The following is a 128331-nucleotide window of genomic DNA, read 5'->3' as shown; positions in this document are numbered from 1 at the left end:
TTGTTGGCCCCTTAATAAGTGTATAATTACTTCCTCTGGTAGGGCAGGAAATTCGCAGTCTTTATTATGTATTACAACATGGCCATACATGTCCCCTTAATATATATCCATAACCACGAATTATATTACCGGGTGTACCAAACAAGGGAAATAATTATAGGGTGTTGTAACACTGTGGCTTTATAGGTTACTATGTATGTTTTTATAATAGCTTCAAAATGAGGAAGTCAATATTCTGCAAGTGAAATAACAATAAATATTTACCCATAGTATTCAAATTTAACCACGAAGTATATTACCGGGTACCCTACCAGAAGAAATAATTATTGGCTTATTAGGGGGGGCCACAATGTATGTACGGGGGTTTCCATTGCGTCTTTTTGTTTCTGGATCGTGCTCATCTCCAGTTAATCACGGTGTTCAGAAACTCGGGATCAGTGTTGGTGGTGTGTCCTGTGCAACGTCAAAACGGAGGTCCGGCGACACGAATTTCACAGCCACTCGGTTCATGTTCAAATCTCCAAGCAGAATTTTTACTCACTCTAACCTCTCCCCCACTGTCAAACGATGATCTTCCAAATTTCGCAACCTCTCAGCATTAGCTGCACTCCGAGCAGCCAATACGCTGCTCACTCTCCGCTGATGTGCGGCCACCTTTGAATCGGTTGAACCACTCCTTAATTTGTGTTACTTCTCCAAACACCTGCTGAATCTCACGAATTGTTTAACTTTGAGAATCACCCAAGCTGCAATCAATGCAAGAACTTGATGTTTGCTCAATTCGTTCAGTCATCTTGTGAGAAAACTATATCCGACGAACAGAAAACTATATCCGCCTGACTGGAGGTTCGGCGACCACCAGTCAGCGACTTATTCACGCATGTGCATTCCTCCTTCCATCGTGCCTTAGAATCACTACTTTGAGCTGGAAAAATTACTTTTTAGACAGGCCTCGTCTGTTTATTTTGAAGTTTATGGCATATCTCAGCCTTTTTCTAAACAAATAGAACAAGTAGTATATTCGATCACAAGAACATAATGTTTATATTTGAAGTATAAATGCATCAACCCTCGAGTATCCGAAATTTTTTATTTATTTGAATACTTTATTAAACTAAGTCAGTGTTTCCCAAACTTATGACTTTTGTGCACCCTTTCTAAATTTTTCGCAACGCTGTGTACTACTCATAAAAAAATGATGTATTTTTTTAAAAATATGTTTATTTTTCTTTTTTGGTACAAAGTTGTGTTTGGTTGTGTTGGTACAAAGTTTATTTGCATCAGTGAGAAGGATGATATTGTTTTTGCAGTGATAACAGTTATAGGGATAAAAATTATATTTTATAAAAATAATCAAAATAAATAGAACTTATTACAAACTTTTACTTTAAAAAAATTGCACAAAAGTTAAAAATCACAACTAGCTGATAACACCATTCATTATTAACTGTTAACTCTAAAAAAATAGCCAATAGAAAAATACATCATCGTAAATTTTCATAGCTAGCTTTGTTTTTAAATAAAAATGTTTTGAAAATTCCGATTGTTGCAAGATATTTCGCATAAGTACCCCCGCTAAACTGTTCCCGTACCACACTTTGGGAAGCACTGGTCTACGTTGACGTCATAATTAACTAATTGAATTAAAATAGTAGTGGCCGAATACTCTATTAACCTGAAGCGGGCAATGAAGCATTTTATTCCAACTCTTGATTATCATTTTCAATAGTGTGCTGATGTCTTGTATTTCTAAATAATAAATATTTGATCATTTCCAAAACGAATAAAGGTTTTGTTTGTATCAGGGTTAATTGATCATGATTTAATACAAATGATTTTTTTAAAAAAATCATTGATTTAAATCAACTGATTTTAATGTATATGTTACCGGCAAAGTACGAAACGCCGGATGTTTTTAGGAAAAGTATGAAATGTGAGAAGTATTACATACTTTCCCTAGGCTTTGTATATAATGCGTAGGTATTCTATAGAATGCCTAATCATTTTATATAATGCCTAGGTATTCTATAGAATGCCAAATGCTATTTAGGCAAAGTATGAAATAAACGTCCTGATGAGGTTATTTATGTAAATGATGTGCATGTTACTGTGAATGACCGAAATCGGTGGCTGTTGACTTTCACCGGTGAATGTTGACAATCACATAGTCGCTTTGGTGAATGTCCGAATCATTTATTACATCCGATTTGATATTAATTTATTCGTGGATATAATTACATTTATTCGATATTTTAATACTTACTGACGATAGATTAGAAGAAATATCAGTGTTTGGAGTATCGGGCAAATGTATACCAGGCAATTAACCTTAAAAAAACATCAGTGTAGGGTATACCGGGCAAATGCATACCGGGGAGTGGCACTTGACCCTAAGAAAAACATCAGTGTTGGATATACCGGGCAATGGCACTTAACTAGACCTAGTAAATGTCCGAAATATATACAAGGCCTAGTTAAGTGCCACTGCCCGGTATACGTTTGTCCGGTATATCCTACACTGATGTTTTTTTAAGGTCAAATGCCATTGCCTGGTATACATTTACCCGATACTCCAAACACTGATATTTCTTCTAATCTATCGTCAGTAAGCATTAAAATATCGAATAAATGCAATTATATCCACGAATAAATTAATATAAAATAGGATGACGTTTTGAATTTGTCATTTTTGAATGACATTTTGACGAATCGGAGATGTATTTTTATACTTTGCCGGTTTCTCATTTGGCATACTATAGAATGCCTAGGCAATGTGTGAAATATAAATCATTTCATACTTTGCCGGCAACATATATATTGATTTAAAAAGTTAAGAAACAATGTTTTAAATTTTCGATATTTTTATTATTTCTTTTCTTAGTTTTAAAATTTATATTAAATAAATTGCTGCATTAGTTTTACAATTTTATTATTGCTGCATTAATTAATTTTAGCTAACGAAATTACTTTCTTTCTTGGTATGTGTTAAATTCCAACGCATTTGACATTACATTTTTAAACATCTTTTGATTCTTGAGATTGAAAGTAACAGATTAAAGTAAACATTTAAGTATTTTGTTTCTCATAATATGTTTACAGTATCTTTGACATTATCAGATTTTCTATAAAGAAATTTTGTATAAAAAATGTTATATAAAAAAAATTTCAATGAGTACATAGATTTTAAATTTTTTTTTTAGCTTAACTTATCTATTTTGATATAGGATTAAAAATGAATATTTTAATACAAAAATATATAGATTAAATATTGATTCATTTTTTGATGAATGACTACATTTATAAACACAATCTGTTGCATTTATTTTGTCATTTCAAGAATCAAGAGGGAAAAAAAGTCACAATTTTAAATTAAAATTATTGTTTTGTAATTGAAACTTTTTTTTAATAGTTAAAGCATACTTTAAATTCTCCATTTCATCTAGTCTTTAAATTTCAATCAGGCATTTGTTTCAAAATAGTTGCTATGCATTCAAAGCTATATACTATAATGAAAAAATGTGTATAAGGAAGTTACAGCTTCTAAAATATTCTTATAATACTAGTGGGCTGCGCCCCCTGCTCGCTAATGCTCGCCAACCCCCGAAAATTGCTACGCAATCTTATATGGTTTGCTTCGCAAACCAAGCTCGCTTCGCTCGCTACTGACTTAGGTACATTACAAATTAAGAAAATTCTAAGAACTCAAAACAATCATTCAAATCCATAGAACAACTTTTTTTTTAAAAAAAAAATTACATCTTTTTAGTAAATACTAAGTCATTAAAATAAATTTGAATTCAAATAAATAACATGCAATTCGTTAAACCTATTAGAAATGTGCTATAGTATAATTCGTGATATGAATCAAAAATCGTCAAATAAATTCATAATATATAAATTCATGAAAAAAAAAAGCGCTTTCGATAAAATAGTAAAATAGAGATCTATCGACAAAGACTACTCACTTCTGCCTAACTTAATAGTATGAGATTGCCGCAGCTGATATTGTGAATTTCGGAAGAGATCACATTTGGTGAGAATACTCTCTCTGGTTATTTCAGTTTCCGTTTTTAAAAGAGCTATATGTTGAGCCGCCTCAGCTAGATTTGGCATGTGACATTTTTAGCGGCAATCATTGTCCGATTTTCTAGCGTTGCAAATCGGGGAGTTGTAATGAGGTTTTTTTTTTGTCGCAGTGTAAGAGAAATATATGTAGATGATTTTTTTTAAAAAAATCATTGATTTAAAGCAACTGATTTTTAAAAAATTAAAAAACAGTGTCTTAAATTTTCGATATTTTTATTATTTTCTTTTCTTAGTTTTAAAATTTATTTTAAATAAATTGCTCTATTAGTTTTATAATTTTATTATTGCTGCATTAATTAATTTTTGCTAACGAAATTACTTTCTTTCTTGGTATGTGCTAAATAACACATTTGAAACCACATTTTCAAAAATCTTTTGATTCTTGAGATTGAAAGTACAGATTTAAGTAAACATTTTAGTATTTTTTTTTCTCATAATATGTTTACAGTATCTTTGACATTATCAGATTTTCTATAAAGAAATTTTGTATAAAGAAATCTTTTTATATAAATTTTTTTTTTAATGAGTACATAGATTTTTTAGTTTAACTTATATATTTTAATAGAGGATTAAACGTGAATATTTTGTAATAATTGATGAATGACTACATTTATAAACAAAATCTGTTACATTTATTTTGTCATTTTAAAGATCAAAAGAAAAAAAAATCACAATTTTAAATTAAAATTATTGTTTTGTAATTGAAACTTTTTTTTGATAGTTAAAGCATTCTTAAAATTCTCTATTTAGTTTAATCTTTAAATTTCAATCATGCATTTGTTTCAAAACGGTTGCTATGCATTACAGCTTCTAAAATATTCTTATAATATAGTTTCAGCAGCGACATCTGTTGAGGAACATTACAAATAATTTGGCAAGAGTAAATACGTTTCCTAGACAGTTCTCTTTAAATCGTCAATCATCTTACTATTTTATTTTATTTTATAACCGTCGTTGAACAGCCGACCCAGTTTTATGGGTTTACAACTACTTATATTCAACTCCAGCAGCCTAGTCATTTTGAACTCAATCCAGAAGACAAGGGAACTCCCGGATCGAGTATTGGGAGAAATTTTGCCTTCGTGGAGGACTTATCTGATGGAGTTAATCCGCATTTGCGTTACACGGAGAGGAAGGCCTCGAGAACCTCCCTCGGTTAACCTGACGGCAAGGGGACTCTAACCATTACCTCCTACATCAGAAAGCCTCCACACGGTTTTGGGTCTGCGTAGACTATTTAAAACGTGAACCAGTTGTGCGCATGAACCCAAATACTAATTTAAGAGTGATTAAGAGAAATTTATTATAGATATTTGAGAAACGAATCTGTAGTGGTAGACAAGTAAATAAGATAAAACAATCATATTCACAAAAAATGAACAAATTTTTAGACATACATTTGCTACCACTTTTTTATTTTTTACTAGATTTTGTATTAAAGGGCTCTTTCGCAAACTGGTTTACCGTCATAGTGGTCTAATCGGACTACCTATAAAAAAAACCGTGTGGAGGCTTTCAGCTGCAGGAGGTTAAATCGTTACTTTTTTCTAAAACTCGGTAAGCTTTCTAGAAAAAAAAATTAAATTAAAAAAAAATACTTATGTTTTTGCGGAAAATGATTTTCTCGCATGACTTCAGCATTAGCCATTGTTACAAATAAAACTGTAGACTGTTCTGTTTCAACTTATACTGCACATTCAATTACTTTTTACTAGCTCAAAGATCACAAAGCTATCTGAAACCCCGTGTTTGCTTTTTATGTTTGTGCTTTTAAAACGCTTTTCTATAGAGTAAAACAATTGTAAATCAATGGTAATTTAAATAAATAAAAATCTATATATATATATTTCTCTTACACGGCACCAAAAAAAATCCTCATTACAACTCCCCGAATGGCAACGTTAGAAAATTGACCAATGATTGCTGCTAAAAATGTCACATGGCAAATGTCACATGAGGTGGTTCAACATATAGCTCTTTTAAAAACGGAAACAATAACCAGAGTGAGCATTATCCGGTTGTTCAATTCAGATTCATGCCCTAAAAACATGATAATATTTAATTTAAGCTGGCTCAACATATAGCGCTTTTAAAAATGGAAACAATAACCAGAGTGAGCATTATCAGGTTGTTCAATTCAGATTCATGCCCTAAAAACATGATAATATTTAATTTAAACTGGCTCAACATATAGCGCTTTTAAAAACGGAAACAATAACCAGAATGAGCATTATCCGGTTGTTCAATTCAGATTCATGCCCTAAAAACATGATAATATTTAATTTAAACTGGCTCAACATATAGCGCTTTTGAAAATGGAAACAATAACCAGAGTGAGCATTATCCGGTTGTTCAATTCAGATTCATGTCCTAAAAACATGATAATATTTAATTAAAATTAACTATTGTTATTAATTATTGTTACTTAAATTAAATTATTTTCGTTAAATATTTAATATAAATATATATTAATATTATAATATATTAATATACGTTAATAATGATAAAAAGTATTACATTTGTTGTTATTGAACGATAGAATTCACTAAAAGTATATAAATATGTAATAAATAAAATAATTTTGTGATAAAAATGATAAATGAGGTTTATCTATTGTCAATACATTGATCATTCTCATTTACACCTGAAAAAAATAGCCAAAAAACACAATTTTTGTAATTGGGCTGGGCTACCCGACGCATTTTGAAAAGAGCTGAAAAACATGTTTTTTTAAATTTCTGTTTTTTTAAGTTTAACTATTCTTTTTTTGGTTTATTCTTTTTGCATTATTTAATTAGATGATAAAACAATAGAAACATACAAAAATGTTGATTATTACTCAGTATTATACAGAAATATAAGCAATACTCCTTAAGTGAGCGGGGCTACCCGACTCTCCCCTTTATGTTTATAAAAGTACGTTTTTGTGTCTGATTTCTAACTGTTACTGTGAAGTAAGTTGGCACTAATTATTTGAAGTCACACCCTGGAACCATTAAGATTGACACTTAGTTCTTGAAAACCCGATAATAAGAACGGAAGTTATGCGGGGGGATTTCTTTTTATTTTTTATTTTGTGCACTGTACACACAGGTGTAGGGCTCCTGTAGAAAAATCAAGATAAACAAAATTCTTTTAGTTGCAGTAAATGTACATAAACTCTAGCAGGAATTTACTTCTTTAAAATACCATTTTGTCATTCGGAGATCTGGTAGGGTATAGAGAATATACCATAAAGTGGTATAATTCCCCTCATAATAGTGGTATATAATTCATTAAGTATTGAAATTTCAAAAAAAAAAAGTTTATTAAATGAGTCCTTTTTATTCGCAGAATTTATATTTGAAACACATTCCTACTTAGCAGGAAATCAAATCTGGAATTGAAACGTAAAAATTAGAAACTAATAGTATACAAAAGAAAATATAAAATCCTGTAATTAAAATTTCATGTTAGATGCATTAATTTCATGTTATATGCATCAATTAATTAATTAATTTCATGTTATATGCATTTTTCGACTAGTTAAAATTTTTCAAATTTCAACTGGTCCTCTGTACAACATGACAATTTTCAAACGCTGCATGACAACTACAAAAGTAGGATTTATCTCCAATCTAACCGCAATTTTGATTATTTTCCGGTCTAAATAAAACAGGAGAAACAGAACTAAGATGCAAAAAATATGAAAATAAACAATTCATGTAAATTTTAAAATTCACGTTTGTTCAGGGGACTAGAAATGAGAAGAAAAAAATTTGTCACACATAACAAAAAACGTATGAGAAAAATTTCACTATTTTTCGTTTCGGTGACATAAATTAACTTTTTTTCTTCTCGTTTTTGTTGTTGTTGTTAATTTACGTCGCACTAGAGCTGCACAATGGGCTATTGGCGACGGTCTGTGGGAAACATCCTGGAGGATGATCTGAAGACATGCCACCACAACTTTGATCCTCTGCGGAGGGGGTGGCACCCCCGCTTCGGTAACCAGACTACCAGAGCGCGAAGTCGAGCACTTTACGGTAGCACAGTTTAACGAGGACCAATACCGCACACCCTCGGTCCCTACGCAGACTGATCCAAGTAGTCACCCACCCGCACACTGACCGTAGCCAGTGATGCTTCGCTTCGGTGATCTGCTGGGAACCGTGTCTTAACGATCAGTCCACTGCGGGACAAACGGTATTGAGAATAAAATGAGATGTTTATAAACAACTCCCTTCGATAATAGTCCGAAAGTAGGGGGCCGGGATAGCCTGGTCGGTAGAGCGCTGGGCCCGAGAGGTCATGGGTTCGATGCGGCCGAAGACTCCCCGTGTAGTAAATGGTGACTGATGCACGTAAAATCTGTCGAGTCACAAAGTCCTCCATGTTCCCATAACAAATCATTTCCTCTGGGGGTACTGATCCAGGAGTTTTTCTTGTCTTCTGGATTGGGTTCAAAATTACAAGGTTACGGAGTTAAACATTAGTAGTCGTAAACTCATGAAATTGGGTCGGCTGTTCAACGACGGTTATAAAATAAAATAAAATAGTCCGAAAATCAATTTGTTAGTTATATCGTAATTATTTGAGTAATTATTTTATTATTGCAAAAAAATATTAATTCAATTAAAGCTAAGCCCATTGTGCAGCTCTAGTGCGACGTAAATTAACAACAACAACAATCAATTAAAGCTAATCATTATTACAAAATATAAGTTGTTGTTGTTAATTTGCGTCGCACTAAAGCTGCGCGATGGGCTATTGGCGGCGGTCTGGCAAACACCCCTGAGGATGATCCGAAGACATGTCATCACAATTTTGATCCTCTGCAGAGGGGATGGCATCCCCGCTTCGGTAGTCCGATGACCTGCACGCGAAGTCAAACACTTTACGGTAGAACAGTTTAACGAGGATCAATACCGCACACCCTCGGTCCCTATGCAGACTGATCCAATTGGTCACCCACCCGCCCACTGACCGTAGTCAGTGATGCTTGACTTCGGTAATCTGCTGGGAACCGTGTCTTAATGATCAGTCCACTGCGGGACACAAAATATAAGTAATTAATTAAGTACGTAACTAATTTATGTTAATTGCTTATATACATTTTCCATTGTCGATACTGGGAAAAAGTAGTTTGTTAGTTATTTATTGAAATTTTAAATTCAAATTATTTTTATCTCTTGTGTTAATTTACTGTTGTAGTAGCTCCTGAACTAACAAATATTCGAGTTCAGTGATTGCCAGATCATATATTGGATCGTGTATAATATAGATCTGTCGAGAATTTGATCAAAAAATTTGAACATAGCACTATTTAGAGCGAAATTTTTTATCTGGGCATTTTCGAATAACTAATACTCTGTTTAACCGAAAATAATTTATCTATTCTCAAATGGAAACTTTGTGAAAAACATGGCCGTCACTGGGTTTAATTTTGAACAGGGACGAAATTAAATTACACAGTGACAATAGTTCTAAATTTCAGGCATAAGAAAAAGTCATAATAAATACCAGCAAAAAGATTATTTTTTCCGTTTCTTGCTTTAAACTTTGATTAATTTAAATCGATAGTAATTCTTGAAAAATTTTCTTTATTTATTTGAAATATTCTTTTATTTAGGCTTTTAGAGATTCGTAATTATTGAGGGGGACTAATACCTACCCCGCCAACGACAAGCATGAGTTGTTAATATTGCATTTATGTAATAATTACTGTTATGTATAATTTTTATCAAAGACATTTAGCTGCCGTTCTTTAGATTTTCACTGTTTATTCCATTAATGTCCGACTACAAAAACTGAAATGATGGTGAAAATGGGTTTTAGGAAAAAGTGGTAGAGAAAGAAATCTACCAGGAAAAAAATCTTGATGACAAAAGCAGGAATAAATAAAATTTGAATGAGAAATTAAAAATAAAAGAACGAGACATTTTATGGAACATCAGAAAGTTGTTAATTTTGAAGAGAATAGTTTTTGGTTTGAATTTCAGGTTCATACTAACCCTTTACGGGTATTTTAATTTAAGTTTGCTTAGTTTATGAGTGGTTATCGAATAATTGTGTTTTTATAAAAAAGAATTGTTTCTCTTTAATGTAGCTTGATTCGTTACAGTATGCCGATTGGATATTTCCTTTTGTATCCTACCACTCTGGATGTAAAAATGTATTGTTCTTTGACTTCAAATTTAGATGTAAATAATTTTATTACATCATATGTGTTACTGTGTTACATTTTTATCATATCATAGTTACATTTTTATCATATCATATTATGTATCACAATATTATTATATCATATTTTTTTATTAGACAATAATGTCTTGTTTCTTCATAATAAATTATAGTAAAGCTTCACTTCTGCTATCACTTTTTACTTTTTTAAAAAATGTACCGTCCTTCAGAGCACAAACGAGTCAATTTATAGTGTTTTTTTCCCTTCAATTTAAACTTTTGAATTCTTCTTTATGAATTCGGAACAATTTTTAAATGTAATAAAAATTACGTTAATTAATTGCGCAGTACCTACGATGTTAAATATAATATATTTAATTTCCTTGCATTTATAAAACAAACATTTGCAAAATATTTAAACCTTATTTATAAATTTCTCAGCTTGAAAACAAAGAATATTAAATTGAAGCAGTCAATCTTTTAGTTGTTCAACTTTGAATTAAATTTTTTTAAACTAAATTTAAAAAGTGCCTTCATATTTCATCTTCAAAATTCTGTCCATGTAGTTTTTCTAGAAAAAATTTGAAGAGGGAAAAGGTTGATAACTAAGTCCTATATTTCACGCGACGATAAATGATATAATACTGATGATGAAGGATGACGCAACTCCAAGGAGAAAATTTCAACAAAAAAGCGATAATGCTTAAATTCTGGGTACCATGTTCTCCCGCCTAAACCGTTCTTCGCCAACGACGGCTATGCGCGCGCAGGAATAAACCAGCAATCTAGTTACATGGAGGTTTTTGGCGAAAACAAATAGGGTTAGGGATTTTTTAATCGCCAACGCATGCTTATTGAGTTTTCAAGCAAACGTTTTCAACTTTTGAGTTTAATCCGTCGTCTTCCGACCAATACAATTCTTTTGATATTTTACGAACCTAGAGTGACTTAAAACCTTTTCGATTCTGGAAGTCTTTGAGTTTTGGCTTTGGCATTGCTTACAAGAATATTTGGCGATTATTTTGTGAGTGTTTTGTATATTGGCGTATTTGAATGATATAACACATGGGTCGCAGCATGCTGTCTTATTTATTTATATTATACTTGGTGGAATGTTTTATTGCCGGACGGAAGAAATATAACACTCGAGTCAAGCCGGTCAACAAGTTCTGCTTGTGACCAAGTTTTTTTTAGTCTATTTAATAATTTTTTAATCTGAAATTCTTAATCTTCTTGCTTTCCGGTCTTAAAATTTTATTTTTGAATTTTAATAAATCACTATTTATTCCCAGAAACTTCTTTGGAAAACACGGAATGGTATCTTTTTTTCTTTTTCTTCTTTTGTTTACATTTATACACTTTAAAACTGCATTTGTTGTTTAATTCTGTCAAATAATATTTCTGTACGTTTCTATGTGTGTTTATTATATGTGTTTATTTCATTGCATTCCCAAGAATTCATTCAGCTCTGAGTTAACAAAAATACTTCCATTTTATTGTTATTACTTTTTTAAAAATCAGTCAAAAATTCTTAATTTGTTTTCCACTCTAAGTAATTTTTAGTTAGGAACCTTGTCTAACAGGAAAATTATAAAATTAAAAATTGTCAAGTGCATTACTTTACCCTTTAAAGATTTAAGTTCTCAAATTAAATATTTTTTGGTATTTATTTAAAATAAGTTTAAATTGTCAGAACTTGTTTCCAATAATGGATTGATATGGTTGTTAATTAGGTAATGTTTTGCTTATTGCTAAGCATGATATAACAAAAGATATCCTTTTGTTATATTTCTACATTCTATAAGAACTCTGTAAGAAACTGGACAAAGTGGACGAAAATAAAAATGTTGAGCAGTATGTATTGAAAGAATAGCTAAAATTGAAACTAAATTTAATATAGTATCTAAAAGTTTTTTTTAAAAATCTAAACAGCATATTATTTCAGAGTTTTTTAGAGTATTCATACTTAACAATTGGTATGCTATTTGTGTGTTTTGATATGAGTCTATTCAATATATGTTGTTTTAGTAGTGCTTATATTATATAAATTATTTAGTAATAAAAGGAAATTTTATTAGGTTATTTTAACAGTTCATTATGTTATTATGATTATAGGTTTTACTATATTGTAAACTTAACTCGGTGGTGCAATAGCCTAAGGACGACTAAGGCCTATTGTGCCCATCCCAATTTTTCTTGAGCTTTGGTGCAGGAACAGATGTTCGGGTTGGGTGGTCAGGCAAACAGGGAGCTACTAATGTTTAGTTCACTTAGTATTCATTTTGTGGACCTAGAATGTAAAGCCACAAAATGTAGACCAGAATTTTATGTTCAACTGATTCCTTTCGTTGGACAATGACAATATTTAGTATGCGTCATTCAAATATTTATATTCTTACATTTTCTAATTAATTACTTACTTACCTCACTTCGCTGCTGACAAATTTATTTACAAAATACTGAGTACAAAAATCAAACTAAAGAGGTTGTAATGAAAGGACGAAATTCAAAAGTAATAATTTTAATATCAAGTCTGCTGAATGAATGGGAAGAGGGAAGTTGTTTTTGAGCTGAAACACTTTTGAAATGTCTGACTCTGGAGTCTGTGTCTGTCTGGAGTCTGTGGAGTTTGTCTACAGTATGAACTGCTGCTATGGAAATAAGAATAGCGCATTTCAGGGAGGGTAGCTTCTCTTCACTCTTCCGTGCCCTAAACAATGACCTCACACTCCTATTTGAAATAGTTATACCTCGTCACCATAGTCACCGCAACAGTTCAGGCGAATGGCTAGGGGAGTTCTTAATTTCGACAAACTATACATAATACAGTGTTTGGAGTTTACTGTCATGGGGTAAAAGAGCATAATTTTGTGACAAAATATACATATAGATGTTATCCCATATTTAAATGTATTTTAGTCTTTTTCTAAGCATATTTAAATGAATAACAGTTAATTGATATTGCAGGCTCTTTTTCATCAATTTATTGTGTTGGTACTTTTAACAACAATTAAAGAATCTCTAAGCCAACTGAGCCAAAACAAAGATGAATTGTTGAACTGGTGTTTGAATGGCCAAAATCACAAAAGAATACCAGGAAAAGAATACTCATTACATGACCAAGTACAATATTTCCTTCCATTTTCATTATTTTTTATAATTTGAATAAAATATGTTTTGACTTCTACAAAAGTTTTAATAATGCAAACCTTTTATTTCCTCATTTTTTTTTCTTTTAAAATGACAGAACACCTGCCTTTTTTAATGAAATTGAGACTGGCAAGACACAAATTCTGCCTTTTTTGTTCACAACTCTTTTTTGAAACGGATTCTGGGTTCGTTAGAGATTTATATACAAGATTATTTAAAGAATTTCATTACATTAATTATAAATAATTTTGTATTATTTCTAAATTCGCACACTAAATGTAGCCAGGTTTTATATATATATATATATATATTATGACAAAATTCCATTTTTATTAATTTAAACTGTTTGTCTATGTTGTGATGTAGTTGATCATTTGTCACCATTATTTTATAGAAAGAATATTTTATTTATGCCCTAGCTAGTATCATGTAGAAATGGAGGACCCCATACATCTCTGAATGAGCATACCTTTTTTTCAATGGATTTAAATTTCTGACACCGAAAATATAAGGGTATAGGGGCTGTGATCAATATGGTCCTAATAGTTTACGAGAGGTAGTTATTTTTTATTCATTTTGCCATGTTTCGCAAAATTTTTGAGCGAATTGAAAAATTCAAGAGAACTCTATGCAAAAAAAAACTTTTAGTAAATATTTATTATTTACCTAATAATTGTTGAAAAACTTTTGAACAGGGTTGGGTTTTTGACGTCAAAAAGTGGTTTTTGACATGACAAGGGTATAATACTGGTTTAAACCGTCAAAAACCCGTCAAAAATGTCAAAAACTAAAGTTTACCAAGAAAATTTATAAACTTCAAAACTACCAACAGTTGCCATGCATTATATTGAAATTTAATTATACTATAGGTAATCAGCAGGTTTTAAAATATTTTTTAATTAAAATTAAGGTAAAATAACAGATTTAAAATCTCAGAAATTTATATTCAAATGCATGTGCAGAAAAGTTTTGCCCAAAATTTTTTTAAATATTTATATTTTGAAAAAAAAAAGTTTTTTTTTTGATACTTAAGAAAATTAAAAGTTTATTACTATGCATTTTTGACATATAAGGAACATATAACTAATATTTATAAGGAACTTACAAGTTATGTTGTATAAATACAAACTTGATAACAAGTGTATGAAAAAAAAATTTAATGTTATACCGAATATCTTTATTATCCAGTATGTTAATTTGAATTTAAAAGTAGTTATATTTATGAATAATGATAAATATAATTCATATTGTTTATTATATTTATTTATAATTATTACACTTATCATTTTAAAACAATTTTTATCTCTTAATTTTTTTTTTCGCCACTTGTATTAAGAATACAAATAATGCATATCTTGAAAGCAAGAAGTAATTATTCAACAGCTGAATATTTAGATATTCAACAAAACTATATCGTATTCAGCAAAATGAAATTCACAAGTATTTGGATAAACTAAATTTTCAGCATAGTAAATGAATAGGCTGAATATACTGTAAATCGACACTAACTATGTGTATTTAACAGAAAGCACTTAAATTTGTATTGTCTTATGTTAAAAAGATTATTAAGAAGATTTAAAAGAATATTAAAAAGATTTTTCTTTAAAAGATGTCTAATGTACAAAACTGCTAATGTTTATCTTTAAAAATGTCTAATTTTTAGTATAATCTATACTATACACTAAATTTGGTTATAAATAAATTTCTTAATAATATCACTGCAGATTTTCAATAACACATGAAAATGAATACATAATATTACAAAAGATGTGAGCTTTCAAAAGTACAAGATTTTGGTTACTATTCAAAATATAAGTGTTTCTTCAAAATTTTAAATTTTATTTTTTCCAGAACATATTTAGAAACACTATCCTTTATAAAAAATATATAAATTTTATGTATTAATTAAATTTCACATATGAATATAGGTTTTTGACATTTTCGACATTTTTGACAGTGAGGTTTTTGACGTGACGGTTTAAACCATGGTTTAAACTGTCAAAAACTGTCACATGTCAAAAACCTGCCAACCCTGCTTTTGAATATAAAATTTTTTACATTAAGTATCTAATTTCACATGACAAAATTGAAGCAAAATCTGTTGGATAGTTCTTGAGTCATCGAGTTTTAAATATCTGATTTTATTTTACAACTTTATAATTGTGCGCAAAGACTTTTCAACTCGTTAAAAAAGTTATGGCAAACTCTGCAAAAATTCACATTAAGGGGTCAAAGCTTTGGATCGCACTCCATACCAAATGATTAGGACCCCAGATTGCCCCTATATTTTCAGGGACAGAAATCTGAATCCATTGAAAAAAGGTATGTTTATTCAGAGAAAGTATGTTTTTATGCCTGATTTTGTAGCTTAAAGTATCATATAATTAAAACTAAATAATTAACATATTTGATGTCTCCTCGAACCAATAAGATCACGTTCAGAACATGAAGATCTGATCATTTGATCAAAAGTTATTTAGGGTCGTACTTCTATTTGGCGCAGTGTACATTTATATTTATTAGAAAGCTTTCCCAGTGTGGGTGATTGATAGTCTGAATACTTAGGGCTATTATCTTCCAGTTGGCTTTATGTTATTATAAGCAAAAAACATTTTGATTAGTTCATTCTATCATGATACAGATTAAATGATGCCAAATGATACTACGAAATGCTATTCAGTATCATTTGACATGATGCTGTTTCTTGAGGCTAACTCATGATAGGAAAAAATTTTCTCAATTTTCTTCTCCACTTATCCCTATTTACACTATTACCACCACTAATTCTACCTTGATTCGTATATTTACATTACCTATTTATAGTACCTATTGAAACTGCACCAAATACCAAAGTATCAGTATTGCCTGTTACCAAAATTAATTCAACAATAATAGCATTAATGCTTCTTCTAAATAATTCGGTGTCATTTCTCCAATGATTTTGCTTTTTTAGTACTACATAGCTTGTTTTTCATTTCAGTTATATTTTGAAAATTAAATAAGCATCATTGGTGTCAATAATTTGGCAATTTTTTTAGGCTTCTCTTTAACAAATTAGTAACATTTCTCTATTAATTTTGCTTTTTAGTATATAACTTATTTTTTTTACTTCAATTAATAACTATTCAGTTTATAACAAGTTTAATTCGGAGACAGTAACAGTTTGGTGATTTTTTACGGTTCCCCTCAAAGAATAATTGTTTTCTTAATTATTTTTACTCCTTTCATCCACTGTCCAAATTTCAGGACACTAGCATAAATGGTTCCGGAGTTAGATACTAACTCTTCATTTTATTATTTTTGGATATTTTAATTCCAATAGATTAGTTATTAGTCTGAATTTAAGTAACTTAAATGTTGAATTGACTTTATAAACTCCCTTACACTAGGCCTAAACTGTAATATTTGTTGTTTCCTTAGTGTAGCCCTTGGAAAGATCATGCCTGCTGTACAGAAACTGTCACTCAAGATATTCATGAATTGAAGTTGTATAATTTTAGTTATGATCATTGCTTCAGCCAAGTGAAGAGAAATGTCTCTTCCATGCAAGAAACACTTCATACAAGACAACTGTTTTTATGAATGCGAGCCACACATTGGATTATGGGTCGTAAATGTATGTTAAGTGAATTTTTTTATTTGTTTTACAATTTTGTTTATTATATATTTTGTTAGGATAGCTAAGCTATTTTACTGTACCCAGGTATTTATATTTTATCCATCTGAAGATATGGGATTTTTTTTAAAAAAAGTTAACTTGAATGTTTTTTATTTTCTACTGAATTTGCAACTTGAAATTGAATTCGAATATGATGAGCAGCAGCACAAATGCTGAGGTCCTTAGGGCTAGTAGTTTAATTATTTGTTAGTACTGTGTTGCTAATTTTGAATTCTGTTTATAGGCTAATCCCAGCAAATGAGATAAAAAAAAACCAATAAAACAGAGTCAATAGTTCTTTTTTGTTAATTTTTCACAAGGCTGTACGTTGAAGACTTAAAAGTATGATTAATTAATTTTTTTTATAGAAAATGCATTATGACATAAGATGTATGCCACGTCTTCTAATGTTATCTCTTGAGCCAGCCGTGGTGGTTCAGGGAATAGAGCTTTTGCCTTCCAATGAGGTGAACCGATCTCGAATCACAGCCATGATTAATTTATATGAATTCCGCACTCTGCTCGCACCGACCACAGTGCTGACATCTGTATTAGAGCTCCCTTGCAGTCAGACTAACTGTAAAAGTGTCTTTGTGCTTTTCCTTTCCATTTAACACAGATGCAGGTTTGTTTCCTTAAAAAGTCCTCCACAAATTCAAATATCTCCCAATACATGATCCAGGAGTTCATTTGTCTTCTGGTTTGGGTTCAAAATTGCAAGGCTATGGAGTAGAGCATTAGCAGTCGTAAACCCAAAATTGGATCGGCTGTTCAACGATGGTTAAAAAATAAAAAGTTATTCCTGTTAGCATTGCATTATACAATTTTTCTGTCTATACGTATAAAGCATTTTATAAATTTGTGTTGCGAAACTTTACATTATTATTTTTTTTTACTTCAAGCAACTATTAAACAATTTTTATCTACTGATTCAAGCTTACTTCATGTAACAAAAATTACATGGTTATTAATTTATTTGACTTTGATTTAAATTATTGATTTCAATATTTTAATTTGTATGATAGATACTAGGATTTTCATTCTTGATTGAAGAAGCAAAAGTTTTCTCTAACAGTTCATTTTGTGAATAAAAAAACATTTTAAATTTATATACAAAAATATCAGATTGACATGTTTAGTAAATGTTTAGTTTAATATTTTTAATTTAAATGTTTAAGTTGCATCTTAATATTTTCAATTTATGAAAAGTATTCAACTGATATACAAAGTTGTTTATTTTTCAATTTTGTGTTTGTGAACTTAAACCAAAACGTGCAAAATAAGACTTTTAATTTTTTTAAATTATAAACATGTTTATACTTTTTTTGAAATTTTAATAAATTAAATGTTTGAAAATGTAAGGACAATACCAGTTTTATTTTCTACTTTGCTTTACAAATAGTTTCTCTTTAAAAACCTTATATTTTTAGTCTTTAAGGGTTTATTCATAAAAATATTCATTCTTTCAATTTGAAGATTTTATTTACAATTAAATGATTTAGAATGGTGAAATGATTCCTGCTTTATTTTTGTTTCTACATGGTTTCTTTTGGAATGGGGAAAAAATATGATAAATTCTTAATTGATAAATAGATTTAGAGTGATTTTTTTTTTTTTTTAATGTTGCAAAAAGATTTCTGAACTAAATTCTGTTAATGTTTACATATTTAATTCAACTGTTGCCAAATATTCTACGAATGTCGCTAAAATCATATGCATGGGCAGTATTGTTGCGTTGAAATATGTTTGAAAGTTACAAAATATTAACTGAAAATAGTTTTTTTTTCCTTGCATCAAAATCTGTGCATTAAAAGAAATGTTGTGCTAAATTTATTCTACAGGTAAATTAGGTTTTACTTTTCAGATTTTTCAAATGGAATAACTCTTATTTTTAAACTTCTATTTTTCTGCTTATTGATCTATGTGAGAATAACAATTCTATTGTATATACATATTTCTCATATGTGGCACCATAAAATCTGGTACTTCATGTTCTCAGTATAATTTTTATCAATGAGACAATTTTTTTTGCTCTAACCTGTTATATGTTTGAAAGTTACAAAACATTAACTGAAAATAGTTTTTTTTTCCTTGCATCAAAATCGATGCATTAAAAAAAATGTTGTTCTAATTTTATTCTACACGTAATTTATGCTTTACTTTTCAGATTTTTCAAATGGAATAACTCTTATACATATTTCTCCTATGTGACACCATAAAATCTGGTATTTCTTCATGTACTTCGTATAATTTTTATCAATGAGAAATTTTTTTTTTGCTCTAACGTGTTATATGTTTGAAAGTTACAAAATATTAACTGAAAATAGTTTTTTTTTCCTTGCATTAAAAAAAAATTGTGCTAATTTTATTCTACACGTAATTTAGGTTTTACTTTTCAGATTTTTCAAATGGAATACTTTTATTTTTAAACTTCTATTTATCTGTTTATTGATCTATGTGACGGTAACAATTCTAATGTATATACATATTTCTCATATGTGGCACCATAAAATCTGGTATTTCTTCATGTTTTTAGTATAATTTTTATCAATGAGGCAATTTTTTTTTGCTCTAACGAGTTATATGTTTGAAAGTTACAAAATATTAACTGAAAATGGTTTTTTTTTCCTTGCATCAAAATCAATGCATTAAAAAAAAAATTTGTACTAATTTTATTCTACAGGTAAATTAGGTTTTACTTTTCAGATTTTTCAAATGGAATAACTCTTATTTTCAAACTTTTATTTTTCTGCTTATTGATGTATGTAACGATAACAATTTTTATGTATATACATATTTCTCACATGTGGCACCATAAAATCTTGTATTTCTTCATGTACTTAGTATAATTTTTATCGATGAGACAATTTTTTTTGCTCTAACGTGTTATATGTTTGAAAGTGGCAAAATATTAACTGAAAATAGTTTTTTTCTTCTTTGCATCAAAATCTATGCATTAAAAAAAAATTTGTGCTAATTTTATTCTACATGTAATTTAGGTTTTACTTTTTAGATTTTTCAAATGGAATCACTCTTATTTTTAAACTTTTATTTTTCTGCTTATTGATCTATGTCAGGATAACAATTCTATTGTACTATATACATATTTCTCATATGTGGAACCATAAAATCTGCCCCTGAGGGGGTTTACCTTCTTTAGGTAAACACTGGGAGTCACGCCCCGGGGTGCCCTAGTGATCTATCCTTAGTATAATTTTTATAAATGAGACAATTTTTTTTGCTCTAGCGTTTTATATGTTTGAAAGTTACAAAATATTAACTGAAAGTATTTTTTTTTTCCTTGCTTCCAAAATCTATGCATTAAAAAAAAAATTGTGCTAATTTTATTCTACACGTAATTTAGGTTTAACTTTTCAGATTTTTCAAATTGAATAACTCTTATTTTTAAACTTCTATTTTTCTGCTTATTGATCTGTGTCAGGATAACAATTCTAATGTATATACATATTTCTCACATGTGGCACCATAAAATCTGGTATTTCTTCATGTACATAGTATAATTTTTATTATTGAGACAATTTTTTTTTCTAACTTGCTATATGTTTGAAGGTTTCAAACTACAGTACAGAACCCGTTATCCGGAAATCAGAAAACCGGAACAAAATTCGATAAATTTTCCGGCCATTTAAAAAAAAAATTTTTTTTCCTCATAAGATTTTAGGATTTTTCTTTCGTTTAGGAAAGATGTTTACCTTACTATCATTTTGGAAATAATCATTAGAGGATTACTTTATTTTTTCTTCGTTTTAAGATTATTTCCAAATATCAGTTTTTTTAGTTGGGTTTAACAATAAAAAAAACTGCTTTTGTAAGCGATTCACAAAATTGGAAAAGTCAGTTATCCGGAATAGCGATGGTCCCGATTGTTCCGGATAATCGGTTCCCTTCTGTATTAACTGAAAATAGTTTTTTTTTCCTTGCATCAAAATCTATGCGCTAAGAGGAAATGTTGTGCTAATTTTATTGTACAGGTAAATTAGGTTTTACTTTTCAGATTTTTCAAATGGAATAACTCTTATTTTGAAACTTCTATTTTTCTGCTTTTTGATCTATGTGACGATAACAATTCTAATGTATATACATATTTCTCATATGTGGCACCATAAAATCTGGTATTTCTTCATGTACTTAGTATAATTTTTATCAATGAGACATTTTTTTTTGCTCTAACGTGTTATATGTTTGAAAGTTACAAAATATTAACTGAAAATAGTTTCTTTTCCTTGCATCAAAATCGATGCATTAAAAAAAAAATTTGTACTAATTTTATTCTACAGGTAAATTAGGTTTTACTTTTCAGATTTTTCAAATGGAATAACTCTTTTTTTCAAACTTTTATTTTTCTGCTTATTGATGTATGTAACGATAACAATTTTTATGTATATACATATTTCTCACATGTGGCACCATAAAATCTGGTATTTCTTCATGAACTTAGTATAATTTTTATCAATGAGCAATTTTTTTTGTTCCAACGTGTTATACGTTTGAAAGTTTCGAAACATTAATTGAAAATAGTTTTTTTTTCCTTGCATCAAAATCGATGCATTAAAAAAAAATGTTGTTCTAATTTTATTCTACATGTAATTTATGCTTTACTTTTCAGATTTTTCAAATGGAATAACTCTTATACATATTTCTCCTATGTGACACCATAAAATCTGGTATTTCTTCATGTACTTAGTATAATTTTTATCAATGAGCATTTTTTTTTGTTCTAACGTGTTATATGTTTGAAAGTGGCAAAATATTAACTAAAAATGGTTTTTTTTTCCTTGCATCAAAATCAATGCATTAAAAAAAATTTTGTACTAATTTTATTCTACAGGTAAATTAGGTTTTACTTTTCAGATTTTTCAAGTGGAATAACTCTTATTTTTAAACTTCTGTTTTTCCGCTTATTGATCTATGTGATGATAACAATTCTAATGTATATACATATTTCTCATACATGGCACCATAAAATCTGCGCCTGAGGGGGTTTACCTTCTTTAGGTAAACACAGGGAGTCACGCCCCGGGGTACCGTAGTGATCTATCCTTAGTATAATTTTTTTTGCTCTTACGTGTTATATGTTTGAAAGTTACAAAATATTAACTGAAAATAGTTTTTTTTCCTTGCATTAAAAAAAATTTGTGCTAATTTTATTCTACACGTAATTTAGGTTTTACTTTTCAGATTTTTCAAATGGAATACTCTTATTTTTAAACTTCTATCTATCTGTTTATTGATCTATGTGACGATAACAATTCTAATGTATATGCATATTTCTCATTTGTGGCACCGTAAAATCTGGTATTTCTTCCATCTCCTTAGTTTAATTTTTATCAATGAGACACTTTTTTTAGCTCTAACGTGTAATATGTTTGAAAGTTACAAAATATTAACTGAGAATAGTTTTTTTTCCTTGCATCAAAATCTATGCATTAAAAAAAATGTTGTGCTAATTTTATTCTACAGGTAAATTAGGTTTTACTTTTCAGATTTTTCAAATGGAATAACTCTTATTTTTAAACTTCTATTTTTCTGCTTATTGACCTATGTGAGGATAACAATTCTAATGTATATACATATTTCTCATATGTGACACTAAAATCTGGTATTTCTTCATGTACTTAGTATAATTTTTATCAATGAGACAATTTTTTTTGCTCTAACCTGTTATATGTTTGAAATTTTCAAAATATCAACTGAAAAGTTTTTTTTTTTCCTTGCATCAAAATCTATGCATTAAAAAAAAATTTTGTGCTAATTTTATTCTTCAGGTAAATTAAGTTTTGCTTTTCAGATTTTTCAAATGGAATAACTCTTATTTTTAAACTTCTATTTTTCTGCTTATTGATCTGTGTCAGGATAACAATTCTAATGTATATACCTATTTCTCATATGTGGCACCATAAAATCTGCCCCTGAGGGGGTTTACCTTCTTTAGGTAAACACATGGAGTCACGCCCTGGGGTACTCTAGTGATGTATCTTTAGTATAATTTTTATCAATGAGACAATTTTTTTTGCTCTAACATGTTATATGTTTGAAAGTTACAAAATATCAACTGAGAATAGTTTTTTCATTCCTTGCATCAAAATCGATGCATTAAAAAAAAATGTTGTTCTAATTTTATTCTACATGTAATTTATGCTTTACTTTTCAGATTTTTCAAATGGAATAACTCTTATACATATTTCTCCTATGTGACACCATAAAATCTGGTATTTCTTCATGTACTTAGTATAATTTTTATCAATGAGCATTTTTTTTTGTTCTAACGTGTTATACGTTTGAAAGTTTCAAAACATTTACTGAAAATAGTTTTTTTTTCCTTGCATCAAAATCGATGCATTAAAAAAAAAATGTTGTTCTAATTTTATTCTACAGGTACATGAGATTTTACTTTTCAGATTTTTCAAATGGAATAACTCTTATTTTCAAACTTCTATTTTTCTGCTTACTGATCTATGTAACGATGACAATTTTAATATATATACATATTTCTCACATGTGGCACCATAAAATCTGTTATTTCTTCATGTACTTAGTATAATTTTTATTATTGAGACAATTTTTTTTCCTAACTTGCTATATGTTTGAAAGTTTCAAAATACAGTACAGAACCCGTTGTCCGGAAATCAGAAAACCGGAACGAAATTCGATAAATTTTCCGGCCATTTAAAAAAAATTTTTTTTTTTCCTCATAAGATTTTAGGATTTTTCTTTCTTTTAGGAAAGATGTTTACCTTACTATCATTTTGGAAATAATCATTAGTGAATTACTTCGTTTTTTCTTCGTTTTAAGATTATTAGTTATCCGGAATAGCGATGGTCCCGATCGTTCCGGATAATCGGTTCCCTTCTGTATTAACTGAAAGTAGTTTTTTTTTCCTTGCATCAAAATCTATGCGTTAAGAGAAAATGTTGTGCTAATTTTATTGTACAGGTAAATTAGGTTTTACTTTTCAGATTTTTCAAATGGAATAACTGTTATTTTTAAACTTCTATTTTTCTGCTTTTTGATCTATGTGACGATAACAATTCTAATGTATATACATATTTCTCATATGTGGCACCATAAAATCTGGTATTTCTTCATGTTTTTAGTATAATTTTTATCAATGAGGCAATTTTTTTTTGCTCTAACGAGTTATATGTTTGAAAGTTACAAAATATTAACTGAAAATGGTTTTTTTTTCCTTGCATCAAAATCAATGCATTAAAAAAAAAATTTGTACTAATTTTATTCTACAGGTAAATTAGGTTTTACTTTTCAGATTTTTCAAATGGAATAACTCTTATTTTCAAACTTTTATTTTTCTGCTTATTGATGTATGTAACGATAAAAATTTTTATGTATATACATATTTCTCACATGTGGCACCATAAAATCTGGTATTTCTTCATGTACTTAGTATAATTTTTATCGATGAGACAATTTTTTTTGCTCTAACGTGTTATATGTTTGAAAGTGGCAAAATATTAACTGAAAATAGTTTTTTTTTTCTTTGCATCAAAATCTATGCATTAAAAAAAAATTTGTGCTAATTTTATTCTACATGTAATTTAGGTTTTACTTTTTAGATTTTTCAAATGGAATCACTCTTATTTTTAAACTTTTATTTTTCTGCTTATTGATCTATGTCAGGATAACAATTCTATTGTACTATATACATATTTCTCATATGTGGAACCATAAAATCTGCCCCTGAGGGGGTTTACCTTCTTTAGGTAAACACTGGGAGTCACGCCCCGGGGTGCCCTAGTGATCTATCCTTAGTATAATTTTTATAAATGAGACAATTTTTTTTGCTCTAGCGTTTTATATGTTTGAAAGTTACAAAATATTAACTGAAAGTATTTTTTTTTTCCTTGCTTCCAAAATCTATGCATTAAAAAAAAATTTGTGCTAATTTTATTCTACACGTAATTTAGGTTTAACTTTTCAGATTTTTCAAATGGAATAACTCTTATTTTTAAACTTCTATTTTTCTGCTTATTGACCTATGTGAGGATAACAATTCTAATGTATATACATATTTCTCATATGTGGCACCATAAAATCTGGTATTTCTTCATGTACTTAGTATAATTTTTATCAATGAGAAATTTTTTTTTTGCTCTAACGTGTTATATGTTTGAAAGTTACAAAATATTAACTGAAAATAGTTTTTTTTCCTTGCATTAAAAAAAATTATGCTAATTTTATTCTACACGTAATTTAGGTTTTACTTTTCAGATTTTTCAAATGGAATACTTTTATTTTTAAACTTCTATTTATCTGTTTATTGATCTATGTGACGGTAATAATTCTAATGTATATACATATTTCTCATATGTGGCACCATAAAATCTGGTATTTCTTCATGTTTTTAGTATAATTTTTATCAATGAGGCAATTTTTTTTTGCTCTAACGAGTTATATGTTTGAAAGTTAAAAAATATTAACTGAAAATGGTTTTTTTTTCCTTGCATCAAAATCAATGCATTAAAAAAAAATGTTGTACTAATTTTATTCTACAGGTAAATTAGGTTTTACTTTTCAGATTTTTCAAATGGAATAACTCTTATTTTCAAACTTTTATTTTTCTGCTTATTGATGTATGTAACGATAACAATTTTTATGTATATACATATTTCTCACATGTGGCACCATAAAATCTGGTATTTCTTCATGTACTTAGTATAATTTTTATTATTGAGACAATTTTTTTTCCTAACTTGCTATATGTTTGAAGGTTTCAAAATACAGTACAGAACCCGTTATCCGGAAATCAGAAAACCGGAACAAAATTCGATAAATTTTCCGGCCATTTAAAAAAAAAAATTTTTTTTCCTCATAAGATTTTAGGATTTTTCTTTTGTTTAGGAAAGATGTTTACGTTACTATCATTTTGGAAATAATCATTAGTGAATTACTTAGTTTTTTCTTCGTTTTAAGATTATTAGTTATCCGGAAAAGCGATGGTCCCGATCGTTCCGGATAATCGGTTCCCTTCTGTATTAACTGAAAATAGTTTTTTTTTCCTTGCATCAAAATCTATGCGTTAAGAGAAAATGTTGTGCTAATTTTATTGTACAGGTAAATTAGGTTTTACTTTTCAGATTTTTCAAATGGAATAACTGTTATTTTTAAACTTCTATTTTTCTGCTTTTTGATCTATGTGACGATAACAATTCTAATGTATATACATATTTCTCATATGTGGCACCATAAAATCTGGTATTTCTTCATGTACTTAGTATAATTTTTATCAATGAGAAAATTTTTTTTTGCTCTAACGTGTTATATGTTTGAAAGTTACAAAATATTAACTGAAAATAGTTTTTTTTCCTTGCATTAAAAAAAAATTGTGCTAATTTTATTCTACACGTAATTTAGGTTTTACTTTTCAGATTTTTCAAATGGAATACTTTTATTTTTAAACTTCTATTTATCTGTTTATTGATCTATGTGACGGTAACAATTCTAATGTATATACATATTTCTCATATGTGGCGCCATAAAATCTGGTATTTCTTCATGTACTTAGTATAATTTTTATCAATGAGAATTTTTTTTTTTGCTCTAACGTGTTATATGTTTGAAAGTTACAAAGTATTAACTGAAAATAGTTTTTTTTCCTTGCATTAAAATAAAATTGTGCTAATTTTATTCTACAGGTAAATTAGGTTTTACTTTTCAGATTTTTCAAATGGAATAACACTTATACATATTTCTCCTATGTGACACCGTAAAATCTGGTATTTCTTCATGAACTTAGTATAATTTTTATCAATGAGCAATTTTTTTTGTTCTAACGTGTTATACGTTTGAAAGTTTCAAAACATTAATTGAAAATAGTTTTTTTTTCCTTGCATCAAAATCGATGCATTTAAAAAAATGTTGTTCTAATTTTATTCTACACGTAATTTATGCTTTACTTTTCAGATTTTTCAAATGGAATAACTCTTATTCATATTTCTCCTATGTGACACCATAAAATCTGGTATTTCTTCATGTACTTAGTATAATTTTTATCAATGAGCATTTTTTTTTGTTCTAACGTGTTATACGTTTGAAAGTCTCAAAACATTAACTGAAAATAGTTTTTTTTTCCTTGCATCAAAATCGATGCATTAAAAAAAAAATGTTGTGTTGTTCTAATTTTATTCTACAGGTAAATTAGGTTTTACTTTTCAGATTTTTCAAATGGAATAACTCTTATTTTCAAACTTTTATTTTTCTGCTTATTGATGTATGTAACGATAACAATTTTTATGTATATACATATTTCTCACATGTGGCACCATAAAATCTGGTATTTCTTCATGTACTTAGTATAATTTTTATCGATGAGACAATTTTTTTTGCTCTAACGTGTTATATGTTTGAAAGTGGCAAAATATTAACTGAAAATAGTTTTTTTTTTCTTTGCATCAAAATCTATGCATTAAAAAAAAATGTTGTTCTAATTTTATTCTACAGGTAAATTAGGTTTTACTTTTCAGATTTTTCAAATGGAATCACTCTTATTTTTAAACTTCTATTTTTCTGCTTATTGACCTATGTGAGGATAACAATTCTAATGTATATACATATTTCTCATATGTGGCACCATAAAATCTGGTATTTCTTCATGTACTTAGTATAATTTTTATCAATGAGAAATTTTTTTTTTGCTCTAACGTGTTATATGTTTGAAAGTTACAAAATATTAACTGAAAATAGTTTTTTTTCCTTGCATTAAAAAAAATTGTGCTAATTTTATTCTACACGTAATTTAGGTTTTACTTTTCAGATTTTTCAAATGGAATACTTTTATTTTTAAACTTCTATTTATCTGTTTATTGATCTATGTGACGGTAACAATTCTAATGTATATACATATTTCTCATATGTGGCACCATAAAATCTGGTATTTCTTCATGTTTTTAGTATAATTTTTATCAATGAGGCAATTTTTTTTTGCTCTAACGAGTTATATGTTTGAAAGTTACAAAATATTTACTGAAAATGGTTTTTTTTTTCCTTGCATCAAAATCAATGCATTAAAAAAAAATTTTGTACTAATTTTATTCTACAGGTAAATTAGGTTTTACTTTTCAGATTTTTCAAATGGAATAACTCTTATTTTCAAACTTTTATTTTTCTGCTTATTGATGTATGTAACGATAACAATTCTAATGTATATACATATTTCTCACATGTGGCACCATAAAATCTGGTATTTCTTCATGTACTTAGTATAATTTTTATTATTGAGAAATTTTTTTTTCCTAACTTGCTATATGTTTGAAGGTTTCAAAATACAGTACAGAACCCGTTATCCGGAAATCAGAAAACCGAAAAACCGGAACGAAATTCGATAAATTTTCCGGCCATTTAAAAAAAAATTTTTTTTTCCTCATAAGATTTTAGGATTTTCTTTTCTTTTAGGAAAGATGTTTACCTTACTATCATTTTGGAAATAATCATTAGTGAATTACTTCGTTTTTTCTTCGTTTTAAGATTATTAGTTATCCGGAATAGTGATGGTCCCGATCGTTCCGGATAATCGGTTCCCTTCTGTATTAACTGAAAGTAGTTTTTTTTTCCTTGCATCAAAATCTATGCGTTAAGAGAAAATGTTGTGCTAATTTTATTGTACAGGTAAATTAGGTTTTACTTTTCAGATTTTTCAAATGGAATAACTGTTATTTTTAAACTTCTATTTTTCTGCTTTTTGATCTATGTGACGATAACAATTCTAATGTATATACATATTTCTCATATGTGGCACCATAAAATCTGGTATTTCTTCATGTTTTTAGTATAATTTTTATCAATGAGGCGATTTTTTTTTGCTCTAACGAGTTATATGTTTGAAAGTTACAAAATATTAACTGAAAATGGTTTTTTTTTCCTTGCATCAAAATCAATGCATTAAAAAAAAAATTTGTACTAATTTTATTCTACAGGTAAATTAGGTTTTACTTTTCAGATTTTTCAAATGGAATAACTCTTATTTTCAAACTTTTATTTTTCTGCTTATTGATGTATGTAACGATAACAATTTTTATGTATATACATATTTCTCACATGTGGCACCATAAAATCTGGTATTTCTTCATGTACTTAGTATAATTTTTATCGATGAGACAATTTTTTTTGCTCTAACGTGTTATATGTTTGAAAGTGGCAAAATATTAACTGAAAATAGTTTTTTTTTTTCTTTGCATCAAAATCTATGCATTAAAAAAAAATTTGTGCTAATTTTATTCTACATGTAATTTAGGTTTTACTTTTTAGATTTTTCAAATGGAATCACTCTTATTTTTAAACTTTTATTTTTCTGCTTATTGATCTATGTCAGGATAACAATTCTATTGTACTATATACATATTTCTCATATGTGGAACCATAAAATCTGCCCCTGAGGGGGTTTACCTTCTTTAGGTAAACACTGGGAGTCACGCCCCGGGGTGCCCTAGTGATCTATCCTTAGTATAATTTTTATAAATGAGACAATTTTTTTTGCTCTAGCGTTTTATATGTTTGAAAGTTACAAAATATTAACTGAAAGTATTTTTTTTTCCTCGCTTCCAAAATCTATGCATTAAAAAAAAATTTGTGCTAATTTTATTCTACACGTAATTTAGGTTTAACTTTTCAGATTTTTCAAATGGAATAACTCTTATTTTTAAACTTCTATTTTTCTGCTTATTGATCTGTGTCAGGATAACAATTCTAATGTATATACATATTTCTCACATGTGGCACCATAAAATCTGGTATTTCTTCATGTACTTAGTATAATTTTTATTATTGAGACAATTTTTTTTCCTAACTTGCTATATGTTTGAAGGTTTCAAAATACAGTACAGAACCCGTTATCCGGAAATCAGAAAACCGGAACAAAATTCGATAAATTTTCCGGCCATTTAAAAAAAAAATTTTTTTTTCCTCATAAGATTTTAGGATTTTTCTTTCGTTTAGGAAAGACGTTTACCTTACTATCATTTTGGAAATAATCATTAGTGAATTACTTTATTTTTTCTTCGTTTTATGATTATTTCCAAATATCAGTTTTTTTAGTTGGGTTTAACAATAAAAAAAACTGCTTTTGTAAGCGATTCACAAAATTGGAAAAGTCAGTTATCCGGAATAGCGATGGTCCCGATTGTTCCGGATAATCGGTTCCCTTCTGTATTAACTGAAAATAGTTTTTTTTTCCTTGCATCAAAATCTATGCGCTAAGAGAAAATGTTGTGCTAATTTTATTGTACAGGTAAATTAGGTTTTACTTTTCAGATTTTTCAAATGGAATAACTCTTATTTTGAAACTTCTATTTTTCTGCTTTTTGATCTATGTGACGATAACAATTCTAATGTATATACATATTTCTCATACATGGCACCATAAAATCTGCGCCTGAGGGGGTTTACCTTCTTTAGGTAAACACAGGGAGTCACGCCCCGGGGTACCCTAGTGATCTATCCTTAGTATAATTTTTTTCAATGAGACAATTTTTTTTGCTCTTACGTGTTATATGTTTGAAAGTTACAAAATATTAACTGAAAATAGTTTTTTTTCCTTGCATTAAAAAAAAATTGTGCTAATTTTATTCTACACGTAATTTAGGTTTTACTTTTCAGATTTTTCAAATGGAATACTCTTATTTTTAAACTTCTATTTATCTGTTTATTGATCTATGTGACGTTAACAATTCTAATGTATATACATATTTCTCATTTGTGGCACCGTAAAATCTGGTATTTCTTCCATCTCCTTAGTTTAATTTTTATCAATGAGACAATTTTTTTTGCTCTAACGTGTAATATGTTTGAAAGTTACAAAATATCAACTGAGAATAGTTTTTTTTTTCCTTGCATCAAAATCTATGCATTAAAAAATATGTTGTGCTAATTTTATTCTACAGGTAAATTAGGTTTTACTTTTCAGATTTTTCAAATGGAATAACGCTTATACATATTTCTCCTATGTGACACTGTAAAATCTGGTATTTCTTCATGAACTTAGTATAATTTTTATCAATGAGCAATTTTTTTTGTTCTAACGTGTTATACGTTTGAAAGTTTCAAAACATTAACTGAAAATAGTTTTTTTTCCTTGCATCGAAATCGATGCATTAAAAAAAATGTTGTTCTAATTTTATTCTACAGGTACATGAGATTTTACTTTTCAGATTTTTCAAATGGAATAACTCTTATTTTCAAACTTCTATTTTTCTGCTTATTGATGTATGTAACGATAACAATTTTAATGTATATACATATTTCTCACATGTGGCACCATAAATTCTGGTATTTTTTCATGTATGTGACGATAACAATTCTAATGTATATACATATTTCTCATATGTGGCGCCATAAAATCTGGTATTTCTTCATGTACTTAGTATAATTTTTATCAATGAGAAATTTTTTTTTTGCTCTAACGTGTTATATGTTTGAAAGTTACAAAATATTAACTGAAAATAGTTTTTTTTCCTTGCATTAAAAAAAAATTGTGCTAATTTTATTCTACACGTAATTTAGGTTTTACTTTTCAGATTTTTCAAATGGAATACTTTTATTTTTAAACTTCTATTTATCTGTTTATTGATCTATGTGACGGTAACAATTCTAATGTATATACATATTTCTCATATGTGGCACCATAAAATCTGGTATTTCTTCATGTTTTTAGTATAATTTTTATCAATGAGGCAATTTTTTTTTGCTCTAACGAGTTATATGTTTGAAAGTTACAAAATATTAACTGAAAAAGGTTTTTTTTTCCTTGCATCAAAATCAATGCATTAAAAAAAAATTTTGTACTAATTTTATTCTACAGGTAAATTAGGTTTTACTTTTCAGATTTTTCAAATGGAATAACTCTTATTTTCAAACTTTTATTTTTCTGCTTATTGATGTATGTAACGATAACAATTTTTATGTATATACATATTTCTCACATGTGGCACCATAAAATCTGGTATTTCTTCATGTACTTAGTATAATTTTTATCGATGAGACAATTTTTTTTGCTCTAACGTGTTATATGTTTGAAAGTGGCAAAATATTAACTGAAAATAGTTTTTTTTTTCTTTGCATCAAAATCTATGCATTAAAAAAAAATTTGTGCTTATTTTATTCTACATGTAATTTATGCTTTACTTTTCAGATTTTTCAATTGGAATAACTCTTATTTTTAAACTTGTATCTTTCTGCTTATTGATCTATGTGACAATAACAATTCTAATGTATATACATATTTCTCATACGTGGCACCATAAATTCTGGCCCTGAGGGGGTTTACCTTCTTTAGGTAAACACAGGGAGTCACGCCCCGGGGTACCCTAGTGATCTATCCTAAGTATAATTTTTTTCAATGAGACAATTTTTTTGCTCTAACGTGTTATATGTTTGAAAGTTTCAAAACATTAACTGAAAATAGTTTTTTTTCCTTGCATCGAAATCGATGCATTAAAAAAAATGTTGTTCTAATTTTATTCTACAGGTAAATTAGGTTTTACTTTTCAGATTTTTCAAATGGAATAACTCTTATTTTTAAACTTCTATTTTTCTGCTTATTGACCTATGTGAGGATAACAATTCTAATGTATATACATATTTCTCATATGTGGCACCATAAAATCTGGTATTTCTTCATGTACTTAGTATAATTTTTATCAATGAGAAATTTTTTTTTTGCTCTAACGTGTTATATGTTTGAAAGTTACAAAATATTAACTGAAAATAGTTTTTTTTCCTTGCATTAAAAAAAATTGTGCTAATTTTATTCTACACGTAATTTAGGTTTTACTTTTCAGATTTTTCAAATGGAATACTTTTATTTTTAAACTTCTATTTATCTGTTTATTGATCTATGTGACGGTAACAATTCTAATATATATACATATTTCTCATATGTGGCACCATAAAATCTGGTATTTCTTCATGTTTTTAGTATAATTTTTATCAATGAGGCAATTTTTTTTTGCTCTAACGAGTTATATGTTTGAAAGTTACAAAATATTTACTGAAAATGGTTTTTTTTTCCTTGCATCAAAATCAATGCATTAAAAAAAAAAATTTTGTACTAATTTTATTCTACAGGTAAATTAGGTTTTACTTTTCAGATTTTTCAAATGGAATAACTCTTATTTTCAAACTTTTATTTTTCTGCTTATTGATGTATGTAACGATAACAATTCTAATGTATATACATATTTCTCACATGTGGCACCATAAAATCTGGTATTTCTTCATGTACTTAGTATAATTTTTATTATTGAGAAAATTTTTTTTCCTAACTTGCTATATGTTTGAAGGTTTCAAAATACAGTACAGAACCCGTTATCCGGAAATCAGAAAACCAGAACAAAATTCGATAAATTTTCCGGCCATTTAAAAAAAAAAATTTTTTTTCCTCATAAGATTTTAGGATTTTTCTTTTGTTTAGGAAAGATGTTTACCTTACTATCATTTTGGAAATAATCATTAGTGAATTACTTCGTTTTTTCTTCGTTTTAAGATTATTAGTTATCCGGAAAAGCGATGGTCCCGATCGTTCCGGATAATCGGTTCCCTTCTGTATTAACTGAAAATAGTTTTTTTTTCCTTGCATCAAAATCTATGCGTTAAGAGAAAATGTTGTGCTAATTTTATTGTACAGGTAAATTAGGTTTTACTTTTCAGATTTTTCAAATGGAATAACTGTTATTTTTAAACTTCTATTTTTCTGCTTTTTGATCTATGTGACGATAACAATTCTAATGTATATACATATTTCTCATATGTGGCACCATAAAATCTGGTATTTCTTCATGTACTTAGTATAATTTTTATCAATGAGAAAATTTTTTTTTGCTCTAACGTGTTATATGTTTGAAAGTTACAAAATATTAACTGAAAATAGTTTTTTTTCCTTGCATTAAAAAAAAATTGTGCTAATTTTATTCTACACGTAATTTAGGTTTTACTTTTCAGATTTTTCAAATGGAATACTTTTATTTTTAAACTTCTATTTATCTGTTTATTGATCTATGTGACGGTAACAATTCTAATGTATATACATATTTCTCACATGTGGCACCATAAAATCTGGTATTTCTTCATGTATGTGACGATAACAATTCTAATGTATATACATATTTCTCATATGTGGCGCCATAAAATCTGGTATTTCTTCATGTACTTAGTATAATTTTTATCAATGAGAATTTTTTTTTTTGCTCTAACGTGTTATATGTTTGAAAGTTACAAAGTATTAACTGAAAATAGTTTTTTTTCCTTGCATTAAAATAAAATTGTGCTAATTTTATTCTACAGGTAAATTAGGTTTTACTTTTCAGATTTTTCAAATGGAATAACACTTATACATATTTCTCCTATGTGACACCGTAAAATCTGGTATTTCTTCATGAACTTAGTATAATTTTTATCAATGAGCAATTTTTTTTGTTCTAACGTGTTATACGTTTGAAAGTTTCAAAACATTAATTGAAAATAGTTTTTTTTTCCTTGCATCAAAATCGATGCATTTAAAAAAATGTTGTTCTAATTTTATTCTACACGTAATTTATGCTTTACTTTTCAGATTTTTCAAATGGAATAACTCTTATACATATTTCTCCTATGTGACACCATAAAATCTGGTATTTCTTCATGTACTTAGTATAATTTTTATCAATGAGCATTTTTTTTTGTTCTAACGTGTTATACGTTTGAAAGTCTCAAAACATTAACTGAAAATAGTTTTTTTTTCCTTGCATCAAAATCGATGCATTAAAAAAAAATGTTGTGTTGTTCTAATTTTATTCTACAGGTAAATTAGGTTTTACTTTTCAGATTTTTCAAATGGAATAACTCTTATTTTCAAACTTTTATTTTTCTGCTTATTGATGTATGTAACGATAACAATTTTTATGTATATACATATTTCTCACATGTGGCACCATAAAATCTGGTATTTCTTCATGTACTTAGTATAATTTTTATCGATGAGACAATTTTTTTTGCTCTAATGTGTTATATGTTTGAAAGTGGCAAAATATTAACTGAAAATAGTTTTTTTTTTCTTTGCATCAAAATCTATGCATTAAAAAAAAATTTGTGCTAATTTTATTCTACATGTAATTTAGGTTTTACTTTTTAGATTTTTCAAATGGAATCACTCTTATTTTTAAACTTTTATTTTTCTGCTTATTGATCTATGTCAGGATAACAATTCTATTGTACTATATACATATTTCTCATATGTGGAACCATAAAATCTGCCCCTGAGGGGGTTTACCTTCTTTAGGTAAACACAGGGAGTCACGCCCCGGGGTACCCTAGTGATCTATCCTAAGTATAATTTTTTTCAATGAGACAATTTTTTTGCTCTAACGTGTTATATGTTTGAAAGTTTCAAAACATTAGCTGAAAATAGTTTTTTTTCCTTGCATCGAAATCGATGCATTAAAAAAAATGTTGTTCTAATTTTATTCTACAGGTAAATTAGGTTTTACTTTTCAGATTTTTCAAATGGAATAACTCTTATTTTTAAACTTCTATTTTTCTGCTTATTGACCTATGTGAGGATAACAATTCTAATGTATATACATATTTCTCATATGTGGCACCATAAAATCTGGTATTTCTTCATGTTTTTAGTATAATTTTTATCAATGAGGCAATTTTTTTTTGCTCTAACGAGTTATATGTTTGAAAGTTACAAAATATTAACTGAAAAAGGTTTTTTTTTCCTTGCATCAAAATCAATGCATTAAAAAAAAATTTTGTACTAATTTTATTCTACAGGTAAATTAGGTTTTACTTTTCAGATTTTTCAAATGGAATAACTCTTATTTTCAAACTTTTATTTTTCTGCTTATTGATGTATGTAACGATAACAATTTTTATGTATATACATATTTCTCACATGTGGCACCATAAAATCTGGTATTTCTTCATGTACTTAGTATAATTTTTATCGATGAGACAATTTTTTTTGCTCTAACGTGTTATATGTTTGAAAGTGGCAAAATATTAACTGAAAATAGTTTTTTTTTTCTTTGCATCAAAATCTATGCATTAAAAAAAAATTTGTGCTTATTTTATTCTACATGTAATTTATGCTTTACTTTTCAGATTTTTCAATTGGAATAACTCTTATTTTTAAACTTGTATCTTTCTGCTTATTGATCTATGTGACAATAACAATTCTAATGTATATACATATTTCTCATACGTGGCACCATAAATTCTGGCCCTGAGGGGGTTTACCTTCTTTAGGTAAACACAGGGAGTCACGCCCCGGGGTACCCTAGTGATCTATCCTAAGTATAATTTTTTTCAATGAGACAATTTTTTTGCTCTAACGTGTTATATGTTTGAAAGTTTCAAAACATTAACTGAAAATAGTTTTTTTTCCTTGCATCGAAATCGATGCATTAAAAAAAATGTTGTTCTAATTTTATTCTACAGGTAAATTAGGTTTTACTTTTCAGATTTTTCAAATGGAATAACTCTTATTTTTAAACTTCTATTTTTCTGCTTATTGACCTATGTGAGGATAACAATTCTAATGTATATACATATTTCTCATATGTGGCACCATAAAATCTGGTATTTCTTCATGTACTTAGTATAATTTTTATCAATGAGAAATTTTTTTTTTGCTCTAACGTGTTATATGTTTGAAAGTTAAAAAATATTAACTGAAAATAGTTTTTTTTCCTTGCATTAAAAAAAATTATGCTAATTTTATTCTACACGTAATTTAGGTTTTACTTTTCAGATTTTTCAAATGGAATACTTTTATTTTTAAACTTCTATTTATCTGTTTATTGATCTATGTGACGGTAATAATTCTAATGTATATACATATTTCTCATATGTGGCACCATAAAATCTGGTATTTCTTCATGTTTTTAGTATAATTTTTATCAATGAGGCAATTTTTTTTTGCTCTAACGAGTTATATGTTTGAAAGTTAAAAAATATTAACTGAAAATGGTTTTTTTTTCCTTGCATCAAAATCAATGCATTAAAAAAAAATGTTGTACTAATTTTATTCTACAGGTAAATTAGGTTTTACTTTTCAGATTTTTCAAATGGAATAACTCTTATTTTCAAACTTTTATTTTTCTGCTTATTGATGTATGTAACGATAACAATTCTAATGTATATACATATTTCTCACATGTGGCACCATAAAATCTGGTATTTCTTCATGTACTTAGTATAATTTTTATTATTGAGAAAATTTTTTTTCCTAACTTGCTATATGTTTGAAGGTTTCAAAATACAGTACAGAACCCGTTATCCGGAAATCAGAAAACCAGAACAAAATTCGATAAATTTTCCGGCCATTTAAAAAAAAAAATTTTTTTTCCTCATAAGATTTTAGGATTTTTCTTTTGTTTAGGAAAGATGTTTACCTTACTATCATTTTGGAAATAATCATTAGTGAATTACTTCGTTTTTTCTTCGTTTTAAGATTATTAGTTATCCGGAAAAGCGATGGTCCCGATCGTTCCGGATAATCGGTTCCCTTCTGTATTAACTGAAAATAGTTTTTTTTTCCTTGCATCAAAATCTATGCGTTAAGAGAAAATGTTGTGCTAATTTTATTGTACAGGTAAATTAGGTTTTACTTTTCAGATTTTTCAAATGGAATAACTGTTATTTTTAAACTTCTATTTTTCTGCTTTTTGATCTATGTGACGATAACAATTCTAATGTATATACATATTTCTCATATGTGGCACCATAAAATCTGGTATTTCTTCATGTACTTAGTATAATTTTTATCAATGAGAAAATTTTTTTTTGCTCTAACGTGTTATATGTTTGAAAGTTACAAAATATTAACTGAAAATAGTTTTTTTTCCTTGCATTAAAAAAAAATTGTGCTAATTTTATTCTACACGTAATTTAGGTTTTACTTTTCAGATTTTTCAAATGGAATACTTTTATTTTTAAACTTCTATTTATCTGTTTATTGATCTATGTGACGGTAACAATTCTAATGTATATACATATTTCTCACATGTGGCACCATAAAATCTGGTATTTCTTCATGTATGTGACGATAACAATTCTAATGTATATACATATTTCTCATATGTGGCGCCATAAAATCTGGTATTTCTTCATGTACTTAGTATAATTTTTATCAATGAGAATTTTTTTTTTTGCTCTAACGTGTTATATGTTTGAAAGTTACAAAGTATTAACTGAAAATAGTTTTTTTTCCTTGCATTAAAATAAAATTGTGCTAATTTTATTCTACAGGTAAATTAGGTTTTACTTTTCAGATTTTTCAAATGGAATAACACTTATACATATTTCTCCTATGTGACACCGTAAAATCTGGTATTTCTTCATGAACTTAGTATAATTTTTATCAATGAGCAATTTTTTTTGTTCTAACGTGTTATACGTTTGAAAGTTTCAAAACATTAATTGAAAATAGTTTTTTTTTCCTTGCATCAAAATCGATGCATTTAAAAAAATGTTGTTCTAATTTTATTCTACACGTAATTTATGCTTTACTTTTCAGATTTTTCAAATGGAATAACTCTTATACATATTTCTCCTATGTGACACCATAAAATCTGGTATTTCTTCATGTACTTAGTATAATTTTTATCAATGAGCATTTTTTTTTGTTCTAACGTGTTATACGTTTGAAAGTCTCAAAACATTAACTGAAAATAGTTTTTTTTTCCTTGCATCAAAATCGATGCATTAAAAAAAAATGTTGTGTTGTTCTAATTTTATTCTACAGGTAAATTAGGTTTTACTTTTCAGATTTTTCAAATGGAATAACTCTTATTTTCAAACTTTTATTTTTCTGCTTATTGATGTATGTAACGATAACAATTTTTATGTATATACATATTTCTCACATGTGGCACCATAAAATCTGGTATTTCTTCATGTACTTAGTATAATTTTTATCGATGAGACAATTTTTTTTGCTCTAATGTGTTATATGTTTGAAAGTGGCAAAATATTAACTGAAAATAGTTTTTTTTTTCTTTGCATCAAAATCTATGCATTAAAAAAAAATTTGTGCTAATTTTATTCTACATGTAATTTAGGTTTTACTTTTTAGATTTTTCAAATGGAATCACTCTTATTTTTAAACTTTTATTTTTCTGCTTATTGATCTATGTCAGGATAACAATTCTATTGTACTATATACATATTTCTCATATGTGGAACCATAAAATCTGCCCCTGAGGGGGTTTACCTTCTTTAGGTAAACACAGGGAGTCACGCCCCGGGGTACCCTAGTGATCTATCCTAAGTATAATTTTTTTCAATGAGACAATTTTTTTGCTCTAACGTGTTATATGTTTGAAAGTTTCAAAACATTAGCTGAAAATAGTTTTTTTTCCTTGCATCGAAATCGATGCATTAAAAAAAATGTTGTTCTAATTTTATTCTACAGGTAAATTAGGTTTTACTTTTCAGATTTTTCAAATGGAATAACTCTTATTTTTAAACTTCTATTTTTCTGCTTATTGACCTATGTGAGGATAACAATTCTAATGTATATACATATTTCTCATATGTGGCACCATAAAATCTGGTATTTCTTCATGTTTTTAGTATAATTTTTATCAATGAGGCAATTTTTTTTTGCTCTAACGAGTTATATGTTTGAAAGTTACAAAATATTAACTGAAAAAGGTTTTTTTTTCCTTGCATCAAAATCAATGCATTAAAAAAAAATTTTGTACTAATTTTATTCTACAGGTAAATTAGGTTTTACTTTTCAGATTTTTCAAATGGAATAACTCTTATTTTCAAACTTTTATTTTTCTGCTTATTGATGTATGTAACGATAACAATTTTTATGTATATACATATTTCTCACATGTGGCACCATAAAATCTGGTATTTCTTCATGTACTTAGTATAATTTTTATCGATGAGACAATTTTTTTTGCTCTAACGTGTTATATGTTTGAAAGTGGCAAAATATTAACTGAAAATAGTTTTTTTTTTCTTTGCATCAAAATCTATGCATTAAAAAAAAATTTGTGCTTATTTTATTCTACATGTAATTTATGCTTTACTTTTCAGATTTTTCAATTGGAATAACTCTTATTTTTAAACTTGTATCTTTCTGCTTATTGATCTATGTGACAATAACAATTCTAATGTATATACATATTTCTCATACGTGGCACCATAAATTCTGGCCCTGAGGGGGTTTACCTTCTTTAGGTAAACACAGGGAGTCACGCCCCGGGGTACCCTAGTGATCTATCCTAAGTATAATTTTTTTCAATGAGACAATTTTTTTGCTCTAACGTGTTATATGTTTGAAAGTTTCAAAACATTAACTGAAAATAGTTTTTTTTCCTTGCATCGAAATCGATGCATTAAAAAAAATGTTGTTCTAATTTTATTCTACAGGTAAATTAGGTTTTACTTTTCAGATTTTTCAAATGGAATAACTCTTATTTTTAAACTTCTATTTTTCTGCTTATTGACCTATGTGAGGATAACAATTCTAATGTATATACATATTTCTCATATGTGGCACCATAAAATCTGGTATTTCTTCATGTACTTAGTATAATTTTTATCAATGAGAAATTTTTTTTTTGCTCTAACGTGTTATATGTTTGAAAGTTAAAAAATATTAACTGAAAATAGTTTTTTTTCCTTGCATTAAAAAAAATTATGCTAATTTTATTCTACACGTAATTTAGGTTTTACTTTTCAGATTTTTCAAATGGAATACTTTTATTTTTAAACTTCTATTTATCTGTTTATTGATCTATGTGACGGTAATAATTCTAATGTATATACATATTTCTCATATGTGGCACCATAAAATCTGGTATTTCTTCATGTTTTTAGTATAATTTTTATCAATGAGGCAATTTTTTTTTGCTCTAACGAGTTATATGTTTGAAAGTTAAAAAATATTAACTGAAAATGGTTTTTTTTTCCTTGCATCAAAATCAATGCATTAAAAAAAAATGTTGTACTAATTTTATTCTACAGGTAAATTAGGTTTTACTTTTCAGATTTTTCAAATGGAATAACTCTTATTTTCAAACTTTTATTTTTCTGCTTATTGATGTATGTAACGATAACAATTCTAATGTATATACATATTTCTCACATGTGGCACCATAAAATCTGGTATTTCTTCATGTACTTAGTATAATTTTTATTATTGAGAAAATTTTTTTTCCTAACTTGCTATATGTTTGAAGGTTTCAAAATACAGTACAGAACCCGTTATCCGGAAATCAGAAAACCAGAACAAAATTCGATAAATTTTCCGGCCATTTAAAAAAAAAAATTTTTTTTCCTCATAAGATTTTAGGATTTTTCTTTTGTTTAGGAAAGATGTTTACCTTACTATCATTTTGGAAATAATCATTAGTGAATTACTTCGTTTTTTCTTCGTTTTAAGATTATTAGTTATCCGGAAAAGCGATGGTCCCGATCGTTCCGGATAATCGGTTCCCTTCTGTATTAACTGAAAATAGTTTTTTTTTCCTTGCATCAAAATCTATGCGTTAAGAGAAAATGTTGTGCTAATTTTATTGTACAGGTAAATTAGGTTTTACTTTTCAGATTTTTCAAATGGAATAACTGTTATTTTTAAACTTCTATTTTTCTGCTTTTTGATCTATGTGACGATAACAATTCTAATGTATATACATATTTCTCATATGTGGCACCATAAAATCTGGTATTTCTTCATGTACTTAGTATAATTTTTATCAATGAGAAAATTTTTTTTTGCTCTAACGTGTTATATGTTTGAAAGTTACAAAATATTAACTGAAAATAGTTTTTTTTCCTTGCATTAAAAAAAAATTGTGCTAATTTTATTCTACACGTAATTTAGGTTTTACTTTTCAGATTTTTCAAATGGAATACTTTTATTTTTAAACTTCTATTTATCTGTTTATTGATCTATGTGACGGTAACAATTCTAATGTATATACATATTTCTCACATGTGGCACCATAAAATCTGGTATTTCTTCATGTATGTGACGATAACAATTCTAATGTATATACATATTTCTCATATGTGGCGCCATAAAATCTGGTATTTCTTCATGTACTTAGTATAATTTTTATCAATGAGAATTTTTTTTTTTGCTCTAACGTGTTATATGTTTGAAAGTTACAAAGTATTAACTGAAAATAGTTTTTTTTCCTTGCATTAAAATAAAATTGTGCTAATTTTATTCTACAGGTAAATTAGGTTTTACTTTTCAGATTTTTCAAATGGAATAACACTTATACATATTTCTCCTATGTGACACCGTAAAATCTGGTATTTCTTCATGAACTTAGTATAATTTTTATCAATGAGCAATTTTTTTTGTTCTAACGTGTTATACGTTTGAAAGTTTCAAAACATTAATTGAAAATAGTTTTTTTTTCCTTGCATCAAAATCGATGCATTTAAAAAAATGTTGTTCTAATTTTATTCTACACGTAATTTATGCTTTACTTTTCAGATTTTTCAAATGGAATAACTCTTATACATATTTCTCCTATGTGACACCATAAAATCTGGTATTTCTTCATGTACTTAGTATAATTTTTATCAATGAGCATTTTTTTTTGTTCTAACGTGTTATACGTTTGAAAGTCTCAAAACATTAACTGAAAATAGTTTTTTTTTCCTTGCATCAAAATCGATGCATTAAAAAAAAATGTTGTGTTGTTCTAATTTTATTCTACAGGTAAATTAGGTTTTACTTTTCAGATTTTTCAAATGGAATAACTCTTATTTTCAAACTTTTATTTTTCTGCTTATTGATGTATGTAACGATAACAATTTTTATGTATATACATATTTCTCACATGTGGCACCATAAAATCTGGTATTTCTTCATGTACTTAGTATAATTTTTATCGATGAGACAATTTTTTTTGCTCTAATGTGTTATATGTTTGAAAGTGGCAAAATATTAACTGAAAATAGTTTTTTTTTTCTTTGCATCAAAATCTATGCATTAAAAAAAAATTTGTGCTAATTTTATTCTACATGTAATTTAGGTTTTACTTTTTAGATTTTTCAAATGGAATCACTCTTATTTTTAAACTTTTATTTTTCTGCTTATTGATCTATGTCAGGATAACAATTCTATTGTACTATATACATATTTCTCATATGTGGAACCATAAAATCTGCCCCTGAGGGGGTTTACCTTCTTTAGGTAAACACAGGGAGTCACGCCCCGGGGTACCCTAGTGATCTATCCTAAGTATAATTTTTTTCAATGAGACAATTTTTTTGCTCTAACGTGTTATATGTTTGAAAGTTTCAAAACATTAGCTGAAAATAGTTTTTTTTCCTTGCATCGAAATCGATGCATTAAAAAAAATGTTGTTCTAATTTTATTCTACAGGTAAATTAGGTTTTACTTTTCAGATTTTTCAAATGGAATAACTCTTATTTTTAAACTTCTATTTTTCTGCTTATTGACCTATGTGAGGATAACAATTCTAATGTATATACATATTTCTCATATGTGGCACCATAAAATCTGGTATTTCTTCATGTACTTAGTATAATTTTTATCAATGAGAAATTTTTTTTTTGCTCTAACGTGTTATATGTTTGAAAGTTACAAAATATTAACTGAAAATAGTTTTTTTTCCTTGCATTAAAAAAAATTGTGCTAATTTTATTCTACACGTAATTTAGGTTTTACTTTTCAGATTTTTCAAATGGAATACTTTTATTTTTAAACTTCTATTTATCTGTTTATTGATCTATGTGACGGTAACAATTCTAATGTATATACATATTTCTCATATGTGGCACCATAAAATCTGGTATTTCTTCATGTTTTTAGTATAATTTTTATCAATGAGGCAATTTTTTTTTGCTCTAACGAGTTATATGTTTGAAAGTTACAAAATATTTACTGAAAATGGTTTTTTTTTCCTTGCATCAAAATCAATGCATTAAAAAAAAAAATTTTGTACTAATTTTATTCTACAGGTAAATTAGGTTTTACTTTTCAGATTTTTCAAATGGAATAACTCTTATTTTCAAACTTTTATTTTTCTGCTTATTGATGTATGTAACGATAACAATTCTAATGTATATACATATTTCTCACATGTGGCACCATAAAATCTGGTATTTCTTCATGTACTTAGTATAATTTTTATTATTGAGAAAATTTTTTTTCCTAACTTGCTATATGTTTGAAGGTTTCAAAATACAGTACAGAACCCGTTATCCGGAAATCAGAAAACCAGAACAAAATTCGATAAATTTTCCGGCCATTTAAAAAAAAAAATTTTTTTTCCTCATAAGATTTTAGGATTTTTCTTTTGTTTAGGAAAGATGTTTACCTTACTATCATTTTGGAAATAATCATTAGTGAATTACTTCGTTTTTTCTTCGTTTTAAGATTATTAGTTATCCGGAAAAGCGATGGTCCCGATCGTTCCGGATAATCGGTTCCCTTCTGTATTAACTGAAAATAGTTTTTTTTTCCTTGCATCAAAATCTATGCGTTAAGAGAAAATGTTGTGCTAATTTTATTGTACAGGTAAATTAGGTTTTACTTTTCAGATTTTTCAAATGGAATAACTGTTATTTTTAAACTTCTATTTTTCTGCTTTTTAATCTATGTGACGATAACAATTCTAATGTATATACATATTTCTCATATGTGGCACCATAAAATCTGGTATTTCTTCATGTACTTAGTATAATTTTTATCAATGAGAAAATTTTTTTTTGCTCTAACGTGTTATATGTTTGAAAGTTACAAAATATTAACTGAAAATAGTTTTTTTTCCTTGCATTAAAAAAAAATTGTGCTAATTTTATTCTACACGTAATTTAGGTTTTACTTTTCAGATTTTTCAAATGGAATACTTTTATTTTTAAACTTCTATTTATCTGTTTATTGATCTATGTGACGGTAACAATTCTAATGTATATACATATTTCTCACATGTGGCACCATAAAATCTGGTATTTCTTCATGTATGTGACGATAACAATTCTAATGTATATACATATTTCTCATATGTGGCGCCATAAAATCTGGTATTTCTTCATGTACTTAGTATAATTTTTATCAATGAGAATTTTTTTTTTTGCTCTAACGTGTTATATGTTTGAAAGTTACAAAGTATTAACTGAAAATAGTTTTTTTTCCTTGCATTAAAATAAAATTGTGCTAATTTTATTCTACAGGTAAATTAGGTTTTACTTTTCAGATTTTTCAAATGGAATAACACTTATACATATTTCTCCTATGTGACACCGTAAAATCTGGTATTTCTTCATGAACTTAGTATAATTTTTATCAATGAGCAATTTTTTTTGTTCTAACGTGTTATACGTTTGAAAGTTTCAAAACATTAATTGAAAATAGTTTTTTTTTCCTTGCATCAAAATCGATGCATTTAAAAAAATGTTGTTCTAATTTTATTCTACACGTAATTTATGCTTTACTTTTCAGATTTTTCAAATGGAATAACTCTTATACATATTTCTCCTATGTGACACCATAAAATCTGGTATTTCTTCATGTACTTAGTATAATTTTTATCGATGAGACAATTTTTTTTGCTCTAACGTGTTATATGTTTGAAAGTGGCAAAATATTAACTGAAAATAGTTTTTTTTTTCTTTGCATCAAAATCTATGCATTAAAAAAAAATTTGTGCTAATTTTATTCTACATGTAATTTAGGTTTTACTTTTTAGATTTTTCAAATGGAATCACTCTTATTTTTAAACTTTTATTTTTCTGCTTATTGATCTATGTCAGGATAACAATTCTATTGTACTATATACATATTTCTCATATGTGGAACCATAAAATCTGCCCCTGAGGGGGTTTACCTTCTTTAGGTAAACACAGGGAGTCACGCCCCGGGGTACCCTAGTGATCTATCCTAAGTATAATTTTTTTCAATGAGACAATTTTTTTGCTCTAACGTGTTATATGTTTGAAAGTTTCAAAACATTAGCTGAAAATAGTTTTTTTTCCTTGCATCGAAATCGATGCATTAAAAAAAATGTTGTTCTAATTTTATTCTACAGGTAAATTAGGTTTTACTTTTCAGATTTTTCAAATGGAATAACTCTTATTTTTAAACTTCTATTTTTCTGCTTATTGACCTATGTGAGGATAACAATTCTAATGTATATACATATTTCTCATATGTGGCACCATAAAATCTGGTATTTCTTCATGTACTTAGTATAATTTTTATCAATGAGAAATTTTTTTTTTGCTCTAACGTGTTATATGTTTGAAAGTTACAAAATATTAACTGAAAATAGTTTTTTTTCCTTGCATTAAAAAAAAATTGTGCTAATTTTATTCTACACGTAATTTAGGTTTTACTTTTCAGATTTTTCAAATGGAATAACTCTTATTTTCAAACTTCTATTTTTCTGCTTATTGACCTATGTGAGGATAACAATTCTAATGTATATACATATTTCTCACATGTGGCACCATAAAATCTGGTATTTCTTCATGTACTTAGTATAATTTTTATCGATGAGACAATTTTTTTGCTCTAATGTGTTATATGTTTGAAAGTGGCAAAATATTAACTGAAAATAGTTTTTTCCCCTTGCGTCAAAATCTATGCATTAAAAAAAAATTTGTGCTAATTTTATTCTACATGTAATTTAGGTTTTACTTTTTAGATTTTTCAAATGGAATCACTCTTATTTTTAAACTTCTATTTTTCTGCTTATTGATCTATGTGAGTATAACAATTCTAATGTATATACATATTTCTCATACGTGGCACCATAAAATCTGCGCCTGAGGGGGTTTACCTTCTTTAGGTAAACACAGGGAGTCAGGCCCCGGGGTACCCTAGTGGTCTATCCTTAGTATAATTTTTTTCAATGAGACAATTTTTTTTGCTCTTACGTGTTATATGTTTGAAAGTTACAAAATATTAACTGAAAATAGTTTTTTTTCCTTGCATTAAAAAAAATTGTGCTAATTTTATTCTACACGTAATTTAGGTTTTACTTTTCAGATTTTTCAAATGGAATACTCTTATTTTTAAACTTCTATTTATCTGTTTATTGATCTATGTGACGATAACAATTCTAATGTATATACATATTTCTCATTTGTTGCACCGTAAAATCTGGTATTTCTTCCATCTCCTTAGTTTAATTTTTATCAATGAGACACTTTTTTTAGCTCTAACGTGTAATATGTTTGAAAGTTACAAAATATTATTGGCATTAAGGCTTATTTCAGCTAGTTTGAATCGAAAATACTGCGTTTACTCAGATAGTATGAGCGTGTTGCGCCAACTCAACCATTTTGACAATGAAACTCATCCCATTTTGTGCTTTATACAGCATTTGCTATTTAATCTTCATAAAAATGGTTTCGATATTTTATTTTGCTGGGTTCCAAGTCACGTTGGAATCCCTGGCAATGATTTAGCCGATACAGCAGCGCGATCTGCTACTACTACTTTAAATTTATCTATACCATTCTCAGATGTAAAAATACATATTAAAAAGTATATAAAATCTTTATGGCAGCAGCAGTGGGATAACCAAGTGAATAATAAGATGCACGCTCATAAGTCAAATTTGGAACCCTTCCCTGTGTTGCGACTACGTAGTGCAGATGTTAAGCTTACCCGTCTGCGAATCGGACACACCAGACTGACCCATCTACATTTGTTGTTTGGTGAACCACCTCCTCAATGCAACACTTGTGATGTTTTACTTTCGATTCACCATATTTTAATCACATGCCCGTATTTTAACAGACATCGTCTTGCCTTTTTTGGCAGTTCTATTTTATCTATGGGAGATTTGTTAGGTGACTCCCATCATCCGAACATTTTTGCATTTTTACGTGCTATTGGCATTTTAAATTGTATATAAGTTTATTCTGTTCATGAATTTATTCATTTTTAGAAGGATATTCTTACCTTTATACTATTTTACTGTGTTTTAACTTTGACGTGATTTTATTCCAATACTACCGTTGATTTTTTGTATATGATTTTATCAATTTTTAATTATATTTAGGAAAATAAGTATGCACTTCATTTTTGACATGTATAAACATATTGTTTGGCGCAGCATGTCCACATTTGGATTTTGTGCCATTAAACTCTACATTCAATCAATCAATCTAACGTGTAATATGTTTGAAAGTTACGAAATATTAACTGAGAATAGTTTTTTTTCCTTGCATCAAAATTTATGCATTAAAAAAAATGTTGTGCTAATTTTATTCTACAGGTAAATTAGGTTTTACTTTTCAGATTTTTCAAATGGAATAACTCTTATTTTTAAACTTCTATTTTTCTGCTTATTGATCTATGTGACGATAACAATTCTAATGCATATACATATTTCTCATATGTGGCACCATAAAATCTCGTATTTCTTCATGTACTTAGTATAATTTTTATCAATGAGACATTTTTTTTTGCTCTAACGTGTTATACGTTTGAAAGTTTCGAAACATTAATTGAAAATAGTTTTTTTTTCCTTGCATCAAAATCGATGCATTAAAAAAAAATGTTGTTCTAATTTTATTCTACATGTAATTTATGCTTTACTTTTCAGATTTTTCAAATGGAATAACTCTTATACATATTTCTCCTATGTGACACCATAAAATCTGGTATTTCTTCATGTACTTAGTATAATTTTTATCAATGAGCATTTTTTTTTGTTCTAACGTGTTATACGTTTGAAAGTTTCAAAACATTAACTGAAAATAGTTTTTTTTTTCCTTGCATCAAAATCGATGCATTAAAAAAAAATGTTGTTCTAATTTTATTCTACAGGTACATGAGATTTTACTTTTCAGATTTTTCAAATGGAATAACTCTTATTTTCAAACTTCTATTTTTCTGCTTATTGATGTATGTAACGATAACAATTTTAATGTATATACATATTTCTCACATGTGGCACCATAAAATCTGGTATTTCTTCATGTATGTGACGATAACAATTCTAATGTATATACATATTTCTCATATGTGGCGCCATAAAATCTGGTATTTCTTCATGTACTTAGTATAATTTTTATCAATGAGAAATTTTTTTTTTGCTCTAACGTGTTATATGTTTGAAAGTTACAAAATATTAACTGAAAATAGTTTTTTTTCCTTGCATTAAAAAAAAATTGTGCTAATTTTATTCTACACGTAATTTAGGTTTTACTTTTCAGATTTTTCAAATGGAATACTTTTATTTTTAAACTTCTATTTATCTGTTTATTGATCTATGTGACGGTAACAATTCTAATGTATATACATATTTCTCACATGTGGCACCATAAAATCTGGTATTTCTTCATGTATGTGACGATAACAATTCTAATGTATATACATATTTCTCATATGTGGCGCCATAAAATCTGGTATTTCTTCATGTACTTAGTATAATTTTTATCAATGAGAATTTTTTTTTTTGCTCTAACGTGTTATATGTTTGAAAGTTACAAAGTATTAACTGAAAATAGTTTTTTTTCCTTGCATTAAAATAAAATTGTGCTAATTTTATTCTACAGGTAAATTAGGTTTTACTTTTCAGATTTTTCAAATGGAATAACACTTATACATATTTCTCCTATGTGACACCGTAAAATCTGGTATTTCTTCATGAACTTAGTATAATTTTTATCAATGAGCAATTTTTTTTGTTCTAACGTGTTATACGTTTGAAAGTTTCAAAACATTAATTGAAAATAGTTTTTTTTTCCTTGCATCAAAATCGATGCATTTAAAAAAATGTTGTTCTAATTTTATTCTACACGTAATTTATGCTTTACTTTTCAGATTTTTCAAATGGAATAACTCTTATACATATTTCTCCTATGTGACACCATAAAATCTGGTATTTCTTCATGTACTTAGTATAATTTTTATCGATGAGACAATTTTTTTTGCTCTAACGTGTTATATGTTTGAAAGTGGCAAAATATTAACTGAAAATAGTTTTTTTTTTCTTTGCATCAAAATCTATGCATTAAAAAAAAATTTGTGCTAATTTTATTCTACATGTAATTTAGGTTTTACTTTTTAGATTTTTCAAATGGAATCACTCTTATTTTTAAACTTTTATTTTTCTGCTTATTGATCTATGTCAGGATAACAATTCTATTGTACTATATACATATTTCTCATATGTGGAACCATAAAATCTGCCCCTGAGGGGGTTTACCTTCTTTAGGTAAACACAGGGAGTCACGCCCCGGGGTACCCTAGTGATCTATCCTAAGTATAATTTTTTTCAATGAGACAATTTTTTTGCTCTAACGTGTTATATGTTTGAAAGTTTCAAAACATTAGCTGAAAATAGTTTTTTTTCCTTGCATCGAAATCGATGCATTAAAAAAAATGTTGTTCTAATTTTATTCTACAGGTAAATTAGGTTTTACTTTTCAGATTTTTCAAATGGAATAACTCTTATTTTTAAACTTCTATTTTTCTGCTTATTGACCTATGTGAGGATAACAATTCTAATGTATATACATATTTCTCATATGTGGCACCATAAAATCTGGTATTTCTTCATGTACTTAGTATAATTTTTATCAATGAGAAATTTTTTTTTTGCTCTAACGTGTTATATGTTTGAAAGTTACAAAATATTAACTGAAAATAGTTTTTTTTCCTTGCATTAAAAAAAAATTGTGCTAATTTTATTCTACACGTAATTTAGGTTTTACTTTTCAGATTTTTCAAATGGAATAACTCTTATTTTCAAACTTCTATTTTTCTGCTTATTGACCTATGTGAGGATAACAATTCTAATGTATATACATATTTCTCACATGTGGCACCATAAAATCTGGTATTTCTTCATGTACTTAGTATAATTTTTATCGATGAGACAATTTTTTTGCTCTAATGTGTTATATGTTTGAAAGTGGCAAAATATTAACTGAAAATAGTTTTTTCCCCTTGCGTCAAAATCTATGCATTAAAAAAAAATTTGTGCTAATTTTATTCTACATGTAATTTAGGTTTTACTTTTTAGATTTTTCAAATGGAATCACTCTTATTTTTAAACTTCTATTTTTCTGCTTATTGATCTATGTGAGTATAACAATTCTAATGTATATACATATTTCTCATACGTGGCACCATAAAATCTGCGCCTGAGGGGGTTTACCTTCTTTAGGTAAACACAGGGAGTCAGGCCCCGGGGTACCCTAGTGGTCTATCCTTAGTATAATTTTTTTCAATGAGACAATTTTTTTTGCTCTTACGTGTTATATGTTTGAAAGTTACAAAATATTAACTGAAAATAGTTTTTTTTCCTTGCATTAAAAAAAATTGTGCTAATTTTATTCTACACGTAATTTAGGTTTTACTTTTCAGATTTTTCAAATGGAATACTCTTATTTTTAAACTTCTATTTATCTGTTTATTGATCTATGTGACGATAACAATTCTAATGTATATACATATTTCTCATTTGTGGCACCGTAAAATCTGGTATTTCTTCCATCTCCTTAGTTTAATTTTTATCAATGAGACAATTTTTTTTGCTCTAACGTGTAATATGTTTGAAAGTTACGAAATATTAACTGAGAATAGTTTTTTTTCCTTGCATCAAAATCTATGCATTAAAAAAAATGTTGTGCTAATTTTATTCTACAGATAAATTAGGTTTTCCTTTTCAGATTTTTCAAATGGAATAACTATTATTTTTAAACTTCTATTTTTCTGCTTATTGATCTATGTGAGTATAACAATTCTAATGTATATATATACTTCTTATATGTGGAACCATAAAATCTGGTATTTCTTCATGTTCTTAGTATAACTTTTATCAATGAGAATTTTTTTTTTGTTCTAACGTGTTATACGTTTGAAAGTCTCAAAACATTAACTGAAAATAGTTTTTTTTTCCTTGCATCAAAATCGATGCATTAAAAAAAAATGTTGTGTTGTTCTAATTTTATTCTACAGGTAAATTAGGTTTTACTTTTCAGATTTTTCAAATGGAATAACTCTTATTTTTAAACTTCTATTTTTCTGCTTATTGATCTATGTCAGGATAACAATTCTATTGTACTATATAAATATTTCTCATATGTGGAACCATAAAATCTGCCCCTGAGGGGGTTTACCTTCTTTAGGTAAACACTGGGAGTCACGCCCCGGGGTACCCTAGTGATCTATCCTTAGTATAATTTTTATCAATGAGACAATTTTTTTTGCTCTAACGTGTCATATGTTTGAAAGTTACAAAATATTAACTGAAAATAGTTTTTTTTTCCTTGCTTCAAAATCTATGCATTAAAAAAAATTTGTGCTAATTTTATTCTACACGTAATTTAGGTTTAACTTTTCAGATTTTTCAAATGGAATAACTCTTATACATATTTCTCCTATGTGACACCATAAAATCTGGTATTTCTTCATGAACTTAGTATAATTTTTATCAATGAGCAATTTTTTTTGTTCTAACGTGTTATACGTTTGAAAGTTTCAAAACATTAACTGAAAATAGTTTTTTTTTCTTGCATCAAAATCGATGCATTAAAAAAAAAATGTTGTTCTAAATTTATTCTACAGGTACATGAGATTTTACTTTTCAGATTTTTCAAATGGAATAACTCTTATTTTCAAACTTCTATTTTTCTGCTTATTGATCTATGTAACGATGACAATTTTAATGTATATACATATTTCTCACATGTGGCACCATAAAATCTGTTATTTCTTCATGTACTTAGTATAATTTTTATTATTGAGACAATTTTTTTTTTCTAACTTGCTATATGTTTGAAAGTTTCAAAATACAGTACAGAACCCGTTATCCGGAAATCAGAAAACCGAAAAACCGGAACGAAATTCGATAAATTTTCCGGCCATTTAAGAAAAATTTTTTTTTTCCTCATAAGATTTTAGGATTTTCTTTTAGGAAAGATGTTTACCTTACTATCATTTTGGAAATAATCATTAGTGAATTACTTCGTTTTTTCTTCGTTTTAAGATTATTAGTTATCCGAAATAGCGATGGTCCCGATCGTTCCGGATAATCGGTTCCCTTCTGTATTAACTGAAAATAGTTTTTTTTCCCTTGCATCAAAATCTATGCGTTAAGAGAAAATGTTGTGCTAATTTTATTGTACCGGTAAATTAGGTTTTACTTTTCAGATTTTTCAAATGGAATAACTCTTATTTTCAAACTTCTATTTTTCTGCTTATTGATGTATGTAACGATAACAATTTTAATGTATATACATATTTCTCACATGTGGCACCATAAAATCTGGTATTTCTTCATGTACTTAGTATAATTTTTATCGATGAGACAATTTTTTTGCTCTAATGTGTTATATGTTTGAAAGTGGCAAAATATTAACTGAAAATAGTTTTTTCCCCTTGCGTCAAAATCTATGCATTAAAAAAAAATTTGTGCTAATTTTATTCTACATGTAATTTAGGTTTTACTTTTTAGATTTTTCAAATGGAATCACTCTTATTTTTAAACTTCTATTTTTCTGCTTATTGATCTATGTGAGTATAACAATTCTAATGTATATACATATTTCTCATACGTGGCACCATAAAATCTGCGCCTGAGGGGGTTTACCTTCTTTAGGTAAACACAGGGAGTCAGGCCCCGGGGTACCCTAGTGATCTATCTTTAGTATAATTTTTTTCAATGAGACAATTTTTTTTGCTCTTACGTGTTATATGTTTGAAAGTTACAAAATATTAACTGAAAATAGTTTTTTTTCCTTGCATTAAAAAAAATTGTGCTAATTTTATTCTACACGTAATTTAGGTTTTACTTTTCAGATTTTTCAAATGGAATACTCTTATTTTTAAACTTCTATTTATCTGTTTATTGATCTATGTGACGATAACAATTCTAATGTATATACATATTTCTCATTTGTTGCACCGTAAAATCTGGTATTTCTTCCATCTCCTTAGTTTAATTTTTATCAATGAGACACTTTTTTTAGCTCTAACGTGTAATATGTTTGAAAGTTACAAAATATTATTGGCATTAAGGCTTATTTCAGCTAGTTTGAATCGAAAATACTGCGTTTACTCAGATAGTATGAGCGTGTTGCGCCAACTCAACCATTTTGACAATGAAACTCATCCCATTTTGTGCTTTATACAGCATTTGCTATTTAATCTTCATAAAAATGGTTTCGATATTTTATTTTGCTGGGTTCCAAGTCACGTTGGAATCCCTGGCAATGATTTAGCCGATACAGCAGCGCGATCTGCTACTACTACTTTAAATTTATCTATACCATTCTCAGATGTAAAAATACATATTAAAAAGTATATAAAATCTTTATGGCAGCAGCAGTGGGATAACCAAGTGAATAATAAGATGCACGCTCATAAGTCAAATTTGGAACCCTTCCCTGTGTTGCGACTACGTAGTGCAGATGTTAAGCTTACCCGTCTGCGAATCGGACACACCAGACTGACCCATCTACATTTGTTGTTTGGTGAACCACCTCCTCAATGCAACACTTGTGATGTTTTACTTTCGATTCACCATATTTTAATCACATGCCCGTATTTTAACAGACATCGTCTTGCCTTTTTTGGCAGTTCTATTTTATCTATGGGAGATTTGTTAGGTGACTCCCATCATCCGAACATTTTTGCATTTTTACGTGCTATTGGCATTTTAAATTGTATATAAGTTTATTCTGTTCATGAATTTATTCATTTTTAGAAGGATATTCTTACCTTTATACTATTTTACTGTGTTTTAACTTTGACGTGATTTTATTCCAATACTACCGTTGATTTTTTGTATATGATTTTATCAATTTTTAATTATATTTAGGAAAATAAGTATGCACTTCATTTTTGACATGTATAAACATATTGTTTGGCGCAGCATGTCCACATTTGGATTTTGTGCCATTAAACTCTACATTCAATCAATCAATCTAACGTGTAATATGTTTGAAAGTTACGAAATATTAACTGAGAATAGTTTTTTTTCCTTGCATCAAAATTTATGCATTAAAAAAAATGTTGTGCTAATTTTATTCTACAGGTAAATTAGGTTTTACTTTTCAGATTTTTCAAATGGAATAACTCTTATTTTTAAACTTCTATTTTTCTGCTTATTGATCTATGTGACGATAACAATTCTAATGCATATACATATTTCTCATATGTGGCACCATAAAATCTCGTATTTCTTCATGTACTTAGTATAATTTTTATCAATGAGACATTTTTTTTTGCTCTAACGTGTTATACGTTTGAAAGTTTCGAAACATTAATTGAAAATAGTTTTTTTTTCCTTGCATCAAAATCGATGCATTAAAAAAAAATGTTGTTCTAATTTTATTCTACATGTAATTTATGCTTTACTTTTCAGATTTTTCAAATGGAATAACTCTTATACATATTTCTCCTATGTGACACCATAAAATCTGGTATTTCTTCATGTACTTAGTATAATTTTTATCAATGAGCATTTTTTTTTGTTCTAACGTGTTATACGTTTGAAAGTTTCAAAACATTAACTGAAAATAGTTTTTTTTTTCCTTGCATCAAAATCGATGCATTAAAAAAAAATGTTGTTCTAATTTTATTCTACAGGTACATGAGATTTTACTTTTCAGATTTTTCAAATGGAATAACTCTTATTTTCAAACTTCTATTTTTCTGCTTATTGATGTATGTAACGATAACAATTTTAATGTATATACATATTTCTCACATGTGGCACCATAAAATCTGGTATTTCTTCATGTATGTGACGATAACAATTCTAATGTATATACATATTTCTCATATGTGGCGCCATAAAATCTGGTATTTCTTCATGTACTTAGTATAATTTTTATCAATGAGAAATTTTTTTTTTGCTCTAACGTGTTATATGTTTGAAAGTTACAAAATATTAACTGAAAATGGTTTTTTTTTCCTTGCATCAAAATCAATGCATTAAAAAAAAATTTTGTACTAATTTTATTCTACAGGTAAATTAGGTTTTACTTTTCAGATTTTTCAAATGGAATAACTCTTATTTTCAAACTTTTATTTTTCTGCTTATTGATGTATGTAACGATAACAATTTTTATGTATATACATATTTCTCACATGTGGCACCATAAAATCTGGTATTTCTTCATGTACTTAGTATAATTTTTATCGATAAGACAATTTTTTTTGCTCTAACGTGTTATATGTTTGAAAGTGGCAAAATATTAACTAAAAATGGTTTTTTTTTCCTTGCATAAAAAACAATGCATTAAAAAAAATTTTGTACTAATTTTATTCTACAGGTAAATTAGGTTTTACTTTTCAGATTTTTCAAGTGGAATAACTCTTATTTTTAAACTTCTGTTTTTCCGCTTATTGATCTATGTGATGATAACAATTCTAATGTATATACATATTTCTCATACATGGCACCATAAAATCTGCGCCTGAGGGGGTTTACCTTCTTTAGGTAAACACAGGGAGTCACGCCCCGGGGTACCGTAGTGATCTATCCTTAGTATAATTTTTTTTGCTCTTACGTGTTATATGTTTGAAAGTTACAAAATATTAACTGAAAATAGTTTTTTTTCCTTGCATTAAAAAAAAATTGTGCTAATTTTATTCTACACGTAATTTAGGTTTTACTTTTCAGATTTTTCAAATGGAATACTCTTATTTTTAAACTTCTATTTATCTGTTTATTGATCTATGTGACGATAACAATTCTAATGTATATGCATATTTCTCATTTGTGGCACCGTAAAATCTGGTATTTCTTCCATCTCCTTAGTTTAATTTTTATCAATGAGACACTTTTTTTAGCTCTAACGTGTAATATGTTTGAAAGTTACAAAATATTAACTGAGAATAGTTTTTTTTCCTTGCATCAAAATCTATGCATTAAAAAAAATGTTGTGCTAATTTTATTCTACAGGTAAATTAGGTTTTACTTTTCAGATTTATCAAATGGAATAACTCTTATTTTTAAACTTCTATTTTTCTGCTTATTGACCTATGTGAGGATAACAATTCTAATGTATATACATATTTCTCATATGTGACACTAAAATCTGGTATTTCTTCATGTACTTAGTATAATTTTTATCAATGAGACAATTTTTTTTGCTCTAACCTGTTATATGTTTGAAAGTTAAAAAATATTTACTGAAATTTTTTTTTCCTTGCATCAAAATCTATGCATTAAAAAAAATGTTGTGCTAATTTTATTCTACAGATAAATTAGTTTTTCCTTTTCAGATTTTTCAAATGGAATAACTATTATTTTTAAACTTCTATTTTTCTGCTTATTGATCTATGTGAGGATAACAATTCTAATGTATATACATATTTCTCGTATGGGGCACCATAAAATCTAGTATTTCTTCATCTCCTTAGTATAATTTTTATCAATGAGACAATTTTTTTTGCTCTAACGTGTTATATGTTTGAAATTTTCAAAATATCAACTGAAAAGTTTTTTTTTTTCCTTGCATCAAAATCTATGCATTAAAAAAAAATTTTGTGCTAATTTTATTCTTCAGGTAAATTAAGTTTTGCTTTTCAGATTTTTCAAATGGAATAACTCTTATTTTTAAACTTCTATTTTTCTGCTTATTGATCTGTGTCAGGATAACAATTCTAATGTATATACCTATTTCTCATATGTGGCACCATAAAATCTGCCCCTGAGGGGGTTTACCTTCTTTAGGTAAACACATGGAGTCACGCCCTGGGGTACTCTAGTGATGTATCTTTAGTATAATTTTTATCAATGAGACAATTTTTTTTGCTCTAACATGTTATATGTTTGAAAGTTACAAAATATCAACTGAGAATAGTTTTTTCTTTCCTTGCATCAAAATCTATGCATTAAAAAATATGTTGTGCTAATTTTATTCTACAGGTAAATTAGGTTTTACTTTTCAGATTTTTCAAATGGAATAACGCTTATACATATTTCTCCTATGTCACACCGTAAAATCTGGTATTTCTTCATGAACTTAGTATAATTTTTATCAATGAGCAATTTTTTTTGTTCTAACGTGTTATACGTTTGAAAGTTTCAAAACATTAATTGAAAATAGTTTTTTTTTCCTTGCATCAAAATCGATGCATTAAAAAAAAATGTTGTTCTAATTTTATTCTACATGTAATTTATGCTTTACTTTTCAGATTTTTCAAATGGAATAACTCTTATACATATTTCTCCTATGTGACACCATAAAATCTGGTATTTCTTCATGTACTTAGTATAATTTTTATCAATGAGCATTTTTTTTTTGTTCTAACGTGTTATACGTTTGAAAGTTTCAAAACATTAACTGAAAATAGTTTTTTTTTCCTTGCATCAAAATCGATGCATTAAAAAAAAAATGTTGTTCTAATTTTATTCTACAGGTACATGAGATTTTACTTTTCAGATTTTTCAAATGGAATAACTCTTATTTTCAAACTTCTATTTTTCTGCTTATTGATCTATGTAACGATGACAATTTTAATATATATACATATTTCTCACATGTGACACCATAAAATCTGGTATTTCTTCATGTACTTAAAATAAAATTTTTCTTATTGATAAAAATTATACTAACTTGTTATATGTTTGAAAGTTTCAAAATATTAACTGAAAATAGTTTTTTTTTTCCTTGCATCAAAATCTATGCATTTAAAAAAAATGTTGTGCTAATTTTATTCTCCAGGGGAATTAGGTTTTACTTTTCAGATTTTTCAAATGGAATAACTCTTATTTTTAGACTTCTATTTTTCTGCTTATTGATCTACGTGACGATAACAATTCTAATGTATATACATATTTCTCATATATGGCTCCATAAAATCTGGTATTTCTTCATGTACTTGAAAAAAAAAATTTCTCATTGATAAAAATTATACTAACTTGTTATATGTTTGAAAGTTACAAAATAATAACAGAAAATAGTTTTTTTTTCCTTGCATCAAAATCGATGCATTAAAAAAAATGTGCTAATTTTATTCTACAGGTGAATTAGGTTTTACTTTTCAGATTTTTAAAATGGAATCACTCTTAATTTTAGACTTCTATTTTTCTGCTTATTGATCTATGTGAGGATAACAATTCCAATGTATATACATATTTCTCATATGTGAAACCATAAAATCTGGTATTTCTTCATGTACTTAAAAAAAAAAATTTCACATTGATAAAAATTATACTAACATGTTATATGTTTGAAAGTTTAAAAATATTTACTGAAAATAGTTTTTTTTTTCCTTGCATCAAAATCTATGCATTTAAAAAAAATGTTGTGCTAATTTTATTCTACAGGTGAATTAGGTTTTACTTTTCAGATTTTTCAAATGGAATAACTCTTATTTTTAGACTTCTATTTTTCTGCTTATTGATCTATGTCAGGATAACAATTCTAATGTATATACATATTTCTCATATGTGACACCATAAAATCTGGTATTTCTTCATGTACTTGAAAAAAAATTTTTCTCATTGATAAAAATTATACTAACTTGTTATATGTTTGAAAGTTTCAAAATAGTAACTTAAAGTAGCTTTTTTCTTCCTTTCATCAAAATCGATGCATTAAAAATAATGTGCTAAGTTTATTCTACAGGTGAATTAGGTTTTACTTTTCAGATTTTTAAAATGGAATCACTCTTATTTTTAAACTTCTATTTTTCTGCTTATTGATCTATGTCAGGATAACAATTCTAATGTATGTACATATTTCTCATATGCGACACCATAAAATCTGGTATTTCTTCATGTACTTAGAAAAAAAAATTGTCTCATTGATAAAAATTATACTAACTTGTTATATGTTTGAAAGTTTCAAAATAGTAACTGAAAATAGTTTTTTTTCCTTGCATCAAAATCTATGCATTTAAAAAAAATGTTGTGCTAATTTTATTCTACAGGTGAATTAGGTTTTACTTTTCAGATTTTTCAAGTGGAATAACTCTTATTTTTAAACTTCTGTTTTTCTGCTTATTGATCTATGTGACGATAACAATTCTAATGTATATACATATTTCTCATACATGGCACCATAAAATCTGCGCCTGAGGGGGTTTACCTTCTTTAGGTAAACACAGGGAGTCACGCCCCGGGGTACCCTAGTGATCTATCCTTAGTATAATTTTTTTCAATGAGACGATTTTTTTTGCTCTTACGTGTTATATGTTTGAAAGTTACAAAATATTAACTGTAAATAGTTTTTTTTCCTAGCATTAAAAAAAAATTGTGCTAATTTTATTCTACACGTAATTTAGGTTTTACTTTTCAGATTTTTCAAATGGAATACTCTTATTTTTAAACTTCTATTTTTCTGCTTATTGATCTATGTGAGGATAACAATTCAAATGTATATACATATTTCTCATATGTGACACCATAAAATCTGGTATTTCTTCATGTACTTAAAAAAATTTTTTTCTCATTGATAAAAATTATACTAACTTGTTATATGTTTGAATGTTTCAAAATATTAACTGAAAATAGTTTTATTTTTCCTTGCATCAAAATCTATGCATTTAAAAGAAATGTTGTGCTAATTTTATTCTACAGGTGAATTAGGTTTTACTTTTCAGATTTTTCAAAAGGAATAACTCTTATTTTTAGATTTCTATTTTTCTGCTTATTGATCTATGTGACAATAACAATTCTAATGTATATACATATTTCTCATATGTGACACCATAAAATCTGGTATTTCTTCATGTACTTAAAAATTTTTTTTTCTCATTGATAAAAATTATACTAACTTGTTATATGTTTGAAAGTTTCAAAATATTAACTGAAAATAGTTTTTTTTTTCCTTGCATCAATATCTATGCATTTAAAAAAAATTTTTGTGCTAATTTTATTCTACAGGTGAATTAGGTTTTACTTTTCAGATTTTTCAAATGGAATAACTCTTATTTTTAAACTTCTATTTTTCTGCTTATTGATCTATGTGAGGATAACAATTCTAATGTATATACATATTTCTCATATGTGACACCATAAAATCTGGTATTTCTTCATGTACTTAAAAAAAAAATTTTCTTATTGATAAAAATTATACTAACTTGTTATATGTTTGAAAGTTTCAAAATATTAACTGAAAATAGTTTTTTTTTTCCTTGCATCAAAATCTATGCATTTAAAAAAAATGTGGTGCTAATTTTATTCTACAGGTGAATTAGGTTTTCTTTTCAGATTTTTCAAATGGAATAACTCTTATTTTTAGACTTCTATTTTTCTGCTTATTGATCTATGTGACGATAACAATTCTAATGTATATACATATTTCTCATATATGGCACCATAAAATCTGGTATTTCTTCATGTACTTAAAAATTTTTTTTTCTCATTGATAAAAATTATACTAACTTGTTATATGTTTGAAAGTTTCAAACATATAACAGTAATAATAACTGAACAGTAATAACTGAAAATAGTTTTTTTTTTCCTTGCATCAAAATCTATGCATTTAAAAAAAAATGTTGTGCTAATTTTATTCTACAGGTGAATTAGGTTTTACTCTTCAGATTTTTCAAATGGAATAACTCTTATTTTTAGACTTCTATTTTTCTGCTTATTGATCTATGTCATAATAACAATTCTAATGTATATACATATTTCTCATATATATCTCCATAAAATCTGGTATTTCTTCATGTACTTGAAAAAAAATTTTCTCATTGATAAAAATTATACTAACTTGTTATATGTTTGAAAGTTTAAAAATATTAACTGAAAATAGTTTTTTTTTCCTTGCATCAAAATCGATGCATTAAAAATAATGTGCTAATTTTATTCTACAGGTGAATTAGGTTTTACTTTTCAGATTTTTAAAATGGAATCACTCTTATTTTTAAACTTCTATTTTTCTGCTTATTGATCTATGTCAGGATAACAATTCTAATGTATATACATATTTCTCATATGTGACACCATAAAATCTGGTATTTCTTCATGTACTTGAAAAAAAATTTTTCTCATTGATGAAAATTATACTAACTTGTTATATGTTTGAAAGTTTAAAAGTATTAACTGAAAATAGTTTTTTTTTCCTTGCATCAAAATCGATGCATTAAAAATAATGTGCTAATTTTATTCTACAGGTGAATTAGGTTTTACTTTTCAGATTTTTAAAATGGAATCACTCTTATTTTTAAATTTCTATTTTTCTGCTTATTGATCTATGTCAGGATAACAATTCTAATGTATATACATATTTCTCATATGTGACACCATAAAATCTGGTATTTCTTCATGTACTTGAAAAAAAATTTTTCTCATTGATAAAAATTATACTAACTTGTTATATGTTTGAAAGTTTAAAAGTATTAACTGAAAATAGTTTTTTTTTCCTTGCATCAAAATCGATGCATTAAAAAAAATGTGCTAATTTTATTCTACAGGTGAATTAGGTTTTACTTTTCAGATTTTTAAAATGGAATCACTCTTATTTTTAAACTTCTATTTTTCTGCGTATTGATCTATGTCAGGATAACAATTCTAATGTATATACATATTTCTCATATGTGACACCATAAAATCTGGTATTTCTTCATGTACTTGAAAAAAATTTTTTCTCATTGATAAAAATTATACTAACTTGTTATATGTTTGAAAGTTTCAAAATATTAACTGAAAATAGTTTTTTTTTTCCTTGCATCAAAATCTATGCATTTAAAAAAAATGTGGTGCTAATTTTATTCTACAGGTGAATTAGGTTTTCTTTTCAGATTTTTCAAATCGAATAACTCTTATTTTTAGACTTCTATTTTTCTGCTTATTGATCTGTGTGACGATAACAATTCTAATGTATATACATATTTCTCATATATGGCTCCATAAAATCTGGTATTTCTTCATGTACTTAGAGCAAATAAAATTGTCTCATTGATAAAAATTATACGAACATGTTATATGTTTGAAAGTTACAAAATAGTAACAGAAAATAGTTTTTTTTTCCTTGCATCAAAATCGATGCATTAAAAAAAAATGTGCTAATTTTATTCTACAGGTGAATTAGGTTTTACTTTTCAGATTTTTAAAATGGAATCACTCTTATTTTTAAACTTCTATTTTTCTGCGTATTGATCTATGTCAGGATAACAATTCTAATGTATATACATATTTCTCATATGTGACACCATAAAATCTGGTATTTCTTCATGTACTTGAAAAAAAATTTTTCTCATTGATAAAAATTATACTAACTTGTTATATGTTTGAAAGTTTCAAAATATTAACTGAAAATAGTTTTTTTTTTCCTTGCATCAAAATCTATGCATTTAAAAAAAATGTGGTGCTAATTTTATTCTACAGGTGAATTAGGTTTTCTTTTCAGATTTTTCAAATCGAATAACTCTTATTTTTAGACTTCTATTTTTCTGCTTATTGATCTGTGTGACGATAACAATTCTAATGTATATACATATTTCTCATATATGGCTCCATAAAATCTGGTATTTCTTCATGTACTTAGAGCAAATAAAATTGTCTCATTGATAAAAATTATACGAACATGTTATATGTTTGAAAGTTACAAAATAGTAACAGAAAATAGTTTTTTTCTCCTTGCATCAAAATCGATGCATTAAAAAAAAATGTGCTAATTTTATTCTGCAGGTGAATTAGGTTTTACTTTTCAGATTTTTAAAATGGAATTACTCTTATTTTTAAACTTCTATTTTTCTGCTTATTGATCTATGTGAGGATAACAATTCTAATGTATATACATATTTCTCATATGTAACACCATAAAATCTGGTATTTCTTCATGTACTTGAAAAAATTTTTTTCTCATTGATAAAAATTATACTAACGTGTTATATGTTTGAAAGTTACAAAATAGTAACAGAAAATAGTTTTTTTTTCCTTGCATCAAAATCGATGCCTTAAAAAAATGTGCCAATTTTATTCTACAGGTGAATTAGGTTTTACTTTTCAGATTTTTCAAATGGAATAACTCATATTTTTAAACTTCTATTTTTCTGCTTATTGATCTATGTGACGATAACAATTCTAATGTATATACATATTTCTCATATGTGACACCATAAAATCTGGTATTTCTTCATGTACTTAAAAAAATTTTTTTCTCAATGATAAAAATTATACTAACTTGTTATATGTTTGAAAGTTTCAAAATATTAACTGAAAATAGTTATTTTTTCTTTGCATCAAAATCTATGCATTTAAAAAAAATGTTGTGCTAATTTTATTCTACAGGTGAATTAGGTTTTACTTTTCAGATTTTTAAAATGGAATCACTCTTATTTTTAAACTTCTATTTTTCTGCTTATTGATCTATGTCAGGATAACAATTCTAATGTATATACATATTTCTCATATGAGACACCATAAAATCTGGTATTTCTTCATGTACTTGAAAAAAAATTTTTCTCATTGATAAATATTATTCTAACGTGTTATATGTTTGAAAGTTACAAAATATTAACTGAAAATGGTTTTTTTTTCCTTGCATCAAAATCAATGCATTAAAAAAAAATTTTGTACTAATTTTATTCTACAGGTAAATTAGGTTTTACTTTTCAGATTTTTCAAATGGAATAACTCTTATTTTCAAACTTTTATTTTTCTGCTTATTGATGTATGTAACGATAACAATTTTTATGTATATACATATTTCTCACATGTGGCACCATAAAATCTGGTATTTCTTCATATACTTAGTATAATTTTTATCGATAAGACAATTTTTTTTGCTCTAACGTGTTATATGTTTGAAAGTGGCAAAATATTAACTAAAAATGGTTTTTTTTTCCTTGCATAAAAAACAATGCATTAAAAAAAAATTTTGTACTAATTTTATTCTACAGGTAAATTAGGTTTTACTTTTCAGATTTTTCAAGTGGAATAACTCTTATTTTTAAACTTCTGTTTTTCCGCTTATTGATCTATGTGATGATAACAATTCTAATGTATATACATATTTCTCATACATGGCACCATAAAATCTGCGCCTGAGGGGGTTTACCTTCTTTAGGTAAACACAGGGAGTCACGCCCCGGGGTACCGTAGTGATCTATCCTTAGTATAATTTTTTTTGCTCGTACGTGTTATATGTTTGAAAGTTACAAAATATTAACTGAAAATAGTTTTTTTTCCTTGCATTAAAAAAAAATTGTGCTAATTTTATTCTACACGTAATTTAGGTTTTACTTTTCAGATTTTTCAAATGGAATACTCTTATTTTTAAACTTCTATTTATCTGTTTATTGATCTATGTGACGATAACAATTCTAATGTATATGCATATTTCTCATTTGTGGCACCGTAAAATCTGGTATTTCTTCCATCTCCTTAGTTTAATTTTTATCAATGAGACACTTTTTTTAGCTCTAACGTGTAATATGTTTGAAAGTTACAAAATATTAACTGAGAATAGTTTTTTTTCCTTGCATCAAAATCTATGCATTAAAAAAAATGTTGTGCTAATTTTATTCTACAGGTAAATTAGGTTTTACTTTTCAGATTTATCAAATGGAATAACTCTTATTTTTAAACTTCTATTTTTCTGCTTATTGACCTATGTGAGGATAACAATTCTAATGTATATACATATTTCTCATATGTGACACTAAAATCTGGTATTTCTTCATGTACTTAGTATAATTTTTATCAATGAGACAATTTTTTTTGCTCTAACCTGTTATATGTTTGAAAGTTAAAAAATATTTACTGAAATTTTTTTTTCCTTGCATCAAAATCTATGCATTAAAAAAAATGTTGTGCTAATTTTATTCTACAGATAAATTAGTTTTTCCTTTTCAGATTTTTCAAATGGAATAACTATTATTTTTAAACTTCTATTTTTCTGCTTATTGATCTATGTGAGGATAACAATTCTAATGTATATACATATTTCTCGTATGGGGCACCATAAAATCTAGTATTTCTTCATCTCCTTAGTATAATTTTTATCAATGAGACAATTTTTTTTGCTCTAACGTGTTATATGTTTGAAATTTTCAAAATATCAACTGAAAAGTTTTTTTTTTTCCTTGCATCAAAATCTATGCATTAAAAAAAAATTTTGTGCTAATTTTATTCTTCAGGTAAATTAAGTTTTGCTTTTCAGATTTTTCAAATGGAATAACTCTTATTTTTAAACTTCTATTTTTCTGCTTATTGATCTGTGTCAGGATAACAATTCTAATGTATATACCTATTTCTCATATGTGGCACCATAAAATCTGCCCCTGAGGGGGTTTACCTTCTTTAGGTAAACACATGGAGTCACGCCCTGGGGTACTCTAGTGATGTATCTTTAGTATAATTTTTATCAATGAGACAATTTTTTTTGCTCTAACATGTTATATGTTTGAAAGTTACAAAATATCAACTGAGAATAGTTTTTTCTTTCCTTGCATCAAAATCTATGCATTAAAAAATATGTTGTGCTAATTTTATTCTACAGGTAAATTAGGTTTTACTTTTCAGATTTTTCAAATGGAATAACGCTTATACATATTTCTCCTATGTCACACCGTAAAATCTGGTATTTCTTCATGAACTTAGTATAATTTTTATCAATGAGCAATTTTTTTTGTTCTAACGTGTTATACGTTTGAAAGTTTCAAAACATTAATTGAAAATAGTTTTTTTTTCCTTGCATCAAAATCGATGCATTAAAAAAAAATGTTGTTCTAATTTTATTCTACATGTAATTTATGCTTTACTTTTCAGATTTTTCAAATGGAATAACTCTTATACATATTTCTCCTATGTGACACCATAAAATCTGGTATTTCTTCATGTACTTAGTATAATTTTTATCAATGAGCATTTTTTTTTTGTTCTAACGTGTTATACGTTTGAAAGTTTCAAAACATTAACTGAAAATAGTTTTTTTTTCCTTGCATCAAAATCGATGCATTAAAAAAAAAATGTTGTTCTAATTTTATTCTACAGGTACATGAGATTTTACTTTTCAGATTTTTCAAATGGAATAACTCTTATTTTCAAACTTCTATTTTTCTGCTTATTGATCTATGTAACGATGACAATTTTAATATATATACATATTTCTCACATGTGGCACCATAAAATCTGTTATTTCTTCATGTACTTAGTATAATTTTTATTATTGAGACAATTTTTTTTCCTAACTTGCTATATGTTTGAAAGTTTCAAAATACAGTACAGAACCCGTTGTCCGGAAATCAGAACACCGGAAAACCGGAACGAAATTCGATAAATTTTCCGGCCATTTAAAAAAAATTTTTTTTTTTCCTCATAAGATTTTAGGATTTTTCTTTCTTTTAGGAAAGATGTTTACCTTACTATCATTTTGGAAATAATCATTAGTGAATTACTTCGTTTTTTCTTCGTTTTAAGATTATTAGTTATCCGGAATAGCGATGGTCCCGATCGTTCCGGATAATCGGTTCCCTTCTGTATTAACTGAAAGTAGTTTTTTTTTCCTTGCATCAAAATCTATGAATTTAAAAAAAATGTTGTGCTAATTTTATTCTACAGGTGAATTAGGTTTTACTTTTCAGATTTTTCAAATGGAATAACTCTTATTTTTAGACTTCTATTTTTCTGCTTATTGATCTATTTGAGGATTAGAATTCTAATGTATATACATATTTCTCATATGTGACACCATAAAATCTGGTATTTCTTCATGTACTTAAAAAATTTTTTTTCTCATTGATAAAAATTATACTAACTTGTTATATGTTTGAAAGTTTAAAAATATTAACTGAAAATAGTTTTTTTTTCCTTGCATCAAAATCTATGCATTTAAAAAAAATGTGGTGCTAATTTTATTCTACTGGTGAATTAGGTTTTAATTTTTCAGATTTTTCAAATGGAATAACTCTTATTTTTAGACTTCTATTTTTCTGCTTATTGATCTATGTGACGATAACAATTCTAATGTATATACATATTTCTCATATATGGCACCATAAAATCTGGTATTTCTTCATGTACTTAAAAAAATTTTTTTCTCATTGATAAAAATTATACTAACTTGTTATATGTTTGAAAGTTTCAAAATATTAACTGAAAATAGTTTTATTTTTCCTTGCATCAAAATCTATGCATTTAAAAAAAATGTTGTGCTAATTTTATTCTACAGGTGAATTAGGTTTTACTTTTCAGATTTTTCAAAAGGAATAACTCTTATTTTTAGATTTCTATTTTTCTGCTTATTGATCTATGTGACAATAACAATTCTAATGTATATACATATTTCTCATATGTGACACCATAAAATCTGGTATTTCTTCATGTACTTAAAATTTTTTTTTTCTCATTGATAAAAATTATACTAACTTGTTATATGTTTGAAAGTTTCAAAATATTAGCTGAAAATAGTTTTTTTTTTCCTTGCATCAATATCTATGCATTTAAAAAAAAATTTTGTGCTAATTTTATTCTACAGGTGAATTAGGTTTTACTTTTCAGATTTTTCAAATGGAATAACTCTTATTTTTAAACTTCTATTTTTCTGCTTATTGATCTATGTGAGGATAACAATTCTAATGTATATACATATTTCTCATATGTGACACCATAAAATCTGGTATTTCTTCATGTACTTAAAAAAAAATTTTTCTTATTGATAAAAATTATACTAACTTGTTATATGTTTGAAAGTTTCAAAATATTAACTGAAAATAGTTTTTTTTTTCCTTGCATCAAAATCTATGCATTTAAAAAAAATGTGGTGCTAATTTTATTCTACAGGTGAATTAGGTTTTCTTTTCAGATTTTTCAAATGGAATAACTCTTATTTTTAGACTTCTATTTTTCTGCTTATTGATCTATGTGACGATAACAATTCTAATGTATATACATATTTCTCATATATGGCACCATAAAATCTGGTATTTCTTCATGTACTTAAATTTTTTTTTTTCTCATTGATAAAAATTATACTAACTTGTTATATGTTTGAAAGTTTCAAACATATAACAGTAATAATAACTGAACAGTAATAACTGAAAATAGTTTTTTTTTTCCTTGCATCAAAATCTATGCATTTAAAAAAAATGTTGTGCTAATTTTATTCTACAGGTGAATTAGGTTTTACTTTTCAGATTTTTCAAATGGAATAACTCTTATTTTTAGACTTCTATTTTTCTGCTTATTGATCTATGTGACGATAACAATTCTAATGTATATACATATTTCTCATATGTGACACCATAAAATCTGGTATTTCTTCATGTACTTAAAATAAAATTTTTCTCATTGATAAAAATTATACTAACTTGTTATATGTTTGAAAGTTTCAAAATATTAACTGAAAATAGTTTTTTTTTTCCTTGCATCAAAATCTATGCATTTAAAAAAAAATGTTGTGCTAATTTTATTCTCCAGGGGAATTAGGTTTTACTTTTCAGATTTTTCAAATGGAATAACTCTTATTTTTAGACTTCTATTTTTCTGCTTATTGATCTACGTGACGATAACAATTCTAATGTATATACATATTTCTCATATATGGCTCCATAAAATCTGGTATTTCTTCATGTACTTGAAAAAAAAATTTCTCATTGATAAAAATTATACTAACTTGTTATATGTTTGAAAGTTACAAAATAATAACAGAAAATAGTTTTTTTTTCCTTGCATCAAAATCGATGCATTAAAAAAAATGTGCTAATTTTATTCTACAGGTGAATTAGGTTTTAATTTTTCAGATTTTTCAAATGGAATAACTCTTATTTTTAGACTTCTATTTTTCTGCTTATTGATCTATGTGACGATAACAATTCTAATGTATATACATATTTCTCATATATGGCACCATAAAATCTGGTATTTCTTCATGTACTTAAAAAAAAATTTTTCTGATTGATAAAAATTATACTAACTTGTTATATGTTTGAAAGTTTCAAAATATTAACTGAAAATAGTTTTATTTTTCCTTGCATCAAAATCTATGCATTTAAAAAAAATGTTGTGCTAATTTTATTCTACAGGTGAATTAGGTTTTACTTTTCAGATTTTTCAAAAGGAATAACTCTTATTTTTAGATTTCTATTTTTCTGCTTATTGATCTATGTGACAATAACAATTCTAATGTATATACATATTTCTCATATGTGACACCATAAAATCTGGTATTTCTTCATGTACTTAAAAAATTTTTTTTCTCATTGATAAAAATTATACTAACTTGTTATATGTTTGAAAGTTTCAAAATATTAACTGAAAATAGTTTTTTTTTTCCTTGCATCAATATCTATGCATTTAAAAAAAAATTTTGTGCTAATTTTATTCTACAGGTGAATTAGGTTTTACTTTTCAGATTTTTCAAATGGAATAACTCTTATTTTTAGACTTCTATTTTTCTGCTTATTGATCTATGTGACGATAACAATTCTAATGTATATACATATTTCTCATATGTGACACCATAAAATCTGGTAGTTTTTTTTTCCTTGCATCAAAATCTATGCATTTAAAAAAAATGTTGTGCTAATTTTATTCTACAGGTGAATTAGGTTTTACTTTTCAGATTTTTCAAATGGAATCACTCTTATTTTTAAACTTCTATTTTTCTGCTTATTGATCTATGTGAGGATAACAATTCTAATTTATATACATATTTCTCATATGTGACACCATAAAATCTGGTATTTCTTCATGTACTTAAAAAATTTTTTTTCTCATTGATAAAAATTATACTAACGTGTTATATGTTTGAAAGTTTAAAAATATTAACTGAAAATAGTTTTTTTTTCCTTGCATCAATATCTATGCATTTAAAAAAAAATTTTGTGCTAATTTTATTCTACAGGTGAATTAGGTTTTACTTTTCAGATTTTTCAAATGGAATAACTCTTATTTTTAGACTTCTATTTTTCTGCTTATTGATCTGTGTGACGATAACAATTCTAATGTATATACATATTTCTCATATATGGCTCCATAAAATCTGGTATTTCTTCATGTACTTAGAGCAAATAAAATTGTCTCATTGATAAAAATTATACTAACTTGTTATATGTTTGAAAGTTTAAAAATATTAACTGAAAATAGTTTTTTTTTCCTTGCATCAATATCTATGCATTTAAAAAAAAATTTTGTGCTAATTTTATTCTACAGGTGAATTAGGTTTTACTTTTCAGATTTTTCAAATGGAATAACTCTTATTTTTAGACTTCTATTTTTCTGCTTATTGATCTATGTCAGGATAACAATTCTAATGTATATACATATTTCTCATATGTGACACCATAAAATCTGGTATTTCTTCATGTACTTAAAAAAAATTTTTTCTCAATGATAAAAATTATACTAACTTGTTATATGTTTGAAAGTTTCAAAATATTAACTGAAAATAGTTTTTTTTTCCTTGCACCAAAATCTATGCATTTAAAAAAAATGTTGTGCTAATTTTATTCTACAGGTGAATTAGGTTTTACTTTTCAGATTTTTAAAATGGAATTACTCTTATTTTTAAACTTCTATTTTTCTGCTTATTGATCTATGTCAGGATAACAATTCTAATGTATATACATATTTCTCACATGTGACACCATAAAATCTGGTATTTCTTCATGTACTTGAAAAAAAATTTTTCTCCATGATAAAAATTATACTAACTTGTTATATGTTTGAAAGTTTCAAAATATTAACTGAAAATAGTTTTTTTCTTCCTTGCATCAAAATCTATGCATTTAAAAAAAATGTTGTGCTAATTTTATTCTACAGGTGAATTAGGTTTTACTTTTCAGATTTTTAAAATGGAATCACTCTTATTTTTAAACTTCTATTTTTCTGCTTATTGATCTATGTGAGGATAACAATTCTAATGTATATACATATTTCTCATATGTGACACCATAAAATCTGGTATTTCTTCATGTACTTAGAGCAAATAAAATTGTCTCATTGATAAAAATTATACTAACTTGTTATATGTTTGAAAGTTTAAAAATATTAACTGAAAATAGTTTTTTTTTCCTTGCATCAATATCTATGCATTTAAAAAAAAATTTTGTGCTAGTTTTATTCTACAGGTGAATTAGGTTTTACTTTTCAGATTTTTCAAATGGAATAACTCTTATTTTTAAACTTCTATTTTTCTGCTTATTGATCTATGTGAGGATAACAATTCTAATGTATATACATATTTCTCATATGTGACACCATAAAATCTGGTATTTCTTCATGTACTTAAAAAAAATTTTTTCTCAATGATAAAAATTATACTAACTTGTTATATGTTTGAAAGTTTCAAAATATTAACCGAAAATAGTTTTTTTTTCCTTGCATCAAAATCTATGCATTTAAAAAAAATGTTGTGCTAATTTTATTCTACAGGTGAATTAGGTTTTACTTTTCAGATTTTTAAAATGGAATCACTCTTATTTTTAAACTTCTATTTTTCTGCTTATTGATCTATGTCAGGATAACAATTCTAATGTATATACATATTTCTCATATGAGACACCATAAAATCTGGTATTTCTTCATGTACTTGAAAAAAAATTTTTCTCATTGATAAATATTATTCTAACTTGTTATATGTTTGAAAGTTTCAAAATATTAACGTAAAATAGTTTTTTTTTTCCTTGCATCAAAATCTATGCATTTAAAAAAAATGTTGTGCTAATTTTATTCTACAGGTGAATTAGGTTTTACTTTTCAGATTTTTCAAATGGAATCACTCTTATTTTTAAACTTCTATTTTTCCGCGTATTGATCTATGTCAGGATAACAATTCTAATGTATATACATATTTCTCATATGTGACACCATAAAATCTGGTATTTCTTCATGTACTTAAAAAAATTTTTTTCTCAATGATAAAAATTATACTAACTTGTTATATGTTTGAAAGTTTCAAAATATTAACTGAAAATAGTTTTTTTTTCCTTGCATCAAAATCTATGCATTTAAAAAAAATGTTGTGCTAATTTTATTCTACAGGTGAATTAGGTTTTACTTTTCAGATTTTTAAAATGGAATCACTCTTATTTTTAAACTTCTATTTTTCTGCTTATTGATCTATGTCAGGATAACAATTCTAATGTATATACATATTTCTCATATGTGACACCATAAAATCTGGTATTTCTTCATGTACTTGAAAAAAAATTTTTCTCATTGATAAATATTATTCTAACTTGTTATATGTTTGAAAGTTTCAAAATATTAACGTAAAATAGTTTTTTTTTCCTTGCATCAAAATCTATGCATTTAAAAAAAATGTTGTGCTAATTTTATTCTACAGGTGAATTAGGTTTTACTTTTCAGATTTTTAAAATGGAATTACTCTTATTTTTAAACTTCTATTTTTCTGCTTATTGATCTATGTCAGGATAACAATTCTAATGTATATACATATTTCTCACATGTGACACCATAAAATCTGGTATTTCTTCATGTACTTGAAAAAAAAATTTTCTCCATGATAAAAATTATACTAACTTGTTATATGTTTGAAAGTTTCAAAATATTAACTGAAAATAGTTTTTTTTTCCTTGCATCAAAATCTATGCATTTAAAAAAAATGTTGTGCTAATTTTATTCTACAGGTGAATTAGGTTTTACTTTTCAGATTTTTAAAATGGAATCACTCTTATTTTTAAACTTCTATTTTTCTGCTTATTGATCTATGTGAGGATAACAATTCTAATGTATATACATATTTCTCATATGTGACACCATAAAATCTGGTATTTCTTCATGTACTTAGAGCAAATAAAATTGTCTCATTGATAAAAATTATACTAACTTGTTATATGTTTGAAAGTTTAAAAATATTAACTGAAAATAGTTTTTTTTTCCTTGCATCAATATCTATGCATTTAAAAAAAATTTTGTGCTAGTTTTATTCTACAGGTGAATTAGGTTTTACTTTTCAGATTTTTCAAATGGAATAACTCTTATTTTTAAACTTCTATTTTTCTGCTTATTGATCTATGTGAGGATAACAATTCTAATGTATATACATATTTCTCATATGTGACACCATAAAATCTGGTATTTCTTCATGTACTTAAAAAAATTTTTTTCTCAATGATAAAAATTATACTAACTTGTTATATGTTTGAAAGTTTCAAAATATTAACCGAAAATAGTTTTTTTTTCCTTGCATCAAAATCTATGCATTTAAAAAAAATGTTGTGCTAATTTTATTCTACAGGTGAATTAGGTTTTACTTTTCAGATTTTTAAAATGGAATCACTCTTATTTTTAAACTTCTATTTTTCTGCTTATTGATCTATGTCAGGATAACAATTCTAATGTATATACATATTTCTCATATGAGACACCATAAAATCTGGTATTTCTTCATGTACTTGAAAAAAAATTTTTCTCATTGATAAATATTATTCTAACTTGTTATATGTTTGAAAGTTTCAAAATATTAACGTAAAATAGTTTTTTTTTTCCTTGCATCAAAATCTATGCATTTAAAAAAAATGTTGTGCTAATTTTATTCTACAGGTGAATTAGGTTTTACTTTTCAGATTTTTCAAATGGAATCACTCTTATTTTTAAACTTCTATTTTTCCGCGTATTGATCTATGTCAGGATAACAATTCTAATGTATATACATATTTCTCATATGTGACACCATAAAATCTGGTATTTCTTCATGTACTTGAAAAAATTTTTTCTCATTGATAAAAATTATACTAACTTGTTATATGTTTGAAAGTTTCAAAATATTAACTGAAAATAGTTTTTTTTTTTCCTTGCATTAAAATCTATGCATTTAAAAAAAATGTGGTGCTAATTTTATTCTACAGGTGAATTAGGTTTTCTTTTCAGATTTTTCAAATGGAATAACTCTTATTTTTAGACTTCTATTTTTCTGCTTATTGATCTGTGTGACGATAACAATTCTAATGTATATACATATTTCTCATATATGGCTCCATAAAATCTGGTATTTCTTCATGTACTTAGAGCAAATAAAATTGTCTCATTGATAAAAATTATACGAACATGTTATATGTTTGAAAGTTACAAAATAGTAACAGAAAATAGTTTTTTTTTCCTTGCATCAAAATCGATGCATTAAAAAAAAATGTGCTAATTTTATTCTGCAGGTGAATTAGGTTTTACTTTTCAGATTTTTAAAATGGAATTACTCTTATTTTTAAACTTCTATTTTTCTGCTTACTGATCTATGTCAGGATAACAATTCTAATGTATATACATATTTCTCATATGTAACACCATAAAATCTGGTATTTCTTCATGTACTTGAAAAAAATTTTTTCTCATTGATAAAAATTATACTAACGTGTTATATGTTTGAAAGTTACAAAATAGTAACAGAAAATAGTTTTTTTTTCCTTGCATCAAAATCGATGCCTTAAAAAAATGTGCCAATTTTATTCTACAGGTGAATTAGGTTTTACTTTTCAGATTTTTCAAATGGAATAACTCATATTTTTAAACTTCTATTTTTCTGCTTATTGATCTATGTGACGATAACAATTCTAATGTATATACATATTTCTCATATGTGACACCATAAAATCTGGTATTTCTTCATGTACTTAAAAAAATTTTTTTCTCAATGATAAAAATTATACTAACTTGTTATATGTTTGAAAGTTTCAAAATATTAACTGAAAATAGTTTTTTTTTCCTTGCATCAAAATCTATGCATTTAAAAAAAATGTTGTGCTAATTTTATTCTACAGGTGAATTAGGTTTTACTTTTCAGATTTTTAAAATGGAATCACTCTTATTTTTAAACTTCTATTTTTCTGCTTATTGATCTATGTTAGGATAACAATTCTAATGTATATACATATTTCTCATATGAGACACCATAAAATCTGGTATTTCTTCATGTACTTGAAAAAAATTTTTTCTCATTGATAAATATTATTCTAACTTGTTATATGTTTGAAAGTTTCAAAATATTAACGTAAAATAGTTTTTTTTTTCCTTGCATCAAAATCTATGCATTTAAAAAAAATGTTGTGCTAATTTTATTCTACAGGTGAATTAGGTTTTACTTTTCAGATTTTTCAAATGGAATCACTCTTATTTTTAAACTTCTATTTTTCTGCGTATTGATCTATGTCAGGATAACAATTCTAATGTATATACATATTTCTCATATGTGACACCATAAAATCTGGTATTTCTTCATGTACTTGAAAAAATTTTTTCTCATTGATAAAAATTATACTAACTTGTTATATGTTTGAAAGTTTCAAAATATTAACTGAAAATAGTTTTTTTTTTTCCTTGCATTAAAATCTATGCATTTAAAAAAAATGTGGTGCTAATTTTATTCTACAGGTGAATTAGGTTTTCTTTTCAGATTTTTCAAATGGAATAACTCTTATTTTTAGACTTCTATTTTTCTGCTTATTGATCTGTGTGACGATAAAAATTCTAATGTATATACATATTTCTCATATATGGCTCCATAAAATCTGGTATTTCTTCATGTACTTAGAGCAAATAAAATTGTCTCATTGATAAAAATTATACTAACGTGTTATATGTTTGAAAGTTACAAAATAGTAACGGAAAATAGTTTTTTTTTCCTTGCATCAAAATCGATGCCTTAAAAAAAATGTGCCAATTTTATTCTACAGGTGAATTAGGTTTTACTTTTCAGATTTTTCAAATGGAATAACTCTTATTTTTAAACTTCTATTTTTCTGCTTATTGATCTATGTGACGATAACAATTCTAATGTATATACATATTTCTCATATGTGACACCATAAAATCTGGTATTTCTTCATGTACTTAAAAAAAAAATTTTCTCAATGATAAAAATTATACTAACTTGTTATATGTTTGAAAGTTTCAAAATATTAACTGAAAATAGTTTTTTTTTCCTTGCATCAAAATCTATGCATTTAAAAAAAAATGTTGTGCTCATTTTATTCTACAGGTGAATTAGGTTTTACTTTTCAGATTTTTCAAATGGAATCACTCTTATTTTTAAACTTCTATTTTTCTGCTTATTGATCTATGTGACGATAACAATTCTAATGTATATACATATTTCTCATATATGGCACCATAAAATCTAGTATTTCTTCATGTACTTAAAAAAAAAAATTTCTCATTGATAAAAATTATACTAACTTGTTATATGTTTGAAAGTTTCAAAATATTAACTGAAAATAGTTTTTTTTTTCCTTGCATCAAAATCTATACATTTAAAAAAATGTTGTGATAATTTTATTCTACAGGTGAATTAGGTTTTACTTTTCAGATTTTTCAAATGGAATAACTCTTATTTTTAGACTTCTATTTTTCTGCTTATTGATCTATGTGACGATAACAATTCTAATGTATATACATATTTCTCATATGTGACACCATAAAATCTGGTATTTCTTCATGTACTTAAAAAAAATTTTTTCTCATTGATAAAAATTATACTAACTTGTTATATGTTTGAAAGTTTCAAAATATTAACTGAAAATAGTTTTTTTTCCTTGCATCAAAATCTATGCATTTAAAAAAAATGTTGTGCTAATTTTATTCTACAAGTGAATTAGGTTTTACTTTTCAGATTTTTCAAATGGAATAACTCTTATTTTTAGACTTCTATTTTTCTGCTTATTGATCTATGTGACGATAACAATTCTAATGTATATACTTATTTCTCATATATGGCTCCATAAATTCTGGTATTTCTTCATGTACTTAAAAAAAAAAATTTCTCATTGATAAAAATTATACTAACTTGTTATATGTTTGAAAGTTTAAAAATATTAACGTAAAATAGTTTTTTTTGTCCTTGCATCAAAATCTATGCATTTAAAAAAAATGTTGTGCTAATTTTATTCTACAGGTGAATTAGGTTTTACTTTTCAGATTTTTTAATGGAATCACTCTTATTTTTAAACTTCTATTTTTCTGCTTATTGATCTATGTGACGATAACAATTCTAATGTATATACATATTTCTCATATATGGCACCATAAAATCTGGTATTTCTTCATGTACTTAAAAAAAAAAATTTCTCATTGATAAAAATTATACTAACTTGTTATATGTTTGAAAGTTTCAAAATATTAACTGAAAATAGTTTTTTTTTTCCTTGCATCAAAATCTATACATTTAAAAAAATGTTGTGATAATTTTATTCTACAGGTGAATTAGGTTTTACTTTTCAGATTTTTCAAATGGAATAACTCTTATTTTTAAGACTTCTATTTTTCTGCTTATTGATCTATGTGACGATAACAATTCTAATGTATATACATATTTCTCATATGTGACACCATAAAATCTTGTATTTGTTCATGTACTTAAAAAAAATTTTTTCTCATTGATAAAAATTATACTAACTTGTTATATGTTTGAAAGTTTCAAAATATTAACTGAAAATAGTTTTTTTTTCCTTGCATCAAAATCTATGCATTTAAAAAAAATGTTGTGCTAATTTTATTCTACAAGTGAATTAGGTTTTACTTTTCAGATTTTTCAAATGGAATAACTCTTATTTTTAGACTTCTATTTTTCTGCTTATTGATCTATGTGACGATAACAATTCTAATGTATATACATATTTCTCATATGTGGCACCATAAAATCTGGTATTTCTTCATGTACTTAGAGCAAATAAAATTGTCTCATTGATAAAAATTATACTAAAGTGTTATATGTTTGAAAGTTACAAAATATTAACTGAAAATAGTTTTTTTTCCTTGCATCAAAATCTATGCATTAAAAAAATGTTGTGCTAATTTTATTCTACAGGTGAATTAGGTTTTACTTTTCTGATTTTTCAAATGGAATAACTCTTATTTTTAGACTTCTATTTTTCTGCTTATTGATCTATGTGACGATAACAATTCTAATGTATATACTTATTTCTCATATATGGCTCCATAAATTCTGGTATTTCTTCATGTACTTAAAAAAAAAATTTCTCATTGATAAAAATTATACTAACTTGTTATATGTTTGAAAGTTTAAAAATATTAACTGAAAATAGTTTTTTTTTCCTTGCATCAAAATCTATGCTTTTAAAAAAAATGTTGTGCTAATTTTATTCTACAGGTGAATTAGGTTTTACTTTTCAGATTTTTCAAATGGAATAACTCTTATTTTTAAACTTCTATTTTTCTGCGTATTGATCTATGTCAGGATAACAATTCTAATGTATATACATATTTCTCATATGTGACACCATAAAATCTGGTATTTCTTCATGTACTTGAAAAAAAAATTTTCTCATTGATAAAAATTATACTAACTTGTTATATGTTTGAAAGTTTAAAAGTATTAACTGAAAATAGTTTTTTTTTCCTTGCATCAATATCTATGCATTTAAAAAAAAATTTTGTGCTAATTTTATTCTACAGGTGAATTAGGTTTTACTTTTCAGATTTTTCAAATGGAATAACTCTTATTTTTAGACTTCTATTTTTCTGCTTATTGATCTATTTTTCTGCTTATTGATCTATGTCAGGATAACAATTCTAATGTATATACATATTTCTCATATGTGACACCATAAAATCTGGTATTTCTTCATGTACTTAAAAAAAATTTTTTCTCAATGATAAAAATTATACTAACTTGTTATATGTTTGAAAGTTTCAAAATATTAACTGAAAATAGTTTTTTTTTCCTTGCATCAAAATCTATGCATTTAAAAAAAATGTTGTGCTAATTTTATTCTACAGGTGAATTAGGTTTTACTTTTCAGATTTTTAAAATGGAATCACTCTTATTTTTAAACTTCTATTTTTCTGCTTATTGATCTATGTGAGGATAACAATTCTAATGTATATACATATTTCTCATATGTGACACCATAAAATCTGGTATTTCTTCATGTACTTAAAAAATTTTTTTTCTCATTGATAAAAATTATACTAACTTGTTATATGTTTGAAAGTTTAAAAATATTAACTGAAAATAGTTTTTTTTTCCTTGCATCAATATCTATGCATTTAAAAAAAAATTTTGTGCTAATTTTATTCTACAGGTGAATTAGGTTTTACTTTTCAGATTTTTCAAATGGAATAACTCTTATTTTTAGACTTCTATTTTTCTGCTTATTGATCTATGTCAGGATAACAATTCTAATGTATATACATATTTCTCATATGTAACACCATAAAATCTAGTATTTCTTCATGTACTTGAAAAAAAATTTTTCTCATTGATAAAAATTATACTAACGTGTTATATGTTTGAAAGTTACAAAATAGTAACAGAAAATAGTTTTTTTTTCCTTGCATCAAAATCGATGCCTTAAAAAAATGTGCCAATTTTATTCTACAGGTGAATTAGGTTTTACTTTTCAGATTTTTCAAATGGAATAACTCATATTTTTAAACTTCTATTTTTCTGCTTATTGATCTATGTGACGATAACAATTCTAATGTATATACATATTTCTCATATGTGACACCATAAAATCTGGTATTTCTTCATGTACTTAAAAAATTTTTTTTCTCAATGATAAAAATTATACTAACTTGTTATATGTTTGAAAGTTTCAAAATATTAACTGAAAATAGTTTTTTTTTCCTTGCATCAAAATCTATGCATTTAAAAAAAATGTTGTGCTAATTTTATTCTACAGGTGAATTAGGTTTTACTTTTCAGATTTTTAAAATGGAATCACTCTTATTTTTAAACTTCTATTTTTCTGCTTATTGATCTATGTGAGGATAACAATTCTAATGTATATACATATTTCTCATATGTGACACCATAAAATCTGGTATTTCTTCATGTACTTAAAAAATTTTTTTTCTCATTGATAAAAATTATACTAACTTGTTATATGTTTGAAAGTTTCAAAATATTAACTGAAAATAGTTTTTTTTTTTCCTTGCATTAAAATCTATGCATTTAAAAAAAATGTGGTGCTAATTTTATTCTACAGGTGAATTAGGTTTTCTTTTCAGATTTTTCAAATGGAATAACTCTTATTTTTAGACTTCTATTTTTCTGCTTATTGATCTGTGTGACGATAACAATTCTAATGTATATACATATTTCTCATATATGGCTCCATAAAATCTGGTATTTCTTCATGTACTTAGAGCAAATAAAATTGTCTCATTGATAAAAATTATACGAACATGTTATATGTTTGAAAGTTACAAAATAGTAACAGAAAATAGTTTTTTTTTCCTTGCATCAAAATCGATGCATTAAAAAAAAATGTGCTAATTTTATTCTGCAGGTGAATTAGGTTTTACTTTTCAGATTTTTAAAATGGAATAACTCTTATTTTTAGACTTCTATTTTTCTGCTTATTGATCTATGTGACGATAACAATTCTAATGTATATACTTATTTCTCATATATGGCTCCATAAATTCTGGTATTTCTTCATGTACTTAAAAAAAAAATTTTCTCATTGATAAAAATTATACTAACTTGTTATATGTTTGAAAGTTTAAAAATATTAACTGAAAATAGTTTTTTTTTCCTTGCATCAAAATCTATGCATTTAAAAAAAAATTTTGTGCTAATTTTATTCTACAGGTGAATTAGGTTTTACTTTTCAGATTTTTCAATTGGAATAACTCTTATTTTTAAACTTCTATTTTTCTGCTTATTGATCTATGTGACGATAACAATTCTAATGTATATACATATTTCTCATATGTGACACCATAAAATCTGGTATTTCTTCATGTACTTGAAAAAATTTTTTCTCATTGATAAAAATTATACTAACTTGTTATATGTTTGAAAGTTTCAAAATATTAACTGAAAATAGTTTTTTTTTTTCCTTGCATTAAAATCTATGCATTTAAAAAAAATGTGGTGCTAATTTTATTCTACAGGTGAATTAGGTTTTCTTTTCAGATTTTTCAAATGGAATAACTCTTATTTTTAGACTTCTATTTTTCTGCTTATTGATCTGTGTGACGATAACAATTCTAATGTATATACATATTTCTCATATATGGCTCCATAAAATCTGGTATTTCTTCATGTACTTAGAGCAAATAAAATTGTCTCATTGATAAAAATTATACTAACGTGTTATATGTTTGAAAGTTACAAAATATTAACTGAAAATAGTTTTTTTTCCTTGCATCAAAATCTATGCATTAAAAAAATGTTGGGCTAATTTTATTCTACAGGTAAATTAGGTTTTACTTTTCTGATTTTTCAAATGTAATAACTCTTATTTTTAAGCTTCTTTTTTTCTGCTTATTTAGCTTATTTATCTATGTGACGATAACAATTCTAATGTATATACATATTTCTCATGTGTGTCACCATAAAATCTGGTATTTCTTCATGTACTTAGAGCAAATAAAATTGTCTCATTGATAAAAATTATACTAACGTATTATACGTTTGAAAGATACAAAATATGAATTGAAAATAGTTTTTTTTTCCTTGCATCAAAATCTATGCATTAAAATAAATTTGCTAATTTTATTCTACCCGTAATTTAGGTTTCACTTTGAAGATTTTTCAAATGGAATAACTCTTATTTTTAAACTTCTATTTTTCTGCTTATTGATCTATGTGAGGATAACAATTCTAATGTATATACATATTTCCTATATGTGACACCATAAAATCTGGTATTTCTTCATGTACTTAAAAAAAATTTTTTCTCATTGATAAAAATTATACTAACTTGTTATGTTTGAAAGTCTCAAAATATTAACTGAAAATAGTTTTTTTTTTCCTTGCATCAAAATCTATGCATTAAAAAAATTTTTGTGCTAATTTTATTCTACTGGTGATTTAGGTTTTACTTTTCACATTTTTCAAATGGAATAACTCTTATTTTTAAACTTCTATTTTTCTGCTTATTGATCTATGTCAGGATAACAATTCTAATGTATATACATATTTCTCATACGTGGCACCATAAAATCTGGTATTTCTTCATGTACTTGAAAAAAAAATTTTCTCATTGATAAAAATTATACTAACTTGTTTGAAAGTTTCAAAATATTAACTGAAAATAGTTTTTTTTTCCATGCATCAAAATCTATGCATTAAGAAAAATGTTGTGCTAATTTTATTCTACAGGTAAATTAGGTTTTACTTTTCAGATTTTTCAAATGGAATAAATCTTATTTTTAAACTTCTATTTTTCTGCTTATTGATCTATGTGAGGATAACAATTCTAATGTATATACATGTTTCTCATATGTGACACCATAAAATCTGGTATTTCTTCATGTACTTAGTATAATTTTTATCAATGAGACATTTTTTTTTGCTGTATGTGCTATATGTTTGAAAGTTTCAAAATATTAACTGAAAATAGTTTTTTTTTCCTTGCATCAAAATCTATGCATTAAAAAAATTTTTGTGCTAATTTTATTCTACTGGTGATTTAGGTTTTACTTTTCACATTTTTCAAATGGAATAACTCTTATTTTTAAACTTCTATTTTTCTGCTTATTGATCTATGTCAGGATAACAATTCTAATGTATATACATATTTCTCATATGTGGCACCATAAAATCTGGTATTTCTTCATGTACTTAAAAAAAAAAAATTTCTCATTGATAAAAATTATACTAACTTGTTTGAAAGTTTAAAAATATTAACTGAAAATAGTTTTTTTCCTTGCATCAAAATCTATGCATTTAAAAAAAAAATTTCTGCTAATTTTATTTTACAGGTGAATTAGGTTTTACTTTTCAGATTTTTCAGATGGAATAACTCTTATTTTTAAACTTCTATTTTTCTGCTTATTGATCTATGTGAGGATAACAATTCTAATGTATATACATATTTCTCATATGTGACACCATAAAATCTGGTATTTCTTTATGTTCTTAGTATAATTTTTATCAATGAAATTATTTTTTTTGCTCTAACGTATTATACGTTTGAAAGTTACAAAATATTAACTGAAAATTGTTTTTTTTTTCTTTGCATCAAAATCTATGCATTAAAAAAAGTTGTGCTAATTTTATTCTACAGGTATATTAGATTTTACTTTTCAGATTTTTCAAATGGAATAACTCTTATTTTTAAACTTCTATTTTTCTGCTTATTGATCTATGTGATGATAACAATTCTAATGTATATACATATTTCTCATATGTGGCACCATAAAATCTGGTATTTCTTCATGTACTTAGTATAATTTTTATCAATGAGACAATTCTTTTTTGCTCTAATGAGTTATATGTTTGAAAGTTACTAAATATTAACTAAAAATTGTTTTTTTCTTCTTTGCATCAAAATCTATGCATTAAAAAAAGTTGTGCTAATATTATTCTACAGATAAATTAGGTTTTACTTTTCTGATTTTTCAAATGGAAGAACTCTTATTTTTAAACTTCTATTTTTTAATTATTGATCTATGTGATGATAACAATTCTAATGTATATACGTATTTTTCGTATGTGGTACCATAAAATCTGCCCCTGAGGGGGTTTACCTTCTTTAGGTAAACACAGGGAGTCACGCCCCGGGGTACCCTAGTGATCTATCCTTAGTATAATTTTTTTCAATGAGACAATTTTTTTTCTAACTTGTTATATGTTTGAATGTTACAAAATATTAACTGAATATAGTTTTTTTTCCTTGCATCAAAATCTATGCATTAAAAGAAATGTGCTAATTTTATTCTACAGGTGAATTAAGTTTTACTTTTCAGATTTTTCAAATGTAATAACTCTTATTTTTAAACTTCTATTTTTCTGCTTATTGATCTATGTGAGGATAACAATTCTAATGTATATACATGTTTCTCATATGTGACACCATAAAATCTGGTATTTCTTCATGTACTTAGTATAATTTTTATCAATGAAACAATTTTTTTTGTTCTAACGTGTTATATATTTGAAAACTTCAAAATATTAACTGAAAATAGTTTTTTTTTCCTTGCATCAAAATCTATGCATTAAAAAAAATTTTGTGCTAATTTTATTCTACAGGTGAATTAGGTTTTACTTTTCAGATTTTTCAAATGGAATAAATCTTATTTTTAAACTTCTATTTTTCTGCTTATTGATCTATGTGAGGATAACAATTCTAATGTATATACATGTTTCTCATATGTGACACCATAAAATCTGGTATTTCTTCATGTACTTAGTATAATTTTTATCAATGAGACATTTTTTTTTGCTGTATGTGCTATATGTTTGAAAGTTTCAAAATATTAACTGAAAATAGTTTTTTTTTCCTTGCATCAAAATCTATGCATTAAAAAAATTTTTGTGCTAATTTTATTCTACTGGTGATTTAGGTTTTACTTTTCACATTTTTCAAATGGAATAACTCTTATTTTTAAACTTCTATTTTTCTGCTTATTGATCTATGTCAGGATAACAATTCTAATGTATATACATATTTCTCATATGTGGCACCATAAAATCTGGTATTTCTTCATGTACTTAAAAAAAAAATTTTCTCATTGATAAAAATTATACTAACTTGTTTGAAAGTTTAAAAATATTAACTGAAAATAGTTTTTTTCCTTGCATCAAAATCTATGCATTTAAAAAAAAAATTTCTGCTAATTTTATTTTACAGGTGAATTAGGTTTTACTTTTCAGATTTTTCAGATGGAATAACTCTTATTTTTAAACTTCTATTTTTCTGCTTATTGATCTATGTGAGGATAACAGTTCTAATGTATATACATATTTCTCATATGTGACACCATAAAATCTGATATTTCTTTATGTTCTTAGTATAATTTTTATCAATGAAATTATTTTTTTTGCTCTAACGTATTATACGTTTGAAAGTTACAAAATATTAACTGAAAATTGTTTTTTTTTTCTTTGCATCAAAATCTATGCATTAAAAAAAGTTGTGCTAATTTTATTCTACAGGTATATTAGATTTTACTTTTCAGATTTTTCAAATGGAATAACTCTTATTTTTAAACTTCTATTTTTCTGCTTATTGATCTATGTGATGATAACAATTCTAATGTATATACATATTTCTCATATGTGGCACCATAAAATCTGGTATTTCTTCATGTACTTAGTATAATTTTTATCAATGAGACAATTCTTTTTTGCTCTAATGTGTTATATGTTTGAAAGTTACTAAATATTAACTAAAAATTGTTTTTTTCTTCTTTGCATCAAAATCTATGCATTAAAAAAAGTTGTGCTAATATTATTCTACAGATAAATTAGGTTTTACTTTTCTGATTTTTCAAATGGAAGAACTCTTATTTTTAAACTTCTATTTTTTAATTATTGATCTATGTGATGATAACAATTCTAATGTATATACGTATTTTTCGTATGTGGTACCATAAAATCTGCCCCTGAGGGGGTTTACCTTCTTTAGGTAAACACAGGGAGTCACGCCCCGGGGTACCCTAGTGATCTATCCTTAGTATAATTTTTATCAATGAGACAATTTTTTTTCTAACTTGTTATATGTTTGAATGTTACAAAATATTAACTGAATATAGTTTTTTTTTCCTTGCATCAAAATCTATGCATTAAAAAAAATGTGCTAATTTTATTCTACAGGTGAATTAAGTTTTACTTTTCAGATTTTTCAAATGTAATAACTCTTATTTTTAAACTTCTATTTTTCTGCTTATTGATGTATGTGAGGATAACAATTTTAATGTATATATATATTTTTCATATGTGGCACCATAAAATCTGGTATTTCTTCTTGTACTTAGTATAATTTTTATCAATGAGACAATTTTCTTTTCTAACTTGTTATACGTTTGAAAGTTTCAAAATATTAACTGAAAATAGTTTTTTTTTCCTTGCATCAAAATCTATGCTTTAAAAAAATGTTGTGCTAATTTTATTCTACAGGTGATTTGGTTTTACTTTGAAGATTTTTCAAATGGAATAAATCTTATTTTTAAACTTCTATTTTTCTGCTTATTGATCTATGTCAGGATAACAATTCTTATGTATATACATATTTCTCATTTGTGACACTATAAAATCTGGTATTTCTTCATGTACTTAGTATAATTTTTATCAATGAAACAATTTTTTATGCTCTAAAGTGTTATATGTTTGAAAGTTTCAAAACATTAACTGAAAATAGTTTTTTTTTCCTTCCATCAAAATCTATGCATTAAAAAAAATTTTGTGCTAATTTTATTCTACAGATAAATTAGGTTTTACTTTTTAGATTTTTCAAATGGAAATAACTCTTATTTTTAAACTCTTATTTTTAAACTTCTATTTTTCTACTTATTGATCTATGTGAGGATAACAATTCTAATGTATATACATGTTTCTCATATGTGGCACCATAAAATCTGGTATTTCTTCATGTACTTGGTATAATTTTTATCAATGAAACAATTTTTTTTGCTCTATGTGTTATATGTTTGAAAGTTACAAAATATTAACTGAAAATAGTTTCATTTTTCCTTGCATCAAAATCTATGCATTAAAAAAAATTTTGTGCTAATTTTATTCTACTGGTGATTTAGGTTTTACTTTTCACATTTTTCAAATGGAATAACTCTTATTTTTAAACTTCTATTTTTCTGCTTATTGATCTATGTCAGGATAACAATTCTAATGTATATACATATTTCTCATATGTGGCACCATAAAATCTGGTATTTCTTCATGTACTTAGTATAATTTTTATCAATGAGACAATTCTTTTTTGCTCTAATGTGTTATATGTTTGAAAGTTACTAAATATTAACTAAAAATTGTTTTTTTCTTCTTTGCATCAAAATCTATGCATTAAAAAAAGTTGTGCTAATATTATTCTACAGATAAATTAGGTTTTACTTTTCTGATTTTTCAAATGGAAGAACTCTTATTTTTAAACTTCTATTTTTTAATTATTGATCTATGTGATGATAACAATTCTAATGTATATACGTATTTTTCGTATGTGGTACCATAAAATCTGCCCCTGAGGGGGTTTACCTTCTTTAGGTAAACACAGGGAGTCACGCCCCGGGGTACCCTAGTGATCTATCCTTAGTATAATTTTTATCAATGAGACAATTTTTTTTCTAACTTGTTATATGTTTGAATGTTACAAAATATTAACTGAATATAGTTTTTTTTCCTTGCATCAAAATCTATGCATTAAAAGAAATGTGCTAATTTTATTCTACAGGTGAATTAAGTTTTACTTTTCAGATTTTTCAAATGTAATAACTCTTATTTTTAAACTTCTATTTTTCTGCTTATTGATCTATGTGAGGATAACAATTCTAATGTATATACATGTTTCTCATATGTGACACCATAAAATCTGGTATTTCTTCATGTACTTAGTATAATTTTTATCAATGAAACAATTTTTTTTGTTCTAACGTGTTATATATTTGAAAACTTCAAAATATTAACTGAAAATAGTTTTTTTTTCCTTGCATCAAAATCTATGCATTAAAAAAAATTTTGTGCTAATTTTATTCTACAGGTGAATTAGGTTTTACTTTTCAGATTTTTCAAATGGAATAAATCTTATTTTTAAACTTCTATTTTTCTGCTTATTGATCTATGTGAGGATAACAATTCTAATGTATATACATGTTTCTCATATGTGACACCATAAAATCTGGTATTTCTTCATGTACTTAGTATAATTTTTATCAATGAGACATTTTTTTTTTGCTGTATGTGCTATATGTTTGAAAGTTTCAAAATATTAACTGAAAATAGTTTTTTTTTCCTTGCATCAAAATCTATGCATTAAAAAAATTTTTGTGCTAATTTTATTCTACTGGTGATTTAGGTTTTACTTTTCACATTTTTCAAATGGAATAACTCTTATTTTTAAACTTCTATTTTTCTGCTTATTGATCTATGTCAGGATAACAATTCTAATGTATATACATATTTCTCATATGTGGCACCATAAAATCTGGTATTTCTTCATGTACTTAAAAAAAAAATTTTCTCATTGATAAAAATTATACTAACTTGTTTGAAAGTTTAAAAATATTAACTGAAAATAGTTTTTTTCCTTGCATCAAAATCTATGCATTTAAAAAAAAAATTTCTGCTAATTTTATTTTACAGGTGAATTAGGTTTTACTTTTCAGATTTTTCAGATGGAGTAACTCTTATTTTTAAACTTCTATTTTTCTGCTTATTGATCTATGTGAGGATAACAATTCTAATGTATATACATATTTCTCATATGTGGCACCATAAAATCTGGTATTTCTTCATGTACTTAGTATAATTTTTATCAATGAGACAATTCTTTTTTGCTCTAATGTGTTATATGTTTGAAAGTTTCTAAATATTAACTGAAAATTGTTTTTTCTTCTTTGCATCAAAATCTATGCATTAAAAAAAGTTGTGCTAATATTATTCTACAGATAAATTAGGTTTTACTTTTCTGATTTTTCAAATGGAAGAACTCTTATTTTTAAACTTCTATTTTTTAATTATTGATATATGTGATAATAACAGTTCTAATGTATATACATATTTTTCGTATGTGGCACCATAAAATCTGCCCCTGAGGGGGTTTACCTTCTTTAGGTAAACACAGGGAGTCACGCCCCGGGGTACCCTAGTGATCTATCCTTAGTATAATTTTTTTCAATGAGACAATTTTTTTTGCTCTTACGTGTTATATGTTTGAAAGTTACAAAATATTAACTGAAAATAGTTTTTTTTCCTTGCATTAAAAAAAAATTGTGCTAATTTTATTCTACACGTAATTTAGGTTTTACTTTTCAGATTTTTCAAATGGAATACTCTTATTTTTAAACTTCTATTTATCTGTTTATTGATCTATGTGACGATAACAATTCTAATGTATATACATATTTCTCATTTGTGGCACCGTAAAATCTGGTATTTCTTCCATCTCCTTAGTTTAATTTTTATCAATGAGACAATTTTTTTTGCTCTAACGTGTAATATGTTTAAAAGTTACAAAATATTAACTGAGAATAGTTTTATTTCCTTGCATCAAAATCTATGCATTAAAAAAAATGTTGTGCTAATTTTATTCTACAGGTAAATTAGGTTTTACTTTTCAGATTTTTCAAATGGAATAACTCTTATTTTTAAACTTCTATTTTTCTGCTTATTGATCTATATGAGGATACCAATTCTAAAGTATATACATATTTCTCATATGTGGCACCATAAAATCTGGTATTTCTTCATGTACTTAGTATAATTTTTATCAATGAGACAATTTTTTTTGCTCTATGTGTTTTATGTTTGAAGGTTACAAAATATTAACTGAAAATAGTTTTTTTCTTCCTTGCATCAAAATCTGTGCGTTAAAAAAAATTTTGTGCTAATTTTATTCTACTGGTAAATTAGGTTTTACTTTTCAGATTTTTCAAATGGAAAAGCTCTTATTTTTAAACTTCTATTTTTCTGCTTATTGATCTATGTGAGGATAACAATTCTAATGTATATACATATTTCTCATATGTGGCACCATAAAATCTGCCCTGAGGGGGTTTACCTTCTTTAGGTAAACACAGGGAGTCACGCCCCGGGGTGTCCTAGTGATCTATCCTTAGTATAATTTCTATCAATGAGACAAATTTTTTTTGCTCTAACGTGTTATATGTTTTAAAGTTTCAAAATAGTAACAGAAAATAGTTTTTTTTTCCTTGCATCAAAATCGATGTATTAAAAAAAATGTGCTAATTTAATTCTACAGGTGAATTAGGTTTTACTTTTCAGATTTTTAAAATGGAATCACTCTTATTTTTAAACTTCTATTTTTCTGCTTATTGATCTATGTCAGGATAACAATTCTAATGTATATACATATTTCTCATATGTGACACCATAAAATCTGGTATTTCTTTATGTTCTTAGTATAATTTTTATCAATGAAATTATTTTTTTTGCTCTAACGTATTATACGTTTGAAAGTTACAAAATATTAACTGAAAATTGTTTTTTTTTTCTTTGCATCAAAATCTATGCATTAAAAAAAGTTGTGCTAATTTTATTCTACAGGTATATTAGATTTTACTTTTCAGATTTTTCGAATGGAATAACTCTTATTTTTAAACTTCTATTTTTCTGCTTATTGATCTATGTGATGATAACAATTCTAATGTATATACATATTTCTCATATGTGGCACCATAAAATCTGGTATTTCTTCATGTACTTAGTATAATTTTTATCAATGAGACAATTCTTTTTTGCTCTAATGTGTTATATGTTTGAAAGTTACTAAATATTAACTAAAAATTGTTTTTTTCTTCTTTGCATCAAAATCTATGCATTAAAAAAAGTTGTGCTAATTTTATTCTACAGGTATATTAGATTTTACTTTTCAGATTTTTCGAATGGAATAACTCTTATTTTTAAACTTCTATTTTTCTGCTTATTGATCTATGTGATGATAACAATTCTAATGTATATACATATTTCTCATATGTGGCACCATAAAATCTGGTATTTCTTCATGTACTTAGTATAATTTTTATCAATGAGACAATTCTTTTTTGCTCTAATGTGTTATATGTTTGAAAGTTACTAAATATTAACTAAAAATTGTTTTTTTCTTCTTTGCATCAAAATCTATGCATTAAAAAAAGTTGTGCTAATATTATTCTACAGATAAATTAGGTTTTACTTTTCTGATTTTTCAAATGGAAGAACTCTTATTTTTAAACTTCTATTTTTTAATTATTGATCTATGTGATGATAACAATTCTAATGTATATACGTATTTTTCGTATGTGGCACCATAAAATCTGCCCCTGAGGGGGTTTACCTTCTTTAGGTAAACACAGGGAGTCACACCCCGGGGTACCCTAGTGATCTCTCCTTAGTATAATTTTTATCAATGAGACAATTTTTTTTCTAACTTGTTATATGTTTGAATGTTACAAAATATTAACTGAATATAGTTTTTTTTTCCTTGCATCAAAATCTATGCATTAAAAAAAATGTGCTAATTTTATTCTACAGGTGAATTAAGTTTTACTTTTCAGATTTTTCAAATGTAATAACTCTTATTTTTAAACTTCTATTTTTCTGCTTATTGATCTATGTGAGGATAACAATTCTAAAGTATATACATATTCCTCATATGTGGCACCATAAAATCTGCCCCTGAGGGGGTGTACCTTCTTTAGGTAAACGCAGGGAGTCACGCCCCCGGGTACCCTAGTGACCTTAGTATAATTTTTATCAATGAGACAATTTTTTTTTCTTACTTGTTATATGATTGAAAGTTTCAAAATAGTAACTTAAAGTAGTTTTTTTTTCCTTGCATCAAAATTTATGCATTAAAAAAAAATGTTGTGCTAATTTTATTCTACTTTTGAATTAGGTTTTACTTTTAAGGTGACTTTTACTTTAGGTTTGACGATAACAATTTTAATGTATATACATATTTTTCATATGTGGCACCATAAAATCTGGTATTTCTTCTTGTACTTAGTATAATTTTTATCAATGAGACAATTTTTTTTGCTCTGATGTGTTATGTTTGAAGGTAACAAATTATTAACTGAAAATAGTTTTCTTTTCCTTGCATCAAAATCAATGCTCTATGCATTAAAAAAAAATGTTGTGCTAATTTTATTCTACAGGTAAATTAAGTTTTACTTTTCAGATTTTTCAAATGGAATAACTCTTATTTTTATACTTCTATTTTTCTGCTTATTGATCTATGTCAGGATAACAATTCTAACGTATAGACATATTTCTCATATGTGACACCATAAAATCTGGTATTTCTTCATGTACTTAGTATAATTTTTATCAATGAAACAATTTTTTATGCTCTAAAGTGTTATATGTTTGAAAGTTTCAAAACATTAACTGAAAATAGTTTTTTTTTCCTTGCATCAAAATCTATGCATTAAAAAAAATGTTGTGCTAATTTTATTCTACAGATAAATTAGGTTTTACTTTTCAGATTTTTCAAATGGAAATAACTCTTATTTTTAAACTCTTATTTTTAAACTTCTATTTTTCTACTTATTGATCTATGTGAGGATAACAATTCTAATGTATATACATGTTTCTCATATGTGGCACCATAAAATCTGGTATTTCTTCATGTACTTAGTATAATTTTTATCAATGAAACAATTTTTTTTGTTCTAACGTGTTATATATTTGAAAACTTCAAAATATTAACTGAAAATAGTTTTTTTTCCTTGCATCAAAATCTATGCATTAAAAAAAATTTTGTGCTAATTTTATTCTACTGGTAAATTAGGTTTTACTTTTCAGATTTTTCAAATGGAAATAACTCTTATTTTTAAACTTCTATTTTTCTACTTATTGATCTATGTGAGGATAACAATTCTAATGTATATACATGTTTCTCATATGTGGCACCATAAAATCTGGTATTTCTTCATGTACTTGGTATAATTTTTATCAATGAAACAATTTTTTTTGCTCTATGTGTTATATGTTTGAAAGTTACAAAATATTAACTGAAAATAGTTTCATTTTTCCTTGCATCAAAATCTATGCATTAAAAAAAATTTTGTGCTAATTTTATTCTACAGGTAATTTAGGTTTTACTTTGAAGATTTTTCAAATGGAATAAATCTTATTTTTAAACTTCTATTTTTCTGCTTATTGATCTATGTAACGATAACAATTCTAATGTATCTACATATTTCTCATATGTGGCACCTTAAAATCTGGTATTTCTTCATGTACTTGGTATAATTTTTATCAATGAAACAATTTTTTTTGCTCTATGTGTTATATATATGAAATTTACAAAATATTAACTGAAAATAGTTTCTTTTTTCCTGGCATCAAAATCAATGCATTAAAAAAATGTTATGCTTATTTTATTCTACAGGTAAATTAGGTTTTGCTTTTCAGATTTTTCAAATGGAATAATTCTTATTTTTAATCTTCTATTTTTCTGCTTATTGATCTATGTGACGATTACAATTCTAATGTATATACATAATTCTTATATGTGACTCCATAATATCTGCTATATTTCTTCATGTACTTTGTATAATTTTTATCAATAACAAAATTGTTTTTGCTCTAGCGTGTTATATGTTTGAAAGTTACAAAATATTAACTGAAAATAGTTTTTTTTTTCCTTGCATTAAAAAAAATTTCGTGCTAATTTTATTCTACAGGTAAATTAGGTTTTACTTTTCATATTTTTCAAATGGGATAACTCTTATTTTTAATGATCTCTGTGACGATAACAATTCTAATGTATATACATATTTCTCATATGTGGCACCATAAAGTCTGGTATTTTTTCATGTTCTTAGTATAATTTTTATCAATGAGACAATTTTTTTTTGTTCTAACGTGTTATATGTTTGAAAGTTACAAAATATTAACTGAAAATATATTTTTTTCCCTTGCATCAAAATCTATGCATTAAAAAAATTTTGTGCTAATTTTATTCTACAGGTAAATTAGGTTTTACTTTTCAGATTTTTCAGATGGAGTAACTCTTATTTTTAAACTTCTATTTTTCTGCTTATTGATCTATGTGAGGATAACAATTCTACTGTATATACATATTCCTCATATGTGGCACCATAAAATCTGCCCCTGAGGGGGTGTACCTTCTTTAGGTAAACGCAGGGAGTCACGCCCCCGGGTACCCTAGTGATCTATCCTTAGTATAATTTTTATCAATGAGACAATTTTTTTTTCTTACTTGTTATATGATTGAAAGTTTCAAAATAGTAACTTAAAGTAGTTTTTTTTTCCTTGCATCAAAATTTATGCATTAAAAAAAAATGTTGTGCTAATTTTATTCTACTTTTGAATTAGGTTTTACTTTTCAGATTTTTCAAATGGAATAACTCTTATTTTTAAACTTCTTTTTTTCTGCTTATTGATCTATGTGACGATAACAATTTTAATGTATATACATATTTTTCATATGTGGCACCTTAAAATCTGGTATTTCTTCTTGTACTTAGTATAATTTTTATCAATGAGATAATTTTCTTTTCTAACTTGTTATATGTTTGAAAGTTTCAAAATATTAACTGAAAATAGTTTTTTTTTCCTTGCATCAAAATCTATGCTTTAAAAAAAATGTTGTGCTAATTTTATTCTACAGGTGATTTGGTTTTACTTTGAAGATTTTTCAAATGGAATAAATCTTATTTTTAAACTTCTATTTTTCTGCTTATTGATCTATGTGACGATAATAATTCTAACGTATAGACATATTTCTCATATGTGGCACCATAAAATCTGGTATTTCTTCATGTACTTAGAACAAAAAAAATTGTTTCATTTATAAAAATTATACTAACATGTTATATGTTTGAAAGTTTCAAAACATTAACTGAAAATAGTTTTTTTTTCCTTGCATCAAAATCTATGCATTAAAAAAAATGTTGTGCTAATTTTATTCTACAGATAAATTAGGTTTTACTTTTTAGATTTTTCAAATGGAAATAACTCTTATTTTTAAACTCTTATTTTTAAACTTCTATTTTTCTACTTATTGATCTATGTGAGGATAACAATTCTAATGTATATACATGTTTCTCATATGTGGCACCATAAAATCTGGTATTTCTTCATGTACTTGGTATAATTTTTATCAATGAAACAATTTTTTTTGCTCTATGTGTTATATGTTTGAAAGTTACAAAATATTAACTGAAAATAGTTTCATTTTTCCTTGCATCAAAATCTATGCATTAAAAAAAATTTTGTTCTAATTTTATTCTACTGGTGATTTAGGTTTTACTTTTCACATTTTTCAAATGGAATAACTCTTATTTTTAAACTTCTATTTTTCTGCTTATTGATCTATGTCAGGATAACAATTCTAATGTATATACATATTTCTCATATGTGGCACCATAAAATCTGGTATTTCTTCATGTACTTAGTATAATTTTTATCAATGAAACAATTTTTTTTGTTCTAATGTGTTATATATTTGAAAACTTCAAAATATTAACTGAAAATAGTTTTTTTTTCCTTGCATCAAAATCTATGCATTAAAAAAAATTTTGTGCTAATTTTATTCTACAGGTGAATTAGGTTTTACTTTTCAGATTTTTCAAATGGAATAAATCTTATTTTTAAACTTCTATTTTTCTGCTTATTGATCTATGTGAGGATAACAATTCTAATGTATATACATGTTTCTCATATGTGACACCATAAAATCTGGTATTTCTTCATGTACTTAGTATAATTTTTATCAATGAGAAATTTTTTTTGCTGTATGTGCTATATGTTTGAAAGTTTCAAAATATTAACTGAAAATAGTTTTTTTTTCCTTGCATCAAAATCTATGCATTTAAAAAAAATGTTGTGCTAATTTTATTCTACATGTGAATTAGGTTTTACTTTTCAGATTTTTCAAATGGAATAACTCTTATTTTTAGACTTCTATTTTTCTGCTTATTGATCTATGTCAGGATAACAATTCTATTGTACTATATACATATTTCTCATATGTGGAACCATAAAATCTGCCCCTGAGGGGGTTTACCTTCTTTAGGTAAACACAGGGAGTCACGCCCCGGGGTACCCTAGTGATCTATCCTAAGTATAATTTTTTTCAATGAGACAATTTTTTTGCTCTAACGTGTTATATGTTTGAAAGTTTCAAAACATTAACTGAAAATAGTTTTTTTTCCTTGCATCGAAATCGATGCATTAAAAAAAATGTTGTTCTAATTTTATTCTACAGGTAAATTAGGTTTTACTTTTCAGATTTTTCAAATGGAATAACTCTTATTTTTAGACTTCTATTTTTCTGCTTATTGATCTATGTGACGATAACAATTCTAATGCATATACATATTTCTTATATGTGACACCATAAAATCTGGTATTTCTTCATGTACTTGAAAAAAAAATTTTCTCATTGATAAAAATTATACTAACTTGTTTGAAAGTTTAAAAATATTAACTGAAAATAGTTTTTTTCCTTGCATCAAAATCTATGCATTTAAAAAAAAAATTTCTGCTAATTTTATTTTACAGGTTAATTAGGTTTTACTTTTCAGATTTTTCAGATGGAGTAACTCTTATTTTTAAACTTCTATTTTTCTGCTTATTGATCTATGTGAGGATAACAATTCTACTGTATATACATATTTCTAATATGTGGCACCATAAAGTCTGGTATTTCTTAATGTTCTTAGTATAATTTTTGTCCATGAGGACAATTTTTTTGTTGCTCTAACGTGTTATATGTTTGAATGTTACAAAATATTAACTGAATATAGTTTTTGTTTCCTTGCATCAAAATCTATGCATTAAAAAAATGTGCTAATTTTATTCTACAGGTGAATTAAGTTTTACTTTTCAGATTTTTCAAATGTAATAACTCTTATTTTTAAACTTCTATTTTTCTGCTTATTGATCTATGTGAGGATAACAATTCTACTGTATATACATATTTCTCATATGTGGCACCATAAAGTCTGGTATTTCTTCATGTTCTTAGTATAATTTTTATCCATGAGACAATTTTTTTTTGCTCTAACGTGTTATATGTTTGAAAGTTACAAAATATTAACTGAAAATAGTTTTTTTCCTTGCATCAAAATCTATGCATTTAAAAAAAAATTTTCTACTAATTTTATTCTACAGGTAAATTAGATTTTGCTTTTCAGATTTTTCAAATGGAATAACTCTTATTTTTAAACTTCTATTTTTCTGCTTATTGATCTATGTGACGATAACAATTCTAATGCATATACATATTTCTTATATGTGACACCATAAAATCTGGTATTTCTTCATGTACTTAGAGCAAGTAAAATTGTCTCATTGATAAAAATTATACTAACTTGTTATTTGTTTGAAAGTTTCAAAATATTAACTGAAAATAGTTTTTTTTCCTTGCATCAAAATCTATGCATTAAAAAAATGTTGTGCTAATTTTATTCTACAGGTAAATTAGGTTTTACTTTTCTGATTTTTCAAATGTAATAACTCCTATTTTTAAGCTTCTTTTTTTCTGCTTATTTAGCTTATTTATCTATGTGACGATAACAATTCTAATGTATATACATATTTCTCATGTGTGTCACCATAAAATCTGGTATTTCTTTATGTTCTTAGTATTTTTATCAATGAAATTATTTTTTTTTGCTCTATCGTATTATACGTTTGAAAGTTACAAAATATGAATTGAAAATAGTTTTTTTTTCCTTGCATCAAAATCTATGCATTAAAATAAATTTGCTAATTTTATTCTACCCGTAATTTAGGTTTTACTTTTCAGATTTTTCAAATGGAATAACTCTTATTTTTAAACTTCTATTTTTCTGCTTATTGATCTATGTGAGGATAACAATTCTAATGTATATACATATTTCTCATATGTGGCACCATAAAGTCTGGTATTTCTTCATGTTCTTAGTATAATTTTTATCAATGAGACAATTTTTTTTTGTTCTAACGTGTTATATGTTTGAAAGTTACAAAATATTAACTGAAAATATATTTTTTTCCCTTGCTTCAAAATCTAAGCATTAAAAAAATTTTGTGCTAATTTTATTCTACAGGTAAATTAGATTTTGCTTTTCAGATTTTTCAAATGGAATAACTCTTATTTTTAAACTTCTATTTTTCTGCTTATTGATCTATGTGAGGATAACAATTGTAAAGTATATACATATTCCTCATATGTGGCACCATAAAATCTGCCCCTGAGGGGGTGTACCTTCTATAGGTAAACGCAGGGAGTCACGCCCCTGGGTACCCTAGTGATCTATCCTTAGTATAATTTTTATCAATGAGACAATTTTTTTTTCTTACTTGTTATATGATTGAAAGTTTCAAAACATTAACTGAAAATAGTTTTTTTTTCCTTGCATCAAAATCTATGCATTAAAAAAAATTTTGTGCTAATTTTATTCTACTGGTGATTTAGGTTTTACTTTTCAGATTTTTCAAATGGAATAACTCTTATTTTTAAACTTCTATTTTTCTGCTTATTGATCTATGTGACGATAATAATTCTGATGTATATACATATTTCTCATGTGACATCATAAAATCTGGTATTTCTTCATGTACTTAGTATAATTTTTATAAATGAAACAATTTTTTTTGTTCTAACATGTTATATGTTTGAAAGTTTCAAAATATTAACTGAAAATAGTTTTTTTTTCCATGCATCAAAATCTATGCATTAAGAAAAATGTTGTGCTAATTTTATTCTACAGGTAAATTAGGTTTTACTTTTCAGATTTTTGAAATGGAATAAGTCTTTTTTTTTAAACTCTTATTTTTAAACTTCTATTTTTCTGCTTATTGATCTATGTGAGGATAACAATTCTTATGTATATACATATTTCTCATATGTGACACCATAAAATCTGGTATTTCTTCATGTACTTAGTATAATTTTTATCAATGAAACAATTTTTTATGCTCTAAAGTGTTATATGTTTGAAAGTTTCAAAACATTAACTGAAAATAGTTTTTTTTTCCTTGCATCAAAATCTATGCATTAAAAAAAATTTTGTGCTAATTTTATTCTACTGGTGATTTAGGTTTTACTTTTCACATTTTTCAAATGGAATAACTCTTATTTTTAAACTTCTATTTTTCTGCTTATTGATCTATGTCAGGATAACAATTCAAATGTATATACATATTTCTCATATGTGGCACCATAAAATCTGGTATTTCTTCATGTACTTAGTATAATTTTTATCAATGAAACAATTTTTTTTGTTCTAACGTGTTATATATTTGAAAACTTCAAAATATTAACTGAAAATAGTTTTTTTTTCCTTGCATCAAAATCTATGCATTAAAAAAAATTTTGTGCTAATTTTATTCTACAGGTAATTTAGGTTTTACTTTGAAGATTTTTCAAATGGAATAAATCTTATTTTTAAACTTCTATTTTTCTGCTTATTGATCTATGTAACGATAACAATTCTAATGTATATACATATTTCTCATATGTGGCACCTTAAAATCTGGTATTTCTTCATGTACTTTGTATAATTTTTATCAATAACAAAATTGTTTTTGCTCTAGCGTGTTATATGTTTGAAAGTTACAAAATATTAACTGAAAATAGTTTTTTTTTTCCTTGCATTAAAAAAAATTTCGTGCTAATTTTATTCTACAGGTAAATTAGGTTTTACTTTTCATATTTTTCAAATGGAATAACTCTTATTTTTAATGATCTCTGTGACGATAACAATTCTAATGTATATACATATTTCTCATTAGTTGCACCATAAAATTTGGTATTTCTTAATGTGCTTAGTATAATTTTTATCAATGAGACAATTTTTTTTGCTCTAACGTGTTTTATGTTTGAAAGTTACAAAATATTAACTGAAAATAGTTTTTTTTTCCGTGCATCAAATTCTATGCAATAATAAAAATGTTCTGCTAATTTTATTCTACAGGTAATTTAGGTTTTACTTTGAAGATTTTTCAAATGGAATAAATCTTATTTTTAAACTTCTATTTTTCTGCTTATTGATCTATGTGAGGATAACAATTCTAATGTATATACATATTTCTCATATGTGACACCATAAAATTTGGTATTTCTTAATGTGCTTAGTATAATTTTTATCAATGAGACAATTTTTTTTGCTCTAACGTGTTATATGTTTGAAAGTTACAAAATATTGACTGAAAATAGTTTTTTTCCCCTCGAATCAAAATCTATGCATTAATTCATCGAATCAAAAATCTATGCATTATTTTTTCTGCTTATTGATCTATGTGAGTATAACAATTCTAAGATATATACATGTTTCTCATATCTCTCTCTTCAACTCATACCTTTTTGTGGATATAATCTAATAAGCTGATGAAGAGATTTTTTTTTTTCCAAATTTTTATTTATTTAAAAAAAAAATTTTTTTTGCTAATCTTTTTTCTGTAATTTTTTCTTTCTTTTCTCTACATTTTAAACTTATTTTATGAGTTCTTTATGCTTTCAGCTTATGCATAGTAAATAAAACTTATTGATTTTCTTCATTTTTTTCTTTTTGTGTTTTTTATGCTATATATATGCAAATTATAAAATGTTTAAACAGTGTTTAATCAATTTATATGACCCATCAATGTGTAGCATTGTCATCGAAATGCATATGGGTTTTTATAAGAATGTTTCACCATTTGAGATTTTAAGCATCTTATTTATTAATATTTAGACAAACAGTGTATGAAACTTGATATTTTATACTTGTGTGAACTTTTAAAATTGTTTTCTTACCCCTTAAATAATTTTTTTTTTTTTTAGACCACTAGAAAAATTTCATCTGAAAGATATTTCAAAGTGCCTCTCTGTTCTAAAGATTGTGATGAATGGTTTAAAGATTGTAAGAATGATTATACTTGTGTCTATAATTGGCCCAGAGAATTTAAATTTCAGAAAGGTATGCACTTATCAAGTCTATTTTTTTTTCTTCCTTTTTACAACTTTTTAACTCAATGAAAGAAACAAAAATAAATTAAAATTATTGAGCTGCTGCCACAAGTACATAATTTATTAAATGAAAATCTTGGTCAATTAATTGAAAAATTATAATGGATGATTTCTATTTCAACTTCTTGTAATTTGTGTATTTATATTTTTGTATAATTTATGTATATATATATATTTTATTAATTTGTTACTACATTTTTGTTAGTCTTTTAAATTTCTAAGCCTATAAATCTGCAAAAATTATATAATTGTGTTGAACACTTAAAGCAAAAAATGCTGAAAATTGTGATGAATATTTCAGTGCATATTTTGTTATAAATTTCATTTTGTTGTGTGAGCATTTTTGTAATTAAGATTTTTTTTATATCAATAGAATGTTACAGCAGGACATTAATAATTGTCTGTCCTGTAGCATAACCTTCGACATAGATCTATTCCTGGGTCTAATTTTAATTCATATTGTTAAATTTGTAAATTAAAATTTTCAATTTATAAAGCGTGATTTGAAGTTTTGTGTTAATCCATGTAAAGGATCTCTCCCCCCCCCCTTCGTACAATTGCTAGGGCATATAAATAAGGCTTATTTTTATTTGTAAAATCTCAAAATTTGCTCTTGAGGGTACTTTTCCACTAACCTAGCTGTGAAATTATTGAACTGTTTAGAGTTTTTATAATCTTACTGTATTTGTGGTTTTAAGAATTTTCAGTACTCCAAAGTAATTTTTATCAAAAAAAGTAAATAAAGCACTCAATGTTTTCTTAATCATGAATTTTTTAAAAGGTACAAACTGGATGACCTTTATTTATCTAATGCATATTATTAGTAAATGTAGTGACTAATAGTGTATTATTTAGATTAGTATTTGAAAAATTAGATTAATCTCTTTATTTTAGTTTTTTGACAGTTTAGACATTGACGAACAATTGGAATTAACAATTCAATAATCACAAATATGTCAAATTGTTTCTTCAAGGCCATTTGCCAATTTATTTTTGGACAATTATTTTGCCACTGTTTTTTCTTGAATGTTCCAGAAACTATTGTTTCAATTATTTAATTAAAGATATATTCAAATTACAAACATTGAATGCTAATATGTAATTTTTACATTTCGAATCTTTACCATGATTGGGATCTGATCTAATTATTAATGAAAATTTAGAAAATTAATTATTAGAAATTTAAGTTTTAATTTAGTTATGTTATATGGTTTTATTTACCTACCAAATTCATCATAGATTATATCAAATTCACCATAAATCTTTACCAATTCAGCATAATCAATCTTAATAATCAGCATTATAATTTATAAAAAAAAACTTCAGTTCTTGATAATAACTCTGGAATGATTATTTTGTAGAGTCAAAATTGCACAGGTATGAAAAAGACTTTTGGAGAGGGATATCGTAAAAGTAAAATTAAGAATACTTTTCAAAAAAGTTTTTTTTTTTTTAAAGTTTTTCTTATAACTACTTTTTTTTTTACAAACAAAATTCCTGTAGCAAGTCTTAAATGTGCACAATATTAAATATGTTTTGAGGTCTTACACATTAATTTTTCTTCAATGAACTCCATCTTTTTTAATTTTTATAAGATTCCAGACTTGTTTTTGCAGGCCTCAAAGTTGTCCTTAAATTTCTTAAAAAATAAAGTGTCCTTAATTTTTAAACATTTCAATTAATGTCCTGAAATGTTTTATGATTTTCCAAATTTTTAGTTGAAGTTAATGGGAAGAATAAATATTTATCAAAAAAAGAGTTGTAGAAATTTCAAATTCAAAAATTATGTTGCATGCCATGGAAGAAAATAAATAACAAAATGAACGACACAGTCTTTATAGCGTCATAAAGACGTTTTTAGTAATTCTATACAATACTATGAATTACAAAATAAAGACAAGAAACGAACACCGAAGAAATTTATTGAATGAGTCACTTTTGGATTTCTAGGTCCATGTTAATGCATTTTAACCATTTAAGACATTTAACATGTAAGTAACAAGTCAATTGATATTATTTAAAATATGTTGCAACTCCAATTAATGCTTTGCAGTGCCCTTTAAAGAATTTTATTATGAAGATTAACAAAAACATTACACAGAGGATGTGTTTACATTGAATGATTTAGATTCTGTTTAAAGAAACCGGTGTAATTGCAAAAAGAAATGATTTAACAATCCTTTTTGAGCTTTATAATTCTATATAATATAAATAACACAAATCTGATTAAAAGAATTTATTACATGTAAAAAACGAAATAAGTTTTTTCTCAAGTTTAAATTTCTAGATTGGCCATAGAGATTATTGTAAGTCTTTAGAGCTAACTTTCTTTTTTCAAACAAACAATTTTTCTATCATTAAAAATGAAATTTTATTCCAATCAGCATAAATTTAAAATTACAAACTAAGCATGTTCATTCTTTTTCAAACAATTTCCATTTTTTGATAACAGTATACGTAAATAATTCTAGTAAAATGTGGAGTAAATTGATGACATAACTAGATATAGAAATAACATCTTCCAATCAAACCTTTTTTTTATTAATTTAAATTTTAAGAAAGACTAACTTGAAAGTTACCACATTAAAAAGAAAACAAGTAAATACAAAATAAAGTGCACAAGAAATACATATTAATCACATGGAAACAAAATTAATAAGTTTTTATTTCAATATGGTGTTTATAATATAGTGTTAAGAAAATTACCAATTCATTTAGAACAAGGTAACTTAACTTTCCCAATTTTGTCTTTATGTTCCAGAGACAACTTGAAAATAAAAGTATTAAGTATATAGTATTATTTAAGTATTTCAAAATCTGCAAAATGCTTATACAGGGACAATGTAAATTTGAGACACATAAAAGTTGTGAATTTTCTTACAAATTATGAACTCAAAAGGTCAACCAAAAGGCAAAATTCTTAGAAAATAGTGTACTAATAAATTTTATTTTAAATTTTACTAAAATGTTAGGGGCTAGTTACAATTTCTTAGGCAACTCTCATCTTTACATAAACTTTGTACATTGCAGTGTTGTGTATCCAGAATCAAGATTTAAGCATGCCTAGATTATCCATTTCTCTTTGATAGTAGGCATTCAAGGTTGCACTCTGCAATAAAAAAAACCATAAGATCAATTTTTATTCAATCATGTCTTCTATCACGTTGGTAATTTTTTTTTTAAAGATATATTAAGTTTTTTTTTTTTTTTTGGTTTTTTATTTGTTTTTTTATTAATTTTCATAATATATAACTATATTTTACAATTCATAAATATAATCATCGATGAAATATTATTATTGTAACAGAAATATTAAGTTAAATCATAACACAATTGAAACTATCTTTCTGCATTATAAATAACTTTGTTAGTATAAATAATAAATGTAACTGCAAGATTCAAAATCATTGAAACTGAAAATGTATCATTATTAAGTACTGAAAAGCAGGCTAAAATAAATAAATTAAGAAATTAATTACACAAATTAATTATTAAAATAAGTGTGATGCCTTAGACCTTTATAGCAAGTTGATATAACATTAGGATATATAATAGCGTAAATCACTAATTCAGTAAAAAAAATCACATAAGAATTCTCTCTCTCTATATATATTCATATTCAGAAATATTTGCAATGTTAAAAGGAAATTTGGTTTTAAGGTAGTGTTTTAAAATTAATATTTATTAAAATAATCGAATTTTTATTATCATGTTTCGAAAAATTTTATACTGCTTTTAACAGAAGTGTAAAGATCTGTTTTTTATTTGCATTCTGTAAAAAGATTTTGAGATTTTTAAAATGTCATTTCAAAAGTGCTGTAATTTATTGCAAACTAATTCTAATAAAATATATTTTAAATCTTAATTCCTGATAAAGTTTAATTATGATTCCTCAAAATCTATCTTGTACTTTTTTGTTATGAGTACATATTTATTTCATACATAACAACTTTGCTTCTCTTTAGATAACAGGAGTCATTATAATATCAGCATCAAATGTGGTATTTAAATTTATTTTTAGGTCACAATATATGTCCAGAAAATTCCCAGTGCTTGACATTTTCAGAAATGTATAAAATGGCAAAAGACTTTTGTGAGAATGTAAGTATAAAATTATTTAATTTTTAATCAAATCCTTGAAAGTATTAAAATAAACTGGTTATGATAGTGTACTGATATTTAATATTTTCAGTGATTTTTTAATCGAATACTTGTGTAATGGTGAGGTTATTTGTAATAATAAGTTTTTCCTATTCTATTATGTCACTTTAATCACTCATGTGAGAACTGAAAATTGAAATTTTAAATGCATTTCACTTAAAACCAATTTTTTTGACAATTGCCTAGCTATAAAAATGTTCACCATTCTAGTCCATAAATCCATATTATATCATATGTGCTATATTGTATTATATAGGTGCAAAAGTTGATTCTACTGTTGAACGAATAATTTTAAGCAAACATATTTTGTATTAGTTTCATTCATTTTTATAGCATAGAAAGATTGTGCTCCGGAAAAAATCCGTAGAATAATAAATGTGATTAGAGATAAAAGTAAACTTACACATAATTATTCATTTAAATTATGCTGCATATAATTCATTTAAATTATGCTGCATATAATTCATTTAGAATATCATGTTTTGAAAATTTCAATGATTTAAATTTATGAAGATATAAATTTTTTGAATGATTTTACTCAAGAAATGTTCCGGATTTTTGAATTGAACCCACAATCACCCCTGCTGGTCTAGCTGTTTCTCATTGTTGACATTGCATTCTTATTGATTAGAATATCATATCATACTATTCTTAATTCATAAATATATACAGTTTATTCGACAATTTATCAGCTTAAAATTAATAGAAGTTATATTTTATTTTTATCTCTTATTTGAAGTTATTTTTATTCTAGTCTATTTTGATTATAGAGATAGTATAAGTTGGTTTATATTTTCAACTATTTGAATTTTGATTAGCGCTTTTTAAGTCTTAGGGCTTTAAACTAAAAGTGGTGTACCTTTTTTACATTTTAAAGTAATCTCATGATGCTATTTTATCTTGATAAATTTTTTTTAAACATATAATAGCTTTCGATTTACAATTATTGAAAGTTAAATGAGTTATATTTACTTTATAATACATTTTAATTTAGGCTGCACTCAGTCAACGTATGCAAATAAAATAATAAATTCTATATGATTATAAAATAGTAAAAGAATATTAGAGAATAACTTTTTCCACTATTTCTGCATAATCTCTTTACTAAAAAAATTCGTGAAATGTTTTCGCCAATCTGACATTAAATCCAAATTAAAAAGTTACAAAATTATGTGGATAAAGTTTCAATTGTAATTAAGTAAAATTATTAGGGTTTAAATTATGTTAAAATGGTATTGGAATCTAAATCTGTGGGAATTTTTTTTTCTTTGCAAAATTTCCAGAGAAACTTAATAGAGCAAGCACTGTCGTTTGGCAAGGTTGATGCTGGAAAAAAAGCCTGCTTTATGATCGTAAAGAAAAAAATCTTGCCTTGAAAAGAAAAAAAAAAATTCTCTTGGTGGCAGAATTTCAGGACTTTTTTTTAAAAAAAAGATGACGAAGCAAGATAAATAATGAAAAAAAACTATGTAACCTGCATCGCTAATATCAAAAACATTTAGTTCATGAGTGGAAAGTTCATTTTTTATGATATTTTTAAAACAGAAGAAGTCTGAATTTTTGTTTTGAAGAATAAAAATTTGCGTAGGATGTGCATTTTAAATGTGGATTAATAAATTAATATTTTTTAAAAATTCTTTTCTGTTTTACTATTGCACTAAATCATATTTTTAATTAAATCATTAGTGATTCTACTAGCTGTGAACCAGATCGCCTAGCCGTTTAAAGCTAACAATTGTTTTTTTTCTAAAAGCTTAAACTTAGTCAACGCTGTATATAAATTACTGCAAGTTGCCATATTTAATGAGACAAGTAGTGTGATCTATGAGATTTATGATTAAATACAACTCATCTGCAATCAAACGTTTTAAAAAAAAATGGGAAAGAAAGTCATAACTTTCCATAGACATTCTCCCAAATCTTGAAAATGTTTCCCTTGGAGTAAAACTGATCCTGAAACCTCATTAAAAACTGGCTTTGACGTGTACCCTTAAGTATAAATTATTTTTGGATGAAAAAGAAATATAAGTTACAATAGATTTTGTTATGGAAATTAAAGATTTGATAGTGTAGTGTATCTACCACTACAAAAATATAATTCCAATTCACCAGTATATAAGACATGTTAATTCGATCCTATGGTGGGGTACCTTCTCATAGATGAAGGTCTCCCCACATTGGGGACCCGGACCCGATGAGAAAATGCCCACCTTCACAGAAACTCCCACTTCGATTTACCCTAACAGAAATTCTTACTTCGATGGATGGTTCACATTGAACAGTTGACTTGCTACTTGTGACTGCAACATTGTCCTCACACTGTTGCTTCTAAAGTTTGGTCTTCTTAATACAGCTCTCCCAGCTTCTCACAAAACAGCAATGAATCAACTAATGGTATCCGTTCATCGAATTCTATCAGAGATATAATTCTGGTGAGAGAATACTGTAGTGTATCTACCACTACAAAAATACAATTCCAATTCACTAGTTTATAAGGCATGTTAACTCGATTCTATAGTGGGCTACCTTTTCATAGATGAAGGTAGACATGGTCGATATCTACTCTTCCTACAGATAGTTTCAGTTGTTTAATCTAAACTTAGTTTATTTGAGGAAAATGTATTTTTTATGTAGTTTATTTTCTTATTATGATTATTATACTTTTTATTTACATATTATAGTATTTTTATTGCTTAGGATCATTCTTGGAAATATACAGAAAGTGAATTTTGCATGCATATTTGGTTTGATGGAGTGGCTGATGTTAAGAAAAAAGTAGCCGAACATTATATCGATCTTGCCCTCTCTCCTAGCACTGCCCAGTACTTCATCTACTTTTTTGTATTGATTGTAGCACAAATAATGGGTCACTGAAGTACAATATTTAAATTAGGATATCTATTAATGTTGTTCCTGTTTATCTATTTTGGATATTTAGTTTTTGAAAATAAATATATATTTTATGAATTGTGATGATTTATTCTGAAACATTCTCCTTGCAAATACATTAATTCTGCTCTATAAAAGTGTTAACTTGTTATTTTCTAATTATTAAAGAAAGTCAAACAGGATAACGAGAACCAGTTGCTATGAAACTCTTTGGTAGAGAAAGCCAGGGTCCAACAAAGGCAAGAGAAAAGAAAATGTTAAAAACAGAGCTTAATACGTAGTAATCCATAAAACTAAAGTTCATTTATATTGACTATGTATTTATGTTTATATGCAGCAAAATGCAATCCCTAGGATCTCCTAGAAGTATCAAAAACTTCCCTCTATCAGATGCAGAGTTCGAATCTAGTCCTGTCAATCACTCGTTAGATTTTAATATCACTTCTTGTAAATTCCTTGCTAAATTTGTTAGATTTGTTTTTCATGCATAAAAATGAAAAGTCATTTCTCTAGGTTGCCACTCTACAGGGAAAACTTAGAAAATACAGGGAATTTTATTTCTTATATTCGTCTTTTAAAAGTGGTGACTACTCGAAATACAATTAATGAGATTTCAGCTTTATTAGACTATTTAATTCTCTACATTAATTTTTTCAGCAATTAAAACTAGTATAGTTATCTAAGATGATTGTGCTCTGGAAGAAATCCGGATTTGTCGCTAACCACAATCCAGAAGTTTTAAGGAATCACTGATCACATTTATGCCTAAAAATTCTTGTATATTTTATTTAAAAATATTAGAACTAGATTTTCTACTTGGCATCGCTTTCATTTGTAAATATTTTTTTCAGATAGAATAATAAATGTAATAAGAGATAAAAGTAAACTTATACATAATTATTCATTTAAACTATGCTGGAAAATATCAATGAGTTGAATTTATAAAAACATTAATTTTTTGAAATGCGTCATTAATGATTTTAGTCAAGAAATTTTCAGGATTTTCGAGTTAGGCTCACAAGCACCCCTAAGTTACCCTAATATAGCTCACTCAAGAGTACAGTGAATGTATGTTTCCTCTTAATATATTGTGTATAATATGTGCGTGGAATTTTTTTCCATCCAGATTTGAGTGGCAACCGTGTTTTGGTGAGTACAAAGAGAATGAAAATTATATACTCTTCATGAACTCAGGATATAATTTGTTATAGCACGACCCATAACTAAAGATGGTTGCAAAAAAAATTATTTTGCACCTCCGAATAAATTGCAAAAAGTGAGCTCTACTTGGAGTGGAGCTCATACATCTCAACTTGTCACATTTTTACGGGAAATTTTTCTTACCGGTTTAAAGTGGTAATAAGTTGTATGGTGCTTCCACACCAAAAATAATAATAATATTTTAGACTTACCAATTTCCGAAGCTCAATTGACCCTTGTGTCCACTGAGATGATCTCACTACCTCTAGCCATGTTTTCGTCTTCTACCATTGATCCTCTTTCTTCAAGCTAACATTCACCGATATTACACAGATAACATTATCATTTATCCCGAACGAACTGCCATCTTCTGTTTCCAACTTAACTTAACTGCCAACTTAAATTTTCATCCCCCAGGGGAACACTGTTGTGTGACGGGTATGGCGCACCCGTGGACCCCAACTAGACTTCAGTATTTTTCTGCTTCTCTCTTGAAATTATCCTGTTTTAAGTTTTACACCTGTAACCAAATTAATATTTTAATCTAGTGTGCGAATGTCGACTCGTTTCCTTTTAAACACCGATTATAATTTACACATTTCAGATTTCTGTTGAATTTTTTTTCCTTTGTCGGGTTTTTAGGATTTGTTACTTTGCTGCACATCTTTATTTTAAAAAAATTTTTTTCTCTGAATCGAACAGACTAACAACGTTAGCTATTGCTGAACAGCATATTTGCAGTGTGCCGCGTTTCATCATGGAGTTACCAGTTTGCATTCTTACACAAGTGTGGCGGGCTTATTTCGCGGTGTCTGTTGGTCGCGTGCTCTTTGGGCCGTGTAGATGAGCGATAGATCCCCCTCTATCACTCTGATCGAACAAGTTGCTCGGGATTAGCTCTGTATCAAGGTAATGATCCTGAGTTCTGATTGTTTTGGTGGATCCACACTCCTCTGGTGTAGTACTATATTGGACACTACTCTTGGCCTAGGTGTTCAGAGCCAGTGGTTCGGCGCCCCTTGCTGAACTACTGTTTGTCTACGATAGGTACTCTGACAGACATTCGTCTGGAGGGGTGGCGGTGACTATGGTAACGAGGTATGATTATTTCAAGTAGGGGTGCGGGTCCCTCTTTAAGACTGGTTTTAGCGAGAGAAAATTAGACCATGAGACCTCTTTCTTCGGTCCATTGTGTTAGCTCTAGAGCAAAGAGAGAAAAGTATTCGCACCTGTAACATCGTTTAGATCGTTCGATTTTCTCTTTTTTAAAAGAGTCAAAATTTTAATAGCGGTAAGCACCCAAAATTTGATATCATAATTTTTACATTTTTTGTTTTTTAAAAAGTATATATTATACAAAACAATAGCCCAAAGCAATTTTTTTTTAATTTAATTTATTTTTCAAGATATTAACAATTAAATTTCAAAGCTCTTTTTGATTAAAAAATAAATATCTAAGGATAGAATGAATGGATTTTAAAAAAAATTTATCTCATTTTACGCGGAAATAATGGAAGTTGTTGATAAAATAATTATAATAAAACAAATGCTTAAAAAATTTAATTTTTATTGCAAAATTAAGTTGTAAAATGAAAAACAAAAATGTCGTTAATGTCGTACAAAGTTCGAACAAAACCCATTTTAAAGTAAATTTTATTCTGAACAAAATAGCTTTTCAAAAAAAATGGATCGTAATTCCATAAAAAGTTATAGCTTTTTTCGCGAAACGCTGCACCGCGGCGCGCTCTGCCACTCCGCTGATCACTTAATCGCGCTGTATCAGTTGATTTGAAGGGAGTTTAAAAATCTCAACTAATATTATGAATAATAACTAGGTGAATAATATTATGAATAATTAGTTATTTATAATTTATTTGCATAATTTTTTGAGTTCAAACTTGGAACTGGAAGAATATATTTTATTTATAACTATTTTATCAAGAACTTCCGCGTAAAATGAGATACAATTTTTTAAAATCCATTTATTTTATCCTTAGATATTTATTTCTTAATTAAAAAGTGCTTTAAAATTTAATTGTTAACACCTTGTAAAATAAATTAAATTAAAAACGTTTTGGGCTATTGTTTTGTGTAATATATACTTTTCAAAAAATGTGAAAATTTGGATATTAAATTTTGAGTGTAACAGCTATTAAAATTTTAACTCAATGACAAATTAAAATTTTTATTTCTATGTAATGATTGATAAATAAGATATGTATGGAAATTGTATAAAATTGTTCAAAGCAAGCGCAATGTTTTATTAAAATACAAGTAAGAAAACGTAATTTAAGGAACAAAAAAACTTAGATAATTTCAGATGGTTTGATGGGTGCTGATAAAAATCATTGATAGTTTTAGATTTCATCCTATTTGCGATAACTTGCTTTCAGTTTAAAAAATAAATAAAAACAAAGACATTTAATATTTTTTCGGCACAGGTAACGTGAACTATATTTTTTCGGCACACATAGCGTGAACTATTTCCATTTTCAACAAAAGTTTTATCAGAGTTAATAAGTTTAAGCACTTCACTTTTTCCAGAAAACTCAAATAATAAAAGAAATTAACTGCTTTAAAAATGTGCAAGTTTAGAAATTAAACCATCTAACAATCAATGAACATTCATAATAAATATTGTAAAATTAAAAAAAAAAAACATGTACTACCCTTAATGTCAGAATTAGTTCACTTTTTTTCCCTTTGTATTTAAAAAATAACAACCGATTGAGTAAAGAGAATCATTTCAAGTAAGAAAGAAATATCCATGCGAATCTTAAAAAAATTATTGAATCAGATTAAATAAGTCTCCTACTGATGGCTGAGTCTGCCAATCTGGTATACTTCCCATACAAGCTATCATCGAAGCTACCCTCCCTAAAATGCCCTCTTCTTGTTTCCATATGTATGTGGTGGGCTTGAGAGTGTTCAGGCGAGCATTGCCATTGTTACAAAAGGTTTTTCACCCTGTCACGACATATTTTCACATAAAATTTATGTCTTAAATATAATGCTGTAAATTCTAGATTTGTAATACTTGCATCACTTGAAAAGAAAATTTCCGGCATTTACCACGGTTGTCGTCTAGCGAAACTATTTCTAATAAACAAGCTATTTCCCTATTGAAATAATAGATAATATTCCTAGTATTATAACTCTGCACAGTACTCTAAATGAACCGTGGAGGTTTAGTCGATTTCCAATGAGGTGAACCGGGTTGGAATCCCAGCGATGGCTGATCAATGCGAATTCCGCATCGACCACAGTGCTGACGCAAAATATCCTCGGTGGTAGCCGATCATGGGTTAGCTATACGCTTCAAGTGTCAGAAATTCAGTCTCTCAGCCAACAACTACAGAGGAAAAGAAACATGTTCGCGTTATAATCAACCTAATACAATTAGAACTTGTACTCTCCCTGAGAAATGTATAAACTGTAACGAAACACATTCTGCTAATTCTCGTCAGTGTTTGAAATGGAAACAAAAATTGCTTGAAATGATCTTATTGGTCAACTTCCGCAACCTTTTGTAATAGGAGATTTCAATGGCCATTGCCCTATTTGGGGAAGCCCTGCCTCCAATACTAGAGGTTTTTCCAATTGAAAAATTAATTGATGACCGTCTCCTAAGTATTCTTAATACAGGAGAAAGCACCCATTTTCGCGATCATTTATGCCCTCAATTTAGCTGTATGCAATGTATCTCAGTGTGCATATTGGTGATGCTATCAAGTATCTATGCTATCGCGAATTAGATTCACATCCTGCATACATAGTGATTAAAATATAGTTATTGACCACTTAGGCATGATGCTTCAAGTAGTGAAACATAGTTAAAAATTGTCAAAATATCTCAAACCATGGTGGAAACAAGAAGGCCAAAAAAAACGATACGTTGCTTTTAAAAAGTCCAGCTCAATGACTCGTAGAATTCGACGCAACATTCTGAAAATATCTTGGCACAATTTCGTATCCTTCGTAAAGCATAATTCATCATCAAATATTATCTGGAACAAAACAATATCTGGTAAATACTTTGCCCATAACATACCTATTCTCAAATGCAATAATTTACAAATATAACATATTGCTAATGCTTTTGCTGAAGTTTCTATTGCTGTAATTACCAAGAACCATTTGCTATTATAAAAAGAAAATGTGAAAAAGACAAACTAATGCCAAGAAACACGAACGATGACTATAATAAACCCTTTACTCTAGAGGAATTTCTATAAGGTTTAAAAAATATCCATCCTACAACACCTGGTCCTGATTTGGTGCCTAACCTAACCTAACGAATACAACCTAAAAGCATATTCTGTAATTATATAAACGTATATATGCAGAACGAACTTTCACAGAAAACTGGTTAAAAACATATAATACCTATTGTTAAACCAGGAAAAAAATCCCGAAGACTCCACTAGCTACGGCCTATCTCGTTAACTAGCTGTATCTGTAAAATTCTGAAACAATTTTACATGTTGAGGGCATATTCGCACTTGAAACAAAACTGTCTTTAAAAGTACAGAAGTGATTTCCGCAAAGGATAAAGCACGGTGATATCTGTTAAAACTTGAAATTAACGTTCGTCAGGCTTTCCGTAAAAATCAGCACTTAGTTTCAAGTTTATTCACATAGAGAAGGCCTATGATAGAACATGGGGGTATAGAATACTTAGAGACCTCATCACTTTTTTCCTCGAGTGGGGTGGGGGGGGGTTAAATTCTTTAAGTAAACACTGGCAGTCACACTCCCGGGATACACTAGTGATCTGTCCCTTCGTTTTTTTCTTACCCCTTGTCGTGGTCGCTAAATTTGCTAATGAGGGATTTTCGTCTGTGTTCAATTACTTCCCTGATGGGAAACGACCACCTACGTGTTCGCCGTGACCCTTGGCCCTGCAAAAAAGGAACCTTTAGCCCGTGCTTCAGGTAAACGGTAGGTGCATATCGGCCTGTATGCACCAATCGGCTTGTCACGAACGCCATCTGTTGACTAGTGTCAAGCCCGGGAACATTACTGTGCACCTCTTACAGGTGAAGGCTGCTTCAGTGGTGACTTGCGTCGCGGCTAATAGCTATTGGTCAGCATCGATGTTCAAGTAACGGGTTGGGGTTAGCGTCTATCTTCTACGTGCATCCCCTAAGTTGGACTGCGTGGTAGGTGGTGGCTGAAAATAGCACGGTCTTAAGCTCTGCACTAATTACCATATTCGAGATCGCCCCTTCGAGCCATTAAGATATAATCCTAGATATAGTATTGCTCTGTCAATACACAAACTGATTCTGCAGCACAGACATTTACTTTCAACCATCAGATTAAATCGAGCCGTGGTGGATCGGGGGATAGAGTGTTCGCTTTCCAATGAGGTGAACCGGGCTCTCACCTACCACAGTGCTGACGTAAAATATCCTCAGTAGTACTCGGTTCGTGGGTTAGAGTCCCCTTGTGGTTCGGCTCACCGTGGGAGATTTTCGTGGATTTCCTCTCCATGTAATACAAGTGTGGGTTAGTTCCATCAAAAATCCTCGACTAATGCAAATTTCTCCCAATACTTGATCCAGGAGTTTCCCTGTCTTCTGGATTGGGTACAAAATTACAAGGCGACGAAGTTAAACATTAGTAGTAGTAAATCCAGACTTGGATCGGCGGTTATAAAGTAAGATAAAACCACATACTCAAAAACCTAGCTTCAACGTCCAATAGGACCACATCACCTCCACCTAACAAAACATATAAAACAGATTATTCCGAAATGGCTCTACCTTTTTCGAAACAGCTCCCCACAAAGAAAAGCCGTCCCGAAATTTGAAGACCTGGCTACTTTAAGAAGAAAACGATGTGCAAAATAAATTGTCAATCAATCCGTTTCTTCTACTTTGCAAAAGATGGATTTTGATCCATCAATCTTGCAGGCAATCATCTTGAACAAGTTCATAATGCCCATATGCTTTAGATCATTGAAGTCGTCTTCATGGCAGTGTTGCAATATGAACTTCGAGTGCATTACCATCTAAACAACTCCCATTGTCATCCTCATTACAGATCTGCGTTTTTCAAATTAACATAAATATTCTTCTTCCTGTCCTATTTATTTACCTCTACAAGCTTACGTTTCCCAAGCAGATTGAATTCATTGATTGTCCAGTTACCTTCACCTTCTATTTGGCTTGGAAATTTTATAGGTTACAGTGAACTGTGGGGCAGTTCCGCTTCCAATGATCGGGATCATAAGATTGAACAACTCATCCATGACCATAATCTCTGTTTGGTTAATCAATTTTCATACTCCGACACAAACCTTTCATTCTATTGATTTAGCTCAAGCCGTTCATAAACTTTTCTTTTAGCGATAGTGTTCATAACAGTGATCACTTCCCACTTATAGTTTCATATTCCGTTAAGGTTTCTACACGCCCAAAACCATCGGTGTTCATATATCATCTCGCAAACTGGCTCTTATTCACTGGAGCTGCGGAAAATAGCATTCCAAAGACATCGACATGTTTTCTTCGTAAGTCTTGTTTGAATTCTGAGTGTTCCACCGCTTAGGTTGTGAAACATATTCCGTTGATCCCCTTCAACATCAAATCTTAAAGCTATTAAACAGGCTAAAGCGGTTGCTCGAAAGATCCGACGCCAAAGGGTGTCCTCGAAGCGCTATTGTCTCATCTAATACATCTCCCAGGCAAGTCTAGTCGAGAGTAAATTGGCATGGACAGTGAATTTTGTTTTCCTGTCCTTGAAAACTACCTATTCTGCTTCTAACGATGTATGCAATATGCTTTGCGAGACATTTTCAGCCCAAATAATTGCATTTAAGTTTTCAAAACCATAAGCGCCGGCTAACCGTAGAATAGAGCGTTCGCTTTTGAATAGCAGTCTTATTCTACGGCTGCTATTGTTCTGTAGGTTCCATCAAAAAGTCCTCCCCCGAGAGAAAATTTCTCCCAATACTTGATCCAGGTGTTCCCTTGTCTTCTGGATTGGGTTCAAAATTTCATGGCCATGGTAGTCGTTAACCCAAAATTGGGTAGACTATTCGACGACGGTTATGAAATTAACTAAACTAATTATATTTAGTTTTATTGAATATGAGAAGAACATTTGATTTGTGGGTTAGTTTTTTTTAAAATCATTTTTGACTGTTTTATTTTAAAAGATTTAAGTCGAATAAAATGGATCGAATAGTTCTTAAGTTACTTAAAAAAAAAAGCCGTTTTTTTTTTTTTTTTTTTTCAAAAAATGTATTTCTCAAGAACTATTCGATTGATTTTTTTTTAATTATTCGATGTTAAAATTGCGTAGTCTAAAATTATGAAAAAAAAATTTTCGACTATTCGGACGAAAAAACGTTGAAATATGCGTTTATAATAAATGTTCGGAGCGTCCGTTCTTTTCTTGGAAGCAAAGGTGGTTGAGAATAGTAATATAAATTTACGTAAATTTTTAATAGGGTCTATTTTTCTTTTGGCTATGTATTTGGCTATGTTCTAGGATTCACATAAACAATAATACTGGTATAAATAATATAAATACTGAATTTAAATATTGAATTCGAAAAGTTAGTTGCGTTAGATCAGCGTACCTTTTTTAAACTAACGTCACAGGTAGTTGCCAAGAATCGCTACAAACTGTTTTTTTTTTATTGTTTCCCCCTACAACTACAGTAATTTCACTACTTCCGACCACAGGGTAGTAGTCCTGACTCATTCTCCTTCTTTCACTCTTAATATATAAGCTCTATGAAAGTTTAAATTCTCTCTCCCTGTAAATATGTTTAAAAAAAAGCTTTTAATCATTCAATTAAAAAATATTTTTCAATTGTTGGAATCCTTGAAGCAGTCTTGTATTGAATTGAGGAAAGGCAGCATCTAATCCATCGATGTTTATGAATGGAGTCGGAATAGTGAGTGTGCAAACAAAGAGCTTTCACCCAAAGCAAATGTCGTTGGTAATGAAATATTCATTCTGCATTAAAACCTTCTCTGTTTGTATGCATTTGCATCAGGAGACGGTTGTATTTCAATTATTATATTCTGAAAGGAGATACGAAAATCTCACTTATTTCCCATAACTGTCTACGCTTTTTGTTACGTACGACAAAGTCCCGTTTTCTATTCCATAAACGCAGAGGATTTTTTTTTAAACGCCCATTAGAGCATCCGAATTGTACTCTTCCTTCAAATAGAGCGACCGAATTTTTATTTATTTTAATTTTAAGGAGAAACAAATGCTTCAAAACTATTTTGGGATTGAAAAACCAGAGGTAGTCACTTTTTGTTTAGACTTTGGAGATTCTAAAGATGTTTAGCAAAAATGGATACTCGCGACCAGCGTTACGTTTTATGCTTAAAACGTTTGAAAGAAGTAAATGGAAAAATAAAGTAAAAATCGGTCATTATTAAAAACAAGCTAGTAATGTTTAATTACCTTTTTTTTTCTTTTAAAAGTTTCGAAGGAAATGTTCTACTTCTATGATTGTTGAAAGGTTCAAAGAGGTTGTTATATGAAAACTGCGGCTTTATTTCAGATTCTATTTTTGTATCACCGCTAGTTTCTTTGTTTAACGATGCGTCGCAATATTCAGCCCATGTGTTTAGCTTGTTTCTTTTTTTGGTCCACTAATAAGTGTGTCATCTTTGCCTAGGCAGGAAAGGGTGCTTAGCCGAATTACCTTTTAAAACCTTAAATCTTTGAATACCATTCGATTGATATCTCAGAATAAGTTCTCAATCTTCTGTTTTGTTCAAAAGATCTTTTTTTTTAGCGTATTTTATAATGTGACCTTTCTCTTTTTAGAAGTTTTCACACTCTTGTTCTATGCTAATGCATCTTCTTCCTTGCCTCCTTTTTTCGTTGGAGTTTTGCCTGCCTCAAACCATTTATTTCTCTTCTTTTTCTCCTCTTTTCCCAAAACTTCATCAGCAGAATTTAATATGATATTTTTGAATGTATCCCTTTTTCTACTGGTTATATATCATTTTCATTAAGTTTAAAGTATTATACACTAATTTGTTCTTTTGATTCGTCTTGGTACATTCCAACGCCAATTCGGTTGCTTTAATCCATCATTGATTTTATTAATTGGTAATAGTCCCCACGACAACCAGTGGCGTATCTAGGGTATGGCAAGTATGGCGAATGCCATGGGCGCATTATTTCAAAAAGGCGCAAAATCGATCAACATCAACGATTTTTTTACTTAAAAATTTTATTAAGTGTTTTTTTAAATTTATATATATATACAGAGAGAGAGAGAGAGAGAGAGAGTTAGTTAGAGGGCGAATTAAAATCAAGTATACAACATTTAACCATTTCATGCGGGCTCGAAAAGAAGACATCGTCTTTTGAGGGACTCTTTTTGTCACTGGGAGAGTGAAGTATGAAAGGGAACCGCTAATCGTAAAACAAAGTAGGTGACAAGCGTCAAACAATTCAGGTTAAATATAATTTGTTAATGTTCATGAATACATTCACGTTAAATACTAAAATAAGTAACTGGAAAAAATATCTTTGTCCTTTCTGCTGTTATATTTACGACGATTTCGGCAAAAACAAAATTTTAATTATAAAATCATAATTTAAAGAATAATGCTTAATTTTTAATAATTATTACTCTCGTTGCTAACTTTTTGATACATTCCAATTAAAATATTTTTAATTTTAGAAAATTTCCTAAATAATTCCCATTTAATTTTCATCAAAATCCTTTTACTAAAAGTCTTTTAACCACATATATAATTTCAAATGCCTTTAAAATTTTCGAAAATGTAGCTTATCATTGCTTCACAACAAGTCAAAGCTGTAATAGAAAGAATTTAAGTTATCGCCAGGGCCGGATTAAGAACCTCAGAGGCCCTAAGTACTTATATTTTTGGATGCTCCTTAAATATAATTAAGAAGATCAATATAAATAAATAAAATATTTTTCTTAAGGAAAACTAAAGTTTACAAAAATAAATAAATGTATATAACTGCAAAATTTAACACTTTTTGCAGAGAATCTGGTGGAAATCAAAATTTTTCAATTAACTCTGTGAATGTTTTTTAAGACTAATCAAGTATTCTTCGATTTTAGAGGAAAATTAAAATAATTCCTGGTATTTCATTTTTAAAAATTCATTTTAAAAATTGCCTTTCAAATCTATAAAATGTAACCTAATTTTATTTTCAAACTTTCCGGGTGTTACGTAATGTTTTCGAATATGCTTTTTAAATTTTTAATAAAAATATTTTCACTGCGGGTGTCAAGTTAATATTCACGTAAAAAAAAAAAAAAAAATATCGAACTTTAACCAATTTTTATGGAGAATACAAAAGGTTAATTCAGCATATAAACGAAATTAGTAATTAATAAAAATAATAAACAACTCTTTTTTTTCTATCTCCTAGAATGTTGAGAAACCTGAGACAGTTCTCCATGAATTAATAAAAGATTTCTTATTATCTACCGCATTTATTATTATTATTAATTCAACTATTTCGCTTTTTGTGTCAAAATCGGTTAGCTTCCACTCCTTTGAAAAACGTAGTGTTTAGTTTATTTTACATTATTATTTTATTCATAATAATCAATCAAAAATATTCTATACATTTAATGTGTTTAATGTAAAACAATTTAAAGTTCTGAATTAATAATAAACTTAATTTATAATTAAACCGTTACATGCTGCTTCACTTTAATTTCATGTTTGTGAAAATTAACAACCGAAAGTGAGTTTTGTATATAAGTGATAGTGTGATTATTTTAGAACGCACAATCATGGTTATATATAAAAATAAAATAATTTACTAATTAATATAATAATTAACTAATTAATATTAATATAGTTTATATAGCCTGTGCTATGTATGATGTTATAGCTTTTGAGTAGTAAATATATCGATAAATCAAATTTCTTCTTCCTCGGCAATGCATAACGTATTTATTTAAAATCATGTACTTTTCAATAATAAAAAAAGAATACAAATCCTAAAAATATTTATTGATTTTTATTTAGAATAGTTTACTTTGATATTCATTTCAGTTTAAAATAATTTACTTAAAAAAATGCTTTCGACTTAGATTATTTGATATTATTTATGTATATTTGAAAATACCATACGTTAAAATTAAACTACAATAAAGAAGCTGAATCCTTAAATTTAAAATATTTATCTATATGAAAAAATTGAGTAAAAATATAAGAGACTAAAAGAAAATGAAAGACGAACGAACGAATTTTAGGATGCTCAAAAGTGGGTGAGAAATGTAAAGAAACTTTTTCTCCTTATCTAAAGGAAAGTGAGACCTCCCATAGTGCATCCCACTGTAACTTTACTCTTTCTTTTGAAGAAGTCCCCCATTCTTAAACAAGAAAAGATAAGAGAAAGACCAGAATGCAGAGAATCCATGATCCCTGAATAAATTTTTATTTTCTTTATTTTTTCACTACCACAAGCAAAGAGAAAAGAATTTGTTCCTCCTCTTCGTATCACATTACAAGATTTTAGTCGTTCTAAAAAGGCAATTAATCGGGGAACCCCTTCAGGCAGAGATAGATCTTTGGTGATGACCAGAGGACAGAGAAATGTTAAATCCATAGGGTGTCTCATGCTTGTAAATCTTCAGTTTCATCAGGGGTTAAAATCTCTTTGAAAACCGCTTTCGGGATCTGTTGAATAGATTTCAAAAAGAACCCCTGCTGTAAATTAGTGTAAATCCTTCCAAAACAGGAAATATTTATCATCCATGGTGGGAATCACCTCCACAAAAGTGTGAAATACTAAAAATGGGAGGTGCCTCTGTCTGGTAGTACACCCCTCTATTTTGAAAAATAAAGACAGATGTAATTGTAAGTTGTTAGGTGTTCACGCTCCTATGAAAAATTCTGCTCGTTCTAGTTGTTATTTCAAAATTTAATTCAAGAAAATAAATATTTATAGTCTATTTTGGAATTTTATAATCTAATTTGATAGGTTACAGCTTTTTCAGATAGGTTTTAATTCATTTGGTAAGATTTTTTTCCTTGATTGTAAGTAATCATTTCCTAAATATTTAAATAAATGTATTACGCATAAATTATTAATTAGCGTTATAGGCGTTCGTTATATTTTTTAGAAATGTCTATGTGAAGGGATGCCAACTGCTAAGATTTCTCAGAAATATTTTATTAAGTGGTAGAAAGTTAAAGACCAAAGCTTGCAAACGTTTGGATAATTTTGGTTAAATTTAAAATGCTTACAACTAGATAACTGGAATGAAATTGTGTTTAACACGAAATTTCGAATTATACATACGTAGTGGCTTAAAAAATAGTTTTATATCAAATTTAATAATTAAATAATTGTATATCTGCATAAACCAAGAAACAAAACATAAATTTTGCTACCACTAGAAAAAAGTTTCCCATTAAACAAAGCAAGTTGGCATCTCTATATACATATAGATCGAGAGGGACATTTGGCTCTCCCCCCTTTTAATTTTATAAATTAGAATTTATAATATTTTTTAGTTTCTATTATTGCTGTTTTATATGAAAAAACATTTAACATGCACAAGGAATTTTTTGTAGTAATAATTAAACATTGTATTAATTAAATATTCGTTAATGCTTTATTATTAAAATTAATATGTAGTAAAAAAAAGATAAATGTTAAAATTTCAAATGTTATTGGGGACATAATTTTTTAAATTTCCTGAAAATTTATTGCGATAGGTAAATAATTTTTTGTTTACAAGTAAGTAACATTCATGAAGTAACATGCTTTTCTTTTTATTTATTAATAGATAAATTTTGAATTTAACCACTTGTAAAAGTTTGATCTTTTTTTTCCTTTGAATGGTGAAGCATATCGTCAATTGTTGGCATTTTTTTTTTTTTGTACTCTAAGTTACAGAAGTATATTCACTCACAATTTTAATTATATTTTAATGCTTTAAATGTGAATTGCAATAATCCTTCTACTTACAAATTGAAATTTTTTCTTCTAATTTTTAAAGACATGTTTGTTCTGAATTTTTAAATTATATTCAGTTAATATTTATCAAACTGTCTTTGACTTTGAAATTGAATCAACTTCTTCCTTATTTCTCGGCCACAAAATTTCGCAAATCTTTCTCCTATATTTTTTCTTTTTTTCAGATTGCCATTTTCTTCCCTTTTTTTAAAATAAAAAATAGATAAAATAAATACTACTTTTTTAATTTTATATAAATACTATTCTTTTAATTTTCAAGTGTTTTACAATATATGTTACTTACATTACATTTATATCATCCCATATCACATTGCTTGAAAAAATTTGGTATACTATTTTCAAATGGGTTTATTAAGTGTCCTCCATTTATATATTATATTTATTTCTTATAATCAAAGTAAAATGGTAGCAAAATAATATTAATGTTATAATGTGTAGTTTATAACCCAATCATTACAACAGTTTAGTAACTTGAAAGAAAAAGTTATCAATAAAGTGATAATCACAATAATATTTATTCATTAAATAATTATCTTTATTTTAAGAATATATTTAGAAATGTATTTCCATAAAGATGCAAAAAGTCATCTTCTCGAATATTTCAATGATTTATATTTTTTTCTTTTTCCTTAAAAACAACTTAATTTACACAATTATAAACGACCCTTATAATTGCGCAGAATTTTTTTTTCACTTTGCTTGAAAATCTCTCTAGGTACTTCTCAGATTGCGATTACCCACTAAATTTTGGGATTCAGAAATCCAAATCCGTCGAAAAAATGGCATGTATAAACAGAAAACTTCAGAGAAAGTACGTTTTAGTATCTGATTTCGTAACTTAAAATATCATACCTGCACCTATTAATTATCACATTTTAAGTCACCCCTTGAACCATTGAGATGAGAAGAAAGTGAAGATCTGATCAATAGATCAAAAGTTATCAGGATGGTTCGTTTATTTATTTTTTTGCGCACTGAACGTCTAAAAATTCATAATTCAAATTTGTTTAATATTTTGCTTTATTTCTAATTTGTTCCATTGTGATGCGAAGAGAATTTTTCATAATTTTTTTTTTAATTAAATATGCTAGAATGTATTCTGGTCTATTTTTTTAACTTTTTGCCTTTTTTTTACTGTTAGCAAAAGAATTATTTCTAGATATTCTTAAAACTAATCGTCAGCTTCCCCTGATTTATTTCTCAATAAAAAATGTATTATTGTCGTTATTAAGTCTTGTTTTGTATGTAATTGTGTGTATATTTTTTCTTATTATCTGTTTTTATATAAGGATTGTAAAACGTAATTATATTAAGAGCATCGGTTTTTTTATTTTATTGAACAGTAAATAAACTAATCAAAATATATCTTTCTTTTTTTTATTGTTGCTATTTTATTCGTAATTATCATAACAAATCGTAATTATTTACACTGTAATCTTTAATGAATTTATTATATCGCGATGATTTTATTTTGATGTTAGCAAAGCGTGATTATTTAAAAAAAATCAATTTCCTTCAGTTTTAATTTTGAAAATGTTGAGTAATCATCCGGTTATGTTATAGTTCTTCTTTAACTCAGAGCTACATTTGTTGTGTGTACGTAATTCTGTTACCAAATTATATTTGTGAAACTTCAAAATATAATTGTGCTTAATTAAACAACTTCTTAGAATTTTTATTGACAATTGAAAAAACGCAATAGAATCTTCTATAAATATGATAAAAAAGGTATTTTAATTTCTTACCGATGAGGATTTCGAATACACGTGAATGCATAACAATTAAAAAGAGATAATTTTATTGTTATATTTAATATTTATTTATTTATCAATTTTTTTTTAAAATTCAATTCAATCTTTTTGTGATATTGTCAAAAGAATTAAATACTTCAAACAAAGCTTTTATTTTGTATTGGATAAAAAAAAAAAAAAGAATTTTAATATTTTAGTAAGGGCGCCAGTAAGAGGTTTGCCATAGGCGCTTCTTTCCATAGATACGCCTCTGACGACAACATTTTCTCATACCTCACTAACTCCTCACTTCGGAGGGTCTATTCATATAGGATCGATTTGGTTTTTCGTCATTCCATTTAGAGAAACCCCAAGTCTCTTTGTAAATGCATTTCTGTTGGAAATATGCGCTACTTATGATTAGGTTGTCATACGTTGCAAAATCTACTTTTATAACCGTCGTTGAACAGTCGACCCGATTTTTGGGTTTACGACTCCCGCAGCCTTATCATTTTGAATCCAATCCAGAAGACAAGGGAACTCCTGGATCAAGTATTGGGAGATATAGCACGTGTGTGCTTTAAAGTTAATAACATGCTATATTTAAATTGCGTAATTAAAAATTAATTACAAAAATAAATAAGAATAAAAAAAGTTTAAGTTAAGGAAAAATTTAATTTATAACAAAAACATATAATGAAAACTTACATTGTAAAGAATTAGATAATTTTAATGAAGGGTTGAGGAACGCGTCCTCTCTCCACGCGAGTCAGTTTGGAAGTGCGTGAGTATGAGGGGTTTTACAACCGGTTATGCTGGCTGGATTTACCTCACTTCAGTTCGTTTTTTGGAGTGGTCAGGAGGGTTGTCGAGGTACATACTTGGGGACTGGGTGTTTGCCGAGGCACACCACAGTACTCCCCCCTTAGTACCAAAGGTACGAAACAGTCTATGAAAGTTTATAGAGTGATTACAAGTATCGAGGGTTAAACTGGACTTTTCTTCCAGAACGAGTCGTAACCGGTAAAGAGTCACCTTGCTCACATTGAACTTGTGGAGTTGAAACTGCTGGCGTTGGAACTCTTTCTTCTAGTACGGGGTCTGTTGAGTCTATGTTTAAAAGAAAGGCTGGTTTTAGCCGGTCAATGCTTATGGTGGCTTCCTTCCCATTTTTCTGAATCGTGAAATGTTTTTCAGTTCTATGGAGAACTTCAAAAGGTCCATCATAAGGTGATGACAGCGCAGGTTTCAAGGTATCGATTCTTACGAACACATGGGAGCACGTTTCTAAAGCTGGATGTACGAAGCATGACGATTTTGAATGGCAGGACGCAGATGTAGGCTTTAGAGTTCTGAAGGTTTCTCTAAGTTTCGAAAGATAAGTTGTAGGATCACTTGGAGCATCGGAAGGCGGTTCAAAGAACTCTCCAGGTAAGACGACAGTTTGTCCATAGACCATCTCAACACAAGATGCATTGAGATCCTCCTTGAAGCAAGTTCGTAATCCTAGTAAAACTACTGGTAAAGATTCAGTCCATTTGGTGTTGTGGCACCGAAGAGCTTGTTTCAGAGAACGGTGGAACCGTTCAACCATACCGTTTGAAGAAGGATGGTAGGGGGTTGTGCGGATTCGCTGTATTCCAAACATAGACTTCAGGCAGGAGAAGAGGTGGGATTGAAATTGTCGGCCTTGGTCTGTAGTCAAGATAGCAAGCACTCCAAAGCGAGATACCCAATGAGCGACGAAGGCCTTGGATACTGTTTCCGCTGAGACGTCACTGAGAGGGATGGCCTCCGGCCACCTAGTGTAGCGATCAACACAAGTCAGCAAATAGTTAAAACCATCAGAGGGAGGAAGGGGTCCAACTAAGTCAATATGCACGTGCTGGAATCTCTCAGAAGGTAGGTAGAAGGGCTGTAATGGACTTACAGTGTGTCTTTGTACCTTATTTCGTTGGCAAGATAGGCAGGAACGAGTCCATTCTGTTACGTCTTTCAACATGGACGGCCATATGAATCGATCTTGCACTAGACGCTTGGTGGCGCGTATACCAGGGTGCGACAAGTTGTGCAATGAGCAGAATACTTCATGGCGAAGTTTCTTGGGTATATAAGGACGAACTTTTTCCTTACTGACATCGCAGAAGATTTAGAGATTATTTCCCATTTTTAAAGGTTTTAAGTCTATTGATAAGTTATTAGAAGAGATTAAAATTTTTAGTTCCTCATCAGTCTTTTGACAATCGACTAAGTTTTTTAAGTCAGTTTTAGAAAGGTTAATTGCGTTTATTCTAGAAAGAGCATCTGCAACAGTGTTATCCGAACCGGAAATGTGTCTGATATCAGTGCTGAACTGTGCTATAAAGTCTAACTGCCGAAGTTGGCGTGGAGAACAAGATTCGGATTTTTTATTGAAGGCGACGATTAAAGGGCGATGATCAGTAAATATGATAAACTGTCGGGCTTCTAAAATATATCTGAAATGCTTTATTGTACAGTAAATGGCTAATAACTCCCTATCATAAGTGCTGTAGTTTTTTTCTGTTGTCGTTAATTTACGGGAATGGAATGCTATAGGGCGGATACCAGATGGTGTGTGGGATTGTAACACAGAGCCTATGGCTGAATCAGACGCATCCACCATTATTGATAAATTATGATTAGGGGAAAAATATGACAAAGTAGCACAATTGGCTAAGTTAAGTTTACAATTATTAAATGCTTCCACTGCGACATCGTTCCAAGGGATCAAAGTTTTATCATTTTTCTTGGAGTTTTTCAAAAAATCGTGTAATGGGGCTTGGGTTTGAGCTGCATTTGGTAAAAAATCGCCGGTAAAAATTAATCATTGCTAAAAATCTGCGAAGCTCTGCAATATTGTTTGGTTGGGGATAGTCAGTGATCGTTTTAACCTTTTCGGGTGAAGGCTTAACACCTGATGGTGTAATTAATCACCCTAAAAATGAAACGTGCGGTTTACCGAGAACACATTTTGAAGGGTTAAGTTTTAACCCGTGTTCTTCAAGCCTAGTGAAAATTTGTCTTAAATGTTCTCTGTGTTCATCTGTATTTTTGGATGCAATAAACAAATCGTCAAAATATGGGATACAAAAATTAAACCCTGACAAAACTTGATTTATAAACCTTTGAAAAGTTTGACCAGCGTTTCTCAAGCCAAAGGGCATATATACATATTCAAAGAGGCCAAATGGCGTTGTAACCGCTGTTTTTGGAATATCCCCAGGAAAAATAGGAATTTGGTGGTACGCTCGGGTTAAATCTAGAGTTGAAAATATTGTCATGCCCTCGAATTGTTGCGTACAATCTTGGATATGTGGAACGGGATATCTGTCGGGGACGGTTATTGCATTAACACGACGATAATCCCCACATAGTCTCCAATCGCCATTTGCTTTCTTTACCATGTGAAGCGGACTAGCCCAGGGGCTTTTTGATGGGCGAATAACTCCCTGTTCTAACAAATACTCAAATTCTTTCTTTGCTGCCTCAAGAATATCGGGTGAGAGTCTTCTGGGTTTCGCATTAACGGGTTGTCCGAGAGTCTCAATATGGTGATAAACCAGCGATTCGGAATTTAGTTTATTTACTATTGAAGGATTTGTTAACGATGGAAATTCATTTAAAATTTGCTGAAAAGGTGAGTCATTTAGAACTGGAGTAATTTCTATAATTTGAGTTGATTTATTTGAGGTGAAACCAGTTGACTTTAAATTAATTAATTTATCAATTAAACAGTTGTTACGAACATCGACCAATAAATTAAAATGATTTAAAAAATCAACTCCAATGATTGCCTGAGTTACATCGGCTATAATAAAGATCCAAGAAAATTTCCTGCGTAAATTTAAACTAAGATTTATTAATTGAGTACCATATGTTTGGATTTTAGAACCATTTGCAGCATATAGGACCACTGGATAATTAGCTTTTGAACAAAATTTCGGAATGACTGAAACATCTGCGCCTGTGTCTATCAAAAATTTTAATTTCGTAGAGGGATCGGCCAAATAAATACGATCAATATGGCGTTCGCCACTCATGGCCTGGAGTGACTGCCCTGTTGGTTTCCCGAATTTTGAAAAGTACATGGGGGTTTGCATTTTCTAGCTCTATCTCCAAAGTTAGT

At 27.2% G+C, this 128331-nt stretch overlaps 1 pseudogene across 1 annotated transcript; it reads left to right on the top strand.

Annotated features, from left to right (window-relative positions):
* The first annotated feature begins 11278 nt into the window (after window positions 1-11278).
* LOC147817015 (folate receptor gamma-like) lies at window positions 11279-108366 on the top strand (annotated as a pseudogene). Its single transcript, XR_015429868.1, has 6 exons — window positions 11279-11565; window positions 13216-13371; window positions 16819-17014; window positions 101053-101188; window positions 105260-105339; window positions 108097-108366. The product of XR_015429868.1 is annotated as a folate receptor gamma-like (transcript).
* Window positions 108367-128331: the final 19965 nt, after the last annotated feature.

This window comes from Parasteatoda tepidariorum, chromosome 1 (assembly GCF_982258835.1).
Source record: "Parasteatoda tepidariorum strain Cologne lab strain chromosome 1, Ptep-v5.0, whole genome shotgun sequence".
Classification (NCBI taxonomy): domain Eukaryota; kingdom Metazoa; phylum Arthropoda; class Arachnida; order Araneae; family Theridiidae; genus Parasteatoda; species Parasteatoda tepidariorum.
Note: the sequence above shows the minus strand (reverse complement) of the source record. Positions and strands in the feature narration are given on the sequence as shown.